The sequence below is a fragment of the Oncorhynchus mykiss genome, chromosome 19 (genome assembly GCF_057628025.1).
Source record: "Oncorhynchus mykiss isolate SJ-2025 chromosome 19, ASM5762802v1, whole genome shotgun sequence".
Classification (NCBI taxonomy): domain Eukaryota; kingdom Metazoa; phylum Chordata; class Actinopteri; order Salmoniformes; family Salmonidae; genus Oncorhynchus; species Oncorhynchus mykiss.
The window spans coordinates 23529209-23638770 of record NC_143040.1 but is presented as its reverse complement, the minus strand read 5'-3'; the positions used below and the strand labels follow the sequence as shown (position 1 = coordinate 23638770).

The following is a 109562-nucleotide window of genomic DNA, read 5'->3' as shown; positions in this document are numbered from 1 at the left end:
AAAAGTAGGGGCGTGGACCAGAAAACCAGTTACTATCTGGTATAACCACCATTGCCTCATGCAGTGCGACACATCTCCTTCGCATAGAGTTGATCAGGCTGTTGATTGTGGCCTGTGGAATATTGTCTCACTCCTCTTCAGCGGCTGTGTGAAGTTGCTGGATATTGGCGGGAACTGGAACACGCTGTCGTACACGTCGACCCAGAGCATCCCAAATATCCTCAATAGGTGACATGTATGGTGAGTATGCAGGCCATGGAATATCTGGGACATTTTCAGCTTCCAGGAATTGTCCACAGTTCCTTGCGACATGGGGCCGTGCATTATCATGCTGATGCATGAGGTGATGACGGCGCATGAATGGCACGACAATGGGTCTCAGGATCTTGTCATGGCATCTCTCCTCGTGTTTGTCCCCGTGTTTGTCCTCGTGTTTGCAGTAAACATAAAATGTACTCTCTGAACGACTCGTTTTGAGGGAAGCGAACACAAACACATAATTGTCACTTACATCATTGTTTTCGTCAAGCGCAATACTAAAACACAGCGCCACGGAAATGTCAGTAATCAGTTGCTTACCGATGTCTTCTATGTTATGGTCGAGTCTGAGAGTTGCAGTCCCTTAATTTGCTTTAAAATAGCTTCCTTGTTTGTGAAATCGGCATACAATATTTCGGGTGAGGCCAAAAAAACATTGTCAAATAATCTCTGCGTCTGTGAAGACCTTCTTGTTACTCGCGAGTATCCAAGCAATCTCATATGTTGCCTCTGTCGTTTTCTCTGCAACAGTGCTGAACCTTTTCCAAAGTATTCTAAAATGTATTTTATCAAAGTGAGGGTACCAGATTTACAGAAAATGTAAAGTGTTACCATAGTGAGAAAAGTTATTCTAATTGTCACATGCATCTTTTGTGCAATAAAAGTAATGTACTTCACCTTATGCGAGTATGACCATTTTGTTGAGGTTAAATACAAAATTGACTGTGTTGAATGACATGGTTATTTTTGTATCATTGCAGGGACTGAGTTAGGAATGGGTACTGTTATTCAAATATCCATGGACATTTGTATTTAATTACTTGGGAGAGTATTCATTTGAGAGAAACATATATAGCCCAATCTGAACAACAAAGGCTTTTGTCTCGAATTAAATACAATGATCTACGTGACATTTTTACATAGCCTACAAGGATAGACCATTACATTCAAGATGTTAATACAATTTTATTACAGTTATGAGTGTGCCCCATAAAAAAAGTTGCACCGGTAACCTACACACATTTCACAGGTGTAGCTTTTTCTTATTGTCGTCAATCAACGCTGCGCTACATTGAGGCTCCATGTGTAGCAATTGAAGTGGGAGATGTCTAATAAACGCAAAAGGCAATTGAGGAATTTACTTGTCTAAATGAGAAGGAGTAGGCTACAACGATCAACCAACAGGTAGGCTGTTTCATATTAATGGGGTTGTTGTAGACAAGTATTGAGTGCAAAGCTAAATAGCCTCAATTAGACTTGCTACTTTTGCTAGCTAGCTAGCTGGCTACTGTAGCTAAATAGCTTATTTAAAACGATGTAATGCAGTTAAGACAGGCACTACCAGATGATATGATAAGTAAGGCAGCAGCAAGTTTGTCTAACTAGCGCAAGTTGGTTTGGATACTTTCTCGGTCTCCCTCTGTGCTGCACATTGACTTGACTGTCTCACACACACCTGCTCCTCTCTCGCCCCTCCCCACCCTTCTGCCGAAACAAGCAGAGCACTGCGCACCCGTGAGCAAAGTTAAAAAAAATATAAAAAATATTTAAATACATGTAGTTCGACTGTACAGATATCATTTGTATAGTTAAATCATTTCAAATTCAACAAGTGCTCAGCATATGTGGGAACTCCTTGGAAAAGCATTCCAGGTGAAGCTGGTTAAGAGAATGCCAAGTGTGCAAAGCTGTCATCAAGGCAAAGGGTGGCTACTTTGAAGAATCTCAAATAAAATATATTTTTTATTTGTTTAAAATTGTTTTGGTTACTACATTATTCCATATCTGTTATTTCATAGTTTTGAAGTCTTCACTATTATTGTAGAAAATAAAAAAATAATTAGAAAAAACTTGGAATGAGTAGGTGTGTCCAAACTTGACTGGTACTGTACTTGTGTAAATACCTGTTTTTAGAGAGACAGTAAATCTAGGCTAAAACAAGGACAGTTTAATATTTATCTTACAGGCTCTGTTTTTGTCGCACCTGGACTACTGTTCAGCCGTGTGGTCAGGTGTCACAAAGAGGGACTTAGGAAAAATGCAACAGGCTCAGAACAGGGCAGCACGGCTGGCAATTGGATGTACACAGAGAGCAAACAATAACATGCACGTCAATCTTTCCTGGCTCAAGGTGGAGGAGAGATTGACTTCATCACTACTTGTATTTCTGAGAGGTATTGACATATTGAATGTACTGAGCTGTCTGTTAAAACGACAAGCACACAGCTCAGACACCCATGCATACACCACAAGATAAGCCACCGGAGGTCTCTTCACAGTCCCCAAGTCCAGAACAGACTAAGGGAGGCGCACAGTACTATATAGAGCCATGACTACATGGAACTCTATTCTACATCAGGTAACTGATGCAAGCAGTAGAATCATATTTGTTATTTTTTTAAACACCTTATGCAACAGTGGGAACTCAGAAGCAACACAAACATAGGCACAGACATATGCATACACACACACAGTGTGGGCCTGAGGGCACACACTTGGTGTGTTGTGAAATCTGTTATGAATGTATTGTAATGTTTTTTAAATTGTATAATTGCCCTAAATTTGCCGGACCCCAGGAAGAGTAGCTGCTGCCAATGGGGATCCGTAATACATTCAAATACTGAGGTGATGTAAATGGAATTAAGTCAGTATTTTCTACTCTATTCTTTCTGCTCTCAGCTTGAAAGATAACAATCATAGGAGTTTTGATGTAATAAGCAGTACCGTATTTAAAAGAATGGAGCGCATGCTTTTTCAATTTAACCACACCCTTTGGGCTATGACGCCAACCAATAAGATCATTTCTCTTCAGTGTAAACGGAAGTGACCAGTGCCTAAGAACAGTTTCCACGTTAGCGTTTTTATTATTGTTATTTAGACATTTATTATTACCCTGGAACTCAAAATATGTCTAATTTAACTGCTCGGCATTATATTCTCACTCCAGGTAGTGTTTAATTCGCGTTGGAGACAGAATTTAGTTGATAGATGTTATCTGTTTAACGTTTGCTAACAATGGCTAACTGTAACAGTAACGTTATGGTTTTTCACACTCAAATAGCCTCCATCATGGAGGTGTTAGCGAATTCAGCCGTGGCAGACATATGTAAACTCGTAGACGACGACTATGCAGTGTTTCGTTTGGAAATTACTCAAAGCCAGAAAGAAAATAGGACATTGCGGAGGAAACTACAGCAACTGGAACTGAAGGTGGCACGGGAGCGCGCAGAGAGGACAACGCGAGAGCGCGTTCTCGCCAGTCCGAATAGTGTCAAGGTCCTCGACAGATACAGAGGAATGACAAGAGGTACATTTAGCAGATGGCCAAGGCTGCGGAACCTGTTGCCCTGTTACAAAATGCGCATGTGTTGAGATGTGTTACCCAGATATGGGTCTTGGTCAGTTTTTGGTTAGTAGTATGCAATACTTCCCCTGAATACTTAGTTAGGTAGCTAGCTATCGTGCAATTTTTATTTTACCAGGACGGTAATTTAAGAGCAAATTATTTTTGCACAAAGACACAATATAAAATTCTAACCAGATTCTTGATTTACTGTTTTTCCTATTGTCACACTCAATTAAAAGAATGTGATGCATGGAACATAATAAATAAATAGTATATCAATAAGTAATGAGTAGTATTACCTTACATCCAAGGCCGATTACCGAACTGGCAACTGCCCTGGGCGCCCCCAACCCCCCCAAAAAACGTTTAAGATTGATGGCCTGTCATGACAAATACTGTCCACTTACCAAAATTTGTCCATCTCTGCGCCACAATAGGATTCAATTAGTTGTTAGCGTCCGTTGCTGTATCAATGGTGTGATGAACTAATGCGTCCCATGTTGGAGATCATTACAGCCAAAACCGGTATGTAAACAAAGCTGATTTCCCGTGACAATTTTGCTGCTAAAACGAGTTTCTACGATTCAAAATAGCAACAACAAAAAACGTGGAAACTGCACATTAACTTTCAGATCACCAAGTGAGCGCCTATGCAGCTATTGTCAATTCATTCATGTGCAATTCAGTTCATACACTGGCTCATCTGGCTGGCATGTTTTTATTTTGAACTTCCCTCGTCTTGTCTTGTCTTAAAAGTATGCTTTCATTAGTCATATTATTATTGTTATTCTTTTCCTGTCTCCCTTCCTCCACCACATGTCATAGCTCAGTACTACAGTAGTGCACTTGTGGTTGAATATAATACAGGACATAACAAACAGTTGAATAATGTTGAACTCACAAATACCAAAAAGGGATTTACAACAATGAATTAACCTAATTGATTAATTAAATGAACAACTTGTGAAAACCAACCTGTCAGTAATTAAGATTGAAAAATGTAAAAGGTTTAAATTTTTGTGGAACAGATGTGTCGTGCACTTGTTTATTTGATCTAATAGACCCACGTGGCAGTTATAGACTGAAATATATGGGTATAGGCTAACATCGAAACATAAACAATAAAACCCCATTTAGTTGAGAAAACAAAGGTATGAATGAGAAGTAAAGTACATCATATGAGAAGAGGGAGATCCTCAGAGTTTGCAGAAATAGAGTATGGGAGATTTTTGTTGTTGTTGCTATCTCTCTATTCTGACATGTGGGATAGAAAGGAGGTGGGTGCTATGGGTGGTTCTGCCCGTCACTTGCCCTCGACAGGCAGCCAGTGACCAAAGGGGGACTTGAAGAAGGAGATTGCAAAATCCAGAAACACAGCTGCTCTCTTCACTCTTGGAGTGTTTGCAGTGGTAGTGTATGTAGCGCATCTGTGTATCTCACTGTGCCCAGGATGAAATGGCAAGCACAAGTTCTTTGCAGATTAGATTAACCAACATGACACTAACAGTAGGTGTAGATAATGTAATGAAAAGTGGGATCTTGGAGGGTGGTTCACACTACTGCGTGCGGTCACGTCATATCACTGAGTCTGCGTTCAAGTATATGCATTATGTACATAAACACATGCATTCACTCACTCATTTATCAGGAGATGCTGCATTACTCTTGATGTTGCATGTTACAAAATGTAACCTGAACTTAAATTTAATCAACATGAGCATGAGTAAATGTGTAGAAAAAAGAGGGAAGGGAAGCGCTGCTGGGATACTGTAGTATATAGATATGGAAACAACAGGCAGTCTTGTTTTACTTCTCTTAAAAGCTCAATACTTTTTGAGAAGTAGCCATTATTTACTATTTTACATCTGGGGTTGCTGTACATAACTTTAACCCATTGTATAAGAGATTCACCAAAATAAAGTAATCCAGGCATTTATATATAAATTCTATTCGTGCTTTATCAAACGCCTTTTCAAAATTTGCTATGAAGACCAGGCCTGATATCTTTGATGTTTCATAATGTTCAATTGTTTCAAGTAATTGTCGTATATTATCTCCAATATATCGCCCATGTAAAAAAACATGTCTGATCAGGATGAACAATATCTGGTAAAATATTTTTTGTGCAATGCATTTGGGCAAGATTTTCGTGTAAGAGGCCTCCGGTTTTTTAAATGGACTGGATCTTTATACTTATCACCTGGGTCCTGTTTTAGTAGTAATAAAATCAGACCTTGTTGAGTACCTGAAAGTCTACAATTTTTATAGGATGAATTAAAACACGCTAATAATGGATCTTAGAGTACATCAAAAAGGTCTGATGTACCTCTACTTGTATACCATCAAGCGCTGGTGTTTTTCCAGATTGAAAATATTGAATTGCCTTAAACAGTTCCTCCTTTGTACATTGGCCTTCGCACAGGTCTTTCTGTAAATGTGTTAATTTTACATTATTATTAGGAAAGAAATCCTTATAGTTAACATCATTCAGTGGAAATGGAGGAGACTGAAAATAAAACATATGTTTCAAATATTTTGCTTCTTTCAAAATATCATTTGGTGAATCATGGATGACTCCATTTGTAATGAGTTTCTGTAAATTCTTTTTTTTGTAGCATTTCTATGTGGAAGATTCAATAAAACGTTTGTACATTTTTCACAATTTTCCATCCAATTCGCTTTATTTTTTATAATACATTACTCTTGATCGTTCTTGAATAAGTACCTCCCATTCTTTTCGTTTTTCCTCTAACCTATTTTGTACCTCTATAATACAGTTTCCATTACCATCTACCTGCGCTGTTATTTCCACTATTTCCTTATTAGTCTAATCTGCTTTTGATTTGTATTGTATTGAATGGCCTCTAAAAGTACATTTAAAAGTGACCCATACAATAAGGGGATCTTCTGTTGTGCAGAAAAAAAGTCAATTATGAATTATTTTCTCTTAGTTAATTAAGAATAAATTGTCTTCCAATAGGCTTTGATTACATTTCCAATATCCCCGTCCACGTGGAAATTCTGTAAGAGTCATATGGAGGCCAATTAGATGGTGGTCCGATCGATCCTTTTAATACTTTTTAAAACTTTTGATGCCAGGATGAATAAGACCCGGAAGTAATCCAGACGGCTAGCTTTATTAAACCTCCACCGTGTATATCTCACAAAGTCAGGGTTTTTCAGCCTCCATATATCCACTAGTTCTAATTTAGCCATGATATTTGTGATCTCCTTAAGTGCTTGAGGGTGATAGTTTGTAGTGTGATTTCCTTTACATTGACGTACTTAAAACCGTATTATAATCTCCCACCATAATAATAGATGAATTTGTTGCTTGTGAGCTCAATAGATTATTATATATATATTCGATGAACTGTGGATCATCATTATTTGGCCCATATACATTAATTAGCCATATCTGTTTTTGGTCCAGTAGCATATTTAAAATAATCCATCTTTCCTGAAGATCTGTTTGCCCAGTGTGAACAATCGGATTACATTTTTTATTAATTAGTATAAACACCCCTTTTGAGTTTCTTTGCCCATGACGAAAATATTTCTCCCTCCCAGTCTCATCTATATTTGTAGTGAGTTTCCTGTAAACAATATATATAATATTCTTTCTCTTTTAGCCAGGTAGACATGTATCTTCTTTTTTTATGATCTGCTCAGCCATTGCAATTGTAACTGGCTATACTTATTTCTCCACTTACCATAACGATACCCACGTTTGTTTGTAAACTTACCATTCAAAAGCACCAGGTTGATTAAGTGTCCATATAGCTGTACCATAATATTTGCACTGTTAAGCATACTGTAGCTGCAACTTTGTAAACCTCCAATTGTCCTCATATTTCACCCACTAAAACCTCCCCCATATCTAGGCCCAAGACCATCAGACCATCTCCCTGACTCATGACGCACCAAGGCTAATCCTTGGCCACCAATTGGCGTAGGCCAGAGGGAAATATGGGCAGTCCCATGAAAACAATTCAGTACTGCCACCCTTCACTAACGCATTCAAAGCCCGGTAGGTCTATTGCATATCTATGAGGGTGCTTTAAGAGAACTAACCAAATAATATGGAAAGTCATAAAAAAATTATAAATAACAATAATAGATCATATTAATAGAAATAATAACAGTGCAATATTATACATTTATGCACATATTTATACATTCCTAGCAACGCTATAAGCATGTCAGCCCCATCTGCTCAGATTTTTGGATCCAATTGTTTGATATACAGTATCAGTCAAAAGTTTTGACACACTACTCATTCCAGGGTTTTTCTTTATTTTTGACTATTTTCTACATTGTAGAATAATAGTGAAGACATCAAAACTATGAAATAACACATGGAAACATGTAGTATCGAAAAAAGTAGCCACCCTTTGCCTTGATGACAGCTTTGCACACTCTTGGCATTCTCTCAACCAGCTTCACCTGGAATGCTTTTCCAACAGTCTTGAAGGAGTTCCCACATATTCTGAGCACTTGTTGGTTGCTTTTCCTTCACTCTGCAGTCCAACTCATCCCAAACCATCTCAATTGGGTAGAAGTCGGGTGATTGTGGAAGCCAGGTCAATCTGATGCAGCACTCCATCACTCTCCTTCTTGGTCAAATAGCCCTTACACAGCCTGGAGGTGTGTTGTCCTGTTTGTCCTGTTGAAAAACAAATGATAGTCCCACTAAGCGCAGACCAGATGGGATGGCGTATCGCTGCAGAATGCTGTGGTAGCCATGCTGGTTAAGTGGTGGATTTGGTGTTGAAATGAGCAGAAAACAACCCCATACCTACTGTAAAATATGGTGTTGGATCTTTAATGTTATGGGGCTATTTTGCTTCCAATGGTCCTGGGGCCCTTGTTAATATCAACGGCATCATGACCCAGTACCAGGATTTTAGTCCAAAATCCGGTTGCCTCTGCCAGGAGGCGGAAACTTGGCGGCAAGTGGATCATCCAGCACTCATCAAAATCCACCATCTCAGTCTCTGGATTTGAAACCCATTGAAAACCTTTGGTTTGAATTGAAGTTGGCAGTCCATAAGCGCAGACAAAGGATATCAAGGATCTGGAAGGATTCTGTATGGAGGAATGGTGTAAGATTCCTCCCAATGTGTTCTCCAACTCATAAAGCATTTTAGAAAAAGTATCGGTGCCGTTAAGGTATTGAAAGGATTTAAAAATGGGTGTAAAACAAAATATTGTTCTCTGAGCAATTGTATTAGTATAATATATAATTTCCCCAATGTTTTTTGCATACAATTTTGCTCAGTATTTGAATTATTTATTTTGCTAATCTTTATCAAGGGTGTCAATAATTTCAGAGCCCACTGTAGGTGCCCCAGATCCCCAGATGTGGTAGTCCAGCCCTGCTTACATCCTTGCCAATTGTAGACGGTGTCAATAGTGTACAATATATCATTGAGCATTGACAGTGGTACTTAACTTAAGCACCCTCTTTCCCCCAATCACTCTCTCAGGTGAAGAACATCTCACTGGAGGCCACAGGAGCTTTGTGAAGCCAGCGGGACAAAATACATGGAGAGATGACCAACCCATAGCTGTAGATGAGGAGAGTGGAACTTCAACCCAGCATGTTATTGTGATAGAGGTTAGTGTCATAGTGTAACGTAAACAATTTACTGTACATTTAATGTGGTCCGTTTATTTCAGAAAGGCTTCCCTCAGCTTTTTACTTGCTTACATGTACATCCTTATTTATCTGCCTTAGGGGAGCTTGTGAGACTTTGTTATCCAATTCATCTCATGTACCGATAATAACCTCCTCTCGTCTTGTGTCAGTCTACAGATGCAGAGACTGCAGGTCCTGGAGGATTGTCTCTGGTCAAGCAGAAGAGGATTGAAGGAGAGGAGGACCCACGACACAGCAGAGACATCCAGACTGGAGCAGCGGCGGGAGTGGCGTCCCCTGTAGCCACGGAGGACATCGCCACAGCGCCGCAGCCCAGGACCCAACGCTGCATCACGGAGGTCAGTGGAACGCCGAACGCCGTCCTCAAGTCAGAGACCGACACAAAGACTTTAACTGTAACACGCAGGCTCTTACACACAGGATCTGACCACAGATCAGCCCCAGAGAGACTAGAGCTGGAGCATCTGCGCTGTCCTCCTGCTTCCAGCTCAGAGTATTTACTTTACGGTAACCCGAGCCCTAGGATGGTTCATTCCCATCGGGACTCAGGTGACGTGTTAGAGACTGGCAATGATCCGTTTTGTTCTTACGCTACAGAGATGGACCCTGGCAACATGCCCTTGGGTTTAGAGGCACAGACTGATCTGTCTAGAGGGGACTGGAACCGGTATAGTAATAGTGTATACTCTGAAGGGTTCCTAGATAAGAAAGGGGAGGGTCTGGTCATAGATGAGGTGACTGTGAAAGTGGAGGACGACACTCCTCTGACATGGAATGTAGACGAGACTCACTTAGGAGAAGGACACTCACAGGGCAGAGATTTCTTAGTTTACATGGACAGTTTAGAGAAAAATGTAAATGTCGCCACCCAGTCCCATTTACACAGGCTCAGGGATCGGGACCCATTGTCCACGTCGATGGAGCCTTCCAATTCACACAGCCGTGTCCTTTTCGATCAGTTATTGAACTCAAAGGACCAAAGGGCCAAGGCTCGAGGAGGGGGAGCAACATCAGGTGATAATAAAGAAAAATGGTTCCTCTGCATGTTCTGTAACAAAGGCTTCAGCAGCTCCCAGAAGGTGGAGATCCACCAGAGGGTCCACACAGGAGAGAAATCCTTCAGCTGTACCCAGTGTCACATGCACTTCGCCCATGCTAGCAGCCTAAAGAGGCACCAAAGGGTCCATACAGGGGTGAAACCATTCAGCTGTACTCAGTGTCACATGCGCTTCGCCCAGACTGGTGACCTGAAGAGGCACCAGAGGGTCCACACAGGAGAGAAGCCCTACAGCTGCCCCCAGTGTGAGAAGAGATTCTCCCACCAGCACCATCTGAAGATGCACCTGAAGGTCCACACGGGAGAAAGGCCATTCAGAGAGTAACTAACTAAGGATACACCAGCAGAAAAAACACTCCACTATAACATAGAAAGTAACCATTCCTCTCGATAGCTTCTGACTTTTACATCAAACCCTGCATTAGACAACGATACATTTTCAATGTTGTCAGCAGAAAGATCTACAGATGCATTTTGAATAACGAGAGTAACAGTTTTCAGTGTAGAATATTCCTGGGTAAAATATTGCATCCAGACATTGTGTGAGATAAAAGGCATATACAGTGCCTTGCGAAAGTATTCGGCCCCCTTGAACTTTGCGACCTTTTGCCACATTTCAGGCTTCAAACATAAAGATATAAAACTGTATTTTTTGTGAAGAGTCAACAACAAGTGGGACACAATCATTTATTGGATATTTCAAATTTTTTTAACAAATCAAAAACTGAAAAATTGGGCGTGCAAAATTATTCAGCCCGTTTATTTTCAGTGCAGCAAACTCTCTCCAGAAGTTCAGTGAGGATCTCTGAATGATCCAATGTTGACCTAAATGACTAATGATGATAAATACAATCCACCTGTGTGTAATCAAGTCTCCGTATAAATGCACCTGCACTGTGATAGTCTCAGAGGTCCGTTAAAAGCGCAGAGAGCATCATGAAGAACAAGGAACACACCAGGCAGGTCCGAGATACTGTTGTGAAGAAGTTTAAAGCCGGATTTGGATACAAAAATATTTCCCAAGCTTTAAACATCCCAAGGAGCACTGTGCAAGCGATAATATTGAAATGGAAGGAGTATCAGACCACTGCAAATCTACCAAGACCTGGCCGTCCCTGACTATTTCATTAACCTTTGACTATTGGATGTTCTTATAGGCACTTTAGTATTGCCAGTGTAACAGTATAGCTTCCGTTCCTCTTCTCGCTCGAACCAGCAACACAACGACAACAGCCACCATCGAAGCACCGTTACCCATGCAGAGCAAGGGGAACAACTACTAGAAGGATCAGAGCAAGTGACGTTTGAAACGCTATTAGCGCGCGCTAACTAGCTAGCCATTTCACTTCGGTTACACCAGCCTCATCTCGGGAGTTGATAGGTTTGAAGTCATAAACAGCGCAATGCTTGACGCACAACGAAGAGCTGCTGACAAAACGCATGAAAGTGCTGTTTGAATGAATGTTTACTTGCCTGCTTCTGCCTACCACTGCTCAGTCAGATACTTGTATGCTCAGTCAGATTATATGCAACGCAGGACACGCTAGATAATATCTAGTAATATCATCAACCATGTGTAGTTAACTAGTGATTATGATTTATTCTTTTTTATAAGATAAGTTTAATGCTAGCTAGCAACTTACTTTGGCTTACTGCATTTGCGTACAGGCAGTCTCCTTGTGGAATGCAATGGGAGAGAGGCAGGTCGTTATTGCGTTGGACTAGTTAACTGAAAGGTTGCAAGATTGGATCCCCTGAGCTGACTAGCTGAAAATCTGTCGTTCTGCCCCTGAACAAGGCAGTTAACCCAATTTGAATGTGTTCTTAACTGACTTGCCTAGTTAAATAAAGGTCTAAAAAAAAAAAATGTAATCGGTCCCCAAAAATAAAGATTTCCGATTGTTATGAAAAGTTGAAATCGGCCCTAATTAATCGGCCATTCCGATTAATCGGCCGACCTCTACCTTTAATCTAACTTTAAGGTTGTGAAACTATTCACATGGTAATTGATGATTAAGAATTCCTAATGATTGCTGTTTTTTTCTATTTTAAAAACTGGTATGTGTTGCTGTTCATTAACATTATTGGACTGGTTTTTATGTCATGTTCTGAGTCGGATAATGTATTACACCCCACTCCTGAACTGGTCTCCTAATTAAAATGGCTTATTCTCTTGAATTTACAATAAATATTTTCTCAGTTAATATGGCTGTCTAATTACTTTCTTTAATACCACAATAGTAGCCTGTTGAGACAGTCTATTTTGCAAGTGAAGCCAGCCCAAGAAAACAAGTGGCAATACAACGTTACAGAATGTAATCATCAACAGTCCATAATATTGGGTCACGACTCAATTGTCATTGTAAAATGTTGGTCCCCAGGCAAAACCAGTTGAGAACCACTGGTGTAGGTAGGCAATAATGAAATAGGCATTTGTGAACATCATACTTTCATTCCACTACCACATTTTTTTCTGTAGAGACACTTTTAATGAGAAAATGAATGCAGTTTATCAAGTTTATTCAGATTTTTAGTTGAGACGTGTATGTGTGGTTTTCATATGGTGTATTTAAAACTTGTTCACGTTTAATAAACATAAAATATGACTTTTCATTTTAAGACTTATATTGTCACTCTCTTTAATATACCTCACATCTGATCTCACCCTATTCTGCATATACCCAGCAGCGCTTTATAACCAATATACACTTAACTATAAATAAATATACCCCCACACTAACAAACACCTACTGTACACAATATATTTGTTAACAAAAGTAGTGCACTGGTCCTTTAATAGTTCTGTATTAGTGGAAGGATTTGATATTTGTCCAGGACCCCCACCCCCACTTTGGCGAAAACAATTGCAGCACCCTCTCCCGGTTTTACTGATGATGACTTTTGTACGTATTTTTACCCACAACATCATATTTATGTCCACCATAATGGGTTTAACAACAATTCAGTAATCCTGTAACTACAGTGTAGGACTCAATAATCTGTATCATCTGTCTCTTCCAGGAGGACGAGGCTCCAAAGGTGCTGCTGGTCAAGGAGGAGGGGTGTGAGGAGGGTCTGGGGAACTCTGAGGGGAACATGGTCATGGAGGACAACCAGACTTCACCTCCTCTTGAACCCACAGAGGAACTAGCTGAGCAGCACAGGACCACACACAGTTTTACTGAGGTGAGCCCACTGAACTACTGTCTGAATGGTATTATGGGGGTGCCACAGGGTTCAATTCTCGGGCCGACTCTTTTCTCTGTATATATAAATGATGTCTCTCTTACTGCTGGTGATTCTCTGATCCACCTCTACGCAGACGACACCATTGTGAATACTTCTGGTCCTTCTTTGGACACTGTGTTAACAAACCTCCAGACGAGCTTCAATGCCATACAACACTCCTTCCGTGGCCTCCAACTGCTCTTAAATGCTAGTAAAATTAAATTCATACTCTTCAACCGATTGCTGCCCTCACCCGCCCGATTGACTAGTATCACTACTCTGGACGGTTCTGACGTAGAATATGTGGACAACTACAAATAGCTAGGTGTCTGGTTAGACCTTAAACTCTCCTTCCAGACTCACATTAAGCATCTCCAATCCAAGATTATTTCTAGAATCGGCTTCCTATTTCGCAACAAAGCCTCCTTTACTCATGCTGCTAAACATACCCTCGTAAAACTGACTATCCTACCGATCCTTGACTTTGGCGATGTCATTTGCAAAATAGTCTCCAACACTCTACTCAGCAAATTGGATGTAGTCTATCACAGTGCCATCTGTTTTGTCACCAAAGCCCCATATACTACCCACCACTGCGACCTGTATGCTCTCGTTGGCTGGCCCTCGCTTAATATTCGTCGCCAAACCCACTGGCTCCAGGTCATCTATAAGTCTTTGCTAGATAAAGCCCCGCCTTATCTCAGCTCACTGGTCACCATAGCAACACCCACCCGTAGCACATGCTCCAGAAGGTATATTTCACTGGTCATCCCCAAAGCCAATTCCTCCTTTGGCTGCCTTTCCTTCCACTTCTCTGCTGCCAATGACTGGAACTAATTGCAAAAATCACTGAAGCTGGAGACTTATTTCTCCCTCACTAACTTTAAGCATCAGCTGTCAGAGCAGCTTACCGATCACTGCACCTGTACACAGCCCATTTGTAAATAGCCCACCCAACTACCTCATTCCCCAAATTGTTATTTATTTTTTCACCCCAGTATCTCTACTTGCACATCATCATCTGCACATCTATCACTCCAGTGTTATTGCTAAATTGTAATTATTTTGCCACTATGGCCTATTTATTGCCTTACCTCCATAATCTTACTGCATTTGCACACACTGTATAAACATATTTCTATTTTTTTTTTGATATTGTGTTATTGGCTGTAATTTTGTTTATTCCATGTGTAACTCTGTGTTGTTGTTTTTGTTGCACTGCATTGCTTTATCTTGGCCAGGTCTCAGTTGTAAATGAGAACTTGTTCTCAACTAAATAAAGGTGAAATAAAAATAATACAAATTTAAGCCTCTCAGATTACGAGTGTTGATCTAGGATCAGTTTTCCCTTTTAGATCATGATGAATAACATTATATGGAAAGATCCTAGATCAGTACTCCTATTCTGAGGCTTTTTGTGGATCTGAGCCCAGGTCTTGATTGATTTAGTCAAAAAGGGCGACTGCACTTCCTGATTTTGCCTTGTTTTTCATCAATGCGCAATGCTAGCAGCCATGACTGAAGGCAACGAGAGTTGTCTTCGGGGTGTGTTTTGATCAGTGGAGGCTCCTCAGAGGGGGAAGGGAGAGGACCTTCCTCAGTGAACTTCATAAAAATACAAATAGTGAAACAATTCTCCTTTTTTAGATAACTATACTAAATATATTCACATATCACCAAATAATTGATTAAAACACACTGTTTTGCAATGAAGGTCTAGAGTAGCCTCAACAGCACTCTCTTGGGTAGCACCATGGTGTAGCCGGAGGACAGCTAGTTTCCGTCCTCCTCTGAACAGTTATTATTTATTTAAATCATTTTAACCTTTTTTCTCCCCAATTTCATGGGATCCAATTGGTAGTTACAGTTTTGTCTTACGGACTCGGGAGAGGCGTCCTCCGAAACACGACCCAAACAAGCCGCACTGCTTCTTGACATCATGCCCGCTTAAAACGGAAGCCAGCCACACCAATGTGTCGAGGAAACACCGTACACCTGGGGACCATGTCCGCGTGCATGCACCCCGCCTGCCACCGTAGTTGCTAGAGCGCGATGGGACAAGGACATCCCTGCCGGCCAAACCCTCCACTAACCCAGACGATGCTGGGCCAATTGTGCGCCACCCCATGCGCCTCGAGGTTGCGGCCGGCTGCGACAGAGGCTGGAGTCGAACTGGAGCATGGGCTCGAACTGCGATACAGTGCCTTAGACCATTGCGCCACTCCGGAGGCCCCTCTGAACAATTTTGAGCAAATTAATTTCTTAAAAAATGAGGGAGAAGTAAGAGAGAGAGAGCTAGTTATATTTAGTTGTATTTTTTTTCACTTTCACTTATCTAGCTAGCTAGCGAATGCAGCTAGCTAGCTAGTTTAGCCTACTCAAACACCCGACTCAAACAGCAAGGGATACTATGTTAGCTAGGCTATCACTGGAACTCTTCTGAGTCATGGTAAGCTTTTAGTTTCATAAATGTATTGCCACCCGGACCCGCCTGTGTAACTGCTAAACTGCTTGCTGTACGCTGTAACGTAGCTGGTTTAATAACGCATAAATTATAGTAGCTAGCTATGTTGACTATGACGTTAGGTGACAACTATGTAGGCTGTGTGTAGCGGTCTAGCAGTTATGGAATGAAGGTTTGGCTTGGAAAGGGTTGGATAATTTTTTGTTGTTGTCTGGTCACATACAGCTGTTGTGTTGTGCATTGAAGTCCACAAGCGAAGGGAAAAGTTGTGAGGACGAGAGCGCATAGATGCGTGTAGGTATTATAGTAGGAATTATACACTGAGCAAATTATCATGTTTTTTGTATGTAGCTGCTATGAAAGGGAACTGTGTTTGCAGTGATCAGGGGTGTATTCATTCCGCCGATTCTGTTGAAAAACATTTTTTAAACTGAAGCAAACGGAACGAAACGGGGATAATCATACCTTAATTTGTCCAATAGAAACTCTCATTTGCAACTGTAGGACTAATGACTACACCCTAGATCAGCTAGATGCAGGCAAGAGTGTGCAAGACGGTATTGAATGTGTCAACTGTCTGGATTACTCAGATTTTTATCTTGACCTTTTGTAGCAACCTCATGATGGGTATATGGACAATTTGAGTATCATGTAGTATCCTAAACCTGCCGATTGTTACATTGAGCTGGACGAATAAAATACGAATGACAGTCATTCAATATGCTGTAATAGAAGTAAGGCCATGCTCATAAAAAAAAAATCCTCTCAAATGGCACCAACTGTCACTGGATTTAATGTGGGTGTTTCTTTGCCATTAAATCACAACAAACAAGGGCAGTAGTGAGTACAGCGAGGTAAGCTAAGCTAGTTTTGCTATGAAGAGAACAAAGTTTTGAAGTTGAGGCCTTTCTCCCCCGACAGTCAGCTAATTGACCCTTCGCTTTGCCTCGCCCTAGGATTTTGGGTAACCAATCGCAGTGCTCCAATGGATTTCAACTGTTGTCAAGTCCTCGGACAAGCTCCTGCTTACATTGCATGAAAGCCAGTGAGGGCTATGGCAAAGTGGTCTTGTGATAATTGTTGATTTAATTGTTAATTGTTGATTTTGTTCTGCTGGTCAGAGGCAGCAGGCGCTCCACGTTAAACGAAGGGGGACAAGAGAGGTGAATTGTTTTGCTCTCGAGGAAGGGTGTCATTGAGAGGAGTGATTACTGGGGTAGGGGTAAATGGAAAGTTGACCAACTGAAGGGGAAGATTCCTGGTGTTTATAATGCTCATCATTTGGTGCGACACAAACAGGGAGGGTGAGTGGTGAAACAGAAGAGTCGCTGTCTGTCCTTTTGAGTTTTGATGTTGTGTCTTTGCCCGACAAAGGGATGTTAGAATATATAAGTTATCCCATACAAGCTTTTGTGCCAAATACGTTATGTTGTTACAGGTGTCAAGCTTAAGTGCAGTGGCAGCAGCGTCTAGGAGGGATGTTCCTAGATGTTAGAAGTGTGCAGAAGGGCATGAGACAAAGGAATGTGTAGCATTGGGGAAGGTAGTGGTATGTGTTAATTGTAGGGGTGCCCATGGGGCTGTGTTAAGAAGCAGTACGGCTGGCTGGGTTGTGTATCGGAGGACGCATGACTTTCAACCTTCGTCTCTCCCGAGCCCGTACGGAAGTTGTAGCGATGAGACAAGATAGTAGCTACTACAACAATTGGATACCACGAAAATGGGGTAAAAAAAATGTTTTTAAAAAGGGGGAGGGATCCTTAGAAGAGTGGTGTGAGTAGTAGATCTGTACCAGTACAGAGGGGTAGGGCAACAAGTGATATATGTTTCAGTAAGATTGGATTTTTGGCATTTACAGCAATGGTTATTAACTGTACTATAGGGATGGAAAGTCACAGAAAATGGAGGTGGTGGCAGATTCAGAGAGATATTTGGGTGTGCAAGACTTGACATCAGAAGAGTTACAGGGTGTATTAAGTGGTGGTGTCCCATCCTTTCAGGCTGTTGGCCTGAGGTAGCACTAAATTGTTTTAAATAGTGGAGTAGGGTGGTGGTTTTGTAGTGAGTGTAGCGTTAGATGGTATGGTATTTGTTGATTTAAATATTATATAAACTCAGCAAAAAAAGAAACTGCCCTTTTTCAGGACCTTGTCTTTCAAAGATAATTTGTAAAAATCCAAATAACTTCACATATCTTCATTGTAAAGGGTTTAAACACTGTTTCCCATGATTGTTCAATGAACCATAAACAATTAATGAACATGCACCTGTGGAATGGTCGTTAAGACACTAACAGCTTAGAGACGGTAGGCAATTAAGGTAACAGTTATGAAAACTTAGGACACTAAAGACGCCTTTCTACTGACTCTGAAAAACACTGAAAGAAAGATGCCCAGGGTCCCTGCTCATCTGCGTGAACATGCCTTAGACATGCTGCAAGGAGGCATGAGGACTGCAGATGTGGCCAGGGCAATAAATTGCAATGTCCGTACTGTGAGACGCCTAAGACAGCGCAACAGGGAGACAGGACGGACAGCTGATCGTCCTCGCAGTGGCAGACCACGTGTAACAAAACCTTCACAGGATCGGTACATCCGAAAATCACACCTGCGGGACAGGTACAGGATGGCAACAACAACTGCACCAAGTTACACCAGGAACGCACAATCCCTCCATCATTGCTCAGACTGTCCGCAATAGCCTGAGAGAGGCTAGACTGAGGGCTTGTAGGCCTGTTGTAAGCCAGGTCCTCACCAGACATCACCGGCAACAACGTTGTCTATGGGCACAAACCCACCATTGCTGGACCAGACAGGACTGGCAAAAAGTGCTCTACACTGACGAGTCGCGTTTTTCCCTCACCAGGGGTGATGGTCGGATTCGCATTTATCGTCGAAGGAATGAGCGTTACACCGAGGCCTGTACTCTGGAGTGGAATCGATTTGGAGGTGGAGGGTCTGTCATGGTCTGTGGCGGTGTGTCACAGCATCATCAGACTGAGCTTGTTGTCATTGCAGGCAATCTCAACGCTGTGCTTTACAGAGAAGACATCCTCCTCCCTCATGTGGCACCCTTCCTGCAGGCTCATCATGACATGACCCTCCAGCATGATAATGCCACCAGCCATACTACTCGTTCTGTGCGTGATTTCCTACAAGACAGGAATGTCAGTGTTCTGCCATGGCCAGCGAAAAGCCCGGATCTCAATCCCATTGAGCACGTCTTGGACCTGTTGGATCGGAGGGTGAGAGCTAGGGCCATTCCCCCCAGAAATGTCTGGGAACTTGCAGGTGCCTTGGTGGAAGAGTGGGGTAACATCTCACAGCAAGAACTGGGAAATCTGGTGCAGTCCACGAGGAAGAGATGCAATGCAGTACTTAATGCAGCTGGTGGCCACACCAGATACTGACTGTTACTTTTGATTTTGACCCTCCCTTTGTTCAGGGACACATAATTAGCAATGTTATGAATACAAATCCCATCTGCTGTCAACATCAGTATACGATTTGAGAGCACTAGTTCGCTCCAAAAGTGGTTATAGCTTTGACTGAATGGTGACAGTGAATTCAGAACCAGTCAGTGGCTACCTAGCTGCACTACAAACATAATTTTACCAGGTTCCCGGGAAGTGGTTGTAATGACAGTACACCAGAACATACCCAAGAGTTTCCTGATTAACCAGGGGTAGTCTGTGTTTAATTGCATTGTATTAGAAACACAGTTTGAGATCACCATGAGGGGATTTCGCCAGTGGTTGAATGGGGAATTGGACATCCAAGAGGGTTGCGTGGCTTAGCGAAGGTTCAATTCAGTTTTATATGTAGGCTAAAGCCTGCACAGACCTTGTGTTTATCCAAGCTGTCAGCAGCTAGCTAGCATAGCTTGGTGATAGCTGCAGCTGGCATCTTATCTAGCTGATATTTCTCTGTCAAATTAGTTATGGCAAGATAGCAAGAGCCAGTAAGTTTCCATCCAACCTTTTTATACGAATAAAGTACATGTCAGATCAGAAATGTCAGGACAGGCCTGATGGAAACCACACATTTGACGGTAAACGTTCCAAATGTGGACAAAACAACATTTGGTGAAAATGCCTTTATGCACAAATATTGATATAATAACCATCATATCAAAGTATACTTGGAGTCACACAATGATATATTGTGTGATCCTCCCACTACGACTCAGGAAACAATGCAGTTTATTAGGCTACAGATGAACCTCACAGGATGGTGAAAGTGCATGGTGATGAGCTAGATGGTCCTTTTCGATAAATATTGAGGGTCTTATTCTCATGACATGATGATTGATGCTTGGCTGCAATTTGACAAGTAAAAATACTCTTGCTCTTTTGTCCATAATAATCTCATGTAGGCTATTCCCGTACTTCATCTGCGAGCTGTTGGCTAGATGGCATGTGCCAAGACCTGAGTGGGCACATTCTCTATATAAAGCAACATATTTTGTGACAGAACCATCAGTGTATCTGAAAATGCAATGGAAACCCATTTAACTTGTATTTTTTTTATTCAGTACTTGGGAATTTGTCGCCAATCTGTCACCAATTGGATGGAACTTAGCTAGTGTCCGGAATGTGTTTCATAAGACACTCGTTTTACAACACCTTGCTACAAAAGTGTCTTGCAACTTAGTTTCAACGTTTCATCGCTTCATGTAAATACATGTTACCGTGGAAATGGTATCAACTGCAAGTTTAGCTGTCCTACAACACAATATTCTATAACTGGCTAGTTGTGTGTCATCTTGTCTATCCTTATAAGCGCTGTTAGATCTTTCCGGGGGACAAATCCCAGAGCTACTAATATTCCGACAACAGTTGTAGGCTACATGTGGACATGATGATGCTGATTCATGATTAAGACTGGCTGAGAAAATCTGCCTGCCTGTCTGTCTGTCTTGTCCCGACTCCCAACACGTTCATTACTATGGGACAGCTGGAGATCGCATTTGAATATTGAAACAATGTTGCAAATGTCAGAGAGACAGACAGCAAGATTTATACAAATCTCCGCTGTTGAAAACTAAATGTTAGTCTAAAAGAAATGTGAGATAATGTCAAGATGCCTTTTCATAGTGGAGATCAAGTTTATAAATTGCCTGGCTGGGCTGATGAGACAGTGGATTGCGCAGTCAGATGGAACAGAATAAATAGGCATTTTAATGTCATATATTTAGCCGGTGGTAACTTGTGGAATAGACACCGGCTGGAATGCGGTTTTAACCAATCAGCATTCAGGATTAGAACCACCCGTTCGTTGTATAATTATCCCCTCAAAAATCCATGTGTGTTCATGTTACAAAGACATAACATTGTATGCTGTAAATATCATATTGGTGTACTTATAAAGACAGTATGCCTACACTTACCTAGCAAATCCCTTACAAAAAAAGATTGCGGTTTTGAAACTGCAGTAAAAGTGTAGTAACTGCATTTACACTGAAAAACTTCTGGTATTTTGGATGCAGTAATTGCAGAATAACTAACTAAGTTGTGTGTAGAGTGCAACTTCAGCTATCTAACCATTACTAGAATGTCATTATATTTGTCTATTTGGCCAAATCTAAGGATGTGGCTGTCAAACCACACACTGACATGCCCAGCTCTCTGGGTGAGGTTCTGTCTTCAAGTCTCCAATGGGTGATGAAGTCACTTCCATCTATGTAATGTATTACAGGTTATGGACAGGTGTAGTCAAGTGGCAGGAGGGGTGGAGTCCATCTTGGATATGACTGAGTTTGCCTCAACACATGAGTCAAACAGACAGAGTTCAATAACTACAGGATGAGGATGAGATGCAGCAGGATGGCACTCATCTCATACCACTCTGTAGGCTACTGACCAATTCAATGCTTCCTCCAGGAAGTACTAAACACTAAACACTTGCGATGTACTGTCTTATTAGTAATCAACTTTTGAGCTGTTTGCCAAAGCCTGATGGGCAGTTTTGGACGAGACTGACTTTATGACCAAAATTATCATATTTACACTCTGTAGTCAATTTTGACACTAGAATGACTGTCATATCGATGCCACATAGGCCTTTTAAAAACAGAGAAGTTGGTTCTAAGCTAAGGGGTTGACCTTCAAGTGTGGGGCCATGCCTTTAAATGATCAAACCATTAAAGAGTGTCAAGTAATCAAATCAACTAACATGTTTGCATATTATCAAATCAATTAATATCTTTGTATAGTACTTATTGAAATCCCTCATTGCTCAATCAGAAGATGCTCCATAGCAGGGTGCTCATATCAGATGTATTGATCCAACATCCTCTCACTCTATATCTCTTAGTCAGCAGACATGGAGGATGGGAAGACTGATCTGCTACTAGTCAAAGAGGAGACAATAGAAGACGGACCAGAGAGCATTGACCTGCTGAGTGGACTAAAGATGGGGGAGCAAGGTAAGGTTGACAGTGCATTCAGAAAGTACTCAGACTCCTTCACGTTTTCCACATTTTGTTACGTTACAGCCTTATATTAAAATTGATTACATTTTTTTCATCAATCAATACACAATACCCCATAATGGCAAAGCAAAAACACAATTAGACATTTTTGCAAATGTATTAAAAATAATAAAATATCTCACATTTACGTAAGTATTCAGACCCTTTACTCTGTACTTTGTTGAAGCACCTTTGGCAGCGATTACAGTCTTCTTGGGTATGACACTAAAATCTTGGCACACCTGTATTTGGGTAGTTTCTTCTGTTCTTCTCTGCAGATCCTCTCAAGCTCTTCCAGGTTGGATGGGGAGCCTCACTGCACAGCTATTTTCAGGTCTCCTTAGAGACGTTAGATTGGGTTCAAGTCCGGGCTCTGGCTGGGCCATTCAAGGACATTCAGAGACTTTTCCCGAAGCCACTCTTGCTTTGTCTTAGCTGTGTGCTTAGGGTCGATGTCCTGTTTGAAGGTAAACCTTCGCCCAAGTCTGAGGTCCTGGGCGCTCTGGAGCAGGTTTTCATCAAGGATCTCTGTACTTTTCTCCGTTCATTTTTCCCTCGATCCTGACTAGTCTCCCAGTCCATGCCACTGAAAAACATCCCACAGCATGATGCTGCCACCACCATGCTTCACCGTAGGGATGGTATTGGCCAGGTGATGAGAGGTGCTTAGTTTCCTCCAGACGTGACACTTGCATTCAGGCCAAATCGTTCAATCTTGGTTTCACCCGTCCAGAGAATCTTGTTTCTCATGGTTAGAGTCCTTTTGGCAAACTGCAAACGGGCTGACATGTGCCTTTTACTGAGGAATGGCTTCCGTCTGGCCACTCTACCATAAAGGCCTGATTGGAGTGAGGAGTGCTGCAGAGATGGTTGTCCTTCTGGAAGGTTCTCCCATCTCCACAGAGGAACTCTAGAGCTCTGTCAGAGTAACCATCGGGTTCTTGGTCACCTCCCTGACCAAGGCCCTTCTTCCCCGATTGCTCAGTTTGACCGGGTGGCCAGCTCTAGGAAGAGTCTTGGTGGTTCCAAACTTTTTCCATTTAAGAATGATGGAGACCACTGTGTCCTTGGAGACCTTCAATTCTGCAGACATTTTTTTGTACCCTTCCCCAGATCTGTGCCTCGACACAATCCTGTCTCGGAGCTCTATGGACAATTCCTTCGACCTCTTGGCTTGGTTTTTGCTCTGACATGCACTGTCAACTGTGGGACCTTATATAGACAGGTGTGTGCCTTTCCAAATCATGTTCAATCAACTGAATTTACCACAGGTGGAGTTGTAGAAGTTGTAGAAACATCTCAGGATGATCAATGGGAACCGGATGCACCTGAGCTCAATTTCAAGTCTCATAGCAAAGGGTCTGAATACTTTTAAAATATTTTTTTTTTATACATTTGCAAGAATTTATAAAAAACTGTTTTTGCTTTGTCATTATGGGGTATTGTATGTAGATTGATGAGGACATTTTTTATTTAATACATTTTAGAATACGGATGTAACGTAACAAAATGTGGAAAAAGTGAAGGGGTCTGAATACTTTCCAAATGCACTGTACATTTAGCCTACATACAGTAATAGATCTTCAATGGGAATAGTGATACACCTGGCTTTTTTATTTTTTCTTAATTTATCAAATTAAATCAATACAAGTTATCTTTACATACAAAAACACACATTATAATGTATGATTTAAAAAATCTTCATATGTAGAGTTCTCTGCCATGTTAGTAAAGTCTATTTTGTAACCTCTTCCTGCAGGTAGTTGGCTGGAGGCTAACAGAGAAGACTGGGCAGCCATCTTGGATTCCCAGAATCAGGCCGGTGCAGCCAGGGACCCGGGGGACAACATCACAGAGCAGGTCAGGACCAGAGGCAACATAGTGGAGGTCAGTGGATGGGACAGCATCCTCAACTCTGGGCTGGGGAACAACACTGTTAACCAGAAACAGACAGTCAAACACAAAACATCCAATCTTAGTTAGGGGTGGGCATTTGTCTGGCACGGAGGGAGAGAGAGAGAAAGTAGCCAAACCTGACTCGCTCTGGTTAGACAAACTTGTTGCTGCCATAGGTTATCTATCATACTATCTGGTAGTGCCAATCTTGACTTCATCAAATCGTTTGTAAAAAACTAGCTAAATACAGCAGTCAGCTAAGTTAGCTAAGTAGCAAGGCCAATTAAAGCTATTTTGCTACGCTCCTCGTACAACTCTAGTCATATGAAACAGCCTACCTGTTGGATGATCAGTGTAGCCTACTCCTCATTTAGCCAACGTAATTCTGTAATTTTTCTTACATTTTGCAACGATTAAACATCTCCCTCTCAATGTAGCGCTGCTTTGATTGATTACAATAGCAACAAGCTACACCTGTGAAACGTGTGTAGGCTACCGGTGCGTCTTTTTTTATGGGGCGCACTTATAAAAAAAATATAATAATGTATATAATGGTCTATCCTTGTAGGCTATGTAGAAACATCACAAAGATAATTGCATTTCATTTTAGACAAAGCCTTTTCATTGTTAAAATATACGTGAAATGAATACTTTCCCATGTAATCGAATATTAATGTCTGTTGATATTCAAATATTCTAATAACGTGCCCATCCCTAATATTAGTCTTCATGGCAACAGGCTGGCTGAGACCAGGGCGAGGCGTAGATTTGGTCTGAGGGGACGGGGATGTGTCTGTATGTGGCTAGAGAGAATGGACACAGACTCCGTCCTAGTTGTGATTCAGAGAGACTGATCGCACCTCAGGATAATCCCCTAACACAGTGGTGTTCAAAGTTGGGGTCACAACTGAAGTGGGGTTGCCAATATTTGTTTTTAAATGCATTTTATCAAAGCGAGGGTATCAGATTTACAGAAGATATAGTGTTACCATAGTTGGAAGTTATTCTGCCTGACACACGTATCGTTTTGTGCAATAAAAGTACTGTTCTTCACGTTATGTGAGTGTATGACCATTTTGTTGAAATGAAATACAAAAAGTCAGTACAGAGTAAATGTATCATTGCAAGGGCTGAATTTCCCTTATCCCAGTCAAACCAAAACATACTTCATTCTTGAATCAACACATTTGGATTAAAAAATAATAATAAACACCAATGGCTCCAGATTGTTAGGTACATGAATCACAGTGTTAGAGATGGGCTTGACTGTGGTTAACATTTTATAATGTAATGTTTTGTGTGTTTCTTACATAAACCTTTATTCTCTTCTGTACAATTTGTGTTTACAGTCTGCAGTCCACGAGGACCTGCTGATATCCGGTGTTGCTGGCGGGAGAGACTGGACCTCTGAGGCGGCCGGTCACAAACCTTGGCTCCGGATCAGGACCCTGGATCAGGAGCCGTCACTTTTCCATTCCGAGTCAGAAACAGAACCGAACAATGAGGGACAGAGACTCCACCACAACCACCACACAGAACACAACCAGTGGACAGGTGGACTAAACAACCTCAGTCCTGGTGGTCATCAGATAGACAGAGGCTCCAGTCATGGATCCAGTCTGCAGCCCAGACCCTTCTCTTCACAGTCTCAGTGCAGGGATGAAGCAGGGCCTGGGGCTGATAGAGATAGACCCTCCTGTTCCTATGATACAAACACCACAGTATCCATGATGAACAGAGCAGGTCACCCTGGGCTTCAGCCTTCACAGAGATTGGTGGGAGACCCCCCCGGTGAGAGTCTAACAGGAGGTCTGTGTTCTCCTTCAGGATCTTGTCTAATGCCTGGCGAATGGGTTCACAGAGGACCTGGACCTGGGTCTAGCCTTCCTCAATTACCTCATGGTTACCCCACCAATACAGACAGGGTCAGGATGGGCATCCATCACAAGAGGTACCTAGCCTACAACACAGCACACAACAACAACACCCAAACAACAATGGCTAGAGGTCAAGGAGGGAGCTTAAAGACTAACCACCTGAGGGTGGTGGCTCCTGCTTCTGCCTCGTCTGCTGTCATTGGGTCACAACGTGGGAGGCCATGTACTAGGCCGGACGCCGACAAGCCGTACGCCTGCCCCACATGTGGGAAGCGCTTCGCTAGGGCAGACTATTTGAGGGAGCACCAGGCCGTTCACACCAAGGACAAGCCCTTCAAGTGCAAACTATGTTACAAGAGCTTCTCCTTCCTGACTAACCTAATCAGACACAGGAGTGTCCACAACCGGGAGAAATTGTAGCAGTGTGGCTCGAGTTGTACACAGGGGATATCCGGGAACTATTCTTAAGTTGACATATAGTTGTGAAGTGCTTTGGGGTAAGAGGCTAATTAACCGCATACCCTTCATTAACCCTTTGTTAACTTGTCATTTGAAACAGGCTTGAGTAAATACTTGTTTTTAGAGAGACAGTGAACCTGGGCTAGAACAAGGACAGTTTAATATTTACCTTACTGAGGTGATATAGATGGAATAAAGTCATTCTAATATTTTCTACTGTATTCTTGCTGTATTCACACTGTTCTTTCTAAACACGTCTGCCCTCCACTTGATAGATACTGACATTGGGAGATTTGGTGTGTAATGTAATAAACAGTACCATAATTCAAAGAGCAGCATGCATACCTTTTTCATTTAAGCTCACCCATTCAGCTATGATGCCAACCAATAAGATAAGGTCTCTTTATTGTAGAACAATTTTAAAGTTTGTGTTTATGTTGTTATTTAGACAATAAAGTCCTGGAACTCAAAATGTGCCAAATTTAACTGCACACCATCACATACTTACTGCAGTAGTCTTTAAATTTGCATTGGAGACGGGACTTGGTTGATAGATGTTATCTGGATAACCCTAGCTGGCTGCTAATGTGGCTATCTGTATGGTTTTTCACACTCAAATAGCCTCCATCGTGGAGGTGCTAGCGAATACAGCCGTGGCAGAGATCTGTAAAGTCGTAGACGACTATGCAGTGTTTCGTTTGGAAATAACTCAAAGCCAGAAAGAAAACAGGGCATTGTGAAGGAAACTACAGCTACTGGAAACTAAAGGTGGCACGGGATCGAGCAGAGAGGACAACGTGAGAGCGTAGTGTTTAAGATCCTCAACAGATAGAGGCATGTCAAGAGGTACAAATAGCAGAAGGCAGAGTCTGCGTGGCCTGTCGCCGTGCATATATAGCTCAGTGCCTTTCGCCTTGTTCACCTTTGCACGTGTTCAGATTCGTTATCGAGAATTGGGTCTTGGTCAGTTTTTGGATAGTATGCAATAATTCCCCTGATTACTTAGCTAGCACAAAGGCACAATATCATATTTTAACCAGATGCTTGATTAATGAATGCACTTCTTATTATTTAGTCAATAAAAACAATGTGATGCGTGGAACATAATATATCGATCAATAAATAGTATAGAAGTTATGAGATGTTACGATTACATCCTTGCCAATTCTAGACAGCATCAATGGTATGGAATAGCTGTTGACACAATAGTATACCGTTGAGCATTGACAGTAGCTAAACTAACCACCTCTTTTCCTTCTATCACTTTCTCAGGTGAAGGAGATTTCACTGGAGGCCACAGGAGCTTTGTGAAGCCAGTGCGACACAATCACTGTTAATCACTGTTGTCAAGCTGGAGAGGTCAAGGACCCGACTCAGCATCACGGAGGTCAGTGGAACACTGAGCGCCGTCCTCAAGTCAGAGACAGACACCGAGACTTTAACAGGGCTGGGGCGACTGCGCTGTCCTCCTTTCCCCATTTAAAGTATTTACTTTATGGTAACCTGAGCCCGAGGACTGTCCTGTCCAATCGGGTCACAGATGATGCGTTAGAGTTGCAATGATCAGGTCCTGTTCATACGCTAGAGAGATGATACCTGGTGACGGGCCTGTGGGATTAGATACACAGACTAATCCAATGAGATACAGTAGTAGTGTACGGTATAAAAAAAAAGTATATATATGTAGATACCACCTTTATTTAACCAGGTAGGCCAGTTGAGAACAACTCCTCATTTACAACTGCAACCTGGCCAAGATAAAGCAAAGCATTGCGACAAAAACAACAACACAGAATTACACATAAACAAACGTACAGTCAATAGAAAAGAAAAATTGCAAAATCTATGTACAGTGTGTGCAAATGTAGAAGAGTAAGGAGGTAAGGCAATAAATAAGCCAGAGGTGAAATAATTACAATTTAGCATTAATACTAGAGTGATAGATGTGCAGATGATGTATACTCTGGTATTCTCTGAAAGGCGCCTAGATAAGAAAGGGGATGCCCTTTTTGTGTGTCTATTCTTGTCTTTGAGGCTGCATAGCCGGCTACCTACTATCTTGAAACTCACTGACAACTTTTTTCACTTACTTTACCAGCCTGTTATGGTTTGTGACCCTGTGTTACCCAGCACAGTGAGGGGCAAGAAGCAGGAGTGGAGTGGGTCAGGCAGGAGTGGTTCTGAGCCAGGCAGCTAGTTGGTCCTGGCAGCAATAAAGAAAGAAGAACATGAAGATACATCCAACAGTGGGACATACTTAAGAGGACATCAGTTTGTGCTTAACAATCCAATCTAATGTTATTTTGTGCATATCCCCACAATATGTGATAAGGTTTACAGAAAAAAAAGTATACTGTTTTTGTTTTAAAGTAAGGTGATCTCTTTATGTCATAATTACTTTAAGACTAACTCTCCTTGTTAGCTCATTGAATAGCATCTGAACCTATGTTGAAGTGTATTTAATTTACTGCCAATCTGGATATGCCTTGTTTGACACTCTTTCTGCATATGAATGAGGGAGTTTGATTAAGATGAACCAGCGTGCACCAGGATATGGCTCATGATTTGAACGGGCGAAAGCGGTGCGAGAGGAAAGCCCTGCTCAAATAGAACCGTAATCTGCGCCACCAGGTCATATTGCCAACAAGGCAGCATGGTGCATTGTTCAGGAACATACAACATACATTTTCCATAAATAAATACTTTTCTGACTGGTTGAAGGCAGATAAAGTACGTATGCGTTTCAAACACTTTGCATGTGTCGTAATCATTATTCCACGTGCTTAGCGTACGTTACTTTGTTTTGAGATGACTTCGCCATGTCACCCTGTTCATGCCCAGGAGGCAGCCCGGTTTCACAACGAATGCAATCACTTTTCACCTGGTGAAATCTCCGCCTTCCTGGGCACCTGTGCCAGCTTAATCAAATCCCCTCATTGGGACTTAAAATCGGATCCTGGGGTCCGGCAAAATGAAGGCAGTTATACAATCATTACAATACATTCATTACAGAATTCACAACACACTGTGTGCCCTCAGGCCCACACTCCACTACCACATATCTACAATGCAAAATCCATACGTATGTGTGTGTATAGTGGTTATGTTATCATGTGTGTGTATGCATGCGTCTGTGCCTATGTTTGTTTTACTTCACAGTCCCCGCTGTTCCATAAGGTGTATTTTTACCTGCTTTTTAAATCTGATTCTACCGCTTGCATCAGTTACCTGATGTGGAATAGAGTTCCATGTAGTGATGGCTCTATGTAGTACTGTGCGCCTCCCATAGTCTGTTCTGGACTTGGGGATTGTAAAGAGACCTCTGGTGGCATGTCTTGTGGGGTATGCATGGGTGTCTGAGCTGTGTGCGAGTATTTTAAAACAGACAGCTCGGTACCTTCAGCTTGTCAACACCTCTTACAAAAACAAGTAATGAGGAAGTCAATCTCTCTTCCTCTTTGAGCCAGGAGAGATTGACATGCATGTCATTAATGTTAGCTCTCCGTGTACTTTTAAGGGCCAGCTGTGCTGCCCTGTTCTGAGGACCTGCCTTGTAGATAGTGTTGTTAAGAAGGCAGAGCTGTGTGTTATTATGGAAAGACTTCTCCCCATCTTAGCTACTGTTGTATCAATATGTTTTGACCATGACAGTTTACAATCCAGGGTTACTCCAAGCAGTTTAGTCACCACAACTTGCTCAATGTCCACATTATTCATTACGAGATGTAGTTGAGGTTTAGGGTTTAGTGAATGACTTGTCCAAAATACAATGCTTTTAGTTTTGAAAATATTTAGGACTAACTTATTCCTTCCCACCCATTCCGAAACTAACTGCAGCTCTTTGTGTTGCAGTCATTTCAGTCGCTGTAGTAGTTGACGTGTATAGTGTTGAGTCATCTGCATACATAGACACACTAGCCTTACTCAAAGGCAGTGGCATGTCGTTAGTAAAGATAAAGTTTAGATGGGCCATATAACCGTGTTTCTTCTCCAGAAAATCTGCAATCCAAATTAACCTATCCCAGCCACCATCTTTTTTGGGGAAGCCCAATTGGTTCTGAATTCAGGCATTTCAAATGTGTTGTTATGCTCAGACTTCATGATGTAAGGACTAAGGCAGGGGTGTCAAACTCAATTCTTGGAGGGGCGAGTGTCGGTTTATTAGCATCCTTCACTCATGCTGCCAAACATACCCTTGTAAAACTGACCATCCTACCAATCCTCGACTTCGGCGATGTAATTTACAAAATAGACTCCAATACCCTACTCAACAAATTGGATGCAGTCTATCACAGTGCCATCCGTTTTTTTCACCAAAGCCCCATATACTACCCACCATTGCGACCTATACGCTCTCGTTGGCTGGCCCTCGCTTCATACTCGTCGCCAAACCCACTGGCTCCATGTCATCTACAAGACCCTGCTAGGTAAAGTCCCCCCTTATCTCAGCTCGCTGGTCACCATAGCATCACCCACCTGTAGCACGCGCTCCAGCAGGTATATCTCTCTGGTCACCCCCAAAACCAATTCATTCTTTGGCCGCCTCTCCTTCCAGTTCTCTGGTGCCAATGACTGGAACGAACTACAAAAATCTCTGAAACTGGAAACACTTATCTCCCCCACTATCTTTAAGCACCAGCTGTCAGAGCAGCTCACAAAGATTACTGCACCTGTACATAGCCCACCTATAATTTAGCCCAAACAACTACCTCTTTCCCTACTGTATTTATTTAATTTATTTTGCTCCGTTGCACCACATTATTTTTATTTCTACTTTGCACATTCTTCCACTGCAAATCTACCATTCCAGTGTTTTACTTGCTATATTGTATTTACTTTGCCACCATGGCCTTTTTTTGCCTTTACCTCCCATATCTCACCTCATTTGCTCACATCGTATATAGACTTGTTTCTATTGTATTATTGACTGTATGTTTGTTTTACTCCATGTGTAACTCTGTGTCGTTGTATGTGTCGAACTGCTTTGCTTTATCTTGGCCAGGTCGCAATTGTAAATGAGAACTTGTTCTCAACTTGCCTACCTGGTTAAATAAAGGTGAAATAATAAATAAATAAAATTAGTTTGGAACATTCACCTGGTTTTCTAGGTCTTAAATTGAACATAAATTCAAAGGTAATAACCCAGTAGACACGCAGCTCTCCTGGAATTGAGTTTGACACTCCTGGACAAAGGTGTTGGCCTGATAGATACATTATAGTAACCAGTGGTGTAAAGTACTTCAGTAAAAATACTTTAATTTAAAGTACTACTTAAGTCGTTTTTTACTTCACTACATTCCTAAAGAAAGTAATGTCGTTTTTACTCCATACATTTTCCCTGACACCCAAAAGTACTAGTTACATAGTGAATGCTTAGCAGGACAGCAAAATTGTCGCACATATCAAGAGAACACGTGGTCATCCCTACTGCCTCTGATCTGGCAGACTCACTAAATACAAATGCATCATTTGTAAATTATATCTAAGTGTTGGAGTGTACCCCTGGCTATTCATAAAATGTAAAAACAAGAAAATGGTGCAGTCTGCTTTGCTGAATATAAGGAATTTGAAATTATTTATACTTTTACTTTTTATAGTTAAGTATATTTAGAACCAAATACTTTTAGACTTATACTCAAGTAGTATTTTACTGGGTGACTTTTACTTGATTAAGGTATCTATACTTTTACTCAAGTATGACAATTGGATACTTTTTCCCACCACTGATCGTAATTAGCTAACGTTACCTTACTGAGTAACGTTAGTTGTCTTCACTTTCTTCCAGCGGTAGTCTGTCAAACTCGCCAGCTTTTTATTGATTCCATGAAGTGCAACGCAGCATACCAACTTCAATGATGCTACTTTAGCTCTATTTTCTGTAGCTGAAAATAAGCAATTATACTCGTAACCATATCTAATTCGTTAGCTAGCTTGCTTAGTTCACATATAGCGTGGCATTTAGCTTGTTATCTGTCAGTCAATCGTAATAGCTGGATGGACACGGGAATACGAAAAGTAGACTGTCTCCTCGAAAGCGGCGGTGAAAGGGATGCTGAGAGCCCATTGGCTATCGAACGGCCAATGTCGTGAGGCGTGGGTCTTGAATATTTCGGTTCACTACCGTAATTAAAAGAACAGCGCGCATTACCCTTTCATTTAGCACCCTTTGAGCTATGACGCCGACCAATAAGATCCCTTTCTCGTCAGTGTAACCGGAAGTGAACAGCGACAAAGTACAATTTACACGTTAGCATTTTTATTTGTTATTTGGACGTTTATTAACACACTGGAACTCAAAATATGACAAATTAGCTGCACACACGTACACCCTATAGTATTTAATTCGCAGGGCTTGGTTGATAAACGTTATATAGTTAACGCCAGTTTAGCTAGCAGTGAACATTAGCCAACATGGCTAACTGTGTGGTTTTTCACACTCAAATAGCCTCCATCATGGAGGTACTAGCGAACGCAGCCGTGGCAGATATCTGTAAACTCGTAGACGACGACTATGCAGTGTTTCGTTTGGAAATAACTCGAAGCCAGAAAGAAAACAGGGCATTGCGGAGGAAACTGCACCTATTGGAACCAAAGGTTGCACGGGAGCGCGCAGATAGAACAACGCGAGAGCGCGTCCTCGCCAGTCGTCCCAGTAGTGTCAAGATCCTCGACCGAAACAGAGGAATGGCAAGAGGTACATTTTTCAGAACGAAGAGCAGGGCCTGTCGCTTTTTCCACGCTGTGATTTTAGATGTCTTAACCACATATGGTTAACCAGAATTGGGTCTTGGCAGTTTGTTGGCTAGTATGCAATAATCGCTTGGCTATTTTGCACAAAGACAAAATATAATGTTCTAACCAGATAATTTATTTACGGAATGTCCTATTATTTACTTATTGAAAACAATATACTGCATGGAACATAGTCAATCAATCTATAAATTGTATATCAAGAAGTTATGCAAAGTGTTACCTTACATCCTTGTCAATTCTAGACAGTGTCAAAACGGTCAATAGTGTACATTATAGTGTTGATCATTGACAGTGGCTAACCTAACCATCTCTTTTCCCCCAATCACTCTCTCAGGTGAAGGACATCTCACTGGAGGCTACAGGAGCTTTGTGAAGCAAGCGGGACACAAAACATGTAGAGATGACCAACCAATTACTGTTGACGAGGGGAGTGGAACCTCAACCCAGCACGTTATCGTGATAGAAGTTAGTGTAATAGTATTACATAAAAATTACAGTACATCAAATGTATCCCGTTTATTTCAGAAAGGATCCCCTCGGCTATTCACTTGCTTACATGTACATACTCATTTATCTGCCATAGGGGAGCTTGTGAGACTTCCCTATGACATTATTATTTAATCCTACTCATGTACCGGTAATAACCTCCTCCTTGTCAGCCTGCAGATGCAGAGACTGCAGGTCCTGGGGTCAAGCTGGAGAGGTCTGAAGGAGGGGAGGATCCACAACACAGCAGAAACATCCAGACTGGAGCGGCTGGAGTGCCTCCTGTAGCCACAGAGGACCCCTCCACCACCCTAGTGCCGCCCAGGATCCGACGCAGCATCACAGAGGACAGTGGAACGCAGAACACCGTCCTCAAGTCAGAGACAGACACTTTAACTGTAACACAAAGGATTTTACACACCGGATCTGACCCAGAGATACTGGGGCTGGGGGGACTGGGCTGTCGTTCTTCTCCCAGCTCAGAGTATTTACTTTACGGTAACCCGAGGACGGTTCTGTCCCATCAGGACTCAGGTAACTCATTACAGACTGGCAATGATCCATCTTGTTCTTACACTGCTGAGACAGGGATGATACCTGGTGACATGCCTGTGGGCTTAGATACACAGACTAATCCAATGAGAGGAGACTGGAACCGGTACAGTAGTAGTGTATATTCTGAAGAGTGCCTAGATGAGAAAGGGGATGGTCTGGCCTTAGATGATGTGACTGTGAAAGTGGAGGGCGATGCTCCTCTGACATGGAATGAAGTCGAGACTCATTTAGGAGAAGGACACTCGCAGGGCAACAGCAGTGACTTCTTAGACTACAGGGAAAACTTAGAGACAAATCTAAATGTCACAACCAATTCCTCTTTACACTCCGTGTCCATGTCGATGGCACCTTCCGATTCACAAGGCCTATTCGATCAGGTATTGAACTCAAACGACCAAAGGTCCAAGGCTCGGGGAGGGGGAGCAAAAACAGGCGGTAAAGAGAAGCGGTTCCTCTGCATGTTCTGTAACAAAGGCTTCAGCTGCCCTCAGAAGGTGGAGATCCACCAGAGGGTCCACACAGGGGAAAAACCCTACAGCTGTACCCAGTGTCACATGCGGTTCGCCCATGCTGGCAACCTAAAGAGGCACCAGAGGGTCCACACAGGGGAGAAACCCTACAGCTGCCAACAGTGTGAGAAGAGGTTCTCCCACCAGCACCATCTGAAGATGCACCTGAAGGTCCACACGGGAGAGAGGCCATTCAGAGAGTAACTACCTGAGGATACAGCAGCAGAAAAACCATTCCACTCTATAACATAGAAAGTAACCATTCCACTTGATAGCTTCTGACTTTGACATTGAACCCTGCATTAAATACAAAGATTAATGTTGTCAACAGAAAAGATCCACAGATGCATTTGGAATAATGAGAGTAACAGATTTCAGTGCTAAATTTTACTGGGTAGAATATTGCATCCAGACGTAATGATATAAAATGCATATATAAGCCTAATGAGTCTGTTACATATTGTATTTGTACTGTGTAGGCGATATGATGTTCACAAATTCCTATTTCATTACTTCCATTCAATACTTGATATTAATGCAGTTTATCAAGTTCATGCAGATGTATGTGTGGTTTAAAATGTGTATGTTTAATAAATAAACATTTTAACTTTGTTCTCCTTATTTGAGACTCTCTTTAATATATATCACATCTGATCTCACCCTATTCTACATACACACAACAGAGATTTATAACCAATATACACTTACTAAATATACCCACACTAACAAACATCTACTGTACACGTCAAAATAGTTTAGTCAGGTTTGTCTAATGGCTTTTGACTTATCATAGCTGACTCACATTTATCCACAACATCATGTGTCCACCATGATGGGTTTAACAACAATGAAGTCATTCTGTAACTACAGTATAGGACTCAGATGTGGTGGGCATGGGTAAACACTCCATGTTGAAAGTGTGTTTATTATCTGTGTGTACGTACTTGAGGGAGTGTACGTCAGTGTAATATGTATCACCTCTCTCTTCCAGGAATAGGAGGTGCTGCTGATAAAGGAGTAGGGGTGTGAGGAGGGTCTGGGGAACCCTGAGGGGACCATGGTCATGGAGGTCAACCAGACTTCACGTACTCCTGAACCCACAGAGGAACCAGCTGAGCAGCATAGGACCACAAAATATCACTGAGGTGAGCCCAATGTTAACTATTGTCTGCATGTTACACTATATATACAAAAGTACGTCGACACCCCTTTGGCTATATCAGCCACACCCGTTGCTGACAGGTGTATAAAATCGAGCACACAGCCATGCAATCTCCATAGAGAAACATTGGCAGTAGAATGGCCTTACTGAAGAGCTCAATGACTTTTAACGTGGCACAGTCAGGATGCAAGCTCTCCAACAAGTCAGTTCGAAAATTGTCTGCCCTGCTAGAGCTGCCCTGGTCAACTGTAAGTGCTGTTATTGTTAAGTGGAAACGTCTAGGAGCAACAACTGCTCAGCCGCTAAGTGGTAGGCCCCACAAACTCACAGAACGGGACTGTCAATTGCTGAAGCGAGTAACGCATAAAAATGGTCTGCGTCAGCAGGAGTGGTGTAATTTTCGAAGCCATTGGACTCTGGAGCAGTGGAAACGCGTTCTCTGGAGTGATGAATCACACTTCTCCATCTGGCAGTCCGATGGACAAATCTGGGTTTGGTGGATGCCAAGAGAACATTACCTGCCCAATGCATAATGCCAACTGTAAAGTTTGGTGGAGAAGGAATAATGGTCTGGTGCCGTTTTTCATGGATCGGGCTAGGCCCCTTAGTTCCAGTGAAGGGAAATATTAACGCTACAGCATACAATGACATTCTAGACGATTCTGTGCATCCAACTTTGTGGCAACAGTTTAGGGAAGGCCCTTTCCTGTTTCAGCATGACAATGCTCCCGTGCACAAAGCGAGGTCCATACAGAAATGGTTTGTTGAGTTCGGTGTGGAACAACATGACTGGCCTGCACAGAGCCCTGACCTTAACCCTACCGAACACCTTTGGGATCAATTGGAATGCCGACTGCGAGCCAGGCCTAATCGTCCAACATCAGTCAAAATGTTATTTGTCACATACACACGTTTAGCAGATGTTCTTGTGGGTGTAGCGAAATGCTTCCATTCAGTCACGCTCTTGTGACTGAATGGAAGCAAGTCCCTGCAGCAATGTTCCAACATCTGGTGGAAAGCCTTCCCAGAAGAGTGGAGGCTGTTATTTCAGCAAAGGGGGGACCAACTGCGTATTAATGCCCATGATTTTGGAAAGAGATGTTCAACGAGCATGTAGTGGTCATGTAGTGTATTAGGTCAGGGCCCGTATCCACAAAGCATCTCAGAGTAGGAGTGATGATCTATGATCAGTTTAGTCTTTTAGATCATAATGAATAATTCTATGATGGGGGCCTGATCCTCTCGATGAGCACTTCTACTCTGAGACTCTTTGTGGCTACAGGCCCAGGTTTTGATAAACGTTGTCTTAAACATGTACTATGCAGAAATCGCTTCACCATTTCCTGGTAGCTAAAATTCTAAAAGTTTGCTTAATTTCAGTAAACAAGCAAATATTCGACTTAATATTAACAACATTTGAAATGTAGATTTTGATAGACCAATGTATCAGCTATTACACCATGTAAAGGTTTGTTGAATTTGTTGAAATTAGGACAGGGATTGAGGGGTTTTACTCTGAGCCAAAACTAACTGGAAAATGCTCAAGTTATCCTTTGAAACGTTTAACTCCAATCAAGAGCCAACCCACAACTTTCAATAAAAAAACACACTTGCAAATTAAACATCTATTCAATCCGATTTAATCAAAGAGCACTTGAACAAGAGTTAGAAAAGTTTAAAATGAGGGGGATGAAGTAGTTGATGTTGTTTGGCAGCGTGGGATTGGTGCCAACAGCAAAGCAACTTCCCTTAATGTATCCTGGAGAGAAATAGAGAGAGCACTCGACGTGACATTCAAATTCTGTGAAAGGGACACAGTCTAACAAATAGGTAGCAAGTCAATAGCCTGATGTGGACACCAGTCCAGAGGCAAACTATGGATGAAGTTCATGATATGCTGAGATGCCATACTGTGCCCTTCTCCTACAGGCACATTCTGAATCCACACCCGCCCATACAAAAACACAGTATTAGCATTGGCTGTAGTTTGACTGGATATTGTTGTATTGAATGTGTAAGCAATAGCTATGCAAAGTGCCAGATATGTAACGATTTACAGTAACTTCAGTTCATTATTACTCAGCCAATAAGCACCAGCATTAGTCAGCCAGAAGATCTAACTAAGTTAGCTACAGAATGTAATGGAGAAATGTCACCTTTCTGCATCAAGTACCTCTGACTGGGCAGCTTCATCTTAGCAGGTTGAGGGACTAATTTACTTCCACTAGCTACTTCTAGCTAACATGACTATAGCCAGACGTTAGCCAGCTTACTAGCTTGCAAGCATTAACATTAGCTAGCTAGCCACCTAGTGCAAGCCAATTTCAGTTGTTGATTTTGTTCTATTGGCATGCTAATTTCATGGTAAATTCAGCATTTTAGCTAACATTACTATTTTTAACTTCCTGTCACACAAAGGTCTAATCTTTTCTGTGTGATGCCGACAGTGCAGATCAACCCAGACTGTAAACAAACCCCCCATGCACTCTGAATAACTAACGTGTACTTCTGGGTGAGAACGAAACAAAAAATGGGATACATTTTGTTTTCTGTTCCTCGACGCACAATTTTGAAACCATAAACGAGAAATTAGTTTATATTCAATTTTCGTTCTTAAAATGATGAAACCAAACACAATAAATTAGCCATTTCCCAGCAAAGCTGTCATCAAGGCAAAGGGTGGCCACTGAAGAATCTCAAATATAAAATGTATTTTGATTTGTTTAACACTTTTTTTTGTTACTACATGATTCCATGTGTTATTTCATAGTTTTGATGTCTTCACTGTTATTATACAATGTAGAAAATAGTAAAAATAAAGAAACCCCTGGAATGAATAGGTGTGTCCAAACTTTTGAGGGTACTGTGTATATATAATTATTTTTTTGTCAAGTGCCAGTTTCATCAGAATAACCCAGGTAAGCTTGTGTTGTGAGCTCTGTTGAGGGACAGTTAAGAGGGACGTGACTTTAGCATGTTTTGGTTGTTGTTGCATTGATATACACAGTGACGTACATCAGTATAAATACAGCCAACTTTGAGTGTGTGACTTGTGTGGCTGAGTAAGTGAGTGGCATTGTTTGCTTCAGCCATGGGAGATTTTTGTCACCATGGTGCCGTAATAGCAGCCAGAGAGGTTGATCCCTTATGTACAATTTTTTAATATTTATAATCATAAGTTGTTGTGTTTTTTTTGTAATGGAATTGTTTCAATTGACTTCCTGTTTTCTTTTTAATTCATATTTTTTTATCATAATCTGATCATTTTGATGATTCAAATCAGTTAGTTGGCTTGAGGGGAAAAGAGGAGAGAGGACTGCGTTGGCTCGTAGAAGTGGCAACTGAAGTGTGATAAACTATTCTGACCTTTGTGGCTGCTCTTGAGTAGCATCACCCAAGTGGGTGCTACACGGTGCAATGCCGTGTACACACCGGTTGCGTCTAACTGTATGCTTTCAGGCAGAAGTCTATTCATTTCATTGGGAGGCAATCCGCACTGCTGCAACTCAATTCAATTTAAATGCCAATATAAGGGCTTTATTGGCATGGGACACATATGATAACATTGCCAAAGAAAGTGAAGTAGATAATAAACAAAAGTGAAATAAACAATACAAATTAACAGTAAACATTACTCACAGAAGTTCCAAAAGAATAAAGACATTTCAAATGTCATATTATGTACATACAGTGTTGTAATGATGTGAAAATAGTACAAAAGGGAAAATAGTAAACCACCGAAGAAGTTGCTAATGTGTGATTATTTTTGATGTGATGCGCCTAGCCAGTACTAGCCAGCTAAGTAGCTTGACTTGCTGGAAAGTTATAGAAACAAGTTTTGGAAAATGTAAGTAACCAAAACATGTTTTATTATAAACTGAAACAATGATTCTCCTGTCCTGAATGAAATTGTCATATTTTGCAACTTCACAAAATAAATGCGATCTCTGACGAGAATCTACGCTCTCCTCATCTATGCTCTCCGTCCAGTAGCGGAACGAGAATTTATGAAGATAATTTATGGCGTAATGAAATACAGTACCAGTCAGAAGTTTGGCCACACCTACCCATTCCAGTGTTTTTTCTTTATTTGGACTATTTTTCTACATTGTACCTGTGAACCCATACAAACATAGTCACTCTTCTATTACCAATGTCAGTTAGAACGGGTGATATCTCACACACAAACAGATACTATGTTGAAGTTTGAACAGGTCAGACTAAACCTACCGGAGCGATGTGGATGGGTAGTCAGGCATGAAGTGAACAGTGAATTACATTCGGAGGTTTAACCCACTGCAATCATATTGATTCACATGTTACAATACCAATCTTTGCTCCTTCTGGTAGGTCCTGGCGTCCATTCATGACAAGTGGATCAGTCTTTCTGGTTAAGTCTCTTAGAGCTTTCCACACCTGGATTGTGCAACACTGGCCCATTATTCTTTAAGCTCTGTCAAATTGTTTGTTGATCATTGCTAGACAACCATTTTCAGGTCTTGCCATAGTTTCGACTTAAATCTGCTTGAAAACCTGTAACTCGGCCACTCAAGAACATTCACTGTCTTCTTGGTAAGCAGGCTGTATCACATCCGGCCATGATTGTGAGTCCCAGAGGGCGGCATACAAATGGCCCAGCGTCGTCCAGGTTTGGCCCGGGGTAGGCCATCATTGTAAATAAGAATTTGTTCTTAACTGACTTTTGTAGTTAAATATTGGTTAAATGAAAAAAAAGCAACTCCAGTGTAGATTTGGTCTTGTGTTTTAAGTTATTGCACAGCTGAAAAGTAAATGAATCTCCCAGTGTCTGGTGGGAAGTAGACTGAACCAGGTTTTCCTCTAAGATTTTACCTGTGCTTAGCTCTATTCTGTTTCTTTTTTTATGCTGAAAAACTCCCCCAGTCCTTAACGATTATAAGCAAACCCATAACATGATGCAGCCACCACTATGCTTGAAAATATGGAGAGTGATGTTTTCTATTGGATTTGCCCCAAACATAACACTTTGTATTCAGGACAAAAAGTGAATTGCTTTGCCACCATTTTTGCAGTATTACTTTAGTGCCTTATTCTGTACAGGATTCCTCCTTTTCACTTGGTCAATTAGGTAAGTATTGTGGAATAACTGCAATGTTGTTGACCATGCTTAGTTTGCTCCTATCACAGCCATTACTCTGTAACTGGTTTAAAGTCACCATTGGCCTCATGGTGAAATCCCTGAGCAGTTTCCTTCCACTCCGGCAACTGAGTTAGGAAGAATGCCTGTATCTTTGTAGTGACTGAGTGTATTGATGCACCATCCAAAGTGTAATTATATAATAACTTCACCATTTTGAAAGGGATATTCAATGTCTGCTTTTTTCATTTAATCTACCAATAGGTATCCTTTGTGATGAATTGGAAAATGTCTCTGGTCTTTGTTGTTGAATCTGTGTTTGAAACGCACTGCTCAACTGAGGGACCTTACAGATAACTGTGTGTATGTGTGGGGTACAGAGTTGAGGTAGTCATGCAAAAAAATCATGATAAACACAATTATTGCACACAGTGAGTCCATGCAACTTATTATGTGAGTTGTTAAGCAAATTTGTACTCCTGAACTGTTACTTGCCATAACAAAGGGGTTGAATACTTACTGATTCAAGATATTTCAGCTTTTCTTTTTAAAATTAATTTGTAAAAACATAATTCCACTGTAGATCAGTGACAAAAAAAAGAAATCTGAACCTTTTTCAAATTTGTGCAAGTACGGCCCCAGAGTGTTTACCCATCCCCACTACATTTGAGTCCTATAATGTAGTTACAGAATGACTTAATTGTTGTTAAACCCATCATGGTGGACATACATATTATGTTGTGGGTAAAAATAAGTCAGCTACGATAAGTTAAAAGTCAGACAAACATGACTAAACTATTTTGACGTGTTACAGTAAGTGTTTGTTAGTGTGTGGGTATATTTAGCAAGTGTATATTGTGGTTATAAAGTTCTGTTTATGCAGAATAGGGTGAAATCAGATGTGATGTATACTAAAGAGTCTCAATGATCGCCTTAGAAAAATATAATTTTATGTTCATTAAACATAAGTGTTAAATACACCATATGAAAACCACATATACACATCTCAACTAAAAATCTGCATGAACTTGATAAATTCTATTCATTAAAAGTGTCTTGGGAAAGCAGTTCAATGGATGTAATGTAATAGGCATTTGTAAACATCATATAGCCTACACAGTACACATACAATATGTAGACTTTTTAGGCTTATGTTCTTTATACACTGAGTGTACAAAACATTAAGATCACCTGCTCATTCCATGACAGACTGACCAGGTGAAAGCTGTCTTATTGATGTTAGCTGTTAAATCCACTTCAATCAGTGTATTTGAAGGGGAGGAGACAGGTTAAAGAAGGATTTTTAAGCCTGGAGACAATTGAGAAATGGATTGTGTATGTGTGCCATTCAGAGGGTGAATGGGAAAGACAATATGTAAGTGCCATTAAAGGAGGTATGGTGGTAGGTGCCAGGCGCACCGGTTTGTGTCAAGAACTGCAACGCAGCTGTGTTTTTCACGGTCAACAGTTATCCGTGTGTGTATCAAGAATGGTCCACCACCTAGAGGACATACAGCCAACTTGATAACTGTCGGACGCATTAGAGTCAGCATGGGCCAACATCGCTGTGGAACGCTTTCGAGTCCATGTCCGACTAATTGAGGTTGTTTTGAGGGCAAAAGGGGGGGTGCAACTCGATATTAGCAATGTGTTCTTAATGTTTTGTACACTCAGTGTATATCACACAATGTCTGGATACAATATACTTCCCAGGAATATTCAACAATGAAATATTTGACTCTCGTTATTCGAAATGCATCTGTGGATCTTTTCTGCTCACTACAATGAAAATTAATCTTTGTCTTTAATGCAGGGTTTGATCTAAACGTAATAAGCTATGGAAGTAGAATAGTTTTTCTGCTAGGGTATCCTGAGGTAGCTCCTCTCTGAGAACCTCAGGCAAACAGCCTTTCTCCCATGTGGACCTTCAGGTGCCTCTTCAGGCTGCCAGCCTGGGTGAAGCGCATGTGACACTGGGTACAGCTGTAGGGTTTCTCCCCTGTGTGGACCCTCTGGTGTCTCTTCAGGCTGCCAGCCTCAGCAAAGCGCATGTCACATTGGGTACAGCTGAAGGGTTTCACACCTGTGTGGACCCTCTGGTGGATCTCCACCTTCTGGAGGCAGCTGAAGCCTTTGTTACAGAACATGCAGAGGAACCGTTTCTCTTTACTACTGCCTGATGTTGCTCCCCTTCCATGAGACTGGGCTCTAGCCCTGTTGTTTGAGTTCAATACCTGATCGAAAAGGATGCCATGTGAATCGGAAGGCCCCTTCGACGTGGACACTGGGGCACGATCACTGAGCGTGTGTAAAGGGGAGATGCTTGAGACATTTGGATTTGTCTCTAAGCTTTCCCTGTAATCTAAGAAATCTCTGCCTTGTGAGTGTCCTTCTCTTAAGGTAGTCTCATCTGCATTCCATGTAAGAGGAGCGTCGCCCTCCACTTTCACTTCATCGAACGCTATAACCTCTCCTTTCTTATCTAGGCACCCTTCAGAGTATACACTACTACTGTATCGGTTCCAGTCCCCTCTAGAAAGATCAGTCTGTCTCTCTAAACCCAAGGATATGTTGCCAGGGTCCATCTCTGTCGTGTAAAAACAAGACAGATCATCACCGCCAGTGTCTAACGCATCACCATCAGTATTTCCACAGGAATTAACAGTCTTCTGGCTGTGGTGAAATACTGGTAAGTACTCTGAGCCAGGAGCAGCAGGACAGTCCAGTGGCCCCACACCCAGTCTCTCTGGATCTGATCTGTGGTCAGATCCTGTTTGTAAAAGCCTTTGTGCTACAGTTATGGTCTCAGTGTCTGTCTCGGACTTGAGGACAGCGGCCGGCGTTCCATTGACCGCCGTGATGCTGCGTCGGGTTCTGGGCGGCGTGGTGGTGGGGTCCTCTGTGGCTACAGGGAGCACACCAGTCTGGATGTCTCTGCTTTGCCCTGGGTCCTCTCCCTCAGACCTCTCCAGCTTGACCCCAGGCCCTGCAGCCTCTGCATCTACAGACTGACACAAGAAGAGGAGGTTATTACCGTTACATGATTTGTAAAGGATAACAATGTTGTAGGGAAGTCTCACAAGCTCCCCTATGGCAGATAAATAAGGATGTACATGTAAGGAAGTGAATAGCTGAGGGGAGCCTTTCTGAAATAAACTGCCCACATTTGATATGCTGTTCAAAGTAACATTTTATATGCAACAATTACACTAACCTCTATCACAATAACGTGCTGGGTTGAGGTTCCACTCCCCTCATCAACAGTGATTGGTTGGTCATCTCTCCATGTATTGCGTCCTGCTGGCTTCACAAAGCTCCTGTGGCCTCCAGTTTGATGTCCTTCACCTGACAGTGTGATTGGGGGAAAAAGAGGTGGTTAGGTTAGCTACTGTCAATGCTCAACGGTATATTGTACACTATTGACTAGGGATGCACGATATATCGGTGAACGTCGACCGGTATTAGCTAAAAATGGCAACATCGGTATTAGCCCGATGTCTAGTTTAACGGCGATGTTAAAAGCCGATGTCAAAGCTACCGTGCATACCAATATAACGTAGGTACATGACGCCACGTCGAGCAGTCATTTGAAAGAGTAATACAATTTCAGCTCGACAACTCAAAAGGCGAAATCCATTAAAGCCAAGATAATGGAATTCATTGCCCTTGACAATCAACCATTCCCTGTCGTGGGCGATGTTGGCTTTCGCCGTCTGGGCAAGCACCGGTACACACTACCAAGTACTCTATTTTTCAGATGTTACCGGAGTTACACAGTAATAGTGTCACTGCTATTAGCTTCATAACATGCATACTGTGTAAAGCTGTTTGGGTATTTGCGTGTCAAAAAAGATAAAGTAGCACTGTCAAAGCTGTACAAAAAAAGTCTGCAAACAAGAAAACACCGACCACGAACGATATGTTTACAATACCGCGTTGGTAATAAAGCATAATTTGTTCGACCGCAACTTCTGGGGTAGCTAGCTTTAGCTTTGTACCAATACAACCAGCCTGAAAACAATGACCAGAAGAAACTGCAGTCATTTTCATTATTCTTAGCAATGATTTAGGAATCCTTGTGAGTAAGTATTAGCTAGGTTGCCACTTGTTGTTCACCTATTGAAATTGAACTTCAGTTTATGAAAATAAATAGCTATCCAGCTACTTAACCCTGTTACCCAAAGCTAATGTTATAAGCAGCCAGCTAGCTTCATCTGGCAAGTGATGCTCAACCGGACCGGGTTATGTGTTGTGAAGCTAGCCACAATAAGAATTAAACACAATAGTGGAATTTGCGGTTTGCCTTAAAAAAAAAAGTATGTAATTGACAGTGATGCAAAGTAATACAAACAGTAGAATTATGCAATACTTTTATTTTGAAGGATAAAAGTCCACTAAGTCCACTATTGTGGCTAATCCTTATTGTGGCTAGCTTCACCTAGATGGGTCCGACCACCATTAATCAAATAAGAACTGTCTTATAAATTAGGGTTATTTTAGATGATGACACCTAGCTATATAAACTCAGCAAAAAAGAAACGTCCCCTTTTCAGGACGTCTTTCAAAGATAATTTGTAAAAATCCAAATAACTTCACAGATCTTCATTGTAAATGGTTTAAACACTGTTTCCCATTCTTGTTCAATGAACAATAAATAATTAATGAACATGCACCTGTGGAACGGTCATTAAGACACTAACAGCTTACAGAGGGTTGGCAATTAAGGTCACAGTTATGAAAACTTAGGACACTAAAGAGGCCTTTCTACTGACTCTGAAAAACACCAAAAGAAAGATGCCCAGGGTCCCTGTTCATCTGCGTGAACGTGCCTTAGGCATGCTGCAAGGAGGCATGAGGACTGCAAATGTGGCCAGGGCAATACATTGCAATGTCCGTACTCTGAGACGCCTAAGACAGCGCTACAGGGAGAAAGGACGGACAGCTGATTGTCCTCGCAGTGGCAGGCCACATGTAACAACACCAGTACAGGATCGGTACATCCGAACATCACACCTGCAGGACAGGTACAGGATGGCAACAACAACTGCCTGAGTTACACCAGGAACGCACAATCTCTCCATCAGTGCTCAGACTGTCCGCAATAGGCTGAGAGAGGCTGGACTGAGGGGTTGTAGGCCTGTTGTAAGCCAGGTCCTCACCAGACATCACCGGCAACAACGTCGCCTATGGGGACAAACCCAGCGTCGCTGGACCAAACAGGACTGGCAAAAAGTACTCTTCACAGATGAGTTGCGTTTATCGTCGAAGGAATGAGCGTTACACCTATGCCTGTTGTACTCTGGAGCGGGATCGATTTGGAGGTGGAGGGTCCATCATGGTCTGGGGCAGTGTCACAGCATCATCGGACTGAGCTTGTTGTCATTGCAGGCAATCTCAACGCTGTGCGTTAACAGTGAAGACATCCTCCTCCCTCATGTGGTACCCTTCCTGCAGGCTCATCATGACATGACCCTCCAGCATGACAATGCCACCAGCCATACTGCTCGTTCTGTGCGTGATTTCCTGAAAGACAGGAATGTCAGTGTTTTGCCATGGCCAGCAAAGAGCCCGGATCTCAATCCCATTGAGCACGTCTCGGACCTGTTGGATCGGAGGGTGAGGGCTAGGGCCATTCCCCCCAGAAATGTCCGGGAACTTGCAGGTGCCTTGGTGGAAGAGTGGGGTAACATCTCACAGCAAGAACTGGGAAATATGGTGCAGTCCATGAGGAGATGCTCTGCAGTACTTAATGCAGCTGGTGGCCACACCAGATACTGACTGTTACTTTGGATTTTGTTCCCTTTGTTCAGGGACACATTATTCCATTTCTGTTAGTCACATGTCTGTGGAACTTGTTCAGTTTATGTCTCAGTTGTTGAATCTTGTTATGTTCATACAAATATTTACACATGTTAAGTTTGCTGGAAATAAACGTAGTTGACAGTGAGGACGTTTCTTTTTTTGCTGAGTTTAGTTAGCTAGCTAACTATAGCTACTGAAACAGATTGTCATTTTGCTATGTTTTTGAGCTTGCTAGCTTTTTTTTATTTTTATGACCAGTACTGTAGGTGTGTGAGACAACTTTACCAGCATCATTAGCATACGTATCGATGAATCGTTGTGACATATGAAATATAAGTGATAGTGTAATAACTACGTAAAAAACGAATTAACGTGTTAAATTATGTGACGTGCAGTCATATTCAGGTCCTGATTGGTCAAATAGTGTTATTTGACATATCTTTTTTGACTCGCAAAGACCCAAACGGCGTTCCATAGAAATCCTGGTTGAGAATAAAACGACTCAACAAATGAACAACGAAACAGCACAGCAAGTAAGTTAAATAAATAGGTTTTGATTATGTTTTACTGGTAATGGGGACATCCGTAAATGCCAACAAAATAACATTTGAACAGTGTGGTGTGTGTGTAACCTTTATTTAACTAGGCAAGTCAGTTAAGAACTCTTATTTACAATGACGGCCCGGACAACAGTGGGCCAATTGTGCGCCGCCCTATGGGACTCCCAATCATGTGATATACAGCCTGGATTCGAACCAGGGACTGTTGTTACGCCTCTTGCAATGAGATGAAGTGCCTTAGACCGCTGTGTACGTGTGTGTAACTGTTTACCTGTACTAGAATGCTTAAAAGGATGCAAATATTTTAAATATCGGGTTATCTGCATTTATTTTTTTGTCAAGGAAAATATCTGTGTCAGCCAAAAATGTCATATCGGTCATTACTACTATTGACATACTGAAATTGTATACTTATTTCGGCGTTTTATCTAGTACAATTCACTCCTCTTTTCTAACTCGAGTGTTTGACAACAGCTGATAATCAGAAAAATTGTTGCGTTGTACCAATACAAACGAATGGCGGGAGTCAATCGCACATTAGATGACGCATTCGGAATACTCTTTTTTTGCATACTATTTAGTACAAAAATATAGGTATACGGAAAGTGTCTAGAATTGGCAGGGATGTAAGATAACACGCATACCTCCTTGATATACTAATTAGAGATTGATTATGTCCCATGCATTTTTTTTCGATGAGTAAATAAATGTACTTGCAGTAAATAAATAATCTGATTAGATCTGGCTAATTAATCATGGGAATTATTGCAACTATCCAAAAACTGAACAAGACCGAATGCTGGTTAATAACGCATCTAAGGTCACACATGCGCAGAGAAAAACGGGGCGAGAGGCCCGCAGCCTCCTGCAAAACGTACCTCTTGCCATTCCTCTGTGTTTGTCGAGGATCTTGACACTACTGGGACGACTGGCGAGGACGCGCTCCCGTGCCACCTTCAGTTCCAGTAGCTGTAGTTTCCTCCGCAATGCCCTGTTTTCTTTCTGGCTTTGAGTTATTTCCAAACGAAACACTGCATAGTCGTCGTCTACGAGTTTACAGATATCTGCCACGGCTGCATTCGCTAGCACCTCCATGATGGAGGCGATTTGAGTGTGAAAAATCATACAGGTCGCCATTGTTAGCTAACATTAGCATCTAGATAACGTAGATCAACCAAGTCCTGTCTCCAACGTGAATTAAAGACTACCTGAGGTAAACGTGTGATGCTGTACAGTTAAATTAATAATATTTTGAGTTCCAGAGTGTTAATAAACGTCTAAATAACAACAAAAATGGTAACGTGGAAATTATTCTTGGTCACCGCTCACTTCCGTTTACGCACAGAAGATAAATTATTGGCGGATCGCAACCGTGAGGTGCATACAACGCCACCTACTGTACTGGAGTGTGGGGCCATTCACGGCCTCCCCTTCGAAGAGGTTTAACGGGGTTGGCATTCAATATGTTGTGTTACTGAAACCTACTAGACTGGAGTACAACTCCATTATACTTTGCTTGAAATTATTTTTACAAATACCCTACCATCTAACACTAAAATCACAACAACAAAACATAATAAATAAACACCACCCTACTCCACTTAAATCTAATTAGTCCTACCTCATGCCAACAATCTGAAAGGATGGAACATCACCACTCAACACACCCTGTAACTCTTCTGATGTCAAGTCTCGCACACCCAAATACCTCTCTGCAGCTGCCACCACAACCTCAATTTTCTGAGACTTATGTTCCATCCCTGCAGTACAGTTGATAACCATTGCTAAAAAATTCACCACACCTACCACCTCAGATACTCAACCCGCATTCTCTTCAGCTCACTCTGCTTACACTTTCTTCCATTCTTCTTTAACAAACCATCTCCCTTTTTTCCGCCATTTTTAACCGACTCAAGCTCACCATCTTCCTTCCTCTCTCAGACCTCCTCTGCCTCTCTTTTTCCCCTCCATTCCTCCTCCATATTGCAAGTAAACGTCTCCTTGTGATAATACTGTACTGCTCCAGACATACATCTTGTTCTAGCTTTCTAAAGGGACGTCATAAAACCGGCTGTCACAATCTCCGTACAATCAGCGCTCAACAGTGCATCCCACTTATAAAGCAGCTGCTTCGTCTTGATGTTAATCTTCATCAAAATCTACCGAAACAATTTTCAATTTCAAACAAGTGCGCTCTTCCAACCACCATCCCATCTCTGCAAAAGCTCTCCCCAAAATGTTACGTCCGTTGGTCACGGCCTCCGCTATTCATGTATTCCTCTTATCTAGCTCCGTGTTTCCACCTACTGTTTTGGAATGCGAGTTCATTACACATCGTTGAAAAATTGCCATACTAATCCAACACCCATTAAAAAAACTCATCAATATTCCACTAGCTACTTGACCCCATTTGATCCTACACCAGGCTGGGAGGATGGGACACTATTCAATTCAATGGGCTTTATTGGCATGGGAAACATGTTTACATTGTCAAAGCAAGTGAAATGGATAAACAAAAGTGAAATAAACAATAAAAAGTGAACAGTAAATGTTACAATCACACAAGTTCCAAAAGAATAAAGTCATTTCAAATGTCATATGTCTATATACAGTGTTGTAATGATGTTTAACTAGTTACAATAAAAAAAAAGGGAAAATAAACTCATCTGGGTTGTATTTACAATGATGTTTGTTTTTCACTGGTTGCCCTTTTCTTTTGGCAACAGGTCACAAATATTGCTGCTGTGATTGCACACTGGTATGTCACCCAATAGATATGGGAGTTTATAAAAATTGGATTTGGTTTTCAAATTCTTTGTGGGTCTGTGTAATCTGAGGGAAATATGTGTCTCTAATATGGTCATACATTTGGCAGAAGGTTAGGAAATGCAACTTAGTTTCCACCTCATTTTGTAGGCAGTGTGCACATAGCCTGTCTTCTCCTGAGAGCCAGGTCTGCCTATGGTGACCTCTCAATAGCAAGGCTATACTCACTGAGTCTGTACATAGTCAAAGCTTTCCTTAATTTTGGGTCAGTCACAGTGGTCAGATATTCTGCCACTGTGTTCTCTCTGTTTCGTGCCAAATAGCATTCTAGTTTGCTCTGTTTTTTTGTTAATTATTTTCAATGTGTCAAGTAATTATCTTTTTCTTGTCTCATGATTTGGTTGGGTATAATTGTGTTGCTGTCCTGGGGCTCTGTGGGGTCTGTTTATGAACAGAGCCCCAGGACCAGCTTGGTTTGGGGACTCTTCTCCAGGTTCATCTCTCTGTAGGTGATGACTTTGTTATGGAAGATTTGGGAATCGCTTCCTTTTAAGGGGTTGTAGAATTTAACAGTTATTTTCTGGATTTTGATCATTAGCGGATATTGGCCTAATTCTGCTCAGCATGCATTATTTGGTGTTTTACGTTGTACGCAGGGGATATTTTTTCAGAATTCTGCATGCAGAGTCTCAATTTGGTGTTTGTCCCATTTTGTGAATTATTGGTTGGTGAGTGGACACCAGACCTCACAACCATAAAGGCCAATGAGTTCTATAACTGATTCAAGTATTTGAATGGCAGCTTCATTAAATAGTACCCGCAAAACACCAGTCTCAACGTGAGAGGAAGAAGATGAAGAGGCGACTCCGGGATGCTGGCCTTCTAGGCAGAGTTCCTCTGTCCAGTGTCTGTGTTATTTTGCCCATCTTAATCTTTTTTTTTTTATTGGCCAGTTTGAGATAGGGCTTTTTCTTTGTAACTCTGCCTAGAAGGCAAGCATCCCGGAGCCTCTTCATTGTTGACGTTGAGACTGGTGTTCTGTGGGTACTATGTAATGAAGTTGCCAGTTGAGGACTTGTGAGGCATCTGTTTCTCAAACTAGACACTCTAATATACTTGTCCTCTTGCTCAGTTGTGCACCGGGGCCTCCCACTCTTTATATTCTGGTTAGGGCCAGTTTGCGCTGTTCTGTGAAGGGAGCGTTGTACACAGCGTTGTACGAGATCTTCAGTTTCTTGGCTATTTCTCGCATGGAATAGCCTTCATTTTTCAGACCAAGAATAGACTGACGAGTTTCAGAAGAAAGATCTTTGTTTCTGGCCATTTTGAGCCTGTAATCAAACCCACAAATGCTGATGCTCCAGATACTCAACTAGTCTAAAGAAGGCCAGTTTTATTGCTTCTTTAATCAGCAAAATAGTTTTCAGCTGTGCTACCATAATTGCAAAAGGGTTTTCTAATGATCAATTAGCCTTTTAAAAGAATCAACTTGGATTGGCTAACACAGCGTGCTATTGGAACACAGGAGTGATGGTTGCTGATAAGGGCCTCTGTATGCCTATGTAGATATTCCATTAACAATCTGCTGTTTCCAGCTACAATAGTATTTTATAACATTATCAATGTCTACACTGTATTTCTGATCAATTTGATTTATTTTAATGGACAAAAAATAGCTTTTCTTTCAAAAACAAGGAAATTTCTAAGTGAACAGTAGTGTATGTTTCTATATACATCACCACCTACTGTACTGGAGTGTGAGCTAGAGGTCTTCACAGAGCCACCTCTACCTGAATACCAGATCCGGGACCGAGCGGGTCCAGATCATGAATTCGAAATAATGTCACAGGTCTGGGTCGGATCTGATTGTCAAGGGTCTGGGGTATGTGTAATTTTTTTCTGACTTGTCCGGAAGGGCCGTACATATCTGATTGCGACTGCTGCAGTAGAGCATTTTTATAATTTATGCTGCTGCGTTTGCTTTTCACGAGAGTGGAGCGTGGCACATATAGGTTGTTGTTGTTGGCCAATCATAAGTAATCAAAGCTGCAATAGGCTACAGTCATGGAGCCTCTGTCTGGCAAAAGTTAAAATATCTAAATCAATGGAAGATGGAATTAAAATGATGGAATTAAAAGTTAAAGAACAAGGATAGGCTACAACGGCCAAGAGCCAACAGGTAGGTTGCTTCTTAATATTCTGAATGGAGTTATTTGTAATTGTAGGATGAGAAAGCACGCACTGGAGCCTCAATTAGCCTAGCTAGCTTAACTAGCTTCTCCCAGTTTGATGCAGTCAAGACAGGTATTACGTAATCATATTTGATGATAAATAACCTAGCTATAATGCCACGTTCAAAACAACTAGGAACTTGGAAATCAGAGACTTCCGACTTCAGTGTGTTCAAGACAACTGGGAATTCTGAAAGAAAACTATCTCCGACTGGGAAAAATAGTTTTCTTTCAATCTCCGACTGGGAAAAATAGTTTTCTTTCAATCTCCGACTGGGAAAAATAGTTTTCGAACTCGGGCCTCTTTCAAGAGCTCCAACTTTCTGACCTGAAGATCACCGACGTCATGACTTGACCACGTATTTTTCATAGTTCCCAGTTGTCCTGAACGCACCTTTAGCGCAAATCGGCTTGGTTGCCATCCCTCCCTCCCTGCTCCCAATGTCACTTGCCCACAGTAATCTCCCCTCTCTCTAGAGCGGCACCTCGCTCTCCCTTCTCGCACGCGTTATCAGTCGGTTAATAAAGTAGCATAAAAATAAATACATATCGGCTGCTTCCCTCACTCATATTGGACCGGGTCAGGATCCGAGCAGTTCCGAATGGGGTTAGTTGTCCTTGGGTCCGTTTGGAACGGGTTTTAAAACATGTATTATTAAAAAAAAATATGTATAAATATGGATCCAGGTGGGAAAGCCCCAGGTCCATTTTGGGACGGGTCCAACTCGAGTGTTCCCTACCAAGTGTTCCCCCCCTACCAGACTGGGCACACATGGGATGAATCAACATGGTTTCCACGTAGTTTCAATGGAATTACGTTGAACCGACATCTGTGCCCAGTGGGATGCTACTATATTATCTTAAAGAGCGACTGCCTTTAAAAAGCAACGGATCCCTTTGAAAAACGGCCTATGTGGCATCTATATAAATCAGAAACAGTTATTCTAGTGTCAAAATTGACTACAAAGTGTAAATATGATAATTTTGGTGACAAAGTCAGTCTTGACTAAAACGGAGTATGGAACATCCATTTGTCACAAGGGGTGAACTGCCCAGCAGCTCCGACTTTGTTTACATACTACAACACCTTGCGCTTTTTTTTACTTGAGAAATACTGCACCAAACACCTTAGTGAGACGTAAAATTGCGCAACCAAAAACGTCCAAAAATATTACAGATTTTTTGAGTTATCTTCGATTATTTTGGGAGATTTTGAGGAAGTGAAATCGGCTTCGTTGTCTGCAGTGTTTCATGGGGGACAAACGTTAACAAAATGCGGAATCGGTCAATAAACACATTTCTAAGACTGAAATCAAATTTTTCTAATGAGCAACAGAAAAACACTTGCCAATCGGCGTTTTGAGTCGCTTTTAAACTAAACATGGATTTATAATAAAAGAAAGTACAAACCTCACTGCTCCCATCCACTCACCCAAAATACCACCCAATCCCCATCCAACCTCTATGACCCTATCAATTTAAAAAAAAAATATTCCTTTCTATGTCAGAAATTCACTAAATAATACATGTTCAACCGTTTCCTCTACCATTCACACATTCCAGTAGCATGTTCCACTATCAATTTCAAAGAAGAATTCAAGCCTGTATGCCCTAATCTCATCCTACACTCACATAACTCCCTTCTGTTCCCATAGCATTGCTTTGCTTATGCCATGCTTGCTTTTCTTCACTTTGAGTTGCTCTGCCTTGCATGCAACCTCAGTGACGCCCCATTTACTTTGTGATTTATTTCATTACGGCGTACCTCATCTTCATGGAGTCTTGCACTGCTACTGAACGGACCTGTGTAGTGTTAGTTACGCAAGATGGAGAAGAGCCTGTCTCTCGTCAGTGATCGCATTTATTTTGGGAGATTGTAAATGTCACATTTTGTTTCAGGTGATAATAAAACATGTTTTGTTTAGTTATTTTTCCTCAACTTCTTAGGATAGCCTGGGCTCTCAAATCCTGACGGCCAGCCTTACCTATTCATGTAAAGCTTGGTAATGCGAGACACGCTGTAAGATATTTCATCTCCAAACCACTGCAATGTAAAGAATTGTCATGGATTTGGCCAAGTTTCAAGTGTGTACAGACGACCAGAGTATACTGAAGAACGTTGTGTACAAGGATGACGTTGATGCAATTGTGGTGACAGGATGCACATTAAATTGTGTGATCGCCAATATACCATAGAAGACGATACAGTAAACCTAGGCTATAATAAGTACCGTTTAATATTTAACTTACTGAGGTGATGTAGATTGAAAAGTCGTTCTATACATACCTACTCTATTCTTGCTAACACATTGTTCTTAATAAACAAATATGCTCTCAGCTTGAAAGATACGAATCATAATACTGATGTGTAATGTAATAAACAGTACCGTAATTCAAAGAACAGCGCGCAATCCTTTTCATTTAACCACACCCTTTGAGCAATGACGCCAACCAAAAATAATTTATCTTCAGTGCGTAACCGGAAGTGAACGTTGACCAAGAACAATTTACACGTTAGCATTGTTGTTATTTAGACGTTTATTAACACATTGGAACTCAAAATATGACTCATTTAACGGCACAACATCACATACTTCAGGTATTCTTTAATTCACGTTAGAGATAGGACTTGGTTGATAGACGTTATCTAAGTAACGTTAGCTAACAATGGTTTTTCACACTCAAATAGCCTCCATCATGGAGGTTCTAGCGAATGCAGCTGTGGCAGAGATCTGTAAAGTCGTAGACGACGACTATGCAGTGTTTCGTTTGGAAATAACTCAAAACCAGAAAGAAAACAGGACATTGCGGAGGAAACTACAGCTATTGGAACTGAAGGTGGTACGGGAGCGCGCAGAGAGGACAATTAGAGAGCGCGTCCGCGCCAGTCGTCCCAGTAGTGTGAAGATCCTCGACCAATACAGAGGAATGGCAAGAGGTACATTTTGCAGAAGGCCGAGACTGTGTGGTCAGTCGGCCAGTTTCCCCTCTGTGCATGTGTTCAGATTTGTTACCTAGAATTGGGTCTTGGTCAGTTTTTGGATAGTATGCAATACAGGGCCGGTCGTAGATTTTTGGTGGCCCTACAAAAATAATATTCGTTTTAGAATCAAGTTTGTTACAAATTTTGCCATGACTTGTGCCATGTTAATATCAGTGTTTAGTTTGAGCTGATTCCTGCACGAGCAGGATCTGGCACCTTGCTGTTTCGGACTGTTTCATGTCGGAACCTATTTGGTTGGATCTGGTGCCTCTCGTGGCATAAAAAAACATTTAGACTTTTTGCAATGTAAACATTTTGAATAAAAGCGATCAAAGTTCATACAAGTAGCCTCTTTGTTGATTCTCCTGTCCACCTCCACAAACAAACAACATACTGTGAAAAAGTAGATTTTCAGCCCGGGCCTGATATTCTAAGTATGTATTCAGGTTAGGCCGGCCCAGGCTTATGGTTTGCGCAACATTGTAACCTATGTTGGAGACCAATGTGTGACCGCAGCTGTGTGACAAGCGTGCCTGTATCTCTCTCAGAACTAGAATGTGATTAACTTTTTATGATCTCCCTCCCTCTTCTGATAGACATGAGTCTGCAACTCTTATCTCTCCAGAGTTGCGCCTCTTTATTTCCTTGTAGAAGCATAGTCACGCGAAGGGTTCTGGAGGAGCTGCAGCACCCCTGATATATTGAAATACATTTTCCAAGGTTACTGCTGTCTGTTCAGAAAAAAATACAAAATTCAGAATAGCTTACTACACAAATGTAGTCAGAGGACCAATATCTTCTTTTAAATAATAGCTGTGGAGTGTAGCCTAATAACAAGGCGGGAACGCACGGCAAATCTGTCAGTGAACAAACAGCATGCAGACAAAACAGGTCTTTAGCAATATTTCAAATACAATCACGGGAAAACACAGGTTGAAAAGCAAATAGCTCCTGCTGAACATTTGGCACGATTGCATCGGCCATCACCAGCGAGTGAGCTGCGCATCATTGGACAAATCAGTTTAACTGGAAAGCATTTTAGGACTAATTTCCTCATATTGTAGCCAACAATATGCGGCTCCACACACCTAGGCTATTGATGGATTCAAGATATGGTCGTTTTTATTGATTTCTCAGTTAGTCCGTATCAAAGTAGCCTGTCATTTAAGATCATTTGTGCGATATTAAAACATATTCTGCCAAAGTCTCCAGTCATGTAAAATGATGTAGAATTGCCTGAAATCCGTTTTTATAAAAGGCCACTTTTCTGACAGTTTGTGCAGAAATTCTTCGGTTGCTGGTCTCAGTCCGGGTGGCTGGTCTCAGACAATCTCGCAGGTGAAGAAGACTGATGTGGAGATCCTGGGCTGGCGTGGTTACGCATGGTCTGTGGTTGTGAGGCCGGTTAGACGTGGATGGATTATCTTGGCAAAGGAGAAATACTCATTAACAGGGATGTAAACAAATGTGTCCACAATTTGAGATAAGCTTTTTTGTGTTTATTTCAGCTCATGAAACATGGGACCACAACACTTTTCATGTTGCGTTTTACATTTTTGTCCAGTGTAGATAGTCTAGCTGCCGGCAGAGACTGCTATTTCAGTAACGTTGAAGGGGGTCTGTCTAGTATTAGGGGCGGCAGGGTAGCCTGGTGGTTAGAGCGTTGGACAAGTCAGTTAATTAAGAACAAATTCTTATTTTCAATGACGGCCTAGCTGACGAGTTACAAATCGAGGTACACATCTGTCGTCCTGCCCCAGCCTAGTAACCGGAAGGTTGCAAGTTCAAAACCCTGAGCTGACAAGTTACAAATCGAGGTGATGTGTTTAACTGACTTGCCTAGTTAAATAAAGGTAAAATAAAAATTACTGGATGAAGCTAAAGTTAAATGGAGCCTACTTTAGGCTACAAAGTTCTCATAACTTTACTTTACAGAGAGTAGGCTACTGAGACATAGTGATGTGGAGAGGCTGAGGCAAGTTTCGATGCATGCAGAGGAGCTCTGACGAAGGCCAAGAGACCCCCTTTTTCTCCCCAATTAATTGTAGTTGCGGTCTCTGCAATTCCCCTACAGACTCGGCAAAGGTCGAGAGCAATGCGTCCACCGAAACACGACCCTGCCAAGCCGCACTGCTCCTTGACACAATGCCTTCACCAATCTGTCGGAGGAAACACCGTCCAACTGGCGCCCGGCCCGCCACAAGGAGTTGCTAGAGCACGATGAGACAGAGCTGTTAGAGAATTGAATGGTAATTTCTCTACCATAAGCCGCCTCCATCGTTTTAGAGAAATCTCAGCCTGCCAAACCCTCCCCTTACCCGGGTGATGCTGTGACACAGCCTTGGATCGAACCCGACGCTGTAGGGGCACGTCAGCACTATGATGCAGTGCCTTAAACCACTACACCACTCGGGAGGCCTTATTTTTTACTTATCTAATTGTTACCATGCACCTGCAACAAGATAGCTCTGATGTGCAAGTGTATTTTTGAACGTTGAAAGTAAAACACAAGTCACCTCCTTCTCCCGCCCCCACATCTGGACCCTTCTGGGAGAGAGAGGAGCCCACAGATGCACCTTAGGAGGATGAGGAGATGATGACTGGTAGGTTGATGGAGTGGCAACCCCTGCAGCGTCTCATCCATCACAGCATACCACTTCCAGAATGCGGCTATGGCCTCCCTCTCCCTCGGTGCTGAGTCCGGTGGGGGCAGCTTTCAACTCCTTAAAAATATGGAAAAGGATAGCTTTCAGCATCAAAGTAGGGATATTCGAACACGGCCAGTGTCAATCGTGTACAATATAGTGTTGAGCATTTACAGTACCTAACTTTAACCACCTCTTTTCCCCCAATCACTCTCTCAGGTGAAGGTCATCTCACTGGAGGCCACATGAGCTTTGAGAAGCCAGTGGGACACAATACATGGAGAGATGACCAACCAATCACTGTTGATGAGGGAAGTGGATCTTCAACCCAGCATGTTATTGTGATAGAGGTTAGTGTCATAATGTAACATAAAAATGTGCAGTACATCAATTGTGGCCCGTTTATTTCAGAAAGGCTTCCCTCAACTATTGATTTGATTACATGTACATCCTTATTTATCTGCCATAGGGGAGCTTGTGAAACTTCCCGATGACATTGTTATCCAATGCTAGTCTTGAATCGGTAATAACCTCATCTCTTCATGTGTCAGTCTGCAGATGCAGAGGCTTCTGGTTCTGGAGGATCATCTCTGGTCAAACAGGACAGGACTGAAGGAGACCACCCACGGCACAGCAGAGATATGAAGCTGGAGACTGGAGCAGCGGCTGGCGTGGCGCCCCTTGTAGCCACGGAGGACCTCGCCACCATGCCCCATCCAAGGAACCGACGCAGCATCACGGAGGTCAATGGAACGCTGGACGCTGTCCTCAAGTCAGAGACAGACACCAAGACTTTAACTGTAACACACAGGCTCTTACACACTAGATCTGACCACAGGTCAGACCCAGAGAGACTGGGGCTGAGGCAACTAAGCTGTCCTCTTGCTCCCGGCTCAGAGTATTTACTTTACGGTAACCCGAGCCCGAGGACGGTTCATTCCCATCGGGACTCAGGTTACGCGTTAGAGACGGGAAATGATCCGTCTTGTTCCTACACAACAGAGATGGACCCTGACAACATGCCCTTGGATTTAGAAACACAGATTGATCAGTCTAGAGGGGACTGGAATCGGTACAGTAGTAGTGTATACTCTGAAGGGTACCTAGATAAGAAAGGGGAGGTTATAGTGGTAGATGAGGTGAAAGTGGAGGGCGACGCTCCTCTGACATGGAACGTAGACGATACTCACTTAGGGGAAGGACACTCACAGGGCAGAGATTTGTTAGATTACAGGGAAAGCTTAGAGACAAATCCAAGCATCGAGACCCACTCCCCTTTACATGCGCTCAGGGATCGCGACCCAGTGTCCAAGTCGATGGACCATTCCGGTTCACACATTCTTTTTGATCAGGTTTTGAACTCAAATGACCAAGGCGCCAAGGTTTTGGGAGGTGAAGCAAGCAGTAGTAAAGAGAAGCGGTTCCTCTGCATGTTCTGTAACAAAGGCTTCAGCTGCCTCCAGAAGGTGGAGATCCACCAGAGGGTCCACACAGGAGTGAAACCCTTCAGCTGTACCCAGTGTCACATGCGTTTCACAGAGGCTGGTAAACTGAAGAGGCACCAGAGGGTCCACACAGGGGAGAAACCCTTCAGCTGTACCCAGTGTCAGATGCGCTTCGCCCAGGCTGGGCACCTGAAGAGGCACCAGAGGGTCCACACAGGGGAGAAACCCTACAGCTGCCCCCAGTGTCACATGCGCTTCGCCCAGGCTAGCAACCTGAAGATGCACCTGAAGGTCCACACGGGAGAACGGCCATTTGCCTGTACACACTGCGGGAAGAAGTTCTCAGAGAGGAGCTACCTCAGGATACACCAGCAGAAAAACCATTCCACTCTGTAACATAGAAAGTAACCATTCCACTTGATCGCTTCTGACGTGTAGATCAAATGCTGCATTAAAGTCAAAGATTAATTTTCATTGTTGTCAGCAGAAAATATCTGCAGATGCATTTGGAATAACAGTAATACAGAGGGGTTGGGTTAAATGCGGAAGACATTTCAGTTGAAGGCAATCATTTGTACAACTGACTAGGTATTCCCTTTCCATAATATATTTCAGTGTTGTATATTCCTGGGTTGAATAATGCATCCAGGCATTTTGTGATCTACAAGCCTTAAAAGTCTGTTGTATATTGTGTTTGTGCTGTGTAAGCGATGTGTTTAGAAATGCCTATTTCATTACTTCCAACTACTTAATGAGAAAATTAATGCAGTTTTATCAAGTTCATACAGATTTTTTGTTGACATGCATGTGTGGTTTTTATATGGAGAATTTAACACTTAAATACACGTAACCATATACAGTTTGAAAATGGCATAGTTGGGCACTAATAAGCAGACACTGGAACGTGGTAGCTGTATAACACTGAATGGGTAAGTGCTGTATGGGTTTTGACTGAGAGAAATGCAGTAAATTAAGATGACTCAATGTTTATGATCACTATGTTTGATGTACAAGATGTCATGTCGTCATACCCTGGCTTCTTCTGAACAGACTGAGCCTATGTTTGTTTATTGTGAAGAAAACTCACCACTGAACATGCACCTGAATGCACTCATGACTCCTTTCGATGCGCACCAAAATTACGATCCATTTCTCTGAATTACCTTGTGAAAGCCTAACATTGTAAGATCGTATTTTATAACTTAGCTAGTCATGTTTGCAAAAGAACAAGCTTTCAGATTATGCCCACTTTACCCAGATTGCGATTTCTAATGGACTGTTTTTGGTAACCTTCTATCTTATGTTACCATACCAACATAACATATCATACTAATTTGAGTGACCTGGATTTACTTTAACTCTGTTATGTCTGATCTATGAGGCCAGTCTGGAGATTGATACCATTTCAAAGGTTACAAACATGGTTGTCAAACTATTTTATAATTTCTTGAAAAAAAGTTATGAAAATTGTAATTTTCTTAATCTTTAACGTCAATTATCTAAAATGCGTATAAACCAATTTTTAAAATTATATTCGCATTTGCTGCTTGGACTCTTTTACATCATCTGTGTGGTGTTTTGTCCACCATCGGTTGAATATAGGGTGAGTGTCATGTCAATCATATAAATAAAAGATAGATGTGGTAGTTGCTGCAGCAGAGAAATATTGGGGTGAGAGATTTTAGTGCAGAACATCTGCAGGGAGTTTTGAGAGAAGGGGCCAAAGTAGTGGGATGGGGTGGTGGATCTTTGGGGATAGTGTATAGGTGCAGGATTAGATCATGGTGTAATATTCCCTTTTTTTGTGACCAAATGTGAAAACTGCACTCTGTTCTGTGAAAAACAGCAATACGCAACACAGCATCTAGTCTGCCGGAAATTCAAAAAGAAGAAGAATAAAAAGAAAAGATGGTTCACTATTTACCAAAGATTATGGATATACTGACAAGATACATGTCTCTCTGCCCTAACAACGGGAGTAGTTGTTCACAAAGCGGCACTGCAGGCTGTCTAGCTCCCGCCTATACTTTCTTTGAATTGGTGGATACATCTCATTATTGTAATTAGGGATACACAATATTTCGGTAAGCATATCGGAATCGGCCTCTATTAGCTAAAAATGCCAACATCGTCATTGGCCCGATGTCTAGTTTAAAGCCGATGTGCAAAACCGATGTCAAAACTGACGTTCATACTTATATAACGTAGGTAGATTATGTAAAATGACGTAAAATATAGCGCAACACAGCATTCCTAACCTAGCCCACAATGTCTGCTGTGTGGATCGAGCAGTTAACAAGATGAGCAGTCATTTGAAAGAGTAAGAACATTTCAGGTGATTTCAAGGTGAAATCCAATAACGCCAAGATAATGGAATTCATTGCCCTTGACAATCAACCGTTCTCTGTCGTGGATGATGTTGACTTTCGCAGACTGGTCGAGCACCGGGACACACCACCAAGTAGGCGCTATTTTTCAGATGTTGCCCTAGTGGAGTAACACAGTATTGTTGAAACTCACCTCCATGAGCTACTTGCACTGCTATTAGCTTCACGACTGACATTTGGACCAGCTATGTCAGCCGCATTATGAGTCTAACAGCACAGAGGAAAGCCGTATTGCATGCTCAAGAATGTGCTGGTTCTCATACTGCTGCTGCCATTTCAATGGCATTTGAGAACTTGTGTTTGAAACTTGGAAACATGAACACTCTGAGCTCCATTCGAACAACTGACTCGAGAAATAAGCTCAACTGCATCTGCAGCAGACGTGATACCCTGTCATGGCATTGAAACACCTGCTCAACAAAAATGCCAACACAGATCGTCGGGTTAACTTGGAAAAGTACTCTACTAGAGGCTGTGAACAAGAGATTCGGTGGCATTCTCTCTGAGCCTCTACTGTGTCACCACCATGCTCGATGCTAGGTACAAGGACCGCTACTTTGATGCAGACGAGAAACAGGGTTTATGTGAAATGTTAGACAGCTGGATAAGATAGAAACGGACACGGTGACAGTGCGCGCCGAGGAAGAGAGGCCACGGACAGACAGAGCTGAAACAGCTTGACATGTATGATGAAATCCTGGTTGAGACTGAACAAATGAACAACGAAACAACACAGCAAGTATGTGAAAGAAATAGGTTTTGATTATGTTTTACTGGTAATGGGGACACATGTAAATGCCAACAAAATAACTATTTGGCCAGTGTGTGTGTTTCAACTGTTTAACAGTACTAGAATGCACAAAAGGCAGCTAAAATGTTTATCAGTTATCGGTATCGTTTTTTTGGAGCAAGGAAAATATTGGGTATCGGCCAAAAATGTCATCAGTGCATCCCTAATTGTAATCTTTAAAAAAATATTAAATTAGGATTGCATTCAATGGAGAGAGATGCTATGCTACTAGCCTCATTCCATGAATATGCATAGCCATCTCGGGACAACTCTAATATAGACGTATACTATGATTCGGTGAGTGAGTTGATCAGGAAGTGTATAGGAGATGTTGTACCCACTGTGACTATTAAAATATACCCTAACCAGAAACTGGATAGATGGCAGCATTCGCGCAAAGCTGAAAGAGAGTACCACCGCATTTAACCAGGGCAGGCAACTGGGAATATGGCAGAAAATAAACAGAGTAGTCATAGCCTCCGCAAGGAAATCAAACAAGAAAAATGTCAGTATAGAGACAAAGTAGTCAATTCAACGGCTCAAACGCGAGATGTATGTGTCTACAGATTTATTTAACCTTTATTTACCTAGGCAAGTCAGTTAAGAACAAATTCTTATTTACAATGACGGCCTAGGAACAGTGGGTTAACTGCCTTGTTCAGGGGCAGAACGACAGATTCTTACCTTGTCAGCTCAGGGATTCGATCTAGCAACCTTTAGGTACACTGGCCCAACACTTTAACCACTAGGATACCTGCTGCCCCAATCACAGACTACAAAAGGAAAACCAGCCACGTCTTGCTTCCAGACAAACTTAACACCTTCTTTGCCCACTTTGAGGATAATACAGTGCCACCGACGTGACCTGCTACCAAGGACTGTGAGCTCTCCTTCTCCGTGGCCGACGTGAGTAAGACATTTAAACGTGTTAACCCTCGCAAGGCTGCCGGCCCAGACGGCATCCCTAGCTGCGTCCTCAGAGCACCAACTGGCTGGTGTGTTTACGGACATGTGTTTACCGACATTTTCATTCCCTATCCCAGTCTACTGTCCCCACATGCTTAAAGATGGCCACCATTGCTCCTGTACCCAAGAATGCAAAGGTAACTGAACTAAATGACTACTCACTTCTGTCATCATGAAGTGCTTTGAGAGACTAGTCAAGGATTATATCACCTCTACCTTACCTGACACCCTAGATCCACTTCAATTTGCTTACCGCCCCAGTTGGTCCACAGACGATGCAATTTCCATAACACTGCCGTATCCCATCTGGACAAGAGGAATACCTATGTAAGAATGCTGTTTATTGACTACAGCTCAGCATTCAACACCATAGTACCCTCCAAGCTCATCATTAAGCTTGAGGCCCTGGGTCTCAACCCCGCCCTGTGCAATTGGGTCCTGGACTTCCTGACAGGCCGCCCAAAGGTGGTGAAGATAGGAAAAAATATCTCCACTTCGCTGATCCTCAACACTGGGGCCCCACAAGGGTGCATGCTCAGCCCCCTCCTGTACTCCCTGTTCACCCATGACTGCGTGGTCATGCACGCCTCCAACTCAATCATCAAGTTTACAGATGACACAACAGTAGTAGGCTTGATTACCAACAACGACAAGACAGCCTACAGGGAGGAGGTGAGGGCTCTTGGAGTGTGGTGTCAAGAAAACAACCTCTCACTTAACGTCAAGAAAACAAAGAAGATGATCGTGGACTTCAGGAAACAGCAGAGGAAGCACCCCCCTATCCACATCGACGGGACAGTAGTGGAGAAGGTGGAAAGTTCCTCTGCGTACATATCACTTACAAACTGAAATGGTCCACCCACACAGACAGTGTGGCGAAGAAGGTGCAACACCGCCTCTTCAACGAAATTTGGCTTGTCACCTAAAACCCTCACAAACTTTTACAGATGCACAATTGAGAACATCCTGTCTGGCTGTATCACTGCCTGGTACAGCAACTGCACCGCCCACAACCGCAGGGCTCTCCAGAGGGTGGGGGGGGGGGGGTCTGCACAACGCATCACCGGGGCAAACTACCTGCCCTCCAAGACACCTACAGCACCCAATGTCACAGGAAGGCCAAAAAGATCAAGGATAACAACCACCCGAGCCCCTGCCTGTTCACCCCACTACCATTCAGAAGACGAGGTCAGTACAGGTGAATCAAAGCTGAGACCAAGAGACTGAAAAACAGCTTCTATCTCAAGACCATCAGACTGTTAAACAGCCATCACTAACACAGAGAGGCTGCTGGATACATAAGACTTGAAATCATTGGCCACTTTAATAAATGGAACACTAGTCACTTTAATAATCCATTGTAATAATATGGACATATCGTGTATTACTCATCTCATATGTTTATACTGTATTCTATCTATTGCATCTTAGCTCATGCCGCTCTGACATTGCTCATCCATATAAACTGGACAGTTTTATCTCCATCTCTTCATGGACAGTCTTACCGACAGTTGTGGATGCTTTGTGTGATGTATCGTTGTCTCTACCTTCTTGCCCTTTGTGCTGTTGTTTGTGGCCAATAATGTTTGTACCATGTTGTTGTCATGTTGTGTTGCTGCCTTGCTATGTTGTTGTCTTAGGTCTCTCTTTATGTAGTGTTGTCTCTTTTGTCATGTGTGCTTTGTCCTATTTGCATTTTATAATAAGAATGTTATCCCAGCCCCCGTCCCCGCATGAGGCTTTTTGGTAGGCCGTCATTGTAAATAAGAATTTGTTCTTAACTGTCTTACCTAGATGTTAAATTTAAACATAAAAATAATTTCCTTTACTTAGATTCGTGTGTATTAGGTATTTGTTGTGGAATTGTTAGATATTACTTGTTAGACATTGCTGCACTGTCGGATCTAGAAGCACAAGCATTTAGCTACACTCACAATAACATCTGCTAACCATGTGTATGTGACCCATACAATTTGATTTGATATAAAGTGGTTTTTCTCCGAATTGCCGGGACGTCACGTGTCCTACTTATATCAGTACATTCGTAACAACTTAAACATTACGAAACTTATATTCGATCAAATAAACCAACATAGTCATAAAATTTTTTGTTGACCAAATTCGACTCTCATTGACCATATCTAACCACTCCTTGCTTGATTGGCGAAACAACGAAAAAACGCCACCTGCTGGAAGGAGACAGACTTTCTGCCGAGTTGGGCCTGTCTCTTCCTCTATGGTATTAGAAACTGTGAAACTGAAGAAAACGGAAGTGAACAGTGACGAAGAACAATTTCCACATTAGCGTTTTTATTGTCATTTAGACGTTTATGAACACCCTGGAACTCAAAATATGACTCATTTAACGGCACAGCATCATATACTTACCAAAGGTAGTGTTTAATTCGCATTGCAGACAGGATTTGTTTGATAGATTGTATCTAGGTAACGCTAGCTAGCTGCTAACAATGGCTAACTGTATGGCTTTTCATTCTCAAATAGCCTCCATTATGGAGGTGCTAGCGAATACAGCCGTGGCAGACATATGTAAACTCGTAGACGACGATTATGCAGTGTTTCGTTTGGAAATAACTCAAAGCCAGAAAGAAAACAGGACATTGCGGAGGAAATTACAGCTATTGGAACAGAAGGTGACACGGGAGCGCGCAGAGAGGACAATGCGAGAGCGCGTCCTCGCCAGTCGTCCCAGTAGTGTCAAGATCCTCGACCGATACAGAGGAATGCCCAGAGGTACATTTTGCACACATTTTGGCTGTCGCCCCGTTCCCGTCTGCGTATGTGTTCAGATGTATTACCCAGAATTTTGTCTTTGTCAGTTTTTGGATAGTATGCAATACTTCCCCTGATTACTTACTTAGCTGTCTTGAACAAAGACACAATATTTCCCGGAAGGCCGAGGCTGCGCAGTTTGTCGCGGTTCATATATAGCTTTGTGCCTGTCTTGCACATGTTTTTTACATGTGTTACCCAGAATTGGGTGATGGTCAGTTTTTGAATAGTATGCAATAATTCCTATGATTACTTATCTAGTGCAAAGACACTATCATATTCATACCAGATTCTTGATTTACTGCATTTCCTATTTACTCAATGAAAACAATATGATGATTATGTTTCATGCAATCAACCTATAAATAGTATATCAATAAGTTATGAGGTGTTACCTTATATCCTTGCCAATTCTAGATATTGTCAATAGTGTACAATATACCATTGAGCATTGACATTAGCTTATCGAACCACCTTTTTTCCCCCAATTAATCTCCGGTGAAGGACATCTCACTGGAGGCCACAGGAGCTTTGTGAAGCCAACAGGACACAATACATGGAGAGATGACCAACCAATCACTGTTGAGGGGAGTGGAACCTCAACCCAGCATGTTATCGTGATAGAGGTTTGTGTAATAGTATTGTACATACAGTACAGGGTAGCCTAGTGGTTAGAGTGATGGACTAGTAACCGGAAGGTTGCAAGTTCAAACCCCCGAGCTGACAAATATGTCGTTCTGCCCCTGAACAGGCAGTTTACCCACTGTTCCTAGGCCGTCATTGAAAATAAGAATTTGTTCTTAACTGACTTGCCTAGTTAAATAAAGGTAAAATTAAATGAAAACATCAAATGTGGCAGGTTTATTTCAGAAAGGCTCCCATCAAACTATTTACTTGTTTACATCAAATGTGGCAGGTTTATTTCAGAAAGGCTCCCATCAAACTATTTACTTGTTTACAGTACCAGTCAAAAGTTTGGACACACCTACTCATTCAAGGGTTTTTCTTTATTTTTACTATTTTATACATTGTAGAATAATCAAACTATAAAATAACACATATGGAATCGTATAGTAACCAAAAAAGTGTTAAACAAATCAAAATATATTTTATATTTGAGATTCTTCAAACTAGCCAACCTTTGCCTTGATGACAGCTTTGCACACGCTTGGCATTTTCTCAACCAGCTTCAGCTGGAATGCTTTTCCAACAGTTTTGAAGGAGTTCCCACATATGCTGAACACTTGTTGGATGCTTTTCCTTTACTCTGCGGTCCAACTCATCCCATACCATCTCAATTGGGTTGAGGTCAGGTGATTGTGGAGGCCAGGTCGTCTGATGCAGCACTCAATCTCTCTCCTTCTTGTTCAAATAGCCCTTACTCAGCCTGGAGGTGTGTTGGGTCATTGTCCCACTAAACGCAAACCAGATGGGATGGCAATTCGCTGCAGAATGCTGTGGTAGCCATGCTGGTTAAGTGTGCCTTGAATTCTAAATAAATCACTGAGTGTCATCAGCAAAGCACCCCCAAACATCACACCTCCTCCATGCTTCACGGTGGGAACCACACATGCGGTGATCATCCGTTCACCTACTCTGCGTCTCACAAAGATACGGCAGTTGGAACCAAAAATCTAAAATTTGGACTCATCAGACCAAAGGACATATTTCCACCAGTCTAATGTCCATTTCCTGTGTTTCTTGGCCCAAGCAAGTCTCTTCTTCTTGTTGGTGTCCTTTAATTGTGGTTTCTTTGCAGCAATTCGACCATGAAGGCCTGATTCATGGGGCGGCAGGTAGCCTAGTGGTTAGAGCGTTGGACTAGTATCCACAATGCAAGATCGAATCCCCGAGCTGACAAGGTACAAAATCTGTCGTTCAGCCCCTGAACAAGGCAGTTTACTCACTGTTCCTAGGCTGTCATTGAAAATAAGAATTTGTTCTTAACTGACATGCCTAGTTAAATAAAGGAAAAATACAAATTCACGCAGTCTCCTCTGAACAGTTGATGTTGAGATGTCTGTTACTTGTGAAGCATTTATTTGGGCTCCAATTTCTGACGCTGGTAACTAATGAACTTATCCTCTGCAGCAAAGGTAACTCTGTCTTCCTATTCTGTGGCGGTCCTCATGAAAGCCAATTTCATCATAGCGCTGGATGGTTTTTGCAACTGCACTTGAAAGAAACTTTAAAAGCTCTTGAAATGTTCCGTATTGACTGACCTTCATATCTTAAAGTAATGATGGACTGTCGTTTCTCTTTGCTTATTTGAGCTGTTCTTGCCATAATATGGACTTGGTCTTCTACCAAAAAGGTCTATCTTCTGTATACCCCCTACCTTGTCACAACACAACTGATTGGCTCAAACGCATTAAGGAAAGAAATTCCACAAATTAACTTTTAACAAGGCACACATGTTAATTGAAATGTATTCTAGGTGAGTACCTCATGAAGCTGGTTGAGAGAATGCTAAGCTTGTGCAAAGCTGTCATCAAGGCTACTTTGAAGACTCTCAAATGTAAAATATATTTTAATTTAACACTTTTTGGTTACTACATGATTCCATATGTGTTATTTCATAGTTTTGGTGTCTTCACTATTATTCTACAATGTATAAAATAGTAAAAATAAAGAAAAACCCTTGAATGAGTAGGCGTGTCCAAACTTTTGACTGGTACTGTACATCCGTATTTATCTGCAATAGGGGAGCTTGTGAGACTTCCCTACAACATTGTTATCCAATTCCACTCATGTACCAGTAACCTCCACTCTTTTTGTGTCAGTCTGCAGATACAGAGGTTTCAGGTCCTGGGGTCAAGCAAGAGAGAACTGAAAGAACTGACACAAGACACAGAAGAGACGTCCAGACTGGATTGACTGGAGCGCCCCCTGTATCCAGGGAGGACCCCGCCGCCTCGCCCCAGCCCAGGACACGACACAGCATCACGGAGGTCAGTGGAACGCCGAACAACGTCCTCAAGTCAGAGACAGACACCAAGACTTTAACTGTAACACACAGGCTCTTACCCACAGAATCTGACCACAGATCAGACTCAGACGCTGGGGCCACTGGGCTGTCCTCCTGCTTCCAGCTCAGAGTACTTACCGGTATTTCACCAGAGCCAGAGAACGGTTCTTTCCTGTGGAGATGGTGACGCTTTAGACACTGGTGTTGATGACCTGTCTTGTTCTTACGCTACAGAGATGGACCCTGGCAACATATCCTTGAGTTTAGAGACACAGACTCATCTGTTTAGAGGGGACTGTAACCAGTACAGTAGTAGTGTATACTCTGAAGGGTGCCTAGATAAGAAACGGGAGGTTGTAGTGGTAGATGAGGTGAAAGTGGAGGGCGACGCTCTTCCCACATGGAATGCAGATAGTCACCTAGGAGACGGACACTCACAGGGCAGAGATTTCTTAGATTACAGAGAAAGCTTAGACACAAATATAAATGTTGTCACCCACTCCCCTTTACATGCATTCAGGGATCGTGACCCAGTGTCCACGTCGATAGCACCTTCCGATTCACACGGCTGCGTCGTTTTCGATCAGGTGTTGAACTCAAATGACCAAAGGGCCATGGCTCGTGGAGGGGGAGCAATATCAGGCAATAGTAAAGAGAAACGGTTCCTCTGCATGTTCTGTAACAAAGGCTTCCGCTGCCCCCAGAAGGTGGCGATCCACCAGAGGGTCCACACAGGGGAGAAACCCTTCAGCTGTACCCAGTGTCATATGTGCTTTTCCCAGGCTTGTCACCTGAAGAGGCACCAGAGGGTCCACACAGGGGAGAAACCCTACAGCTGCCCCCATTGTGAAAAGAGGTTCTCCCGCCAGGACCAGCTGAAGATGCACCTGAAGGTCCACACTGGAGAGAGGCCATTTGCCTGTACGCACTGCAAGAAAAGGTTCTCAGAGAAGAGCAACCTCAGCATACACCAGCAGAAACACCATTCCACTATGTAACATAGAAAATAACCATTCCACTCTATAGCGTCTGGCGTTTAGATCAAACCCAGCATTAAAAACATAGATTCATTTTCAATGTTATCAGCAGAAAAGATCAACAGATGCATTTAGAATAATGATAGAAACAGATTTCAGTGTTGAATATTTGTGGGTAGAATATTGCATCTAGATATTGTGTGATATATAAGCCTAAAAATAAGTGCTTGAGGTGTTCCGGAAGACTGTTCTAAAAAATGGACCTCTGTAGGAGATAAAAAATTGGCCTAGTTTGGGCCAGTTCTTGTGGAGTAGTGGTGGACCCGAGTATTAAATGTGAATAGTGATTGAAAAGAAACAGGGAGTACGTATTTTTTTTTCGTTGAAAAGAAACGGGGAGTACATTTTTTAAAAATTGAAATGCGTACAGATTTTAAGTTGGTTGATGTCATGAATATTAAGAACTTGAAAGCAATGGAAAGGTGGAGAGGAACTGGCACGACGGTCTGAAATGAGTTGCAGGCATCACAAAACGTTTTCGGAGACTTAATATGTTAAGGTTACTTTTGTAAGTATTGGCCTAGACCAGGGCTATTCAACTCTTACCCTACGAGGTCCAGAGCCTGCTGATTTTCTGTTCTACCTGATAATTAATTGCACCCACCTGTTGTTCTAAATCTGTACGTGAGTAGAGGGGAACAATGGAGAAAGAAATACAGCACAACTGGCTCCAGAGTTGAGTTTGAGGGGCCTAGACTATATTGCAACATAAGGATGCATTAAGGTGTATTACAGATTTAATATTATTTTACTTGAGATGAGATGTTGAATTCGTCTGATGACACCAATATCTCTCGCAATTTTATTGCAGACAAATGAAGTGGGATTTGCCCAGTTTATTTTTTTGTCAATAAAAACACCTAGGAATTTGTTAGTTTTAACACTGGGTAGTAAAGGAAATGTATAATTTTTTTATTCAACTGTTGGACCGAGGACAGACACTGGTTACAATATGCAATTTGATTATATTCCAATCGTCTAAATTCTGTAGGCTACCCGTAAAAAGCGCTGCATGGTCAATCCGCATTGGCCGTGTAGCATTTATGGTGATACGGCCTCTGCAGAAGTCAGGGAATTCATACTTTTTGTGCTTCGCGGAGCAGAGCTGTTATGAAGGAACTTGTCAAGGAAGTGAGTTTGTGTTTATACAGGACCTTCCGCCGCCCACCTACCATCAGCCAATCATGTCAATGCGGAGATATACGGAGCCCTCTGCATTGTTACAAAATTTGGGAGGCGCAAGGCGATGCGGTACAGAGCTCAATTTGGCCTCTGCATGCTTCCGTAGGCGCCGCAATTGCGTCACACCTTCCATACGGAGCCTCCGACCACATTTTCAGATCGAGCATAAATAGGCTTTTAGCCTATCCATTGTCATATTATGAAAGGTGTGAAAACAGATAATAGGCTGCATTTTGTGTCCCTGGCTGAGTTGATGAGCTGATTTGGGCAATCAGTTGATTGACATGTAGAACCTACTGTAGAACGATACATTTTCCTCCAGTGTGGAGGCTCGCCTACGTTTTATAGCTAGGCTGTGTATAATTTGTCAATTTAGTTATTGTCTTTGGTGTGGATTGAAAGTGTGTATTGTGTGGACTTAATAGTTCATTTTGTAAAGCTGTCAAGATGTTTGAGCCTATCCCAAGATGATTTTGATGAGCTGAGACACTTTTCTCTGGATAGTCAATTATCAGACTATTTGTTTTACTTCTTGAAAACATTGAAATAAATGCAATTCACTTGTGGGCCTAATGTAGGCTCAGGCTTGCCACTAGATCACCCAGCACTGGGCGAGAACTCATGAGGCTCGGAGCCAAAGCACACTGCTTAGACCTCTGCGCTACTGCAGGTCACAATGCTGTAGCAAGCTGTAAGAATGCTATGAATACCAGTGGCGGTCAATGTCGTTTAAGATGAGGGAGGTCAATTATATTTTTTTACGAGCATGGCCTTATTTATATTACAGCATATTGGATGACTGTCATTCATATTCCATTCACCCAGTTCAATGTAACATCGATAGGTTTAGGCTACAACGTGTTACTCTATACCCATCATGAGGTTGCTACAACCTAGCCTATGAATGAAAGTTTACAACGTAGGTGCACACAGATCGAGAGAAAGATTTGAGGTGACAGACAGTGACACCGTCGTAGAAACTTTTACACAGGGAGACTCAGTCAATCTTAAATTAATCATTGTTTATTTTCATGCATGTGACAGATCAATACCTCATGAGACTTCTTCTCTCTAAACTGAAACCTTGAAACTGAGAGATCCCTTTCTCTAAACAAGGTTCTGGGGGTACTGCCAAATTCAGATACTGATAGTGAGGATTCGTTCAACCAGTCACTTGCTTGAACCAAGAAATTGGTTATTAGAAAAGCACACACTTAAAATGTCTATCACATTATCACTTGTGGGACAATAATCGTTACATTTTAAGATAAGCATTAGATTTTAGCTTCTATATCATATTTATAATAAAGTAAGGGAAATCAACACATTAAACCAGACACGTCATCATTTCAAACCCATCTTTCTGGGTTGTACTTTTAAAACCATTGCAGTAGAATGTTTTAACTTAACCTTTGCTTCATACAGTTCAAGTCGGAAGTTTATTTACACTTAGGTTGGAGTCATTAAAACTTCACACATTTCTTGTTAGCAAACTATAGTTTTGGCAAGTCGGTTAGGACATCTACTTTGTGCATGACACAAGTAATTTTTCCAACAATTGTTTACAGACGGATTATTTCACTTTTAATTCACTGTATCATAATTCCAGTGGGTCAGATATTTACATACACTAAGTTGACTGTGCCTTTAAACGGCGTGTAACATTTCAGAAAATGATGTCATGCTTTAGAAGCGTCTAATAGACTAATTGACATAATTTGAGTCAATTGGAGGTGTACCTGTGGATGTATTTCAAGGCCTACCTTCAAACTCAGTGCCTATTTGTTTGACATCATGGGAAAATCAAAATAAATCAGCCAAGACCTCGAAAATAAATTGTAAACCTCCACAATTCTGGTTCATCCTTGGGAGCAATTTCTAAACGCCTGAAGGTACCACGTTCATCTGTACAAGCAATAGTACGCAAGTATAAACGCCATGGGACCACGCAGCCGTCATACCGCTCAGGAAGGAGACGCGTTCTGTCTCCTAGAGATGAATGTAATTTGGTGCGAAAAGTGCTAATCAATCCCAGAACAGCAGCAAAGGACCTTGTGAAGATGCTGGAGGAAACAGGTACAAAAGTATCTATATCCACAGTAAAACAAGTCCTATATCGACATAGCCTGAATGGCCACTCAGCAAGGAAGAAGCCACTGCTCCAAAACCACCATAAAAAAGCCAGACTACGGTTTGCAACTGAACATGGGGACAAAGATCGTACTTTTTGTAGAAATGTCCTTTGGTCTGATAAAACAAAAATAGAACTGTTTGGCCATAACGGCCATCGTTATGTTTGGAGGAAAAAGGGGGATGCTTGCAAGCTGAAGAACACCATCCCAACCGTGAAGCACGGGGGTAGCAGCATCATGTTGTGGGGGTGCTTTGCTTTGCTTTTTTCCCCCCAAATTGGTTTATACTCCCTTATCTTGGCGATCTCACTACAGAGTTACAGGGTCAGAGAGTTGAGGGCTAATCCTTAGGCAGAAATCCCGACCATCCAGCAGACCCAATCTGGTGAAATCTGTTATTGAAGCAAGACAAAAAACAAAGAAAACAAAAACAACAGCAATATACATATCACTTGATGTGGGGAAAACTTCAATCCATTTGAGTAACTGTCAACCATTACCAACACATTTTTTCCTTTTACAAGCAGGCATGTGAAGAAAATCTATTTGCATATTTACCAAAGGGCCACAGGGGACTGGTAATTCCCCCTTTGGACACGACTCACATCGTGATTCATGCGCCCAAAAAAAACAACACTGCCTTTTCCCTTGATGACTCCATCTTAACTTAATTAAAAATAGACTAGAGAAAGATGTCCCTCATTCAGGGGCAGCACACTCTCTCTCCTTCTCGTGTTCTGAATCATACACAGGACTGTTGATGATAAATTATAAAACTTCCTCTTAATTATTATTGTTTCCATAGTACATTTAAATGTCACCCAATGTCTCCAGTCTTTCTAGTGAGGGTGATCAGGCTTCACCAGAAAGTTAGGTCAGAGGTCATTCAACCCCATTAAGTGAGTGTTTGTTTCCCCTGTACCTCAGACATTATTTAAAGATAAAGATATTTCAAACATTCTGTGTACCAGGTTTAGTTTTTCAGTACATTTCATATCAAGATAATTTAAGTGTGCAACCAGAACTCTGAAAAGTTTAACTTCCAAAATGTTTTATTTGTGTACCCTTTAAGTTGCATAATTTCTAACCTGTGAAAAACCACTAAAACAAAAATAAAAAGACCCCACACAATAAATCAGAGTACAAACCACTAACAAATATTCATTAACAAGTGGGTTGTGTGGGTGCTGGCTTGTGTGTGGTAAAACTTGTAGGGTAAAAACAAACAAAATGGCCAGGCCTTAGCTAGCAGTCAAGCTGAATAGGCCTCTTCTAAATTTAAAAATCCCAGAGCCTGTCTCTTGTAACCATTGTCATTTTGACCTGTTGCGTTGACATACAGTTCTGTACAAACTGTCCCTAGGACATAAAATAGTCAAAATAAGGAACCTGTTGTTTAACAAATTTACTAGGACCTTCAAAAAGTTGGTGCTGACTTATCAGCTCAATATTCGTGACTAAAAACATTTACTTGGATCTACTTCAATTCTGGACACACGTAATGGAAACAGGCTGTTTTAAAGGATATTACCTTCTTACTTAAATCACTGGTGCTACCGAAACTATAGAATAATAATTGGAAATTGTCATAAACGTGTCATTTCAATTATTCCCAGATTTTCCCACTGTGTCCCTAACAGACAGGTTTATTTTCAGTGAGTACTGGCGGCTAGCTGTTCCACAGGAAGCTTATCTCTAACCCAAACACTAGATATCGGCCTCCCTCTGCAAACACTAGATATCGGCCTCCCTCTGTTCATAATGTAACCTTGTATTGAAACATTTACTTCTTCAAATTACTAAGATATTGCATTAGTGCTATCTGAAAGCCACTTACCATTCACTTTGTTCCTTCACACTTATTAAATGTCTATTTAAAGATTCATATGTAATGCTTTGGCGGGATCAATATGTATTAACTGGGCTGGCACTGTCTCATGCTCTGTCCATATTAACCTATTTGGGCTAGGGGGCAGCATTTTCAGGTTTAGATGAAAAGCATGCCCAGAGTAAACTGCCTACTACAGTCCCAGTTGTTAATATATGCATATTATTAGTAGATTTTGATAGAAAACACTCAGAAGTTTCTAAAACTGTTTGAATGATGTATGTGAGTATAACATAACTCATATGACAGTCAAAAACCTGAGAAAAATCCAACCAGGAAGTGGGAAATCTGAGGTTTGTAGTTTTTCAACTCTTGGCCTATCGAATATACAGTGTCTATGGGGTCATTTTGCACTTCATAAGGCTTCCACTAGATGTCAACAGTCTTTAGAACCTTGTTTGAGGCTTCTACTGTGAAAGAGCGGGGAATGAGAGGGGATTGAGCCAGGTGTCTGGCAGAGTGCCATGGGCTCGTGATTCGCGCTCATGTTCACCTCGCGTTCCATTGCTTTTCTACAGACAAAGGAATTTTCCGGTTAGAAAATTATTGAAGATTTATGTTAAAAACATCCTAAAGATTTATTTTATACTTCGTTTGACATGTTTCCACAAACTGTAATGTGACTTTTTGTCTGAACTTTTGCCTGGACCTGCCTGCGTGTCGTGAGTTTAGATTGTGTACTGAACGCGCGAACCAAAAGGAGTTATTTGGACATAAATGATGGACTTTATGGAACAAATCAAACATTTATTGTGGAACTGGGATTCCTGGGAATGCATTCTGATGAAGATCATCAAAGGTAAGTGAATATTTATTATGCTATTTCTGACTTCTGTTGACTCCAACATGGCAGATATCTTTTTGGGTTGTGTTGGTCTCTGAGCGCCGTGCTCAGATTATTGCATGGTTTGCTTTTTCCGTAATTTTTTTGTAATCTGACACAGCGGTTGCATTAAAGAGAAGTACACTGCTCAAAAAAATAAAGGGAACACTAAAATAACACATCCTAGATCTGAATGAATGAAATATTCTTATTAAATATTTTTTTCTTTACATAGTTGAATGTGCTGACAACAAAATCACACAAAAATTATCAATGGAAATCAAATTTATCAACCCACGGAGGTCTGGATTTGGAGTGACACTCAAAATTAAAGTGGAAAACCACACTACAGGCTGATCCAACTTTGATGTAATGTCCTTAAAACAAGTCAAAATGAGGCTCAGTAGTGTGTGTGTGGCATCCACGTGCCTGTATGACCTCCCTACAATGCCTGGGCATGCTCCTGATGAGGTGGCGGATGGTCTCCTGAGGGATCTCCTCCCAGACCTGGACAAAAGCATCCGCCAACTCCTGGACAGTCTGTGGTGGATGGAGCGAGACATGATGTGCTCAATTGGATTCAGGTCTGGGGAACAGGTGGGCCAGTCCATAGCATCAATGCCTTCCTCTTGCAGGAACTGCTGACACACTCCAGCCACATGAGGTCTAGCATTGTCTTGCATTAGGAAGAACCCAGGGTCAACCGCACCAGCATATGGTCTCACAAGGGATCTGAGGATCTCATCCCGGTACCTAATGGCAGTCAGGCTACCTCTGGCGAGCACATGGAGGGCTGTGCGGCCCCCCAAAGAAATGCGACCCCACACCATGACTGACCCACCGCCAAACCGGTCATGCTGGAGGATGTTGCAGGCAGCAGAACGTTCTCCACAGCGTCTCCAGACTCTGTCACGTCTGTCACATGTGCTCAGTGTAAACCTGCTTTCATCTGTGAAGAGCACAGGGCGCCAGTGGCGAATTTGCCACTCTTGGTGTTCTCTGGCAAATGCCAAACGTCCTGCACGGTGTTGGGCTGTAAGCACAACCCCACCTGTGGACGTCGGGCCCTCATACCACCCTCATGGAGTCTGTTTCTGACCGTTTGAGCAGACACATACACATTTTTGGCCTGCTGGAGGTCATTTTGCAGGGCTCTGGCAGTGCTCCTCCTGCTCCTCCTTGCACAAAGGCGGAGGTAGCGGTCCTGCTGCTGGGTTGTTGCCCCCCTACGGCCTCCTCCACGTCTCCTGATGTACTGGCCTGTCTCCTGGTAGCGCCTCCATGCTGACAGACAAAGCAAACCTTCTTGCCACAGCTCGCATTGATGTTCCATCCTGGATGAGCTGCACTACCTGAGCCACTTGTGTGGGTTGTAGACTCCGTTTCATGCTACCACTAGAGTGAAAGCACCACCAGAATTCAAAAGTGACCAAAACATCAGCCAGGAAGCATAGGAACTGAGAAGTGGTCTGTGGTCACCACCTGCAGAACCACTCCTTTATTGGGGGTGTCTTGCTAATTGCCTATAATTTCCACCTGTTGTCTATTCCATTTGCACAACAGCATGTGACATTTATTGTCAATCAGTGTTGCTTCCTAAGTGGACAGTTTGATTTCACAGAAGTGTGATTTGACTTGGAGTTACATTGTGTTGTTTAAGTGTTCCCTTTATTTTTTTTGAGCAGTGTATATCTTTAATTCTGTGAATAATACTTGTATCTTTTATCAATGTTTATTATGAGTATTTCTGTAAATTGATGTGGCTCTGTGAAAATTCACGGGATGTTTTGGAGGCAAAGCGAAATGTAAACTGAGGTTTTTGGATATAAATATGAACTTGATCGAACAAAACATACATGTATTGTGTAACGTGTCATCTGATGAAGAATATCAAAGGTTAGTGATTAATTTTCTCTATTTCTGTTTTTTGTGACTCCTCTCTTTGGTTGGAAAATCGCTGTATGCTTTCTGTGACTAGTTGCTGACCTAATATAATGATATGTTATGCATGCTTTCGCCGAAAAGCTTTTTTAAAATCGGACACTGCGGTTGGATTAACAAGAATTTTATCTTTAAAATGGTGTCTAATTCTTGTATGATTGAGAAATTTGAATTATGAGATTTCTGTTGATTTGAATTTGGCGCCCTGCAATTTCATTGGCTGTTGGCGAGGTGGAACCCTGTTCCTAGACAGGTTAAGGCTTTACCTAGCATGTTCTGTATTCATCTACTCAACCGTTTAACACCATTGGCTCTATTTAACAGGGCATGGGGTTTATTTCAAAATGTATTACCAGGGTGGAAGAAAACTGTTTATATTTTTATTGGTTAGGGGTAAGTCAAATCCTGTACAATGCTTTAACCTTATCTTTCTCAAATGATCCATAAAGGGACCACTGAACATTTCTCAGAATACGTCTATGTGTGGGTGTGCAAGTTGTATATATATTTTTTTCTATTGTTACTTCGTCAGATCTCTGGTAACCCATTATACATTTGTGTTACATCACAAATTCCTCCTCTACACCAGTGTTCTATTCATACAAGGGTTTACATATTCCCTCTAGTGTTCTATTTAAAAGCATATTCGGGAATAATACTCTATCTCCATACAGAACCCCTATATAAAGTTATAAATCTTTAGTTTTTCATGTCCACACCACAGCAGCCCGAGAGGTACGCATATCTTTCATATCGAGGAAATCAGTGTCCGGGGGCTGTTACCCTCTCAAATATTTTATTGGCATCTCCTGTCAGTGTTTACTAACTGTAGATCGATGGGCAGTGGTGGACCGAACCCCTAGATAACGTTATAGATCTGAAAATTCAGCTCACACAAAACTGGTTGGGGTATTCATTATTTTCCTTATATAACTATACTTAGGTATTCACATTCACAACACGTGCATCTTCATCGATTATAAATTCCTACAATAAGACCTTGTGCTATTATCAGTGGTTCTCAGACCACTTAGACTTTTCTATTGTTACATCCTATGCACCATATGTATCTTCAATGGTTCTCTTGCCACTACTTCCTATACACTTGTAGTCCCAGACTACGATGGGCGGTGGTGGATGGAAGCCCTAGATTGAACAACTAACACAGAACTGGAAAACTCGGCTCACATTCACTCCAAAGTCACACTGGAGCTAGTCCCCAGACTCAGTACGTTATAGCTACATTTCAATCTCTTATTATCCAATTTTCTATCAGCTTATTATCCAAATTTCAATCCATTTATTATCCACATTTCAATCAGCTTAATGTCATATTTTACAATCACACAACTTTCACATCCACATTCACTTAGTACTAGTCCCAAACACACTTAAAATCTCCATTATTACCCCATGTGCATCTTCAATGATTCTCTTGTCGTTACTTCCTATGCACCATATGTATCCTATATACAGTGCATTCGGAAAGTATTCAAACCCCTTGACTTTTTCCACATTGTTAGGTTACAGCCTTATTCTAAAATTGATTAAATAGGTTTTTCCCACATCAAGCTACACACAATACAAAACAGGTTTTTAGAAATGTTTGCTAATTTATAAAAAATACTAAACTGAAATATCACATTTACATAACTTTTCAGACCCTTGTCCCAAAGCCACTCCTGCATTGTATTGGCTTTGTGCGTAGGGTTGTTGCCCTGTTGGAAGGTGAACCTTTGCCACAGTCGGAGATCCTGAGCGCTCTGGAGCAGGGTTTCGATCTCTCTGTACTGCTCTGGTCATCTTTGCCTTGATCCTGGCTAGGGTGGCACATTTTGGGGAATATTCAGAGGTGGAAACATTCCTGTTGGGAATTAACAGAAATATATGGGAATTGACGGAAATATATGCACATTTACATTAACACCATTTAAGTGTAGCTGTTTTTTTGCATTGGATATATTTACCATATCATATGGAGACAAACATAATCTTTTTACCTTATGATAAGTAGACATAATTGCAAATTATTAAATCCTTCCAATAGAAATAAAAACAATTTAGATACGAATTGAACTTTAAGTGAGTTGACTCTTCACATGTGATGATTTCACAGAACAACAAAAGAAAGGGAATATTTAATGATCCCCAATGATCCATCGCATCTCCCAAAAACTTTTAACATAAAATTATAGTCTAGAAACTAAAGCTTTGGTTGTCTTCCTCTCAGGCTTTCATGTCTTCTGCCTAAACCTCCTCAATGTCCACCTCCTGAACTTCAGACTCTGAGGCCTCATCTTCACTGTCACTTTCCAACCTTGTTGAGGATGGCTCGTTGTCAGGCTCAAAAAGCCTCAAATTTGCCCGGATGGCCACCAATTTTTCAATTGGTCAGCCTGTTATGTGCTTTGGTGTGTGTGTTCCCAAACAAGGACCAGTTGCGCTCTGAGGCGGCTGATGTTGGTGGGATGTGGAGGATGATGGAGGCAACAGGGAAAAGAGCCTCAGATCCACAAAGTCCCTTCCACCAGGTGGCTGATGAAATACACTACCGTTCAAAAGTTTGGGGTTACCCAGAAATGCCCTTGTTTTTGAAAGAAAAGCACATTTTTTTGTCCGTTGAAATAACATCAAATTGATCAGAAATACAGTGTAGACATTGTTAATGTTGTAAATTACTATTGTAGCTGGAAATATCTACAGCAGCCATGTGTTCCAATGGCACATTGTGTTAGCTAATCCAAGTTTATAATTTTAAAAAGCTAATTGATCATTAGAAAACCCTTTTGCAATTATGTTAGCACAGCTGAAAACTGTTGTTCTGATTTAAAGAAGCAATAAAACTGGCCTTCTTTAGACTAGTTGATTATCTGGAGCATCAGTATTTATGGGTTTGATTACAGGCTCAAAATGGCCAGAAACAAATGACTTTCTGATGAAACTCATCAGTCTATTCTTGTTCTGAGAAATGAAGGCTATTCCATGTGATAAATTGCCAAGAAACTGAAGATCTCGTACAACGCTGTGTACTACTCCCTTCACAGAACAGTGCAAAGTGTCTCTACTCCCTTCACAGAACAGTGCAAACTGGCTCTAACCAGAATAGAAAGAGTGGGAGGCCCCGGTGCTGGCCTTCTAGGCAGAGTTCCTCTGTCCAGTGTCTGTGTTCTTTTGCCCATCTTTTATTTTTATTGGCCAGTCTGAGATATGGCTTTTTCTTTGCAACTCTGCCTAGAAGGCCAGCAACCCGGTGTCACCTCTTCATTGTTGACGTTGAGACTGGTGTTTTGCGGATACTTTTTAATGAAGCTGCCAGTTGAGGACTTGTCTGTTGGTATTTATTTTTAGGTGGGGGGTAGGATTCATTTAAGAGGTAGGGTTTAACTCTGAGACCATGAGAAACCAGATTCTCTGGTCTGATGAAACCAAGAGTCACATCTGGAGGAAACCTGGCACCATCCCTACGGTGAAGCATGTTGGTGGCAGCATCATGCCTTGGAGATGTTTTTCAGCAGCCGGGACTGGGAGACTATTCAGGATCGAGGGAAAGATGAACGGAGCACAGAGATCCTTGATGAAAACCTGTTCCAGACCGCTCAGGACCTCCGACTGAGGCGAAGGTTCACCTTCCAACAGGACAATGACCCTAAGCACACAGCCAAGACAACGCAGGAGTGGCTTCGGGACAAGTCTCTGAATATCCTTGAGTGGCCCAGCCAGAGCCCGGACTTGAAGCCGATCGAACATCTCTGGAGAGACCTGAAAATAACTGTGCAGGGATGCTCCCCATCTAACCTGACAGAGCTTGAGAGGATCTGCAGAGAAGAAACTCCCCAAGTATAGGTGCGCTAAGCTTGTAGCGTCATACCCAAGAAGACGCAAGGCTGTAATTGCTGCAAAAGGTGCTTCAACAAAGTACTGAGTAAAGGGTCTGAAAACTTATGTAAAACATTTGTTTATACATTTGCAAAAATGTCTAAACCTCTTTTTGCTTTGTCATTATGGGGTATTGTGTGGAGATTGAGGGGAAAAAACAATTGAATACATTTGAGAATAAAACTAACGTAACAAAATGTGGAAAAAGTCAAGGAATCTGGATACTTTCCAAATGCACTGTGTAGTGTACACACATACTAACGAACACGTCAATATAGTTTAGTCAGGTTTGTATGATGTTGACTTGACCTAATAGCTGACTCATATTTACCCACAACCTCATATTTACAGTGGGGCAAAAAAGTATTTAGTCAGCCACCAATTGTGCAAGTTCTCCCACTTAAAAATATGAGAGAGGCCTGCAATTTTCATCATAGGTACACTTCAACTATGACAGACAAAATGAGGGGGAGAAATCCAGAAAATCACGTATAGGATTTTTTATGAATTTATTTGCAAATTATGGTGGAAAATAAGTATTTAGTGCCCTACAAACAAGCAAGATTTCTGGCTCTCACAGACCTGTAACTTCTTCTTTAAGAGGCTCCTCTGTCCTCCACTCGTTATCTGTATTAATGGCACCTGTTTGAACTTGTTATCAGTATAAAATACACCTGTCCACAACCTCACAGTCACACTCCAAACTCCACTATGGCCAAGAACAAAGAGCTGTCAAAGGACACCAGAAACAAAATTGTAGACCTGCACCAGGCTGGGAAGACTGAATCTGCAATAGGTAAGCAGCTTGGTTTGAAGAAATCAACTGTGGGAGCAATTATTAGGAAATGGAAGACCTACAAGACCATTGATAATCTCCCTCGATCTGGGGCTCCACGCAAGATCTCACCCCGTGGGGTCAAAATGATCACAAGAACGGTGAGCAAAAATCCCAGAACCACACGGGTGAACCTAGTGAATGACCTGCAGAGAGCTGGGACCAAAGTAACAAAGCCTACCATCAGTAACACATCCTGCAGTGCCAGACGTGTCCCCCTGCTTAAGCCAGTACATGTCCAGGCCCGTCTGAAGTTTGCTAGAGAGCATTTGGATGATCCAGAAGAAGATCGGGAGAATGTCGTATGATCAGATGAAACCAAAATATAACTTTTTTGGTAAAAACTCAACACGTCGTGTTTGGAGGACAAAGAATGCTGAGTTGCATCCAAAGAACACCATACCTACTGTGAAGCATGAGGGTGGAAACATCATGCTTTGGGGCTGTTTTTCTGCAAAGGGACCAGGACGACTGATACGTGTAAAGAATGAATGGGGCCATATATCGTGAGATTTTGAGCGAAAACCTCCTTCCATCAGCAAGGGCATTGAAGATGAAACGTGGCTGGGTCTTTCAGCATGACAATAAACCCAAACACACCGCCCAGGCAACGAAGGAGTGGCTTCCTAAGAAGCATTTCAAGGTCCTGGAGTGGCCTAGCCAGTCTCCAGATCTCAACCCCATAGAAAATCTTTGGAGGGAGTTGAAAGTCCGTGTTGCCCAGCAACAGCCCCAAAACATCACTGCTCTAGAGGAGATCTACATGGAGGAATGGGCCAAAATACCAGCAACAGTGTGTGAAAACCTTGTGAAGACTTACAGAAAATGTTTGACCTCTGTCATTGCCAACAAAGGGTATATAACAAAAGTATTGAGAAACTTTTGTTATTGACCAAATACTTATTTTCCATCATAATTTGCAAATAAATTCATTCAAAATACTACAATGTGATTTTCTGGGTTTTTTTTTCTAATTTTGTCTGTCATAGTTGAAGTGTACCTATGATGAATATTACAGGCCTCATCTTTTTAAGTGGGAGAACTTGCACAATTGGTGGCTGACTAAATACTTTTTTGCACCACTGTATGTCCATCATGATGGGTTTAACAACAATGAAGTCATTCTGTAACTACAGTATAGGACTCAAATGTCGTTGGAATGGGTAAACACTCCATGTTGAAAGTATGTTTATTATCTGTGTGTGTACGTACCTGAGGGGAGTGTACGTCTGTGTAATCTGTATCACCCGTCTCTCCCAGGAGGAGGAGGGTCCAGAGGTGCTGCTGGTGAAGGAGGAGGGGTATGATGAGGGTCTATGGAACCCAGAGGGGACCATGGTCATAGAGGACAACAAGACTACACCTCCTCCTGAACCCACAGAGGAACCAGCTGAGCAGCACAGGACCACACACAGTCTCACTGAGGTGAGCCCACTGTGAACTACTGTCTGAATGGTATTAGTTTGGGCCGTATTCCACTAAGCCTCTCAGAGTAGGAGTGCTGAAGTAGGATCAGTTTTGTAATTTTAGATCACAAGACTATGTAGACAAGTGCGGGACCTGATCCTCGATCACCACTTCTACTCTGAGACTCTTTGTGTATAAGTGCACAGGTCTTGATATATTGTCTGGTAGTGTGAGACCATGCCTTTGAATTATCAAACCATTCATTAAAGAAGGTCAAGTAATCAAATCAACTAACACGTTTGCATAGTACTCACAGCAATCCCTCAATGCCCAATCAGAAGATGCTCCATAGAAGGGTGCTCATTTCAGATTTCTTGATCCAACATCCTCTCACTCTGTATATCTTACAGTCAGTAGACATGGAGGATGGGAAGCCTGATCTGCTGATTGTCAAAGAAGAGACAATCGAAGACGAACCAGAGAGTAATGATCTGCTGAGTGGACTAAAGCTGGGGGAGGAAGGTAAGTGAGAAATAATAGTCTACATACAGTAATAGATCTTCAATGGAAATAGTGATGCACCTGGCTATTATTTTTCCTTAATTTTCTTCATTCATATAATGAAATTTGTTTACATACAAAAAAACACAATGTATGAAAATGCTCAGGTAATTGACAATAAAAATCCATATGTAGAATGTTCTCTGGCATGTTTGTGAAGTCTATTTTGTAACCTCTTCCTGCAGGTGGTTGGCTGGAGGCTAACAGAGGAGACTGGGCAACCATCTTGGATTCCCAGACCCAGACCGGTGCAGCCAAAGGCCAAAGAGACAACATCACTGATCAGGCCAGGACCAGAGGCGATATAATGGAGGTCAGTGGATGGGACAGCATCCTCAACTCTCAGCGGGGGAACGTTAACCACAACCAGAAACTGACAGTCGAACACAAAACAACAACCAAACTTAGTCTCCATGACAACAGACTGGCTGAGACCAGGGCGAGGCGTAGATTTGGTCTGCAGGGTCGGGGAGGTGTCCGTATGCGGTTGGAGAGAACAGACACAGACTCTGCTGGCGATGCTCCGTCCTGTTCCTATAGTGGTGATTCAGAGAGACTGATGGCACCTCAGGTTAACCCCCTAACAGGTGCTGCCTTCAGCCTGCCTTCTATAGGATCTATCAACTGGAACATGGACCCTGCGACAACACAGACACTCCCTGGCATTCATCCTCCTCACACTCTCCTAATGTTAAACCAGACCTCAGACAATGCCAGTGACTCAACACTAAATGGCTACACAAGCCCATTGACAAATGACAGTAGTAGAGACGTAATCTGTAAATCTGGCAGCGCCAAAGAGAAGCGCTTCCCATGTTCATTCTGTGGGAAAGCCTTCAGTTTTCCCAAACAGGTGGAGATCCACCAGAGGACTCACACAGGGGAGAAACCATTCAACTGTACACAGTGTTATATGCGTTTCGCCCGGGCTGGCCACCTGAAGAGCCATCAGAGGGTCCACACAGGGGAGAAACCCTTCAGCTGCTCCCAGTGTGAGAAGAGGTTCTCCCACCAGCACCAGCTGAAAAGGCACCTGAAGGTCCACACGGGAGAGAGGCCGTTTGCCTGTACGCACTGCGAGAAGAGGTTCTCAGAGAGGAGCTACCTCAGGATACACCAGCAGAAAATGCACATGGTCCATGTATAGACATGTAATGTAGTACTCGTTCGTTTGTTTGTAGTTAATTCTGTTGGTTTTGGATCTAGTAGGGAACTGGATGAGGTGACCTGAGGAAAGAATGAGTATGATGAGGCAGAGTAGATGATATGGTGATCGTTGGTGTGATGGTGTCTGTAAAAATGCTTCACTGATGTAAAGTGATTGTTTGATGCTGGTGTTTTATAATGAGGAAATGATAGTATCTTAATTCATGTTTACTTGACATGAAGTAGTGAAGATGTGTCTAATGTTGAACCTTTTCCAAAGTATTCTATCAAAGCGATGCTACCAGATTTATATAAAAGGTAGTGTTACCATAGTGAAGTTATTCTACTTGTGATTGCTATTTTGTTTAAATTAAATTCTAAATTGACTCTGCTGACTGACTTGGTTATTTTGTATCATTTTTATATATATATTTTAGAATACTCTAATGGCTCCATATTGTTAGGTACTTCAGTTTTGAAGATGGGCTTGACTGTGGTTGAGATTTTATAATGTCATGTTTCTGTGTATACAGGAAAGAGTTTTTAAATTAAGTTTTCTGCTTTTCAGTACAATCTTTGTTTGCAGTCTGTAGTCAATGAAGACCTGCCGATCCGGTGTTACTGGCGACTGGGCCTATGAAGTGACTGGTCAGGATCATGGATCAGGAGCTGTCGCTCTTCCTTCCCGAGTCAGAACAAAGGCCCCAACCACGAGGGACAGAGACTCCACCACAACCACTACATAGAACACAACCAGTGGACAGGTGGATTGAACAACCTCAGTCCTGGTGGTCATCAGAGAGACAGAGGCTCCAGTCAGGGATCCAGTCTGCAGCCCAGACAGACCCTTCTCTTCACAGTCTCATCGCAGGGATGGAGCAGGACCTGGGGCTGATAGAGACCCTCCTGTTCCTATGATTCCAAACACCACAGTATCCATGATGAGAAGAGCAGGTCACCCTGGGCTTCAGCCTTCACAGAGTGTAGTGGGAGACTCCCTGGTGGAAGTCTATCAGGAAGTTTGTCTAATGCCTGGTGAATGGGTTTTTCCACCTGAGGGTGCTAGCTCCTGCTTCTACCTTCTCTGATGTCACTCGGTCACAACGTATTAGGACGGATGCGGACAAGCCGAACACCTGCCCCACCTGTACAGCGCGTCACTAATGCGAACTATGTGAAGGCACACCAGACCGTTCTCACCAAGGAGAGGCCCTTAAAGTTGCAAGCTGTGTTACAAGAGCTTCTCCTTCCGGAGTAACCTTACCAGACATAGGAGTGACGACAATGGGGAGAAATTGTAGATGTATGCACTTCTGGGAACAATTCTTTACCGGAAATATTATAGTTATCATGTGAAGTGTCTTGTCGTAAGAGGGTAATTAACCGCATACCCCTCATTAACCCTTTGTTAACTTGTCATTTGAAACAGCGACAGTAAGCCTAGACTAGAACAAGCACTTAAATATTTACCTTACTGAGTAGATGGAATAAAGTCATATTATTATATTTTATCACACTGTTCGTTCTTAACAAGTCTGCTCTGAACTTGAAAGATAGTGATCATGAATAGGAGATTTGATATGTAACGTAATAAGCAGTACCGTATTTCAAAAAACAAAGCGCACACCTTTTTCAGTTACCAGCCTTTGAGCTATGACGCCAACCAATAAGATCCTTTCTCTTCAGTGTAAACGGAAGTGAGCAGTTACCAAAAACAATTATCACCATAGCGTTGTTAGTATTGTTATTTAGACGTTTATTAACACCTTTGAACTCAAAATATGCTTAACTGCACAGCATTACATACTTACATCAGGTAGTGTTTATTTCGCGTTGGAGACAGGGCTTTGTTGCTAGATGTTCTAGGTAAGGCTAGCTAGCTGCTAACAATGGCTAACTGTATTGTTTTTCATACTCAAATAGCCTCCGTCTTGGAGGTGCTAGCGAATGCAGCCGTGGCAGAGATCTGTAAACTCGTAGATGACGACTATGCAGTATTTCGTTTGGAAATAACCCAAAGCCAGAAAGAAAACAGGACATTGCGGAGAAAACTACAGCTGCTGGAACTGAAGGTGGCACGGGAGCGCGCAGAGAGGACCATTCGTCCGAGTAGTGTCAAGATCCTCGACCGATACAGAGGAATGGCAAGAGGTACATTTTGCAGAAGGCCGAGGTTGCGCTGCCTATCGCCCCATTCCCCTCTGCGCATGTGTGACCTTAGATGTGTTAAACACATACTGTAGAATAGATGGTTAAAACGTCTTAGGGATAGCCCCCTTTCAATTTACGCCTAAATAACATACCCAAATCTAACTGCCTGTAGCTCAGGCCCTGAAGCAAGGGTATGCATATTCTTGGTACGATTTGAAAGGAAACACTTTGAAGTTTGAGGAAAATTTGAATTGAATGTAGGATAAAATAACACAATAGATCTGTTCTTTGAAATGCAACAGAAAGGGCCCTTTTCCAGCCATTACTCACTCTGGTTGTAATTCCGATGGTGCCATCAAGAGGGCAGCAGTGTATGTGTGGATAATTTGAAGCATGAGCGAACTACATGACATTTGGTGTGGTACATTTGGGCAAATCGTGAAGGAGACATTTGCATTCATATTACATTTTTCTGCAAGAATATCGTCAAATCTGTATACTTGGACTTTGATTGAGCTTTTCCAGTATTAGTAGCCATATTATAAGTTCAACATTTGCAAAACAACCAGTTTTCATAACTTCATAACTCTGAATATTTGTATAATTTTTGTCCAAAAGGAAAAGGCATGCTGTCGTACAAGGTTAGTAGATACATTTTACGACAGATACAAGGTTTACTCTCGTAAAGCCCAGCTCATTAGCTATCTAGCTAGCTTTGTTTGACCCCGATTGGTGCTTATTTGACAACGTTAGAGTTGTTCAAGTGAAGTCCGCCCGCGTCAGTAGCGTGCCATGAAGGAGTTGCTCTCTGACCAAATATGGTGTCCTATAGGATATACAACACCCCAAATGATATAATGAAGTCTCGTTACGTTCTAGGATCTCTAAGGAATACATACGAACATGATTAGACTGGTTGAAACAATGTTTCGGGTTAGATTTTCACAGATGAATTTTTTTGCTAATTGAATGAGTGGAAATACAAAATCGATCGTGCATGCTATATGGACCTTTTTAGGATATGAACAAGGATTTGATCTAACAAAACAACACTTCATGTTATCTCTGTGACCCTTTGGATAATAAATCTGAGCACAATTTCAGAATGTAAGTCCACATTTCACCTTCAGGGACGAATTTATCAAACCTATCGCGGCGAAAAAACTGTTTTGTTAGGAGCTTTCCTCAAACAATAGCATGGCATTTTTTTTGCAGTAATAGCTACTGTAAATTGGGCAGTGCAGTTATATTAACAATAATTTAAGCTTTCAGTCGATATAAGACATGGTGACACAAGGCGCTGCATGATTTACAACTGTCCAGTTGACGGAACTTGGGTGTTGGTCAGTTTTTTTAATAGTATGCAATAACTCCCCTGATTACTTGGTTGTCTCGCCCAAAGACGCTCATATTATAACCAGATTCTTGTTTTCTGCACTTCATATTATTTACCCAATGAAAACAATGTGATGCATGGAACATAATACATCAATCAATAAATAGTATATCAAGAAGTATTACCTTACATCCTTGCCAATTCTAGACATTATTAATTGTGTACAATATACCATTGTACAGTAGCTAACCTAACCACCTCTTTTCCCCCAAACACACTCTCAGGTGAAGGACATCTCACTGGAGGCCACAGGAGGGTTGTGAAGCCAGCCGGACACAATACATGGAGAGATGACCAACCAACCACTGTTGATGAGGAGAGTGGAACCTCAACCCAGCACGTTATCGTGATAGAGGTTAGTGTCATAGTATAACATCTAAATTACAGTTCCTTTGTTAATCAAATGTGGTCCATTTATTTCAGAAAGGCTGCCTTCAGCTATTCACTTGCTTACATGTATCTGCCATAGGGGAGCTTGTGAGACTTCTCTGACACAGTGTTTTTGCTGCAGTCATTTATCTGTGGCGCTGCGCCACGGCAAAGAAATATGGAACTTGAAAAGAATATGTCTGCCGAGGCAAACTTTTAAGATTCTAGAACAGTGCACATTTACTCTGCAAGCAACACGAGTAATGCATGACAGCCCCATAATATAATAGTTTCTCTTTACCAAGTTGACTTGTTGTTGTGTGTTCTATGCGAGAGAGATATTCCTCTGAAGGTGCATTCAAGTTATGAGTGCCTTAGGGAGGGAAACATGAATTCTGATAAGCAGTCAATGCATAACAATTCTTGCAATCACCGGGAAAACAGACGTTTTAATGGCCTTTGTTAAATATAGGGGATCCCAGTTTTCCATTCCTACTTTATTTATTTCTCAACTCCTTAGCAAACTGCACCATTTTAAACCCGTTGTTTTTAGCAGTGGCATGGTTAAGCACATTCCCACTCCAATTCCCTGTGAGTTTATCGGGGAGAGTGGGGGAAAATGTAACACGGGTCAATTGTATAGTAACTTGGGGTAAAACACAACCCTTCCTCAAATTTTTTTGGGGGAGTGACTTAAAAACCATTGTGATGAGACGGATAACATTTTTAGTTGAGCAAGAGTAGTGGCAACCAGGGAAAGTGTTGGGGGTGAAATGGTGACATGAAATGGTTTCTGGGGGGGGGGGGGGGGGGGGGGGGGGGGGTGGTGACTCCAAGTTACAATAACAGGGAGAGCTACATCATATTCGCTGTGTTTATTCAAGTTTTTGGGGATACAAAATTCAGCAATAGGATGCTAACTAGTTAAAAGATCATATTTGGGATCTAGCTAATGATTAGCCCAATAGGGTAAATGCAGATAGGCAACCCCGTGCTTCAGCCTATTTGTTTATAGCCACTATGCTCCATCAGTTGGGCTACAGGTGATAATGCTTATTACTAATAGCACATTTGATAACATGGACAATGCATAGGCTATATTTATGTTCAAATAAAAAAATGTGTCAACCCGAGAGTCGTCCTGTTATTTCGACCAATCAATTGGTTGAAATGTTGAAACTTGTTTTTCCATATATAGACAGACATGCATTTGAATAAAATTAACTACTGAGCTTGTCTAATACTTTAAGCACACTGTTTGATTAAATAATTAAGACACACAAATTACTTAAGAAAGAGCCCGATGATCACACTGTGCTAAAAAAAAATGACAGCGAGTGCCTGTGTGACTGACTGGCTTACGTTGTCTCGCTTTCCTCCCTATTGCAGTGAAAAGGTACCACAGCACAGGTATGTTTTTTTTGCAGTGTCCGTGCTGATGCTGCGAACTCATTTCAGGAATTTAGTTTCTTACTGAAAAGTTATTTTACCGAAATCCCTCATTTGTATAGGAAAACCATTCCCTCAACCCTTGCTCTCTTTACGTGAAACATGTAAGCATCGCATGCGACCAATATGGCCTGACCTATAGCCTATCATAATGACGTCAATAAATTGGTTATAACAAACTACGAACACAGCAACACGTGACAGCAAAATGGATGCGGAGGATGTGAAAAATAAACTTGAAATGGGTGAATGTTTACTGGTTTCTTAGGAGGTAAAGGGGAAGTCAGATCTGTGGAAGACATTTGACCTAGTTGTGGAAACGACTGGGGATCAAGAAAAATGAGGGTCTGGGAGCAAGCGTTGCGTAAATATTGTGTGCCAAACAGGTGTTGGTCGATTACATAAACATTCATTAATAAACATCACTAAATAACAACACTAAAGATTTATAAAGCCTTTATTACAGCAGACTAAAAACAGTTGCATGCATTCGTGAATTGCGGTTTATTTATTGTTTAGGCTAATTATTCAAAGCTCCCTTTGTTATTTAATTTCAAGCTAAAATGCTTGATTGCTTTTCAAAGCATTAATGTCTAATATGCTGTGTGATGGCATGAACAAAGGAATCATTGATTGATTCATATAGTAGGCTGTATATTGAAATAAATATATATATATATATATATAGTAAGTAAGTTATGGTATTATGACTAAACAGGACGCGCTCTTAAGCCTATAGCTCGATGGTGGTTATACAAGGCTATGCAAAGCCTACTAATGATAAAATCATTACGTATAATAATGATGATCATAATATTAAATGCAATAATAACAATTAGAAGATCAAGAAAATGTAGGGTATAGGAGCGAGAGCTGCATGCATATTATGTGACAAACAGGTGTTGTTAGATTACAATATTTTTTTTCTGCCTGTTTGGAACAGTATAAACAATACATTATAAGTAATACCAGTCTGTTATAACGAAAACATTTTTGGAAGCTTTTATTACAGCATAGCAAAGATTAAAAACAGCAGAATCTGTGAAATTGCTTTTATGCAACATTTTGCCGTTGCACGAGACTTTTGTGCCAAAGGAATCAGTAGGCTATTAAACAAACACTCAAACAGGCAACAGAAGCAAAATCTGTCTTATTTCTGTAGATATATGGATGATTTATAAAGCCAGGCACATTTAACAGCTATTGATTATAGACCTAATTAAATTGGGGTTTCCTCTCTCCTCAACTTTCTTAGACAATTAGGCTCAAGGCAAGGGATGTTTCCTTGTCTCTGCTGCTCCTGCCTCCGCAGCATGGGTTCTCAATCCCAATATGCTGGTCAACTTTGCTATTATGCACATAACAACATAGGGAAAGGCGCCAATTCTACAGCGCACTGAAGATTATGTCGACAGCGACCTTATCCAACACGGAGAGAGTGCATTTGTTATAAAATATTAGATTTTTTAGTCTTGCACCATTATTTTTTACATACAGTTGAAGTCGAAAGTGTACATACACTTAGGTTGGAGTCATTAAAACTTGTTTTTCAACCACTCCAGAAATGTCTTGTTAACGAACTATAGTTTTGGCAAGTCGGTTAGGACATCTACTTTGTGCATGACACAAGTAATTTTTCCAACAATTGTTTAAAGACAGATTATTTCACTTTTAATTCACTGAATCATAATTCCAGTGGGTCAGAAGTTTACATACACTAAGTTGACTGTGCCTTTAAAGAACTTGGAAAATTCCAGAAAATGATGTCATGGCTTTAGAAGCTTCTGATAGGCTAATTGACATTATTAGAGTCAATTGGAGGTGTACCTGTGGATGTATTTCAAGGCCTACCTTCAAGCTCAGTGCCTCTAGTTGACATGATGGGAAAATAAAAAGAAATCAGCCAAGACCTCAGAAAAAAATGTGTAGACCTCCACAATTCTGGTTTATCCTTGGGAGCAATTTTCGCCTGAAGGTACCACGTTCATCTGTACAAACAATAGTACGCAAGTATAAACACCATGGGACCACGTTGCCGTCATACTGCTCAGGAAGGAGACGCGTTCTGTCTCCTAGAGATTAATGTACTTTAGTGCGAAACGTGCAAATCAATTCCAGAACAACAGCAAAGGACCTTGTGAAGATGCTGGAGGAAACAGGTACAAAAGTATCTATATCCACAGTAAAACGAGTCCTATATCGACATAACCTGAAAGGTCACTAAGCAAGGAAGAAGCCACTGCTTCAAAACCGCCATAAAAAAGCCAGACTACGGTTTGCAACTGCACATGGGGACAAAGATCGTACTTTTTGGAGAAATGTCCTCTGGTCTGATGAAACAAAAATATAACTGTTTGGCCATAACGACCATCGTTATGTTTGGAGGAAAAAGGGGGAGGCTTGGAAGCCGAAGAACACCATCCCAACCGTGGAGCACGTGGGGGGTGGGGGGGTGGCAGCATCATGTTGTGGGGGTGCTTTGCTGCAGGAGGGACTGGTGCACTAAACAAAATTGATGGCATCATGAGGTAGGCAAATTATGTGGATATATTGAAGCAACATCTCAAGACATGAATCAGTCAGGAAGTTAAAGCTTGTTCGCAATTGGGTCTTCCAAATGGACATTGACCCCAAGCATACTTCCAAAGTTCTGGCAGAATGGCTTAAGGACAACAAAGTCAAGGTATTGGAGTGGCCATCACAAAGACCTGACCTCAATCCTATAGAAAATGTGTGGGCAGAACTGAAAAAGCGTGTGTGAGCAAGGAGGCCTACAAACCTGACTCGGTTACACCAGCTCTGTCAGGAATGGGCCAAAATTCACCCAACTTATTGTGGGAAGCTTGTGGAAGGCTACCCGAAATGTTTGACCCAAGTTAATACATTTAAAGGATTAAATGTCAGGAATTGTGAAAAACTGAGTTTAAATGTATTTGGCTAAGGTGCATGTAAACTTCCGACTCCAACTGTAATATAACCATATACAACTTCAGGATCACGTCTTAGAGTAATGGACTGTGCCATCCCCGTGGCCTCCGCAATGGATTAGTCCACTGAAACAGGTGCGAATCAGACAGGTGTCTTGTGCACCATGGAAAAAACCCTCTACATTTAGACTGCTCGACTAAAGAAATCTCGATCACCAACAGCCTATCCACCAAACAATCTAACAGTTGACTAAATGGGGTTAGCCCTAAAATCATTTTAACAAATCATTTTACGAATATGTTATTGGAGCAAATTTCTGGAGGTATAAATTATATTTTAGATGGTGTCAGCATCATTTTATTTTCCTTCATTTTGGATAAGAATTCAACCTTTTCCCCCCACTGCTACGACATTGTTATCAATTCTACTCATGTACCTTTAATAAACTCCTTCTTCTTGTCAGTCTGAAGATGCAGAAGTTGCAGGTCCTGGAGGATCGTCTCTGGTCAAGCAGGAGAGGACTGAAGGAGAGGATCCACTACACAGCAGAGACATCCAGGCTGGAGCAGCGGCACCTCCTGAATACACGGAGGACCTCACCGCCAAACCCCAGCCCAGGGCCCGACACAGCATTGCGGAGGTCAGTGGAAAGCCGAACGGCGTCCTCAAGACAGAGACGAACACAGAGAATTTAACTGTAACACAAAGGCTCTTACACACAGGATCTGACCTCAAGTCAGACCCAGAGAGACTGGGGTTGGGGAGACTGGGCTGTCCTCCTGCTCTTGCCTCAGAGTATTTACTTTACGGTGACTCGGGGACAGTTAATTCCCATCTGGACTCAGGTGACGAGTTTGAGACTGGCAATGATCCGTCTTGTTCTTACACTACAGAAATGAACCCTGCCAACATGCCCTTGGGTTTAGAGACACAGACTGATCTGTCTAGAGGGGACATGAAACGGTATAGTAGTAGTGTATACTCTGAAGGGTGCCTAGATAAGAAAGGGGAGGTTATAGTCGTAGATGAGGTGGCTGTGAAAGTAGAGGGTGACGCTCCTCCCACATGGAATGCAGATAGTCACCTAGGAGACGGATACTCACAGGGCAGAGATATCTTAGATTACAGGGAAAGCTTAGAGACAAATCTCAATGTCGACACCCACTCCCCTTTACACACGCTCAGTGGAGCAACATCTGGCGGTAGTAAAAAGAAATGTTTCCTCTGCATGTTCTGTAACAAAGGCTTTAGCAGCCCCCAGAAGGTGGAGATCCACCAGAGGGTCCACACAGGGGAGAAACCCTTCAGCTGTACCCAGTGTCACATGCGCTTCGCAGAGGCTGGCACACTGAAGAGGCACCAGAGGGTCCACACTGGGGAGAAACCGTTCGTCTGCCACGTGTGCCATGCTAGTTTCTCACACTCGTTCAACCTGAAGAGGCACCAGAGGGTCCACACAGGGGAGAATCTTACAGCTGCCCCCTGTGTGAGAAGTCCTCCCACCAGCTGAAGATGCACCTAAAGGTCCACATGGGAGAGAGGCCGTTCGCCTGTACGCACTGCGGGAAGAGGTTCTCAGAGAGGAGCTACCTCAGGATACACCAGCAAAAAAAACATTCTACTCTATAACATAGAAAGTAACCATTTGATTCCATTGCTTCTGATGTTTAGATCAAGCCCTGCGTTAAAGACAAAGATGGATTTTCCTTGTTCTGTACAGAAAAGATCCACAGATGCATTTGGATTAACGACAGTAACAGATTTGAATATATCTGAGTGGAATATTTTATCCAGACATTGTGTGATATATAAGCCTAAAAAGTCTGTTACATATTGTGTTTGTACTGTGTAGGATATATGATGTTCACAAATGCCTGTTTCATTACTTTCATTTAACTACTTAAATGTTTTCCAAGACACTTTTAATGAGTATATTAATGCAGTTTATTCATCAAGTCCATGCAGATTTTTAGTTGAGACATGATGTGTGTGTGGATTTCATATGGTGTCATTTAAAACGTGTTCATGTTTTAATAAACACAAAATGGGACTTATCGTTCCAACACTTTCATTGAGACTCTCTTTAGTATACATCACATCTGATCTCACCATATTCTGCATACATCCACCAGTGCTATACACTCACTAAATATACCTACACATAACCACACACTAACAAACACCTACTGTACACGTCAAAATAATTTAGTCCGGTTTGACTGATGACTTGACTTATCATAGCTGACATATTTTTACCCACAACATATTTGTCCACCATGAGGAGTTTAACAACAATGCCATTCTGTAACTTCAGTATAGGACTCAAACGTAGTGGAGATGGGTAAACACTCCATGTTAAAAGTGTGTTTATCTGTCTGTGCGTGTGTACGTACCTGAGGGAGTGTATGTATGTCTGTTAGTGATGCGCGGCTTGACTCACTGAGCAGTTCCCCTATGGTTATATCTGCAGGGAATGTTTAAGGGTCATGAAATATTGTGTGGTTGGTGGCGAGCGGATTGAATAAAGAGAAACGATAGCTTTCAAAAAAATCCATAAATGTTTAATTATTGTGTCATTTATATCTATAGGGTACATTTAGCCTAAAATAATGAAAGAAAAACCTTTTAGTGGCTTTAGTGCATAAGCCCAAGTTTTAGCCTACACGCCAAATTCACATAGAAATATGTTATCGAGCTGTCATTCTCATTTAAATCAAGTTTAAGAAGCCCGAGTCTGAGGTCCTGAGTGCTCTGGAGCAGGTTTTCATCAAGGATCACTCTGTACATTGCTCCGTTCATCTTTCCCTCGATCCTGACTAGTCTCCCAGTCCCTGCTGCTGAAAAACATCTCCACCGCATGATGTTGTAACCACCATGCTTCACAGTAGGGATGGTGCCAGGTTTCCTCTAGACTTGGCATTCAGGCCGAAGAGTTCAATCTTGGTTTCATCAGACCAGAGAATCTTGTTTCTCATGGTCAGAGTCCTTTAGGTGCCTTTTGGCAAACTCCAAGTGGGCTGTCATGTGCCTTTTACTGAGGAGTGGCTTCCGTCTGGCCACTCTACCATAAAGGCCTGATTGGTGGAGTGCTGCAGAGATGTCCTTCTGGAAGTTTCTCCACATAGGAACTCTAGAGCTCAGTCAGAGTGACTATTGGGTTCTTGGTCACCTCCCTGACCAAGGCTTTTCTCCCCCGATTGCTTAAACTAAGCAATCTGGCCAAACTTCTTCCATTTAAGAATGATGGCCACTGTGTTCTTGGGGACCTTCAATGCTACAGAAATGTTCCCCAGATCTGTGCCTCGTCACAATCCTGTCTCTGAGCATCTTAGATTCTTCGAAGTACAAAATTCAAAAGGCACTCGCACATCTGAGCCATCTTTTTTTGCAGGTGCATGGTAACAGTTGAACAAGATGAAGGAAACCGCACACTGCTCTTGATAGTATCACTGATCTTTAATAATCTCACGGCCTTCGTCAGAGCTTTTGTGAGTAAAAAAAAAAATTGGCACCCTTATGTAGACCTAGCCCCGCCCACATCCGTTCCACTCATGGAAAGGGGTTGGAGGGGAAGGAAAAACAAGTGCTACCAAATATAACAATATGCTTTTCATAAATATTTGAGTATGTAAATTAGATGTATTAAACACGTCTATAAAACCACAATGAGGACATAGCAAGTTTTCATTAATGGGTACGTCGTACGAAAAATGATGTCCCTATCTTAAATAAATAAATTCATGTTCAAATTCACAACGTACCATACATAGGCATTTAATCATTAAGTCCTTTAGGAAATAATGTCTGGAGGGTGAAAATCCCAAAACATTCTCTTTTACTCAGAGTATTATTGATATCACCACCCCTGTCTGATATCTTAACTTTTTCTATACCACAAAATCTAAAGGTAGAAATGTCATTAAAATGTACTGCGACTGGATAATCCGTCGTTTCTCCTGATTTGAACTTTTATGTTCACTAATCCTCTGTTTGAGAAAACGAGAGGTTTTACCGACATTGCAGAGCCCACATGGACATTTAATAATGTAAATAACATGGGTGGTGGAACACGTAATAATGTAATTTATTTGGAACCGTTTTCCTGTGTGGGTGGCAGAAATATTCACACTTCATCATATTGTTGCACTGTGCGCATCCTCTGTATTTATAGCTACCATTTGGAAGAGGGCGTAACAATTCTTCTTTATTTTGACTATTTTCTGATGACTTCACTATTATTCTACAATGTAGAAAATAGTAAATATAAAGAAAAACCCTAGAATGTGGTGTGTCCAAACTTTTGACTGGTACTTTATGTAAATAAGGTATCTGTTTTTAAACTATTTGTTAACGGTTTTTGCTTTGTCATTATGTGGTATTGTGTGTAGATTGCTAAGGATTTGTATGTATTTAATACCTTTTAGAACAAGGCTGTAACGTAACAAAATGTGGAACAAGTCAAGGGGTCTGAATACTTTCCGAATCCACTGTAAGTATTTCTTGCATTAAAATGACACAGCAAATGTAGGTAAAAAAAACGTATAATAATTTGACTTGGAAACAGGTTTGAATACAAATTTCTTTCAGCATCTTGAGAGAATGCGAATGCAGTTCGATACTGTTTGTAGAGGTGCTATCTTTTTCAGCATCATAAAAGCTGATAGTATTTCAATCACATAAAATATGCAACCAAGCCAAACTGAAATCTTATCAGAAACGTCTTGGGTCGTTGTCACAGCTTTCAATTTCCTTACAACCGGTCAAACTAATGTCATTTGGAAATTTTGCTGAGAAATTCATTCCCGTTTTTTATTTTTTTTATTGCATTTTCTCCCCGGTCCCTAAACGGCTTGTGAAAGAAACAGAGATGACAGAGAACTTCACCAATGTCAATTAGATTGAAGCATTGGTTCTATCGATTTGTGACATTCTGGTGAGCAAGGGTTTATTTAGTCTTCTACGGCAACATGTAATGACAGAAGAGAAGCCTCATGTACTGTATCTACACTGAAGAAAATATAAACGCAACAAATAAAGTGTTGGTCCCATGTTTCATGAGCTGGGATTAAAACTCCCAGAAAAGTTTCATAAGTACAAAAATATTATTTCTCATTTTGTTTACAAATTTGTTTGCATCCCTCTTAGTGATCATTTCTCATTTGCCAAGATAATCCATCCACCTGACAGAAGTGGCATATCAAGAAGCTGATTAAACAGCATGATCATTACACAGGTGCACCTTGTGCTGGGCACAATAAAAGGCCACTAAAATGTGCAGTTTAATCACACAACACAATGCCACAGAGGTCTCATGTTTTGAGGAAGCGTGCAATTTGCTGTTGCCAGATAATTTTATGTTAATTTCTCTACCATAAGCCACCTCCGTTGTTTTAGAGAATTTGGCAGTAAGTCCAACCAGCCTCTCAACCTCAGACCACCGGGGGGGGGGGGGGGGGGGCTCATTCTGATTGGCTACCATGTGGGTGGGCCTATGCCTTCCAAGGCCCTGTGCCCTTGCCGTCATGTGCAATCCATAGTTTAGGGCCCAATTTATTTCAGTTGACTGATTTCCTTATATGAACTGTAACTCAGCAAAATCTTTGAAATTGTTGCATTTTGCGTTTATATTTTTGTTAAGTATAATTACAGATAAGTTGACTAACAAGTAGCACACCACAATGTAGGAAATTATAAGCAAAATCAGGCAAAAAACAAAAACACCCCTTGTCAATTTTTTTTGTTGCCATCTCTGATTGTAGCCTATAGCGCATTTTCTATATTTACGTGTTATGGTTGGGTGCGGGGCCTCTGATTTTCACTTTATTACACATGGTCAGGAGGATGGGGTGGGTTGTTAGCAATTGCTTGCTGGTGCAGGTGAACAAACCCATACACCAATGTCTGTGTAATTTGTACCACCTCTCTCTTCCAGGAGGAGGGTCCGAAGGTGCTGCTGGGGAAGGAGGAGGGGTGTGAGGAGGGTCTGGGGAACCCTGAGTGGACCATGGTCATGGAGGACAACCAGACTTCACCTCCTCCTGAACCCACAGAGGAACCAGCTGAGCAGCACAGGACCACACACAGTCTCACTGAGGTGAGCCCACTGTGAGCTACTGTCTGCATGGTATTAGTTCAGGGCCTGTATCCACAAAGCCTCTCAGAGTAGGAGTGCTGATCTAGGATCCTTTTAGATCATAATGAATAAGATTATATGGCAAGATCCTAGATCAGCACTCCTACTCTGATTCTCTTTGTGGATACGGGCCTAGGTCTTCATACATGTTGTCTTAAGTGTGGGACCATGCCTTTGAGTTATCAAACCATTAAAGAGTGTCAAGTAATCAAATCAACTAACACATTTGCATAGTACTCATAGCAATCCCTCATTACCCAATCAGAAGATGCTCCATAGCAAGGTGCTCATCAGATTTCTTGATCCAACATCCTCTCACTCTGTATCTCTTACAGTCAGTAGACATGGAGGATGGGAAGCCTGATCTGTTGCTGGTCAAAGAGGAGACAATAGAAGACAGACCAGAGAGCATTGACCTGCTGAGTGGACTAAAGATGGGGGAGCAAGGTAAGGTAGAAATACATATAGCCTGCATACAGTAATATACAATATCGTCAATGAGAATAGATGAACCGCTTGGCTATTTTTGAAATCAATACAACTTATGTTTACATACATAAACACACATTATCACGTATGAACTGGACCAGGTAATTGACAACAAAAAAACTCCATATGTAGAGTTCTCTTCCATGTTTGTAAAGTCTATTTTATAACCTCTTCCTGCAGTTGGTTGGCTGGAGTGTAACAGAGGAGACTGGGCGGCCATCTTGGATTCCCAGACCCAGATGGGTGCAGCTATGGGCCCAGGGGACAACATCACCGAGCAGGGCTTGACCAGAGGCGACATAGTGGAGGTCAGTGGATGGGACAGCATCCTCAACTCTGGGCTGGGGAACAACACTGTTAACCACAACCAGAAGCACAAAACAACATATCCATGACAACAGACTGGCTGAGACCAGGGAAAGGCGTAGATTTGGTCTGCAGGGACTGGGAGGTATCCATATACGGCTGGAAAGAACAGACACAGACTCTGCAATCGATGCTCCATCCTGCTCCTATAGTTGTCATTCAGAGAGACTGACGGAGCCTCAGGTTAACCCCCTAACAGGTGCTGCCTTCAGCCTGCCTTCTATAGGATCTATCAACTGGAACATGGACCCTGTGACAACACAGAGAGGAGCTACCTCAGGATACACCAGCAGAAAATGATTAGTCTATGCTGATATGTAGTAATAATAATAAATGTATTTCATTATTTTAAATAGCGCTTTTCATACAGAATGTCAGTCTCTTTTAAAAAACGAACTAAAACAAGTTCAGGGAGCTGGCAGTTCATGGGAGAGGGTCTTCCACAGCTAGATGATGATGCAGTTCAGTAAAGGAGTAGCGTGATTGGAGGCAGCGTCGATGGTACAGCCAGGGAGGGAGACACATCCGTCAGACAAGCCTGGAGCTTTTCATCAAGCACCTCTGTCTCTACAGTTCACAGGTCCTCCTCCTCTGTGGGTAGGCTGGAACCTCCACCACCGAATGTGTAGCCTCCCATCTGGGTGATGCATCGGCAGCAATAAGTGCCTGGAGGCCACCACACCTGGGCAGTAATCAGCAACAGTCTCCTACGAGGCCAGCCTGTGTCATCCCCTCACACCACAGTCTACATCTTTCCATGTAGTACTAGTTAGTTAGTTTGTAGTTAATTCTGCTGGTTTTGGATGTAGTAGAGAACTGGATGAGGTGGACTGAGGAAAGAATGAGTATGATGAGACAGAGTAGATGATATGGTGATGGTTGGTGTGATGGTGTCTTACAATGCTTCACTGAGGAAGAGTGACAAAAGTTGACCCTTTAGGTTGATGCTTGTGTTTTATAGTGAGGTAAGGATAGTGCCTTAATTTATGTTTACTTGACATGAAATAGTGAAGCTGTGTGTGTAATGTAATGTTGAACCTTTTCCGAAGTCCTCAAAATTTCATTTTATCAATGCGAGGGATTTACAGAAAAATGTATATTACCATAGTGAGAAAAGTTATTATTCTTGTCTACTTGACTGTGCTGACAATCTTTTTAAATAATTGCAGGGACTGAGTTTCCTTTATCTCAGTCGAAACAAAACATTACATTTAATTCTTGAATCAACACAAATGGAAATGTTTGATAAACTCCAATCGCTACATATTGTTAGGTACTTGAATTACTGTTAGAGATGGGCTTGACTGTGGTTTTATAATATCATGTCATGTTTCTGTGTACAGCAAAGAGTTTCTCATATAAACCTTAATGCTTTTCTGTTCAATTTGTTATTACAGTCTGCAGTCCATGAGGACCTGCTGATATCCGGTGTTGCTGGCGGGAGAGACTGGACCTGTGAAAGGGCTGGTGTCAAACCCTGGGCCCGGATCTGGACCCTGGATCAGGAGCCTTCACTCTTCCATCCCAAGTCGGAACCAGGACCGAACCACGAGGGACAGAGACTCCACCACCACACAGAACACAACCAGTGGACAGGTGGACTGAACAACCTCAGTCCTGGTGGTCATCAGATAGACAGAGGCTCCAGTCTGCAGCCCAGGCCCTTCTCTTTACAGTCTCATTGCAGGGATGAAACAGGGCCTGGGGCTGATAGAGATAGACCCTCCTGTTCCTATGATACAAACACCACAGTATCCATAAAGAACAGAGCAGGTCACCCTGGTCTTCAGCCTTCACAGAGAGCGGTGGGAGACCCCCCTGGTGGGAGTCTAACAGGAAGTCTGTCTTCTCCTTCAGGGTCTCATCTAATGCCTGGTGAATGGGTCCATATAAGGCCTGGGTCAAGCCTTCCTCAGGTACCTCATGGTTACCCCACCAATACAGACAGGGTCAGGATGGGCGTTCACCACAAGATGTACTTAACCTATAACACAGGGCACCATCCAAACAACACCCAAACAATGGCTAGAGGTCAAGGAGGGAGCTCAAAGACTAACCACATGAGGGTGGTGGCTCCCGCTTCTACCTCCTCTGGTGTCATTGGGTCACAACGTGGGAGGCAGAGCATTAAGACAGACGCCGACAAGCCGTACGCCTGCCCCACGTGTGGGAAGTGCTTCTCTGAGGCAAACTATGTGAAGGAGCACCAGACCGTTCACACCAAGGAGAGACCCTTCAAGTGTAAACTATGTTACAAGAGCTTCTCCTTCCGGAGTAACCTTGTCAGACATAGGAGTGTCCACAATGGGAAGAAACCTTTCAGCTGTACTCAATGTCATATGCGCTTCTCCCACTCGTCCAACTTGAAGAGGCACCAGAGGGTCCACACAGGGGAGAAACTCTAAAGCTGCCCCCAGTGTGAGAACAGGTTCTCACACCAAAACCAGCTGAAGATGCACCTGAAGGACCACACTGGAGAAAGGCTGTTTGCCAGGAAGAGTTTCTCAGAAAGGAGCTACTTCGGGATACACCAGCAGAAAAACAATTCCACTCTATAACATAGAAGGTAACCATTCCCCTCGATAGCTTCTGAAGTTTAGATCAAACCCTGCATTAAAGACAAAGATTAATTTTCATCGTCAGCTGAAAAGATTATTCCTGGGTAAACTACTGCATCCAGACATTGTGTGATATATAAGCCGAAAAATACTATTACGTATTGATTTTTGTACTGTGTAGGCTATATTATGTTCACAAATGCCTATTTTACCAAGTTCATGCAGATTTTCTTTTGAGACATTACACTAACATTTTTGTCAATTAGAAGACTTAAAATTAGTGCATTCATCTTAAGAAAGCTGGGTAAGACAACCACAACATAGTTATAGGAGGTACATTTTTCCTCAAAGTACTTTGTGCCTTCAGAAAGTATTCACACCTCTTGACTTTTTTCCACATTTTGTTCTGTTACAGCCTACATTTTAAATGTATTAAAATGGATTCATTGTCAAAGTGGAAATGTGTTTTTCGCAATTGTCTTTTAAGTCAATGAGTATTCATGCCATCTATTATGGCAAGCCTAAGTAAGTTCAGGAGTTAAACTGTATTTAACAAATCACAAGTTTTATGGACTCATTCTGTGTTCAATAGTGATTAGCATGATTTTTCAATGACTACCTCATCTCTGTACCCCACACATATCAATTACATGTAAGGTCCTTCAGTTGAGCTGTGAATTTCAAACACAGATTCACACACAAACACCAGGGAGATGTTCCAATGCCTCACAATGAAGGCCACCTGTTGGTAGATGGATTTTTAAAAAGCAGCCATTGAATATCCGTTTGAGCATGGTTAATTTATTAATTACATTTTGGATGGTTTATCAGTACACCCAGTCACTACAAAGATACAGGCGTCCTTCCTAACTCAGTTGCCGGAGAAGAAGGAAACCGCTCAGGGATTTCACCATGAGGCCAATGGTAACTTGAAAACAGTTACAAAGTGTAATGGTTGTGATAGGAGAACCGAAGATGGATCAACACCACTGTAGTTACTCCACAATACCAACCTAATTAACAAAGTGAAAGAAGGAAGCCTGTACAGAATAAAACTATTCCGAAACATGCATCCTGTTTGCAAATGTGGCAAAGCAATTCACATGTTGTGTTGGGGGCAAATCCAATAAAACACCTTACTGAGTACCACTCCATATTTCAAGCATAATGGTTGCTGAATCATGTTATGAGTATGCTTGGAATCGTTAAGGACTGGGGAGTTTTTCAGGATAAAAAAAAAGAATGGAGCTAAGCACAGGAAAAACCCTAGTTCAGTCTGCTTTCCACCAGACACAGAGATTAATTCACATTTCAGCAGGACAATAACCCAAAACACGAGGCCAAATCTACACTGAAGTTGATTACCAAGAAGACAGTGAATGTTCCTGAGTGGTCGAGTTACAGTTTTGACTTAAACTTAAACTACTTGAAAATCAGGCAAGACCTGAAAATAGTTGTCTAGAAATTATCAACAACCAATCTGACAGAGCTTGAAGAATTCTGAAAAGAATAATGGTCAAATGTTGCACAAGCCAGGTGTGCAAAGCTCTTAGAGATGTACTCAGAAAGACTCACAGCTGTAATCACTACCAAAGGTGATTCTAACACATTGACTCAAGGGTGTGAATACTTATGTAAATTAAATATTTCTGTATTTTATTAATACATTTGCAAACACTTCTAAAAAATGTTTTCACTTTGCCATTATGAGATATTGTCACGTTCATCATAATGATGAGACCAAGGTGCAGTGTGAGTATTGTTCCACATAGTTTTAATAAACCAAAACTCACTGAACAAAAACAACAAACAAAATGTGACGCTACTGTTGTGCACTCAGGCAACTTAATGGAGACAAGATCCCACAACACAAATGAGGAAAATGGCTACAACGATAAACAGCTGTCTCTGATTGGGAACCATATCAGGCCAACATAGACATACAAAAACCCCTAGACATACAAAAACTAGAGTACCCACTCTAGTCACACCCTGACCAAACCAAAATATATAGAAAAACAGGGATATCTAAGGTCAGGGCGTGGCAGATATTGTGTTTAGATGGGTGAAAAACAAATCCATTTAATCCATTTTGAATTAAGTTTGTAACAACAAAATGTGGAATACTTCAAGGTGTATTAAGGCTTTCTAAAGGCGCTGTATCAGCAAAATCTGTGCTAGTAGGAAGAAACATGTAAACGTTATGGTGGTGGCGGGAAGGGGCACCATGGGATTCATTTAAGGCACTCTGTGAAGAGGTAGATTGGAGGTGTTTTTGGAAGATGGGCAAGAACTGCTGTCCTAGCTTCAAGGGTATGCTTGTTCCACCATTGAGCTGCCAGGATAGAGAAGAGCTTTGACTTGGCTGAGTGGGGAGCTGATCTCCATTAGGGGTGGGACGGCCAAGAAACCAGTGGCAGAGCAGAGTGCTCAGGTTGGGGTGTTGGGTTTTAGCATAGCCTGAAGGTAGGGAGGGGCAGTTCACCTTGCTGCTCTGCAGGCAACCATCATGGTCTTGTAGTGGATACGAACTTCAACTGGAAGCCAGTGGAATGTGCGGAGGAGCAGGGTGACATGGGAGAACTTGGGAAGGTTGAACACCAGGCAGACTGCGGTGTTCTGGATAAATTGCAGGGGTTTGATGGTACAAGCAGGGATTCCAGCCAACAGAGAGTTGCAGTAGTCTAGACGGGAGATGACAAGAGCCTGGATTAGGAACTGCACTGCTTCCTGTGTGAGGAAGGGTCGTACTCTACGGATGTCGAGCATGAACCTGCAGGTGAGAGTCACTGCTTTGATGTTTGCAGAGAATGTCAGAGTGTTCAAATCAAATTTATTTGTCACATACACATGGTTAGCAGATGTTAATGCGAGTGTAGCGAAATGCTTGTGCTTCTAGTTCCGACTAGTGTTGTCCACAAGGTTCTTTGCACTCTGGGAGGTGGACACCGTGGAGTTGTCAACCATGATAGTTGTGTCACGAACTGCAACGCTGCTGGGTTTTTCCCTCTCAACAGTTTCCCGTGTGTATCAAGAATGGTCCACCACCCAAAGGACATCCAGCCAACTTGACACAACTGTGGGAAGTATTGGTGTCAACATGGGCCAGCATCCCTTGTGGAACGTTTCGACCCCTTGTAAAGTCCATGCCCCGACGAATTGAGGCTGTTCCGAGGCCAATGTTTTGTACACTCAGTGTATACTTAAATATACCTACACATACCCACACACGAACAAACACCTGCTGTACACGTCAAAATAGTTTAGTCAGGTTTGTCTGACTTTTGACTTTGTATAGCTCACTCATTTACCCACATCATTATAAGTATTTACCATGATGGATTTCATACAGATACAGCAAAGCCCCTGAGTCCCTTTGGGAGGTGACAAAACCTTTTTGGGGAGGAAACTCTCGTTTGCCTCACATCTTAATTAAACTCGCAAATAAAAATGAAATAGTAGACTTGGAAAAGCATTACTCTAGTCGAAAATTTGCAGAAACAAACATTTACAGAGCAAAAAGGGAAGATTTCAACAGCATTAAAACATGAGTATAACAGCTTACTACGATCTCATTTATAAATGCATTGCACAAGAGTATGTGAGTAAGACCTTTAAACAGGTCAACATTCACAAGGCCGAGGCCTCCCGGGTGGCGCAGTGATTAAGGGCGCTGTACTGCAGCGCCAGCTGTGCCATCAGAGTCCCTGGGTTCGCGCCCAGGCTCTGTCGTAACCGGCCGCGACCGGGAGGTCCGTGGGGCTACGCACAATTGGCCTAGCGTCGTCCGGGTTAGGGAGGGATTGGTCGGTAGGGATCTCCTTGTCTCATCGCGCACCAGCCACTCCTGTGGCGGGCCGGGCACAGTGCGCGCTAGCCAAGATTGCCAGGTGCACGGTGTAGCCTCCGACACATTGGTGCGGCTGGCTTCGGGGTTGGATGCGCGCTGTGTTAAGAAGCAGTACGGCTGGTTGGGTTGTGTATCGGAGGACGCATGACATTCACCCGAGCCCGTACGGGAGTTGTAGCAATGAGACAAGATAGTAGCTACTACAACAATTGGATACCACGAAATTGGGTAGAAAAAGGGGTAAAAAAAAAAAAAAAAAAAAAAACATTCACAAGGGGGTCTGAGCACGCAGGGCCATACGGATTACCAGGACGTGTAATCCGAGCATGCTCTGACCAACTGGCAAGTGTCTTCACTGACATTTTCAACCTCTCCCTGTCCAAGTCTGTAATACCAACATGTTTTAAGCAGACCACCAAGTGCCTGTGCTCAAGAACACTAAGGTAACCTGCCTAAATGACTACCGACCCGTGGCACTCACGTCTGTAGCCATGAAGTGCTTTGAAGGGCTAGTCATTGCTCACATCAATACCATCATCCCAGAAACCCTAGACCCACTCCAATTTGCATACCGCCCCAACAGATCCACAGATGATGCACTCTCTATTGCACTCCACACTGCCCTTTCCCACCTGGACAAAAGGAACACCTATGTGAGAATGCTATTCATTGACTACAGCTCAGCGTTCAACACCACAGTACCCTCAAAGCTCATCACTAAGCTAAGGACCCCGGGACTAAACACCTCCCTCTGCAACTGGATCCTGGACTTCCTGATGGGCCGCCCAAAGGTGGTAAGGGTAGGTAACAACACATCTGCCACGTTGATCCTCAACACAGGGACCCCTCAGGGGTGGGTTCTCAGCCCCCTCCTGTACTCCCTGTTCACTCATGACTGCACGGCAAGACAGGATTCCAACACCATCATTACATGACACAACAGTGGTAGGCCTGATCACCGACAACAATGAGACAGCCTATAGGGAGGAGGTTAGAGATTTGGCCGTGTGGTGCCAGGACAACAACCTCTCCCTCAACGTGATCAAGACAAAGGAGATGATTGTGGACTACAGGAAAAAGAGGACAGAGCAGATGGTAGTGCGAACGGCCCAGTACATCACTGGGGCCAAGCTTCCTGCCATCCAGGACCTCTATACCAGGCGGTGTCGGAGGAAGGCATTCAGTCCCCCTAAAATAAAATATCATTGTAATGTACTTTCGTTTTCTTTTTTTCTTCTTGGCTTTGAAAATAGCATCAGACCAAACACGAATCACCCAGTTCCAGGTTGGATGGTGTCCTCAGGTCTTTGCTCTTGCAAACAAACAGCACCCTCCGTATAGCTTGGAAAAAGAAAACCTTTTGTAAAAGACACTGTTAAAAAAATATGTGAGCTCACATGCAGCTGTGTCTCT

General features: G+C 42.1%; 4 protein-coding genes and 1 long non-coding RNA gene across 8 annotated transcripts; 3 read left to right on the top strand and 2 right to left on the bottom strand.

Moving 5' to 3' along the window:
* The first annotated feature begins 3052 nt into the window (after nt 1-3052).
* Nucleotides 3053-31808, top strand: LOC110498520 (uncharacterized). Of its 4 annotated transcripts, none has more exons than XR_016488821.1 (9): nt 3053-3565; nt 9094-9224; nt 9416-9604; nt 13345-13509; nt 22330-22441; nt 24246-24346; nt 25732-26756; nt 27991-28105; nt 28817-31808. XR_016488821.1 is itself a non-coding variant. In XM_036953713.2 (7 exons), exons 1-7 carry the CDS (start codon nt 3274-3276, stop codon nt 26677-26679), a joined length of 1938 nt encoding a protein of 645 aa, XP_036809608.1. In that variant the 5' UTR covers nt 3053-3273; the 3' UTR covers nt 26680-27050. The 4 variants fall into 4 exon arrangements, 2 of the variants coding, with proteins under 2 accessions (XP_036809608.1, XP_021430863.2); XR_016488822.1 differs by having other exon boundaries at nt 24246-24373; XM_036953713.2 differs by lacking the exons at nt 27991-28105; nt 28817-31808 and having other exon boundaries at nt 25732-27050.
* Nucleotides 24080-28921, bottom strand: LOC118941348 (uncharacterized). Its single transcript, XR_005037593.2, has 2 exons — nt 28809-28921; nt 24080-24419 (listed from the first exon to the last, which is right to left on the bottom strand). It is a non-coding gene; the product is annotated as an uncharacterized LOC118941348 (long non-coding RNA).
* Nucleotides 31809-32926: 1118 nt separating the features above from the next.
* Nucleotides 32927-86851, top strand: LOC110498509 (uncharacterized). The gene is made up of 9 exons (XM_090209682.1): nt 32927-33412; nt 58506-58636; nt 58838-60124; nt 66334-66625; nt 67169-67290; nt 69448-69615; nt 84610-84771; nt 85164-85275; nt 85500-86851. Exons 1-9 carry the CDS (start codon nt 33130-33132, stop codon nt 86459-86461), a joined length of 3519 nt encoding a protein of 1172 aa, XP_090065808.1. The 5' UTR covers nt 32927-33129; the 3' UTR covers nt 86462-86851.
* LOC110498538 (uncharacterized) lies at nt 42228-49937 on the bottom strand. The gene is made up of 3 exons (XM_021575207.3): nt 48540-49937; nt 44514-44644; nt 42228-44307 (listed from the first exon to the last, which is right to left on the bottom strand). The coding sequence occupies exons 1-3, from the start codon at nt 48796-48798 to the stop codon at nt 43195-43197; spliced, it is 1503 nt and encodes a 500-aa protein (XP_021430882.3). The 5' UTR covers nt 48799-49937; the 3' UTR covers nt 42228-43194.
* A 1270-nt stretch (nt 86852-88121) lies between the features above and the next one.
* LOC110497415 (uncharacterized) lies at nt 88122-104760 on the top strand. The gene is made up of 7 exons (XM_090210488.1): nt 88122-88611; nt 90232-90362; nt 95217-95393; nt 100686-100847; nt 101222-101333; nt 101556-101683; nt 103139-104760. Exons 1-7 carry the CDS (start codon nt 88350-88352, stop codon nt 104144-104146), a joined length of 1980 nt encoding a protein of 659 aa, XP_090066614.1. The 5' UTR covers nt 88122-88349; the 3' UTR covers nt 104147-104760.
* Nucleotides 104761-109562: the final 4802 nt, after the last annotated feature.

Excerpts from the sequence above, each read along its gene's own strand:
- LOC110497415 (XM_090210488.1), top strand. The coding sequence starts at position 88,350 with ATGGCTAACTGTATTGTTTTTCATACTCAAATAGCCTCCGTCTTGGAG. Across the intron at positions 95,394-100,685 it reads CCCGACACAGCATTGCGGAG|GAGGAGGGTCCGAAGGTGCT; the intron begins GTCAGTGGAAAG and ends TCTCTCTTCCAG. Across the intron at positions 100,848-101,221 it reads CCACACACAGTCTCACTGAG|TCAGTAGACATGGAGGATGG; the intron begins GTGAGCCCACTG and ends TATCTCTTACAG.
- LOC110498538 (XM_021575207.3), bottom strand. The coding sequence starts at position 48,798 with ATGGCGACCTGTATGATTTTTCACACTCAAATCGCCTCCATCATGGAG. Across the intron at positions 44,645-48,539 it reads ACACAGAGGAATGGCAAGAG|GTGAAGGACATCAAACTGGA; the intron begins GTACGTTTTGCA and ends TCACACTGTCAG. Across the intron at positions 44,308-44,513 it reads AGCACGTTATTGTGATAGAG|TCTGTAGATGCAGAGGCTGC; the intron begins GTTAGTGTAATT and ends TTCTTGTGTCAG.
- LOC110498509 (XM_090209682.1), top strand. The coding sequence starts at position 33,130 with ATGGCTAACTGTGTGGTTTTTCACACTCAAATAGCCTCCATCATGGAG. Across the intron at positions 33,413-58,505 it reads AAACAGAGGAATGGCAAGAG|GTGAAGGTCATCTCACTGGA; the intron begins GTACATTTTTCA and ends TCACTCTCTCAG. Across the intron at positions 67,291-69,447 it reads AGCATGTTATCGTGATAGAG|TCTGCAGATACAGAGGTTTC; the intron begins GTTTGTGTAATA and ends TTTTTGTGTCAG.
- LOC110498520 (XM_021575188.3), top strand. The coding sequence starts at position 3,274 with ATGGCTAACTGTAACAGTAACGTTATGGTTTTTCACACTCAAATAGCC. Across the intron at positions 3,566-9,093 it reads ATACAGAGGAATGACAAGAG|GTGAAGAACATCTCACTGGA; the intron begins GTACATTTAGCA and ends TCACTCTCTCAG. Across the intron at positions 9,605-13,344 it reads CCCAACGCTGCATCACGGAG|GAGGACGAGGCTCCAAAGGT; the intron begins GTCAGTGGAACG and ends TGTCTCTTCCAG.